Below are 124,241 nucleotides of genomic sequence, written 5' to 3' on the forward strand. Positions count from 1 at the left end.
GAATCACCTTGACCTTCTTGCTGCATGGTGTAACCAGTGGCTTCTGAGAATCAATCCTCCCAAGACCAAGACAATCATCATAGGTCGTACCACTCACTCCTTCCAGCTCCTGGATTTTTACCTTACCATCTGTGCCCAACCTCTCCGCCTCTCTCCCATCCTCACCTACCTTGGCCTCACCATTGACCGTCACCTCACCTGAATCCCTCATCTCAGCTCCATCCAATTCAAAGCCCACAACCGCCTCTGACTCCCCAAACTCCTCTCTGGCCAGATGTGGGGGTTGCACTCCTCTGCCGCCCTCCACACCTACAAATCCTTAATCCATCCAATCCTCTGTTATGCCAGTCCAACCTGGATATTCGCCCCCCCCCCCCCCAAATTCTGTAAGTCCCTCCAGATGCTCGAGCACCATGCACTCCGCCTCGCCTTCCATATCCATATATGCCTCCGGTCCCCCAAGCGGATCCTCTACGACCTCATTCCGTTCCCCCATCTGCTCCTCATCCTCGAACGTATCCACATACTCTACAATTCCCGCCACCTTGATCCCCCTCACCCTCTGGTTGCTCCTCTCCTCTTCAATCCTTGGCCTCAACCACTCCTTTACCGTTGTGTCCCCCATGCCCTCCATCTCTACACCATTTATCTCCTTTCCCAAGGTGGCTTCCGTCAATTCACCCTTCCGGATGCTGCCCTGTGTCCCTCCATTTATCCCTCCTACCAACTCTGATCCTCAGTCCTTTCCCCAGGCTCCCTCTCACCCCCCCCCCCATTCCATCCTGTTTTCTCTCCACCTCATCTCTCTCTGCCTCCCCTCTCCCCCCACCCAAGTCCTTTTGTATATCCCTCCTCTGCCTTTCCCCACTCCCTGTCATGTCAACCCACCACCTGCCCCCCTCTTATGGGTCCTCGTCCTCCATTGGCTCCTTTCCCCCCCTTCCCCAACTTCGTTTTTTCCTTTCCTTCTTCCCCCCTTTCCTTTCCCGTCATCTGTCCAGGTTCCCTCCATCTGCCCTCGGCTGTAGTTTATCATATTTGTGTCAATTTTTTAGTGCAGTGTTCAGGTAAATGTTCAGTGTTGTTCGCCTTTCCAAAGTGTTGCGAACAGAAACCATGCTGTCGTTGGGTGTAAATTTTATACCTTCTGCGAACAGAAACCAGACTGTCACCATGTTTTTTTTAATTTGTCTATTCTTTTACCTGTCTACTTCGTATGTATTTTATTAGCATCATCAACCCTTTGTTCTATAACAAGTTTGTTTGTGTGGCCATGTTTCAAGTTACACGATTTTCCGCCATTTTACCATTTAAGTCTTTTTGAAACAAACTCTGTAGGCTGAAGAGCGGCGTACTAAGCTGCTGCCAGCCCGCCCCCTTCAGAGGGAATCGAAACTCAATAAAGAAAAAAAAGAGCCTCGTAGAATTGGGAGAGGAGTATGTGGCAAAAATTAAAAAGAAGAAGGAACAGGACGGTAGGACACATGTTAAGATATGAGGGAATAACTTCCATGGCACTAGTATTAAGTGTAAATGGTAAAAACTCTAGAGCAAGACAAAGCTTGGAATATACCCAACAAATAATCGAGGACGTTGGTTGAGATGACGCCTTGGTGGGTCGCATTGAACCATGTTGAAGATTTATCACCCCACCCAAAGAAAGTATCGACGGAAATAAAGTTTATAGTCATAAATGTATACACTGATGCTCTTCACCAAAATGTGGCAAATATGAGCAATATATGGAAACCTGTAGTGGGCCGCGGAAACTGTAATAGGAGTGGGGCGTTTGGATCAACTTATTCTTTCAAAACGATGGTGCACAGCAGTAAGTCATCCTGTCCTTTCAGGCTTTATTAGAGCAAATATAGGTTTCGGCTAGCAACTAGCCATTAACAATGCTATACTTCACAATTGTAATATATGTCCTATTACGTCAGTCCCTTGTTGTTCGGGCTCCTGTCACAGTTCATTCAAGTCTTTTTTGCTGTGTTTAAATCATTAAAATTAAATTTACGGGAGTATAAATTATTAAAATCTTACAGTGAGGCTACATTTGCGGTGTTTTATTGATTGGGAAGGGGGGACCTTGATTCCAGGTAAATAATTACTAGATTTAAAACGCATAGTTAAGATATTCATTAACTAAATAAAGGTTCTCAGACTGAATACATACAAAGAGTTTTATTCAAGAGTTTATCCGCAACGAGATAAAAAGTTCGGCTAGTATGATTTGTGTTAGAGCTATTCGGAAATGGTCAAAACTGCAACAAAAAGGCAAAATCTATTCCTGACAGTATATTTATGACTAAGATTGGGCTTGCAGAATTGTGTACACATGATATGGACAATATTAGGATCATTAGCATGTGTTAACGAGGTTTTAATTTTAATTGCTATAAATTATTTGTAGGGAGATGGTTATTTCAAATGTTCGAACCTCTTAATTGTGCTAGGCAGATGTAATACGAATTCTAAAATGACAAGGATTACAACTCTAATTTAATACAGTGATTATCTAGCTTCAACAAGGAATCCGGTGCAAAATAATTACCTAATTCAGTTCTAAACGTTGACACAAAAATAAGTATTTAAAACATCATTACTCGTAATTAAAAATTTGATTCTTCAGATATGAGTACTCACTTGTTGACAAGGTATGTCGAAATTGTGACTTGTTTGAATTTCTCATTTCTGCCAGCTTTTCATCTGAGAGTAGCACATACAACCGACGTCTTCAAATATTTGCTACCGATTGTATACATTAAAGTTTAATCTATGATGCTGTTACGTCCACTTAAAACTGCCTTTAACATTGAGTGACACCTTTTGCTCAATTCAGAAATAAAAGCATCGGCAAACCCTTGGTATAAGCCACTTAGACATATACGAGTTGACGTAGAAAGGGTGCACGAGAAAGATCAGTAAACTATAAGTATATTTAAATAATTTCGGAGAACGTGCTTGTAACTCACAGGTGTAAATTTTATTTTCTGTGACGTTCTTTGCACTGTTGGAATTGGTTTGGGAACGGTGGAAGCCTGTTTAAAACATAAATAAGCAATACCTCTTATTGGGGGAGGGTTGTAAGCTACAGTTTAGAAGAAGGTTTTACCATTGCAAAATTGCCTACAAACATATAACAAACCCTTTCTTCTGGACAGTAAGAAGAAACCTTTGAAGACTCTTGCAGTTGTTGATAACAGCGGCAAGATTAAAGCGGTGCCACCCTGAAAGTATTTATCGCGTAAGCACACGGCACTATCATCTCAGATTCTGTTATCATACTTCACCAATTTTGCACAGCTTTTCTTGCTATGCAGAGACTAGGGTAGATGAGATGACTACTTTTCCGTCTTATTAACTCATACAGTCCGTCTTGCTGTCATCTGAAAACTTCAGCGAAAACACATCAATAGGAAGACAGTACGAAATGAAGCTCTAGGACAGAAATCCAACTGGTAGTATGGTGATGAAACGAGGGGCTCCACCTCGAAAAAATATAAAGCTGTGACCATGAAATTTCATGATGCTGTTCGTCCTTCGCTCTTGATTACGACCCATGTTTTCCAACGATGGATGAATGACTTAGCGAATAGCTTGGTTGAGGAGCGGGAATTTTGACTGTCCAGGAAACGTTGCATCTCGAAATCACCTCGTCGTCATCCTCGAAGTGCCCGTACTTAAATGGATTTTTCATCCGATGTGAGAGGAAAAATCATCTAGTTGACATGGCAGGATAATACTGGGGGAGGGGGCAAAATTAGAAGCCTCAAAGAAGCAGTACTTGTGCTTGTGTCCCGTGCGGAGAGAGCCGGTACGTTGTGGTGGAACAAAAACACCCTTTGGGGCAGCTTCCTGCAACGCTTCTTATTGACTGTCACCTGTAACCTCGCCATCAGATTTTGGTAGTATGCTCTTGAGACGGTTTGCCTCTTTCAGTCATAATCTGATCGCATCACAATGGTAGTCCCCAAAAATATTCCCCACTGCTGGTTGGGTTTTCGATTCCCCCTGCGGTCGTGAATATGCATGTTTGTTTTCCTCCTTTGACCCAGCGTTCTAGTGACTATCCATGTGATTAAGCAGCTAAGGAAAACATCTGCACTGGCGTGGGCAGGGCTGCAACATTTTCACTTCAGTCTTAGTTCGGCGAGATTTTGAACGGATGTGAGTAGTCGCGGACCCCTGCCGGCGGTAACCTTTGTAAATGTCGTACATTATGTTGAAGAATGATCTATAAACGATTTTACTTTTTCCACCATTCGTAGTTTGTGATACGTCGGTCTTTGAGCACCAGGACCTCCACTTCTTTTGCTACACGTGGCTCTTCACACAGAGATGGTCTGCTACTCCGCTCTTCGTGATTACACTTGTTTGAGCACTGTTGAGGCATCTGCACCATCTGAGCGCTGTCATATGAGGTCCGTTTTGGACGTACACGTGTACCTTTTAAGCACCACTGTTGCAACGCTGTTCCTCTTCAAATACAGTAAACGCGTTACCGTATGAGAGTCCAATTTATCACTAGATTGCTACTTTTTTTGTTACTCCTATAGCATCCTGCTACGGTAATGCGGTGCACGGATTTTAATGTGTACGTAGACTGCACATAGGTACCGGAAACTGAATTAAAATTTATTCTACAACTTAACATACTTAATACGTTGTGACTACCGCTGATAGTTGCGGTCCAAAATAGGAAGTGTAACGATTACAGCGTAGTGGAGAAACCGTACTACCTGTGGGCTTGTGCCGTGGAAGGAGGAGGGAAAGGGTACATACTTTCCTGCTTCCATCAGTTTGTTGACCTGCTGTGCCGCGAAATAAACAGATGAGCGCAACACCTTCTGTTACGTCACCTTACGAAGAAACATAGCTCACTGATAATATGCTCCATGACATTTTCCAAGATGGACGTACATTGTCAGAGATTTCTTCTTCAACTTAAGACTCGTGTTTGCTACTAGTAGACTTCTCTTGGCCAGGAATGTCCTTTTTGCCATTACCAATGTACTTTTTATGTCTATAGTTATTTTGCTACCTAGATATGAAAATTGTTTAACTTTGTCTACTTTGTGATCCCAAATTTTCATGTTAAGTTTCTCGCTGTCCTCATTTCCACTACTTCTCATTATTTTCGTCTTGCTCCGTTTTACTTTCAGTCCATATTCGGTACTTATTAAAAAGTACATTCCATTCAACAGATCTTGCAATTCTTCAACACTTTCATTCAGGATAGTAATATCATAAACGAATCTTATCACTGATGTCCTTTCACCCTGTATTTCAGTCCCATTCTTTTATTTCCTTTATTTCCGTGTTTGCTTAATGGATATACAGATCGAACAGTAGGGGCGAATGGCTGCGTCCCTGTCTTGCACTCTTTTTAATTCGAGCACTTTGGTCTTGGTCCTCCAGCCTTATTGCTCCTTCCTGGTCCTTGTACATATTCTACGATTGTACGATATATTACCCATCGTTCCGCATAGCTCATCGCTATTTTTCTTAGATTTCCGAACGTCTTGCACCATTTGTTGATGTCTAACGCCTTTTGCAAGTCGACAGGTCCTATGAAATTGTCTTGATTTTTATTCAGTGCTGCTTCTATTACAAGCGCAGCTTCAAAACTCCCTCTTAAGGTGCCTTTACCTATCCCGAAGCCAAACCGATCGTCATCTAACAGATTATCAATTTCCTTTTTAATCATTCTGCATATCCTGTTCTTGTCGGTAACCTGAACCCAAGACTTGGAAAACTGATTGCTGTCTTCGGAGTTGTGTAAATGACGTTTTTCCCAAAGTCTGATGGTATATCGGCAGTCTGATACATTTTACACACCAACGTGAATAGTGGTTTTGTTGCACGTTCCCAAATGAGTTTAGAAATTTCGATAGAATATTATCCATCCCTTGCACCTTATTTGTTCTTAAGTCGTCTAAAGCTCTTTTAAATTATAACTCTACTACTGGATTTCCTATGTCATTCATAGCGACTTCAGTTTCACCTTGTATCACGTCGTCAGACAAGTCCCACCTCTCATAGAGGCCTTCAGTGTATTCTTCCCACCCACCCGTTCTCTCCCCTGTTTTCAAAAGTGCAATTCCCTTGCACTCACAATGTAACTGACTTTGATTTCATTTTCACTGATGGCTGTGCGTGAGTGGTACAGAGAGCCGTACATTGGTGCAGCCACAATAGAGGGTATTTGTTGAGAGAAACGTTTGGTTCCTGATGAGTGGCAATAGCCCTTTCAGTAGTTGCAGGAGCCACAGTCTGGATGATTGATTGAACTGGCCTTGCAACATCAGTCAGAACGGCCTTGCTTTGCTGGTACTGCGAACGGCTAAAAGCAAGGGAAAAATAATTTTTCTCGAGGGTATACAGCTCTACTGTATGGTTAGATTATGCTGGCATCCTCTTGAGTAAAATATTCCGGAGGTAAAACAGTCACCCATTCGGATCTCCGGGTGGGGAATACTCAGGAGGACATTGTTATCAGGAGAAACAAAACTGGCGTTCTAAGGAACGGAGCGTGGAACGTCAGATATAGCGGGAATTGATGAAGCTCGGTGGCAGGAGGAACAGGACTTCTAGTCAGATGAATACAGGGTTATAAGTACAATATTAAATAGGGGTAAAGCAGGAGTAGATTTAATAATGAATAAAAAATAGGAACACGGATAAACTAGCACGAGTAGCATAGTGAACGCATTATTGTAGCCAAGATAGACATAAAGTCCACACCCACCAAAGTAGTACATGTTTATGAATCAACTAGCTCCGCAGGTGACGAAGAGACTGAGGAAATGTATGAGGAGATAAGAGGAATTATTCAGATAGTTCAGGGAGCCGAAAATATAACATGGTGGATGGAATTAAATAGTACGAAAAGAAAGGGAAGGAAAAGTGGTAGGTGGCAAGGAATGAATGAGGAAGCCGCCTGGGAGAATTTTGCACAGACCATAATTTAATTATAGCTAACGAATGAGAGAGGGTTGCAGCCTAAGCCCGATGTTATTCAGTGTGTGTGTATTGATCAAGCAGTAAAGGAAACAAAAGAAAAATTCGGAGTGGGAATTAAAATCCACGGAGAAGAAATAAAAACTTTGAGGTTCGCCGATGCCATTGTAATTCTGTAAGAGACAGTAAAGGACCTGGAAGAACAGTTGAACGGAGTGGACAGTGTCTTGAAAGGAGGATATGAGATGAACATCAACAAAAGCAAAACTAGGATAATGAAATGAAGTCAAAGTAAATGGGATGATGCTGATGGAATTAGATTAGGAAATGAGACACTAACGAGTTCTACTATTTAGGGAGCAAAATAACTGACGATGGTTGAAGTAGAGAAGATTTAAATGTAAACTGGCAATGGCAAGGAAACTTTTCTGAAGAAGAGAAGTTTGTTAACGTCGAGTATAGATTTAAGTGTCAGGAAGTCGTTTCTGAAAGTATTTGTATGGAGTGTAGCCATGTATGGAAGTGAAACGTGGACGATGAATAATTTAGACAGAAAGGGAATAGAAGCTTTCGAAATGCGGTGCTACATAAGAATGCTAGAAATTAGATGGGTAGATCACTAATGAGGAGGTATTGAGTAGAATAGAAGAGAAATTTGTGGCACAACTTGACTACAAGAAGGGATCGGTTGGTAGGACATGTTCTTAGGCATCAAGGGATCGCCAATTTAGTACTGGAGGGCAGCGTGGAGGGTAAAAATCGTAGAGGGAGACGAAGAGAGGAATACATTACGCGGATTCATAAGGATCTTGGTTGCAGTAGGTGCCGGGAGACGAAGAAGCTTGCACAGGATAGAGAAGCATGGAGAGCTACATCAAACCAGTGTCTGGACTGAAGACCACAACAACAACAACAACAACACAACCCTTTGTGGGGTGGCACCGTGTTTACTGGCCGTGGCAGAGATGTCGAAACTTTACTGTCTCGGTTCGACCTCTGCCTCTTAAATACTGGGGCCGCCACACATTTTAGTGGGCTCATGGTAGTTACTCAGCCATTGATTTAGCAATTTGCAATGCAGGGCTTCTCCCATTTATCTACTGGAGAGGACGACTGTGTGGTAGTGACCACTTCCCCATCTTCCTGTAACTGCCCCGGCGACAGGCGTATGGACGTTTGTCCAGAGGGGCTTTAAACAAGGCGGACTGGGACGCTTTCACCTTTGCTGTCACCGTTGAATCTCCCCGCACGGTAACATCGATGTGATGATAAGCAGGTGACTACAGCAATCGTTTCTGTGGCATAAAACACGATTCCTCGCTCTTTAGGTTTCCCTAGGCGAAAGGCAGTCCTTTGGTGGTCGCCGAAAGTCGCTGAAGCAATTAAGGAGCGTCGGCGATCTCTACACCGACGTAAGCGGTCCCTTCCCAGGAGCACCTCATAGCCTTTAAATGGCCAAGTGCCCGCGTTCGCCAGCTTATCAAACGACAGAAGCAGGAGTGTTGGGAGGGATATATCTCGACCATTGTGTGCCATACGTCACCTTCGCATGTCTGGGCAAAGATAAAACGTGTTTTTGGGTACCAGACCACTACAGGTGTTCCCAGTGTTAACATGAATGCCGTGTTATCAAAGGACGCAAACGCGTTTGCCGATCACTTTGCTTAGCACTACTCGAGCCTCTGCGTTGGAGAAGTACCCAACCTCCCCCCCCCCCTCCCCACTCCTTTCGCACTCTCAAACGGTGGTTGGATGGGAAAGTCCTCTCGTTCACTACACGCCACAGTGAATCCTATAACGCCCCATTTACAGAGTGGGAGCTCCTCAGTGCCCTTGCACATTGCTCCGACACACCTCCTGGGTCAGATCGGATCCACAGTCAGATGATTAACTACAAGCGATATCTCCTCATCATCTTCAACCGGATCTGATGCGATGGCACCTTTCCGTCGCAGTGACGGGAGAGCACCATCATTCCTATGCTCAAACCCGCTTGATGTGGATAGGTATCGACCCAGCAGCCCCGCTAACGTTCTTTGTAAGCTGATGGAACGAATGGTGTGCCGGCGGTTGGGTTGGGTCCTGGAGTCACGTGGCCTACTGGTTCCACGTCAGGGCGGCTTCCGCCACGGTCGCTCTGCCACTGATAATCTTTTGTCCCGCGAGTCTGCCATTCAAACAGCCTTTTCCAGACGCCAACACCTGGTTGTCGTCTTTTTGGTATACGAAAAGCGTGTGACACGACCTGGTGACATCATATCCTTGCCACATTATACGATTGGGGCCTGTGAGGTCCGCTACGATTTTTATTCAGAATTTCCTGTCGCTTCGTATTTTCCATGTTCAAGTTGGTGCCTCCCACAATTCCCCCCCCCCTCCCCCCATATCCAGTAGAATGGGGTCCAGCAGGGCTCTGCACTGAGTGTATCTCTATTTTTAGTGGCTATTAATAGTCTAGCAGCAGCTGTAGGGCCGCCCATTTCACCTTCTCTGTACGTGGACGCCTTCTGCATTTCGTACTGTTCCACCATTACTGGTGTTGCTAAGTGGCGCTTACAGGGAGGCATCCACAAGGCCTTGTCATGGGTTCTAGCCCACGGTTTCCAGTTTTCGGCTGCAAAGTCGTGTGCTATGCACTTCTGCCGCGTCATACCGTTCATCCGGAACCAGAACTTTACCTTAATGACGATCTGCTCACAGTAGCGGAGACATATCGATGCTTAGGACTGGTTTTCGACGCTCGAATGACGTTGCTTTGTCACCTACGTCAGCTGTAGCGGAAGTGCTGGCAGCATCTCAATGCCCTCCGTTGCCTGAGCAATACTAACTGGTTTGCAGTTCGCTCTACGCTGATGCAGCTCTACAGAGCCCTTGTTCAATCCCGCCTTGACTATGGGAGTCTGGTTTATAGTTCGGTGGCGACCCCAGCGTTGCATTTACTCGATCCAGTGCACTACTGTGTCTTTCGCCTAGCGGCAGGAGCTTTTAGGACGAGTCCGGTGACCAGCGTCCTTGTGGAGGCCAGAGTCCCTCCATTGCTGGTTAGGCGTCCACAACTGCTGGCCAGTTACGTTGTACATGTTTGCAGTTCTCCTGCACATCAGAATCCACGTCTCCTTTTCCCACCAATGGCGGTTTATTTCCCGCATCGGCGGCCCAGGTATGGGCTTCCAATTGCAGTTCGTGTCCGATCCTTTCCTTCCGAACTGGAGTCCTTGCCTCTACCACCTATTCTTGAGGTCCATTCACGTGCACCTCCAGGGTGCACACCTAGGCCGCGGCTTCGCTTGAACCTTTCACATCGCCCTAAGGACTCAGTTAAACCCGTGGCTCTCTGCTACCACTTCCTCCCGATTCTTGACATGTACCAAGGCCACGAAGTGGTTTACACAGACGGCTCTATGGCTGATGCTCACGTAGGCTTCGCGTATGACCATAGAGGACATATTGAACAGCATTACTTGCCCATTGGCTGCAGTGTTTTCACTGCCGAGCTGGTGGCTGTATTTCGTGCTCTTGAGCACATCCGTTCATGCCCTGGGGAGTCGTTCCTTCTGTGTACTGACTCCTTGAGCAGCCTACAAGCTATCGACCAGTGCTACCCTCGTAATCGTTTGGTAGCGACCATCCAGGAGTCCATTTATGCCCTGGAACGGTCCAGTTGGTCAGCGGTGTTTGTCTGGACCCTAGGTCACTTCGGAATCCCAGAAAAGAACTTGCCCACAGGCTGGCCAATCAGGCTACGCGGAAACCTCTTATGGAGATCGGCTTCTTTGCAACTGACCTGCGTTCAGTTCTACGACTCAAGGTTTTGCGGCTTTGGGAGACGAAATGGCATAACCTCAGCACGCTCAACGAACTACGTGCCACGTGCGTACTTCCCACAGGGACCCTGTGGTTCTCTGCCAGCTCTGCGTTGGCCACGCTTGGGTGACACATGGCTACCTCCTGTAACGTGATGACCCACCTCAGTGTCAGTGCGGCGCCCGGCTGACAGTGTCCCATATCTTGGTGAGCTTTCCTTCTTTGGCTGCCCTGCGACGGACTCTTCAATTACTCGTTGCCATTAATTTGAGCTGACAATGCATCGGCTAATTTAGTTTTACGTTTTATACGTGACGGTGGGTTTTAACATTCTATATAAGTTTTAGTGCATGTCCTTCGTCCCTTTGTGTTCTCCACTGTAATGCTTTTAGGATGGATGTTTTAATGTGTCGCAGAGTGGCTAGCTTTTCCTTTTCATTCTCATGGTCGGCCAGCCACGGTCACCTGCCCTTTTGTTTATATCTCGTCTACCTGTTTCTTGTTTATCTCTGTGGTTTTCTTTTCCTGCTTTGTCCATAGCAGTGTTGGTTGTCCTTCTGTCATTCTTCTGGTTCTTCCTTTCTCCTGTTATTGCGTTGTCCGTCTCCTTTTATTCTTCTTTTCCTTGTGTAGTTATTTTTCTTCGTACAAGGCACCGATGACCTCACAGTTTGGTCCCTTCCCCCTCCCCCCCCCCCCTTTTAAACCAACCAAAATAAGTTTTGGGACTTGTTGACCTTCCCTATAAAATTTTCGTAACTAGTGATAAATATGGTTTGGTTATCTGTGAATGATGTTTCAGATGTCTATTGTATTCGTAACATTTTGAGATGTTTGAAAATAGTTTTATGATGCTAAGAATCCTCAGTTATTGGCTACAGGTAATACAGAGATATGAATCGACAATTCCAGCTGAATATGTATATTCTGGGAAATTGGAGACAGCGTAAAGAACGATGGAGAAAGGAGAAAATATGACTTTGATGTTAAAAAAATACTGCTACCAAATGATAATAAATGATGTATTTAGGATTTAGCTGTATTTGTATGTTGAAATAAGATAATAATATTATGCAGTAATGTAAATGGTACTTAGGCTGAGCAGTAATGAAGGAATAATACGATTTCAGTTATGATGTGTATCTAGATGAACAGATATGTTTAAGAAGAAATATTTCATGAAGCCAATGAGTAGTAGAAGATGATGTAATTTCAGTGTTGATGATGTGTATGAATTTTTTATGGTTTATTATTTCGAGTATCCAGTGAAGGGTAAAGGAAGATTTTTTCCCTGGTAACAGTGTTGTATTTGGGTTGTTTACAGGAACACTGTGTAGCGGTGGGAACAAGAACCAACGTACATTTAACATGTTGTTCATAACTGCGCTCTGCACGTATGTCTTTATGAGGAATTCATTCAATAGATAATAAATCCACTTTGTGTTTGACACCTGATCTTTGAATTTTCAGGAATTTGCCACTTCTTAATGGAAATATAATTAAGATGTTACTCATTTACCACCAGGAATGACAACATATTTCTAGTTGTAATACCAGTGAATTTGACAAATGCTAAGATGATGTAACACATAAGATTTTTGCGGCAATAGTATAAGATGTTAACTGGAATGACTGACATTAATTGTACTCTAATAAAGTTTTGTATTCTAGTAGTGTGCATACAATAATTAACTATTTTGATGATCACATACTTATTCCTGATGTTATTGTACATGACGTATGTGGCAGTTGCCATTTTGGCCAGATAGAGAAATGTTTGTAACTTAAGAAACTGGATCCAAGTCTTTTCATTTATGTGAAGTACTTTAAAAATAGAGAAACGTATCCTAGATTGATTTTTGATAACTTGATAACTTGTTTAAGTTACTGATTGAAATAACACCAGAATTTTACTTTATGCAATTTATATGACGCCCATGTTATAAGATAACCATTTCTACTGCATGTATTTTAGATAAGAAGGTTCGAATAAGGAAAATGTACAGGAAAGTAAGATATTTTTGAGGAAAATTCATTTTGGCAGTAAAATGAATGTAACTATTTATATAACTCTTATCTAAATTTGTTTCATGTATTCTGGGCACACATGGGAGATGATCTTGGTTAACAGACACACACACACACACATACATACACAAAGTCTAACGAAATTAATGATACTCGATGACTTTACACGACTGGTTGTGTCATAGCATGTCTCAACTGGTGAAACATGAACCAATGGAAACACTGCTCCTTAAGGCAATTCTACAGCAGCGATTGTAGCTCTTCAAATTCTGGATTGTCAGTGGAGGCTGTGACAAGACACTTCATCTTCCCTGACTCTGCCTGGAGAACGTATTTTGAGAGCTGTTGTCAGTGGAGGAACTGAAAGCAAAGTACTATGCTACCTGGAGTCTGCAGCAGAAATGTGTTCACGCTACCATGTTGGTGAAACTGTGGTAAGTGTGTGTGTGTGTGTGTGTGTGTTTGTGTGTGTATGTGTGTGTGTCACAAAACAGTGATGCATGTGACACTTTGCAGTGATATTTTTCCTCCCACTGTGTAACATTGTCCTCATAGGTTTTACCAATAACTGTGAACACAATTATACACATTTTTGTACTGTCCTGTAAATGTGTGTATCCTTCTTGCTGTACGTCAAGAGACAATTGCAACTGCTTTCTAAAGTTTTGTATCATCTTGCGTGAAATGCATCTTCCTTAGTTCATTTGAATTTACAGCAATTCTTACTTGTCCTCACAGTTTTTTTAATCGGTTGTACAATTAATTGTAATGCCTTTGTAATGTTTTGTATCTTATTGTAAAGCTTCACGTATTTATGTCGCTTTATTTGACTAAACTAGATTACTGACTTACCACAACAGAGATTTGGTTTTGCCATATCTTCTGTATCATGACAAATATGCAAAGTGACTTATTACTGGATGCTTTGTACAATTGTTGGCATGTATGTACTTTTACTTGCATTTCAACTTATGTACCACGTAAGTATCGCATTCTACCACTTCAGTGAAATTTTTTATGCATTGTCAACTACCCCAGGTATTTGTAACCACACATTTTGTACCATACTTTCGTGATACTTTGTCTTGGAGAATTTTTTGAGAGCTTCCCGTTATTCTATCAGCAGAAACCACTCCCCGACGTTCTTGTTTAACAAGAGAGAGATGATGAAATGAGGCTGTTTTATTTGCCATGACAATTTTCAGGTAACTTTGGATATAAATGTGAATGAAGTTCTGAATGTGATTAATGTACTCAACTTCTGCAGTACTGATGTAACCAAATACTTTGTAAGTCTGCTCTTGACATCAAATATGTTGGTCAGAGAGGTTACTTCTTTTGACTAGAGTAGCAGCCAATGTTTATTGGACGGTCTGGCTATATACTTGGTTTGAAAAGGATGGAAGCTGGCCTGCCATGTAGCGGAGGCAGCATTAGTTAAAAACGATTTTGTAATAATATATTTTTAGCAAAAAGTTTTAGGAAATGAGATGATACGAGTGGAAGAATGACAAAGCCTATTTTTAAGCTAATCGGTCTTTTTATATTTGCAACGGTGTAGTTTCTTATTGTTAAAACTTTGCGCATGGTCTACGTTCGCTGTATAAATTTTAAAGTGAAGCACATGTACTTACCTTATAGTTGATACGAGTGTCAGAAAGCCAGTTATACACAAGAGAATTATTAAGAAATATTTTACTAATTTTTCTAGATGTGAGACCTTTATCAAAACGCGTATTGCTGTCTATGGTTAATGAAGCGTAGTTAAACTTGGACTCTTGTTCTTATTTTGTTCTTATTCATCAGTCGTTAAGATTAGTTCCCCATGATACCGTCTTGCATTGCTTATCGTAACTAATGGCAAATGAAACTTGGTTTTGGACAGGTTGAAAATCCTAATAGTGATAGGCTACAGAGCATGCGAGCGTTCCGTGCGCACAGGTATGCCAATAAATTTAATTACCGTTAAAGTTCATGTCCACTGTAGGGCGCAGTGACTGTCGGAGTGTTTTTGTGAAAATATCAGTATCTGTTTAGAGACTTAATATTAGTAGAAGATTTCAGTAAAGTACTGACTTGTTTACGTTCAAGTAGATTTATTAGAAAGTCAGTTGCATTAAGTTTTACGTTCATTTCCTCTGTCATACAATAAAAATTTTGGAAAAGTGATTTTTTACAAGACTATATAAACATGAGCTATTTTCAGGGCCACTATTTTAATCTGTCATTAGTTTTTCAGTCAGATGGTATACGAAAATTTCTCTGAAATCTGATTACTTTCTCGCAGATGAAATGTTTGATGTACCGCCTAACATGGATTTCGCATCACCGAGATTTGCCCATTTTGATATCAAAGTAAGTTAAATTAAAATTACACGTAGTAATCATACACCGAGATTTACGTATTTCGGTATCAAAGCAAGTTTTACATATTTCTGAGATACCAACCTGAAACTTGCAAACACGAGTTTAAAGTTTTGATCTAAGTTTTCAAGACGATCAAAAATTTTCCGTTTCAGGGCGTTGCTGCTGCATATATGTAACGTTGTGCGACTTCGATGTGTGAATGTAAGCATCGATATGAGGGCAAGAGATCAGTTACTTTTCGACTTCAATGCGGTAAACACGGAAACGCGATAAATGGCAACGTTATTAGTGAATCCGTCCAAACAAGAACAACGTTCTGTTGTTCTTTCCTTGGTTGCCGAAGGACAAACATCGGTAGACATCCTTCGCAGAATGAAGAATTTGTACATTGCGGTTTGTCTGTCGAAAGTCACCGTCATGGAATATTGCCCCAAGTTCCGTGCTGGTGTGTTGCTGCTTCATGATAACGCACGTCCCCATATCGTGAATGTCGTAACGCAGAGGAATATGAAAACATTAAGTTAATAATGTTACAGAATTGAAAAGAATCTACCGTCTCCATGGTATGCAATATGCGAATTATGTAGTCTAAATATAGAATAAGGAAACATATTTACAGCATTCGGTGTAGAGGTTATGTGAACTAGGAAGACACACTGAAAGCGGAAAATATTCAGAAAAACCTAAAGGTCCCTATGGGAAACACAGTTCGATAGATATTCTTACGGAAGACAAGGCACCAGTACAAGTTTCCAGTTTTAGGTAGTCCAGGCCGCTGTATCAACTTAAATAAACGTAAAGATGTGCAGAATAGAATCAATAAATTTCAGAACGTATGTGGAACTGTAAAATACAAAGAACAAGACGTGGAAAGACACAAAACTGAAGTTTCACAAAACAATGACTGTGCCTGTATTCCTTTATCACAGTGAACCTTGCATTGAGAAGATAATTGCACCTTATAGTAGACTCAAATGAGTCTTTTAAGATCTGACAGTGGTTGTCAGATCAGTAATTTTATAAGAAAAAACCACATTCGAAAATAATTATACGTATTTAACTTCAACGACAAACTGGAAGAATACAGGAAGAAATGGTGGCAACATTTTAATTGAAAGGAAGAAGGATTACAGTCATTGTAGACAAGTTATATTCCTCAGGGGAAAGAAACATTGGATGGTGGAGCAAAGTTGTTCTTCAAAATGAAAAGTCAGAATAGGCATAGGAAAAGAAGAGGAAGAAATATAAGTAGAAAATGTGCCTACTTTATGAAGTATCATCACCAGTTTCTAGACTTAAGTTTTCACTTTATTGTTTTACCGGAAGACAAGCGTGAATGACGGTAATAAACAATGTATGGCAATATATTAATGTCAGGAAATATCTATATGTATTCAGTGTGTTCATAGTTTGTTGGACGTTCTGTAGTTCCTTTACTTTCTGAGGATCTTGTCCCAGAAGTCAATGCGATCCTTCATCAAATCCTTCTTAGAAATTAATCCATCGTTGGTGATGTCTAGGTAATGGCCCTCGTTCTTCTTGAAAGGTAACCACGTCACCGACAACAGAGTGTCATCTGGATCAGGCGTCGGATTCCTGTTGAAGAAAATGAAAACCATAATACAATGGGTGCTACTACTCGAAAACGTGAAACGAACATAGGGACGACTTTGTTAATTGTACATAATTGCCAAGCTCTTTCTGTTTGTGCTTGTCACAGCGTGTTTGAATCTCGTGTAGCTAAGTATCATGTACCCCCGAACTCAATTCTTGCACATTGTGCTTGTCTGTATTATCGTTACAACTGAATTTGGGTTGGGAAAAAAGTTCTAAAATTATAGACAGTGATTCTGCTCAACGGCAGCAACATAATGGTAATCCAGGGATATCTTGTAGAAGACGATTACTCTTTCCATAAACATGGGTTTTCAGAGTTTTTGTTTGCACACAACCACATCGTTGTCATTTTACAAATGCAACGTATCACACGTAGTGACTGTATTTTTATACTTGGGGGGGGGGGGGGGGGAGTAAGCAGCGTGGTCAATATTCGCACTTATCTTTGTTATTCACAGGAATCAAACTGGATAATTCCGTAACGTATTCCATAGGCCTTTACTAAACCATCTAAGATGGTAGAAAAAGTTACATCGACGAAAGTTATGATGTAGCCGTCTATTGTAGTGCGTTTAATTTACTTTAATTTCATACATTAGGCACCTGTAACAATGATTTATATTTATTACTGTATCAAAAACACTAGAAACGAAACAGATGAACCAGTGTGAGGGATGGGTGGTTCGTCAAATTAATACGAAACTAAGAATTTGTAGACGCGCTGTACGTATCAACTGTTATTACGACCGACACCAAGAAATGTTTAATAGCTAAATGTTTTGGTTTTATGTCGTGAAGCATAAGTGGAGCCATGTTTATTACATTTACAAAAGACAAACATGAAATGAAACCATTTAAAAATGTGTTTAGTGAATTTTCCTATTACTATCTGATCATGAACAATAGCTGGCTTTTTCCTGCTTTAACTGTAACAGAATGCTTCAACTGAAGTTAATCTCATAGCCTGTTTTCCGATACGTACGTACTATATTAAATGGGTGCAAAGACTTCTGAAAAAAGGTGATTATCACACAGTTTTCTATGTGTTGAAATGTAGAAATGATTACGTTATGATTACATGTGCTGTTGTCCATATCCATATGTGTGTTAAGGCTCAAAATGCCGTCTCTCGTGCTTCCTTTTCATTCAATGTTTTTGAATATTTCTTTAGATTGTCTGCTTTATAATGGTTTTCTTCAAATAGCTCTAACGAAGTATGGTCATCCATTTTCTGACAGAAGAATTATTTCTTTACAATACTTATTTTTTTCTTTGAAAAATACTACAATATTGCGAACTTAAGAGACTCTTCTCAATACATCAATTTCAAAGAATGAAAATCAGGTCTGGGGATTTTCTGATAGAAAGGCTTCTTATAAAGAACACTAATAAGGATTCTATTTTTAGCTATAAAGAAGGATAGAGTAGTATGAATGGAAACACAACTCACTTGTGATAATCTTAACAGATAACAATAACCGTAATGTGAACTTTATGAGGAGTTGAATCAGCGGGTTGGCAGCGCTACGTCTCAGTAGATTGACGTTGAAATAGGTTTGTGGTAATATGTGACACTTACCTGCAGTTTTCTGTGTAAGACATCGCTGAAAAACCAAAAGAGAACTTACCCAGTCTTGGCGAAATTTGTCCAAAGCCGCGTCATACGCGCTATAGCTTTGCCTTCGACGGTTTCTGGTCCCTTCGGGATGTCCTTCGTTTTTTCTCCACAGAACAAGTAGGGTATATCATCACAGTGGCTGGCACCTGTCGAAGTAAGCGACAATCAAACAAAATTCCACCTAAATTACCTCAAAAGTGAATGCACTGTGCCTTTTTAGCGCATACGCTTTCCTGTCGTTCGACGATCCTTAGAGAAATGGCAAGCTTTTCTTGCACTTCTCATAAGTAAGGTCTACTGCAAACTGAAACAGAGAATACTTTGTTGTTCAAATAATATTTGATAAGTAGCTATAATAGTTGTGACACGTTTCAAGTGATAAGTATTTCAGAGAAGTATTATCTTGACTGTTTTTTTGTTTGAACGCTCTTTAATGTTCTTCGTAGCTTAACGTTTGCCTCACTACTATCGTTCTAATATTATGTACTCTTGCAATATAATCCGCGGAACGTGATGTGTACACAATGAATTTCATTTCAAAAAGTGTCAAGGTCCCACTTATCATATCTTTGCAACACATCAAACAATAAAAATATGTTCGTAAGAAATTCAGAAATTACGTTTGTAGTATTTACACAACGACCCTATGAAAGCCGAAAATGTAGAAACATACGTATGATCAAAATCAACTTTATGCCACAGATTAATCACACGAAAGATTACAAGTTGTAACAACTATTCTAAGAAGAACCCAGTGTGATCACCGAACGAAGGACGCAAAGAAGATCAACATGTGTACCTACGAAATCTCCCTCCAAATGCTTAAATATTAGTCCACAAAACATGAACGGTATGTGCCGGAAGACCACGACGAACAAGTTTCCCGTATTACTATACAACTGCTTCAAAATTTTATTAGTTGCTTCGTGATAATTGTCCGAGCATCCATTATGTCTAGATAGCAGTCAGAGGCGCCCAGAGCACATATCTTATCGCTCCCGGAGTTGTCTCACCGCTTTTGCGATAATGTCTCAATGGTTATCCACTCTGGTGTGTTAGGTACCTGAATGAGAAGTGACTTATTGCTAGAGTAACGTCAGTTTGTGAAATAAGGGTTCTATGGAATAAATGCTACCGTTGTTGTTAGAATTTCTCACAAAAACTATTATTCTTATAGTTAGAGAAGTCCCATATTTAAAAATATTATTATACTTGTTGCAGGTGACCCAGGCACGCCGTCCTCCATTGACGTAAGTTAATCCCGGATATCACAGGCGCCGAGAGGTTTATCTAAACACAACAGGAAAGGTGACCCCGCAGCAACAGAGACAAGACCATACTAAACACAAGACCAGTGCTTGAAAGCAAACACTTTACAGCTACAGCTGGTCCTGTGGCTGATTGCTAGAAAACTTGGTTTTTGTAGGAGGGGTGCTGAGTTCGATTTTTGGGCTCGAGAAAGATGTCTGTGCAGAAGAATGATTGCTCAAATCAATGCGCACCCAGGCCAAAGCTTATTAATTGTATGTCTCATGCCATATCAACATATGACAGCTAATTTATTAACAACACATAATATACCAGTACATGCTTAACAATTGGAAGTATTACATAAATGCTATCACACCTCTGATTGCAATAAAGAACAATGAATATAACGAATATCATAAATAATGTTCCTTTAAAATTGTGTTACAGATTGACAGACAATTATAACTGCATTATTCATAATACAAATATTCAAATGCATATCCGACTTGTTGGATGCATTGAAGTAAGCGCCTCTCCGTACTTGCATGGACACCTGTTAACATTCCTGCCGATAATGAGGCATAAGTACGATGTATTCGTTCTGTTAACGTATCTGGATTATCTGGTTCCGTTTCGTAAACCCTGGCTTTCATACACTCCTGGAAATTGAAATAAGAACACCGTGAATTCATTGTCCCAGGAAGGGGAAACTTTATTGACACATTCCTGGGGTCAGATACATCACATGATCACACTGACAGAACCACAGGCACATAGACACAGGCAACAGAGCATGCACAATGTCGGCACTAGTACAGTGTATATCCACCTTTCGCAGCAATGCAGGCTGCTATTCTCCCATGGAGACGATCGTAGAGATGCTGGATGTAGTCCTGTGGAACGGCTTGCCATGCCATTTCCACCTGGCGCCTCAGTTGGACCAGCGTTCGTGCTGGACGTGCAGACCGCGCGAGACGACGCTTCATCCAGTCCCAAACATGCTCAATGGGGGACAGATCCGGAGGTCTTGCTGGCCAGGGTAGTTGACTTACACCTTCTAGAGCACGTTGGGTGGCACGGTATACATGCGGACGTGCATTGTCCTGTTGGAACAGCAAGTTCCCTTGCCGGTCTAGGAATGGTAGAACGATGGGTTCGATGACGGTTTGGATGTACCGTACACTATTCAGTGTCCCCTCGACGATCACCAGTGGTGTACGGCCAGTGTAGGAGATCGCTCCCCACACCATGATGCCGGGTGTTGGCCCTGTGTGCCTCGGTCGTATGCAGTCCTGATTGTGGCGCTCACCTGCACGGCGCCAAACACGCGTACGACCATCATTGGCACCAAGGCAGAAGCGACTCTCATCGCTGAAGACGACACGTCTCCATTCGTCCCTCCATTCACGTCTGTCGCGACACCACTGGAGGCGGGCTGCATGATGTTGGGGCGTGAGCGGAAGACGGCCTAACGGTGTGCGGGACCGTAGCCCAGCTTCATGGAGATGGTTGCGAATGGTCCTCGCCGATACCCCAGGAGCAACAGTGTCCCTAATTTGCTGGGAAGTGGCGTTGCGGTCCCCTACGGCACTGCGTAGGATCCTACGGTCTTGGCGTGCATCCGTGCGTCGCCTCTGTCCGGTCCCAGGTCGACGGGCACGTGCACCTTCCGCCGACCACTGGCGACAACATCGATGTACTGTGGAGACCTCACGCCCCACGTGTTGAGCAATTCGGCGGTACGTCCACCCGGCCTCCCGCATGCCCACTATACGCCCTCGCTCAAAGTCCGTCAACTGCACATACGGTTCACGTCCACGCTGTCGCGGCATGCTACCAGTGTTAAAGACTGCGATGGAGCTCCGTATGCCACGGCAAACTGGCTGACACTGACGGCGGCGGTGGACAAATGCTGCGCAGCTAGCGCCATTCGACGGCCAACACCGCGGTTCCTGGTGTGTCCGCTGTGCCGTGCGTCTGATCATTGCTTGTACAGCCCTCTCGCAGTGTCCGGAGCAAGTATGGTGGGTCTGACACACCGGTGTCAATGTGTTCTTTTTTCCATTTCCAGGAGTGTATAACCACATAAGAAAAAATCCAAGTGCGTTAAATCAGGCGATCTCGATGGCCATCGAATGAAACGACCACGACCTGTCCAAAGTTCGGGGTGCACATTGTTTGAGATATTCCCTAACCCCTCTACAGTAATGGCGTGGTGCACCATCGTGCTGAAACAGTGGCTCACACCTAAATAAACTGGGATGTCTTCTAGGAGATGCCCAAAACTCGGCTCATTCTGTAGGAATTGCAAATACAGCCGTCTATTTAATTTAGAAGCCAAATAAAATAGCATTCATCTCCCCATACAATCTACCTGACGAAATTTGGATTTACGGCTAATTTATTTGCGATACGTCTGTAGAATAACAGCCCATTTTGGAAATCGTTTCATTATAGCTATCGGTGTAGGTGCAGCTTAAAGGGGTCCACTTTCGTACATCCAGAATCCGTTGTAGCTCTTCTTTGTACTAATTACGATGAGAAATAGGTACTAATGGGCAAGATCTAATGATTTTCATAATATTAATAACAATAATAAGAAACACTTATATTATTATTATTATTATTATTATTATTATTATTATTATAGGTACAAATAATACCGCAACCAGAGTGCAATAGCTCGATAATACTTCCGTTTATATTATATTGTACGTACAAGTTATTTTGATTTAAGCTATGCTTACCGTGCCTGAGACGTGCTCCAAAAGACTCAGTAACGTTCCGGCAACATCGGGTGAGTCGCGGATTGGTCTTTCCACGACATGTTGTGCCTATAATGCTCCCTCCGTTCTTAAATGCATCTCTGTACGTCTAAAACACGCGCAGAAGGTAGACGTCACGTTGGGAAACGTTGTGGACGCAGCCCTCGGTCCTCAGTTACGTTGCGGTGTGTCTCCCCATAGACCAGTACCATATCGGTGTAGGCTTCACTGGTGTACACTGCAGTTGTTACCTGTTCGACTGTAAGCCCTGTCTCAAATTACACACACAGGGCTACGCGACCTTGTCAGAGAGGAACCAGGACGAACACGCAGAGGGCGGCACAGCTAAGTGGAGGTTCGCTTGTTCGTGAACTTCCCCTTTGGACAGCAGTGGCGAGGCAACGCTTCGTGCGTAAACATATGCAGAAAACATAAAAATACAGAGGACGGCTTGCATAGACCATCTGGTACAGTGACTGTGGTACTGAAACTTCCTGGCAGATTAAAACTGTGTGCCGGACCGAGACTCGAACTCGGGACCTTTGCCTTTCGCGGGCAAGTGCTCTACCAGTGGAAATCTCATTCTGGAAACATCACCCAGGCTGTGGCTCCGCAATATCCTTTCTTTCAGGAGTGCTAGTTCGCAGGTGACCTTCTGCAAAGTTTGGAAGGTAGGAGACGAGGTACTGGCGGACGTAAATCTGTGAGGACGGTTCGTGAGTCGTGCTTGGGTAGTTCACTCCGCTGTAGAGTGGAAATCTCATTCTAGTGTGGTAATGGTTTGGCCAGTTAATGGTTATGCACACTAGAACATGAAATCTCCAGAATATTATTTCAGTTACAACTTACGACAACAATCAGTGTTAGACACCTCCTCAGCGTACTTCTGTCATGTACTTCAGTCCACGTGAAGGCAAAGCCCACCACAAAGACAAAAAAGAGAAGGAAGATAAAGTGTCTACCTGAAAAAAATAACACTCTGTAATAACAGTAAATTAAAAATAAATTCGAATAACCTTATATTACAACGACCAACAACATCCCAAAAATGTTTTATGCGTGCCATGTCGGATGAAAGTGCAGGTTGTAGATGTTACACGTTTTACCTCGAAAAAGGCCTGACGTTCCTCATCACATATAGCTGATACCAGTTGTCCCTAAACATGTCTTGTAGAGTAAAGCGCCTTGGCCTCAGATACCTCTCAGGTAGGCGTAGCCACCTGTGGTTTGATATACGAAGGCTATTCGGAAAGTAAGGAACGATAGGTCGCGAAATGGAAACCGCATTGCAAATCAAAACTGTTTTATTTGCAACAGTTAGCTACACCTTCCAGCTACTACTCTACACAGTCGCCGCACAGACTTACACATCCGTGTTAGCGTTGTACCAACTTTTAAATTCTCTCGTTATAGAAGGCAGCCGCCACTGCTTTTCCACATTTTTCTAGTCTGGACTACAGGTCGTTGTCTTTCTCAAAATATTGTCTTCATATACAGCAGTTCATTTGGGCAGAGATGAACCTCAGGGGTAGCCAATTATGAGCTGTATTGTGGGTGATCAAACTCTTCCCGTCGAAAACGCTGTAGGAGCATCTTCATTGCGCCTGCAGAGTGCAACCGACAATAGTCGAGTAGAACGAACACATGAGAGTTATGTTATGTGGACTGCATAGTTTCAGGCGAAACCCTTCGCCAGTCTCTCATACTTGGCAGAAGGCGCTAATTTCTAGCCATCTCACAGTGAGCTCAGAACTGAAAGAGCGACATGATGTGATCGACGGGCGTACTAGACACAGTGCCCAACGCATCTGTGCAAAGCTTCATCAGACTTTCACTGTATTTTCGATTTCGCGACCGATCGTTCCTTACTTTCCGAATAACCCTCATACATGGGAGTCAGGACCGTGCATTGTATCCAGTGAGGCCTCAAACCATCATACGTGGAATTTGTCTGGTGTTACACTCAACAACACTGGTTTATTGATAGAGTCCATCCCATTAGCGTCTAACAAACATGCACCCATCACTGTTCGACATTTGTTCTCTCCGCATGCCTTTGCTGTTACGATGTTCGTCGTTTCTGAACAATAGAAGCTAACGGAACGGTTTCCCCACAGCCTGCAGCAAACCATATCGAACCGTCTACACAGACAAATTCACAGTTGAGACAACGCTCTTACATCAAGCCAACATCATAGACTATGAGGCGTTACGATCGTATGTGTACCTGGCGATCATCCCAATGTGTAGTATAAGTTCATGATTATCGTGTCTTTACGTAAGAGTGATTTCAATTCACTGGTACCACTGGTGCAGTTTATTATTGCTGTATGGCCTGTGCTAATTGATATTTTATGGTACGAAAAACCTGTTTCCCGAGACTGAACTTTCTTCTCCGTTATACTCAACAAATATAACAATATTATGACCTCTGACGTGAACGAGGCGTATTGGCACTTGCTTTCACCTTTCCAATTCAATAGTCGGCGCTACAGTTCCTGAGCATGTTGTATCGCTGCCTTTCCCTGTCAGTACAGTGCAAAGCCAAGCTACCCCTCTGTAATATGGACGACTTATTCTGGTAAAATACGAGGTAGGATTCGTTCAGGACATTGATAGTGGGTGCTGCAATTGTTACTAATATTACTGAAGCACAGTAGGAGACCAAAGGTGCTAATAAATATAACTGAATTATTTTTAGCCTGTCCCAAGAACTTAAGTTCTTTTCAGTGCCTGCCATATGCACCCCTGTGGCATATTCACTACGTGGTATACCACACGTGAAATGGAAACAAACGGAATACCAAAACATTTGGAATATGTCTCTTCATCATCCAGTGTCTTTGCATTTAAAAATACGAACAAACCACAGAATGTGGTGGGTATGGATCCTCAGTACCCCTTGTAGCTGCATAGGTAGCTCAGTGATTTTAAACGTTTTCAATGCTTGCATGTATGTCTGCACTCTTCATTGCACAATCTCGACTGACATAAAACTACCTTTTCGTTGTTGAATGCATACTGTTCTCTCCACGCTACAAGCGTCGTAAATCAGAGCTAAATCGTGCTGGTCTGTCATCATTAAGTGGATCCACTGTTCCGAAGATCTGAGCGGCGTAACTACTACCGGTCATCTGTTCTAGACGTTGGCTGGCGCGCATGGACACTTTTCTTTGCGGAGTGTAGTCTGCACTCTATGCCTGCTCAATCTGCCGATTATGTCTTCCTGTCAGTGAGTCGTGCTGAGCCAACTTCGGTCAATGTGCTGGATGTCAACTTTGGACATCGTCAGTGGCTAAAAAACTGCCTTTCATTCTTGACGTTACACTTCGTAGAACTTGTTGTGGCTGGGCGACATGTGCGTTCAGTCCAGGTACAATTGTCCGATTACCCTAGCCTTCAATACAGGGTCAAGATTACATCACCGTCACGTATTACGCGCAACGGATCTCACTCACCGCACAGTTAACACGTCTACACGAAATGCGGGAAAGAACGGTATTGAATAACGTTGAAGACTCTTCTACTGAACCCGTAAACATCTTCTAATTACGATCTTCAGGGAACACACATTACCGTTTGCTTTTTAATTAACATCTTCGTACACATACTGATGACAACTGGAACCGTTTAAGTGCCTGGTATTTATTATTCAGCCTTCTTCATTTCTGTATTTGTTTGCCATTTTGATGCTTCTGCTACTACGTGACGTATACCAGGTATTCATCTTTCGCAAAAGACACCACATATTACATCTCTAATCAAGGGAACTTTTACAAATTCTTACGGAAGTGAAAAACAAATGTTACAGAGCCCGATTTATGTATTTTTTACTTTAATACACGACTAATAACAATATTTTTATTCAAAGCTACATAAGTACTTAACATCATTTTGTAATACCTCGTATGCCAGCATAAATATAAATAACCGCGAGGAGCGGCCACGGGGTTTGTGGCGCCTTGTCACGGATTGCGCGTCTCCTCCCGCCGGAGGTTCGAGTCCTGCATCGGGCATGGTTGTGTGTGTTGTTCTTCGCATAAGTTAGTTTAAGTAGTGTGTAAGTCTACGGACCGATGACCTCAGCAGTTTGGTCCCTTAGAAATTCACACACATTTGAACTTTTTTTTTATAAACAATGATCCCTTGATAAGAAGATGTGCATCTCTTAAGAAAGGCCATACATTTGTTAGAGTCAGTCGATAGTCCATTCCTACAGGATATCTAAAACCAAGAAATATTAGGATCTCTAAAATCAAGAAATACTAAGAAAGGAGTTATCATTTTCATGGGGCTGATTCATATTTCCTCACAACGAAACTACTGTTCCATCGCACATGCCACAGATTTTGGCACAGATGTTAGCACTAACAAAAAACTGTACAACGAAGTAACTGACGTATCTCTTAAGCCATTAATGTAGCATCTTACATTTTTAAACGTATTTTACACGGCAGACCCGTTATACGAAGCTACGAGAAGCATTCGACAGAGAAATGACAAGAACAAGGATCCTTGAGAAGGTATTTCCTTAGAATTATTGAGATGTTAGAGAGAGCCAGCCATGACAAAAGTATTCTTCTTAGTGTGCGTGATAGCTAAAAGTCCGAAATATCCTCAGACTTCATAAAGAATGTAACAATTTCAGTGTCAAAGAAGGCGCATACTGTCACGTGTGAATACTACATTATTATTAGTTCCGTGAGGAATTGTCGTAAGATACTGACAAATTACTTTCAGAAGAATGGAGAAACTCGTAGACGCTGGCCACGGAGAAACTCAGTTTGGGTTCCAGAGAACTGTAGGAACAACAAGGCAATACTTACCCTACGACTTATCTTAAAGGATAGGTTAAACAAACGCAAACCAACGTATATAGCAATTGTAGCATTAGAGAAGGCTTTCGACAGTGTTGACTGGAATACACGCTGTGAAATTATGAAGTTAGTAGGGGTAAGATACAGGAAGTGGAAGCTTATTTAAAACTTGTATAGAAACCAGTCATAAGTTATGAGAATCGAAGCACAGCAAGAGATACTGTAATGAAACGGAAGTGAGACAGAGTTGTAGCCTATCCCCGAACATACTCAGTGTGTGAAATGAGGAAGATGCAAAGAAAGCCACGGAGAAATTTAGAGAAAGAGTTAAAGTTCAGGGAGAAGAAATAAACTCTTTGAGGTTGTCCCTTAACATAAATTCTGTCACAGGGAGCGAAGCCATCAGTAAAGTAGCTGAACGGAATAGATACTGTTTTTAAAAGAAGTTATGAGATGAAAATCGACAAAAGTAAAGCAGTGGTAAAGGAATATAATCGAATTAAATCAGGATAAGCTGAAAGAATTATGTTAAGAAGTGAGACACTGAAAACAGCAAATGAGTTTTGTTACTTGAGCAGTAAGGTCACTGACGCCGGCCGAACTATAGAGAATATGGAATGGAAACTGGCCATAGCACGAAACGCGTTTCTGAAAAAGAGAAACTTGGTAGCGGTTAATGAATTGGTTGGGTGCATAAGTTCGTAGCGTTTTTCAGTAAGTTTAATAAACACAACAGATACGCATGACGGAGACTTTAGTCATCAATAAGCCAATCTAATTCACGATTTACAACAGTCTGCCAACGTTGGGTTAACTTACCAACCCCGCGACTGTAGAAACCACGTGGTTTTCAGATGAAGAACCCGTCAAGCCACGTTCGGAACAGATTTTCATCTAGGAAGAAATTTCCATGAAGATTGATCGCTAGAGAACGGAAAAGGCGAAAATCAAACGGCGCAAGATCAGGTGAATAAGGTGGCTGCGGAATGATTTCCCAGTCCAACTCCTATGTAACGTGTTTTGTCAGTCTAGCAGAATGCTGGTGGGTATTATCGTGGAGTAGCATCACTTGACGCAGTCGCCCTGGTCGTTCTTCGACTGTGTCTGTAAGACATCTCACTAGTTGACAATAAATGTCAGCAGAGATGATTAGAACTCGGGGAAGCAATTCGTAGCACACCACACGGTCGCTGTTCCACCAGATGCATAACGCTATTATTTTGAATGGCTGCAGGTCTTTGTACAGGGGAGTTATTGCATCATTTGTGCTCACCCATTACTTTATTTTATTGTGTTAGCATGAGGACACCTTTCCTTGTCACCAGTAACGATGCAGGATAGGAACGGTCGGTGACATGCTTCATTACAGGCGCTTAAACGATCTTCATCAAACCCCGAAAAGTCTTCCCGTACGCGGAGAGTCACTAATGTCAAAAGGATCGTCCTTAAAGCGGGAAAACCATTTTCCTTACGTGCTCTGTCCGGTGGTGTTATCGCCATATACGAAATCTGGCTGCCTCTGCTGCTGACACCCTTCTATTGAACTCATACGGAAGAATATGTCGGGAATTGTACGATTCCTCCACTTGACACTCCATTTCATTGCGTCCACAGCTGAATTCATTATCTGCAGATGACATAAAGACAATGTGTATACTCAGATAGCTACAATGAACTACAAATAATAAAAATGGCTGTCGATAAATAAAGAAAAATAGCGCTACCAGCTTTAGCATCAGCCTAATAAATATAAGTGTTAGGAATTATTTATCTGGAATGTAGTATGGAAGTGAAAAGTGGACGAGTGCAGGAAATTTTGAAATGTTATGTTACAGAAAAGTAATAAAGATTAGATGGGAAGCTCGAGTAGCTAATGAGCAGGTAAATACGAACTAGGGAAAATAATATTTGTATGGAACAACTTAAAGAAGTGTTGGTAGGTAGGATACATCCTGGTGCACGAAAGATTTGTTAATTTGGTTATGGAGAGAAGTATGGGGAAGCAGGAGTTTAGAGGTTGGTGGTGATGGTGGTGGTGGCGAGGGGGAGGGTGGTGGAGACAGGGTTGCCACCAAACACGTCTCCGACGATTGTCTGGTTTAAGGCATATGCGACACTCATCGGCGAAGAGAACATGACGCCACTCCTGAGCGGTCCGTTGGGAATGTTGTTGGGCCCGTCTGTATCACGCTGTATGGTTACGTGGTTGCAAAGATGGACATCGCCATGGACGTCGGGAGTGAAGTTGCAAATCATGCAGCCTATTGCGCACCATTTGAGTCGTAACACGATGTCCTGTGGGTGAACGAAAAGCTTTTTTCAACAACATGGTTGTGGAGATGAAGCAGCGATTAGTATAATTAAGCAATTATTCAAAAACAGTCTTAATCCCATTTACTTTTATTATACCGCCAACCGGTTTCAACGCGACGTAGGGGTCATCTTCTTGGCGTTTACACTGTGAAATTATAGATATCCGTCAGAAAGACTCCATTATACAACAGCTAAAATTACGTAGATTTAAAATATGTTACCCATTGGTCGACTGCTGGTGGTGTCACTCCTGTCTACATAACGGCAGGAAACTATGCGAGATTAACCCATCATGTGGGCTTAAATAGCGTGCTGAGATCACGTGAATAGACGGCAACACCCCAGCGGCGATCAACGGCATTTAATACAGTTTATTATATGTAATTACTAGTCACCTTAGTTTAACATAAATTTAAGTGACAGTAATAACAGAAAACGGAACCATTCCATTTAAAAAGAGTGTTAATTAGGAAATAATAACGAATATTCCGTAGTCAACTCGTAAAATTCGTAAAAGCATATTACATTATGTGCCATAATATAAAGTAAAACAATTTGTGACACACAAAAGTGGTGTCGTCTTGTTTATAATATATCTATTCTTACATTTACGTAGAAAACATACAATTTACTAAAACGGCTAATATGGAAGGACTACCAAGCCCTCTACTCCCTGTGGTGAGGACGCCGTTGCCATGGATTACAAAGCGTATACCAGGCGTCCGTTGCCGTGGCAGCGGTATGTCATGGCTCTTCATCCACAGAGAAGTTGTCACTTATTTGAGGTTATGGAAATATCTACAATCAAGGATAACCTGAAAAATCTAAAGATAGGACAAAAGTTTACGACACGTTTGTAATACCCGTTTAAGGAATGAAGGTATTAAAATAATGAAAGGAAAAGTAGCACAATATTTTTGGATAGCTCGAAAATTTTTTTATCGTGACTCTCTATTTGTTCATTCAGCATCGCTGCCGGATTCCGTTCATTATGTATAAAAATTTCTAGGTTCTCTAGAATATCCATTATAGATCCTTTTTGGGTTACAGGCAGTATCTTCAGATTTTCCCTTATATTGATTTCTGCATGTTTTTCCATATCTAAATGCTGTCCGAAGAGTGATTTATTACGTGCTGTTCCAGAAGTATGTTCTTTAAATCTGGTATTAAAACTTCTCCCTGTTTGCCCTATGTAAATTTTGCTACAATCTTTACAAGTCAATGTATAAATTCCTGATTTAGCAAGCATCTTATTTTTAACATCTCCTATACTGTGCCTAAGACTATTAGCTATGGTATTTGTAGAGAAAGCAATCGTAACATCCGAATTCTTGAACAGTTTGTTTATCTTATCTGATATAGTCCCCATATACAGCATCTTCTCAGGAGTTCTCTTTTCGGGTATTTTCGCCTGTCTGACGTATATTTTCTGTTGTATCTTCTCTACTATATTTGCGTTATATCCGTTAGATATGGCAATTCGCTTTAATATGTTAATCTCTTTCTGTCTCTGTTCCGGTATTAGTGGTATTCAAATGGTTCAAATGGCTCTGAGCACTATGGGACTCAACTGCTGAGGTCATAAGTCCCCTAGAACTTAGAACTACTTAAACCTAACTAACCTAAGGACAACACACACATCCATGCCCGAGGCAGGATTCGAACCTGCGACCGTAGCGGTCGCGCGGTTCCAGACTGTAGCGCCAGAACCGCTCGGCCACCAGCGGCCGGCATTAGTGGTATTCTATTCAACCTATGTATCGTTGTGAAGAAGAAAGCTTTTTATATCTATTTGGGGGGCATGACTTTGCAGGGATAATGGTATCTGTAGTGGTAGGTTTCCGATAGACGCCAAAGTTGTGGTGTCCATTATCGTAAAAAATAGTTAGGTCTAAATAATTTATAGATTTATGTTGTTCATGCTCAACCGTGAAAGTAAGTTTTCGGTGTATGCTGTTCAACATTTCCGTCAAATTACTTATCTCCTCTATTGTAGCGTCAAATAATATTAGAATGTCATTAACATATCGCTTATAGTATATAATTTTCTGGCGTATGCACGGATGATCTTTCAAAAACATAACTTCTTTATTATTGACGAAAATGTCAGCTATCGTTCCTGCCAGTGAATTGCCCGTCGCTAGGCCGTCTTTCTGCTGATATATCCGATCATTAAACGAAAAATAGCGAAAACGTAAGGTTGTCTCAAGAAGATGCATTAATTCAGTTATTTCATCGTAATTAAGGGCCTTATGGCGTATAAGGTTTTCTCTAATAATTTCTATTGTTTCTGCCACCGGAACATTGGTATACAAGTTTTTAATGTCTAATGGGGCAAATCTGGCTGTTATCGGTATGGTAATATTATGTATTCCTGTTACTAACTCAAAGGTATTTTTCACTGAAAAAGCCTCGTCCTATGTATAGAACTGTTTTAAAGCATATTCAGTTTCTTATTAAGATTGTAAGAAGGGCATCCTATATTATTAACTATTGGTCGTATAGGCCACTACAAGCGTAGTGTAGGCTGTCTCTTTAGCAGAGCTGTTTCATTTTCTGCCAATAAATTGCAGTGTTTGGTTCGCCTTGCTCACAACATTTTCTACGTGTTCTTTCTAATTTAAGTTGTTCGTAATTGCAGTTCATAAATATTTAGATGAATGTATGGCTTTTAGATTTGATTGATTTATCATTTAACCGAACTATAAGGCATTCTTTTTAGCTCTCATGTGGATGACTTAACACCTTCCATTATTTAGAGTCAATTGACAGTTTTCGCACCATACAGACATCTTTTCAAAATCGTTTAGCAATTTGCTTTAATCTTCTGATGATTTTACTAGACGATGAACGACTGCATCATCTGCAAACAACCAAATACGACTGCTCATATTGTCTCCTAAATCGTTTGTAGGTAAGAAACAGCAGAGGGCGTATAACACTACCTTCTGGAACGCCAGATATCGCTTCAGTTTTACCCCACGACTTTCCGTCAATTAATACGAAATGTGACCTATCTGATGAAAAATCGCGATATTCCACACGCACGCAATTTGATTACATGTAGCTTGTGAGAAATAGTGTCAGAAACCTTCTAGAAATCTAGAAATACGAAATCAATTTGGAATCCCTCGTCAGTAGTATTCAACACTTCGTGTTAGTGAAGAGCTAGTTGTGTTTCACAAGAACGATGTTTTCTAAATCCAAGTTGACCATGTGTCAATAGACCACTCTCTTCGAGGTAATTCATAATGTTTGAACACAATATAAGTTTCAAAATACTGCTGCATATTACTCATTTTATCTTTCTCGTGCGGTAGTGCAGCTTTCCAGCCTTTGTATACGGATCTTTCGTCGAGCAAGCGGTTTGCTATGTTTCAGTGGACCTATTGCGTCACCGTACTCTGAAAGGAACGCAACTTGTATACAGTCTGAAATGGAAGACTTGTTTTTGTTAAGTGATTTAAGTTACTTCACTACTCCGAGGATACCGACCTGTAAGTTATTCACATTGGCAGCTGTTCTTGATTTAAATTCTGGATTATTTACTTCGTCTTCTTTGGTGAAGTAATTTCGGAAGGCTTTGTTATCAACTCTGCTTCAGCAGCACTGTCATCGACAGTATTTCTATAGCTATTACGAAGGCATCGACTCTCTTTCCGCTAGCATACTTCACATACGATCTGAATGTCTTTGGATTTTCTATCAGATTTCGAAACAAAGTTTCGTTGTTGAAACTATTACAAGTATCTGGCATTGAAGTCCGCGCAATTTTGGGTATTTTACGTTCGTTTAAATTCGTCTTGCTTTTCCCATTGCTTCTGCAACAGTGTTCTGATTCGTTTGGTGTACCAAGGGGGAACGTAGTTCGTGAATCTGTTTGCTATATGCATCTTTCAAATGCTGTCGATTCTATTTCTTTGAATTCAAACCTTCAAGCCACATCTGGCCTACACTTACATTGTCAATTTAGAAGGAGAGGAGACTGGCTCTCAGGATGCTGTCAAGCGAATTTTTATGTGATTTTTTGAGCAGGTGTATCTTTTTTTTATTTTTAGACGATTTGGGAGTTACATTATTGAGTCTCACTACGACAACTTTGTGATTACTGATCCCTGTATCCGTTTTGATGCTCGTTGTTAGCTCAAAATTATTTGTAGCTAAAAGGTGAAATGTGTTTTCACAAACATTTACTGTTGCAGTGGCATCATGAATTAACTGCTCTAAATAATTTCCAGAGGAAGCGTTTAGCACAATTAGAGATAACGTTTAATGCGTACCTCCGGAGTTAAACGTGTATTTTCAGCAACATACGGAGGGTAAATTGAAGTCACCAATAACTATAATTGTATGAGTTGTGTACGTGTTTGAAATTGGACTCATGTTTTATTTTAATCTTTCATTAATTATACCATATGAGTTGGGCAATCAGTAGAAGGATCCAATCATCATTTTATTCCAGTTACCAAGAATAAACTCTGTCCATACTAACTCACAGTAACTATTTACTTCAATTTCGCTACGAGATAAACTACTTCTAACAGCAATAAACACACCACCGGCAACTGTGTTTAGCCTGTACTCTCTGAACACCGTTGGGTCCAATGCAGAAATTTCGGCTGAACGTATCTCCGGCTTTAGCCAGCTTTCAGTACTTATGACGATTTGAGCATCGGTGATTTCTATTACAGCTTGAAGCTCTAGTAATTTCCCAAAAGCCCTACAACAGTTTACAATTGTTGTAGCGATGGTTCCTAGATCTACGATTTTCCTTAATCAGACCTACACCTTTTTCTGTGTTTCCCCGAGACCCTCTAACTTAAAAAACCACACAATCCCTGCTACCCGTGTAGCCACCATCTTTGTGCAACGGACCTCTGACCTCCTTAGCGGAATCCTAAACCCCACCATCTTAGGCCGCAAGTCGAAGAATCTGCAGCCTACATGGTCGCAGAATCGTCTGAGCCTCTGATTTAGAATCCCCCCCCCCCCCCACTTGGCTTTGAACCATAGTTCCGCAATCGGTCCTGTCGACACTGCTGAAAATGGTGAGCTCTGGTTTCATCTCGTGAGCAAGACTGGCAGCCTTTCCTTGTTCTGTTAGCTACTCGAAGCCAGAGAGAATCTCTTCCGATCCAAAGCGACAAATATCATTGGTACCGACGTAGCCACCACTAGAAGTTGGCTGCAACCTGTGCTCTTATGACATCCAGAAGGACATGTTCACCGTCTGGAATGACTCCATCCAGTACGCACATGGAATGTGCATTAGATTTCTTCCACTCCTTCGCAGACATGTTCCTAATGGGCCCCATGACGTGCCTAACAGTGGAGCTCCCAACTGTCAATAGTCCCATCGTCTGCCCAGATCTTGCAGGCTAAGTGGGTTTCCTCTGAAAGAGGACAAGTGACTGCGTCTGTCTGAGGGTAAGTGTCGGCCACAGACAGCACCTGTAACGTTTTTGTCAGTCGTATCAGGGAGGCATTACGTTCGGCACTGTCGGAAGTCTTTCGCCGCCTGCCAAGCCCCACTTGACCATGATGGGTAAGAGGTCAAACGCAGTGGAAGCAGCTGGCCTCCGGTGCGGACCGATTGGCGGACTCTTGTGTCGTGCTGGACGTCCTTTGGATCCCCACGATCGGCCTACAACAGTGATTCCCATCCACTGCAGCCCTGCCGCCGTTGGATAAGCAGCTGCAGCAGCAAGTCGTATACTCCTAGCTCACTCATTGGTTACATAGTTTAATTCTTAATTTCTTTGCGTGTTTTTGGTACTTGTATTGTTTAATTCATAAATCTCGGGCGTATTATAGTATTTGAGAGTTGTAGCATCGCGTTTTATTACCTGAATAGTGTAAAATCGCGTAGTCTCCTTCCGCCGCCGAGCAGTGTGTCAGCAGTGCGCAAGTAGCAGCATTACTGCATTTACTAGGCAATCTTGTATTTTAATAACCGTTTAAATTTTGTGTCGATTTGTTTGCGCTCTCTGTAGATTAGTTCAGACGTTCTTTGCACAACAGTTTTTAGCATGGATAGGGACTGCTACTGCTGTGTTCGGATGCAGGCTGAGTTGACATCCCTTCGCTCCCAGCTTCAGGCAGTGTTGGCTTCGGTCACACAGCTTGAGGCTGTTGCCAATGGGCATCACTGTGGGGTTCCAGATGGGGGTTTGTCGGGGACGGCCAGCTCGTCCCACGCATCCCCCGATCGGACTACGACTGTGGTTACCCGGGATACTGCCCGCATTGAGGCTGATCCCTCACCTGTGGTAGAATGGGAGGTCGTCTCAAGGTGTGGCAGGGGGCGAAAGACATTCCGGAGGGCTGAACAGAAGGCCTCTCCAGTTTGTCTGACGAACCGGTTTCAGGCTCTGTCTCAGGCTGATACTGATCTTCGGCCTGACATGGCTGCTTGTCCTGTTCCAGGGGTTGCCCCTCAGTCTGCAAGATCCGGGCGGTCGCAGAGGGTGGGCTTACTGGTAGTTGGGAGCTCCAACGTCAGGCGCGTAATGGGGCCCCTTATGGATATGGCAGCAAGAGAGGGGAAGAAAACCAATGTGCACTCCGTGTGCATACCGGGGGGAGTCATTCCAGATGTGAAAAGGGTCCTTCCGGATGCCATGAAGGGTACAGGGTGCACCCATCTGCAGGTGCTCGCCCACGTCGGCACCAATGATGTGTGTCGCTATGGATCGGAGGAAATCCTCTCTGGCTTCCGGTGGCTATCTGATTTGGTAAAGACTGCCAATCTCGCTAGCAGGATGAAAGCAGAGGTCACCATCTGCCGCATCGTCGACAGGAGTGACTGCGGACCTTTGGTACAGAGCCGACTGGAGGGTCTGAATCAGAGGCTGAGACGGTTCTGCGACCGTGTGGGCTGCAGATTCCTCGACTTGCGCCATAGGGTGGTGGGGTTTCGGGTTCCGCTGGATAGGTCAGGAGTCCACTACACGCAACAAGCGGCTACACGGATAGCAGGGGTTATGTGGCGTGGGCTGGGCGGTTTTTAGGTTAGATGGCCTTGGGCAAGTACAGAAAGGGCAACAGCCTCAACGGGTGCAGGGCGAAGTCAAGACATGCGGGGACCAAGCAGCAATCGGTGTTGTAATTGTAAACTGTCGAAGCTGCGTTGGTAAAGTACCGGAACATCAAGCGCTGATAGAAAGCACCGAAGCTGAAATCGTTATAGGTACAGAAAGCTGGCTAAAGCCAGAGATAAATTCTGCCGAAATTTTTACAAAGGTACAGACGGTGTTTAGAAAGGATAGATTGCGTGCAACCGGTGGTGGAGTGTTCGTCGCTGTTAGTAGTAGTTTATCCTGTAGTGAAGTAGAAGTGGATAGTTCCTGTGAATTATTATGGGTGGAGGTTACACTCAACAACCGAGCTAGGTTAATAATTGGCTCCTTTTACCGACCTCCCGACTCAGCAGCATTACTGGCAGAACAACTGAGAGAAAATTTGGAATACATTTCACATAAATTTTCTCAGCATGTTGTAGTCTTAGGTGGAGATTTCAATTTACCAGATGTTTAGGACGGGTGGTAGGGACAGAGCATCGAGTGACATTATACTGAGTGCACTATCCGAAAATTACCTCGAGCAATTAAACAGAGAACCGACTCGTGGAGATAACATCTTGGACCTACTGATAACAAACAGACCCGAACTTTTCGACTCTGTATGTACAGAACAGGGAATCAGTGATCATACGGCCGTTGCAGCATCCCTGAATATGGAAGTTAGTAGGAATATAAAAAAAGGGAGGAAGGTTTATCTGTTTAGCAAGAGTAATAGAAGGCAGATTTCAGACTACCTAACAGATCAAAACGAAAATTTCTGTTCCGACACTGACAATGTTGAGTGTTTATGGAGAAAGTTCAAGGCAATCGTAAAATGCGTGCCGAGTGAAACTGTGAGGGACGGGAAAAACCCACCGTGGTACAACAACAAAGTTAGGAAACTACTGCGAAAGCAAAGAGAGCTTCACTCTAAGTTTAAACGCAGCCAAAACCTCTCAGACAAACAGAAGCTAAACGATGTCAAAGTTAGCGTAAGGAGGGATATGCGTGAAGCGTTCAGTAAATTCGAAAGTAAAATTCTATGTACCGACTTGACAGAAAATCCTAGGAAGTTCTGGTCTTACGTTAAATCAGTAAGTGGCTCGAAACAGCATATCCAGACACTCCGGGATGATGATGGCATTGAAACAGAGGATGACACGCGTAAAGCTGAAATACTAAACACCTTTTTCCAAAGCTGTTTCACAGAGGAAGACCGCACTGCAGTTCCTTCTCTAAATCCTCGCACAAACGAAAAAATGGCTGACATCGAAATAAGTGTCCAAGGAATAGAAAAGCAACTGGAATCACTCAACAGAGGAAAGTCCACTGGACCTGACAGGATACCAATTCGATTCTACCCAGAGTACGCGAAAGAACTTGCCCCCCTTCTAACAGCCGTGTACCGCAAGTCTCTATAGGAACGGAAGGTTCCAAATGATTGGAAAAGAGCACAGGTAGTCCCAGTCTTCAAGAAGGGTCGTCGAGCAGATGCGCAAAACTATAGACCTATACCTCTGACGTCGATCTGTTGTAGAATTTTAGAACATGTTTTTTGCTCGAGTATCATGTCGTTTTTGGAAACCCAGAATCTACTATGTAGGAATCAACATGGATTCCGGAAACAGCGATCGTGTGAGACCCAACTCGGTTTTTTTGTTCATGAGACCCAGAAAATATTAGATACAGGCTCCCAGGTAGATGCTATTTTTCTTGACTTCCGGAAGGCGTTCGATACAGTTCCGCACTGTCGCCTGATAAACAAAGTAAGAGCCTACGGAATATCAGACCAGCTGTGTGGCTGGATTGAAGATTTTTTAGCAAACAGAACACAGCATGTTGTTATCAATGGAGAGACGTCTACAGACGTTAAGGTAACCTCTGGCGTGCCACAGGGGAATGTTATGGGACCATTGCTTTTCACAATATATATAAATGACCTAGTAGATAGTGTCGGAAGTTCCATGCGGCTTTTCGCGGATGATGCTGTAGTATACAGAGAAGTTGCAGCATTAGAAAATTGTAGCGAAATGCAGGAAGATCTGCAGCGGATAGGCACTTGGTGCAGGGAGTGGCAACTGACCCTTAACATAATGTATTGTGAATACATAGAAAGAAGGATCCTTTATTGTATGATTATATGATAGCGGAACAAACACTGGTAGCAGTTACTTCTGTAAAATATCTGGGAGTATGCGTGCGGAACGATTTGAAGTGGAATGACCATATAAAATTAATTGTTGGTAAGGCGGGTACCAGGTTGAGATTCATTGGGAGAGTCCTTAGAAAATGTAGTCCATTAACAAAGGAGGTGGCTTACAAAACACTCGTTCGACCTATACTTGAGTATTGCTCATCAGTGTGGGATCCGTACCAGATCGGGTTGACGGAGGAGATAGAGAAGATCCAAAGAAGAGCGGCGCGTTTCGTCACAGGGTTATTTGGTAACCGTGATAGCGTTACGGAGATGTTTAACAAACTCAAGTGGCAGACTCTGCAAGAGAGGCGCTCTGCATCGCGGTGTAGCTTGCTCGCCAGGTTTCGAGAGGGTGCGTTTCTGGATGAGGTATCGAATATATTGCTTCCCCCTACTTATACCTCCCGACGAGATCACGAATGTAAAATTAGAGAGATTAGAGCGCGCACGGAGGCTTTCAGACAGTCGTTCTTCCCGCGCACCATACGCGACTGGAACAGGAAAGGGAGGTAATGACAGTGGCACGTAAAGTGCCCTCCGCCACACACCGTTGGGTGGCTTGCGGAGTATAAATGTAGATGTAGATGTAACCGAAGCCGCTGAGAGTAAAGTGTCACCAAGTCGGCTAACATCCGCACACAACAATAGCAGTCCCAGTCCATACTGAAGACCGTGGAAAATTACGCTATACACACAAACAAAGGACTATCGACACGCGCTATGGAACTCTAGTGCAGACACTGACGAAAACGCAAGGACTGTGGCTAATAAATTAGATTAACGCGCAGAGATTCAAAAACTTAACTACCAACGCACTCACTTGAAATTAAATAACTCGCTCATCCTTAGGTACTTGTAATAATCGGTTTACTTTCGGTTTACTTTCCGACAGAAACGTAAACGCGGGGAGTGTGTCTATTAAATATAAAATTATCGCCCACAAAATCAAAAACTAAACTATCAAAGCACACAGAGGAAACTATATAATTCGCTACTGGTTAGGAACTCGTAAAATGTCACAAAAGCAGTTACTTCCCAGTTGCTGCTTGTGTCTCGGTTGGCTACTCATCCTTGATACTGGCATTGGGACGGTGCTGATGTACATGATGGTCCCACAGACGTCCCATGTGAGGATCTTACTGGCCACGGAAGCACCTTAACATCATGCAGACGGTTTATAGACACATGCCATGTGTGACCGGATATTGTCCTATGGTAAAAGGGCAGCATGAGAGATAACACATGGGGACGCAGGATTGCAGCGACATACCATAGTGCCGCCAGATTCACTCACAACCAGTCGTTACCTGAAGTCACACCCGATGGCTCTCCATACCATGATGCAAGAAGTAACACCGCTACGGCTCTCCATAACTGGAATATTAGCAGGACCTCCCCCGCATACACTCCGACGATGGTCATTCAGAGATGTGCAGACCTGTGATTAATCACTGAACCCAAAACGACGTCATTCATCAGTACTCCATGTTTCCCGATCATGGCACACTCGTGAAGCAGTCTTTACTGTATTGGTGTTGAAGGCAGGTTGAACATGGGGCAGTAACTCGTGACTCTAGCTGCTGCTAATCTCTGTCCAATTTATCCAGATGACACGGTTTGCTATGGTGAGTCTATTACTTGTCCTCCGGCGGCAAGTACACGTATGAAAGTATTACTACGCACTTTGTACACAATACTGCGATCCTGACCTGTAGTGGTCAGACGTGGTGGACCGAAATCTTGATGACCTATATGCCTGTCCTTACGTACCCATGTAGTCCAACATCGGGATGCTGTCACGCCAGAACGCCGTACATATCCGAATACTGCTCGATTCGAGCAGCAGGCAATGCGGGACCAACAATCAACATCTTTCAAACTCTTTCTGCTGCTCATACGGCTGTCCCACACAACACTCGACACCTCCGAATCCTTCACATTGATCTCTCATGTAACGCTGTTCGCACCATTTCTATACGCTACTAGTCGTGGTAACTACACTAAAAACAAACTATATTGCACACTGCTACCCGTTCTACCTGACAGAGGGAATTGTAACCCTACTCATTTAGTAATTTTTGAGAACAAGTCTGTTGGACAAAGAGAGGTCTGGCTAAACGCGCTCTAAAATAGATTAAAGACGCTCTCGACTGCAATGAAATATTTAATTACGTTGATTACGGACTTCGGTCAGTATGTGACCATCTTCAGACCATTTTTATCATAATGGTAGCCGGTGGCGGTGAACGGAGCAGGTGTTATAACTGCATGAACGTAGCGACGTTCATGAAATCATAACACCTGCTTCGTTCACTGTCAACGCCTACCATTGTGATATAAGTGGTATGAAGATGGTTACATTCTGACCGAAACCGGTGATCACTGTAAATAAATGCTTCATTAGAGTCGAGACTATTTTTAATCCATTTCTAAAAATTAATTATTTACCAACCCACCGATGGCATACACGTGTACGAAGTTGTACTGACATCCGACCGTGTCTTTAAGTTTCTTCACCTGTCCTTGATCAGGCAGTGTATATTACGAACCTAAAACAACCTCTACGTTACAAGAGGTAGTGGACTGTTACGTACTTCTTTCGTTGTTACAGTAGATTAACAAGTAAGAAGAAAGAAACGATCGCCACTTACCAGAAAACTGTTCTCCACCATATTGTTTCTTGAAAACGTTAAGTTTCGAGACGACGTCGAAGTGGTACAAGTAGACGGGCTGAGCTGCAGACATGGAAGAGAGAATTCTGGCAGCTGTCACCGAGGGATATGTGATCAGCAGATCTGCACGGAGCTGTTGACAAAAATGTGGCCACGACGTTCTTCTCAGTATTTTCTGACACAGTGTTTCTCACACTGAATGAAACTGAATTATAGTAAGAGTAGTGTGTTACATTCGAATCTATGGATATGGTTTAAGGAACATTTAACACAATATTTATATCTATATGATTACTCTGCAATTCATACTTAAGTGCTTGGCATAGGCCAGATCAACTTTTAGATTAATTCTAGATCGTTGTAATTTCGAATAGCATGTGGAAAAAATGAACACCCGAATATAACCGAGCAAGCATAGATTTCCCTTACTTTATAACGATGGCCATTCCTCCCTGTGCAAATGGGAGTCAAAAAAATATTGTGGTATTCGGAAGAGGAAATTGGTGATTTAGATTTTGTGAAGATCTCTCACCGCAATTAATAACGTCTCTAGAATGAAATTTTCACTCTATAGCGGAGTGTGCGCTGATATGAAACTTCCTGGCAGATTAAAACTGTGCCCCGGACCGAGACTCGAACTCGGGACCTTTGCCTTTCGCGGGCAAGTGCTCTACCGACTGAGCTACCCAAGCACGACTGACGGCACGTCCTCACAGCTGTAATTCTGCAAGTACCATGTCTCCTACCATCCAAACTTCACAGAAGCTCTCCTGCGAGTCTTGCAGAACTAGCACTCCTGGAAGAGAGGAGCACTTGCCCGCGAAAGGAAAAGGTCCCGAGTTCGACTCTCGGTCCGGTACACAGTTTTAATCTGCCAGGAAGTTTTAATAACGTCTTTGTTTCAATGGTTGCGGCCCAAATTCGCGTATCATTTGCGTCGCACTCTATCTTCTATTTCACAATAATACAGAACGAGTTACCGTTCTTTGAACTTTTTCAATGTCTTCTGTCAATCCCACCGCATAAGGACGCCATACCGCAGCAGTAATAGAGAAATGGACAAGCGTGATGCAGGATATCTCCTTACTAGATTTGATGCATCTCTTAGATGTTCGGCCATCAGTTTATACTTCGGCATTCAAGTCAGTTAGCTTTGCTGCAGCCAAAGAACAATTAATGGGGTGTCTAGTTAATGGGTGAAGAAATAAATTGTTAGAGTCCATGAATATCTCTATCTTATAAATCTTAAACTATATTCTGCTGAAGTTATAAGGAGTTATTTGCCGAGAGTAATGAGCAACAGATGCGCTAAAATGAGACGCTTGGGTTATGTATGGAGAAAGGAAACCCGACACTACAGTTCAAGCAAACATGGAAATAGACATTACCCTTAAAGATAGAAATCACTGTTTAGTGAAAACATAACAAAAAACGGATATAGTTTTAAGGTTGTGCTCAAATTAGGTAGTTTTAGAACTTTTTAATGTAAGCATTTAAGACTTTGCTATAAAAAGACATTACATACACGCTGTCAACAGTACTGCCTGCTCAACAATTCATCTGCAAGCTGAAAATACTTGTCAAGCGAAAACGGTTAAAATTTGTCTTATTAATTTCTTTTTAATTCCCAGCATCAATGTCACTAAGAAAGTGGTCTAATGCCCTCGTTGGTGCATAATTTTGTGCTATAGTCGGATTAAGCTGTAAGTAGTGAAAACGGCCCATAGTGTTCTTGTAAGAGTTACTTTTAGAGTCGTTGCATTTGTGATTTCATTTGATAGACTTATTAACGGTGAGTGAACCACATGTTTTACCAAAATATTAGCTAATTTAAACAGCTGCCCGCAGGAACCCTGAGCATTGAACTCCATATGGTTACTGCTTATCTACGAGGAACACCTTCACCATAACTACACATTTATCCACGAGTATTATTCTATTTGCTTTAAATGAACGGCATCCTAAATAAACTACCCACTTACAGAGACGAAAAGCAGCTTATATTAGGAATCCGAAATATGTGACTTTCTGTCCACATTCTTATACATGCAGGATCGTTGAAAATTCCTTTTTCCATATTACCTCCCTTCCAGCTGCTGCTGTTACTGTGGAACCTAAATTCTCTCTTGTGCATGACTGTGTGAATTGTGTCTTTGTGATTTTTACATTTTCTTACGTACACTTATTGTCTACAAGCTTTATCGATATACGATGGCAGACAGTTTAAAAAGGGTGCAACAGATGTGAGTGCAGATATTTTTGTATGTGGTACTTTTATAGGTACACACATCAGTGTGGTAGTCGTTTTCTCTGCGACGTAAAGTCTTCCCTCAAGCAAGCCACAAACTTTACGACCTAATGTTTTCTGCAGGGCCGTAATGCGTCCACACTTCAGCATCTAACCAGCTGCCCCAGGGGAAACTAAGCATTAATGTCTCGCTCTTACGATATGTGCTTGGAGGCACTACCAAACCTAAAAACAAACAACTTGTAATTGCTTTAATTATTAGTCTGCGAATGATGGAAAAGCTGATGTGTTGTTGTTTAGCGGACTGTCTTCAGTCAGCTGTAGAAATATGCGCTCTTATAAAACCCGTTACGTTCTATGTACTGTAAGACTACTAGGGTACCAGCTATAAAATTGATGCTTTTAGCGTAAGTGGTAATGATGTAATTTATATAAAACACTGTGTAGCATCATATTATTGTAAGAGTGACACTTAAATTTATATAGTCATTCTGGAAGAAATAAGCATTATCTAGCACAACTGTTTGTGGAGTAATTTTGCTGGACATAATTAAAAGAAAGCCGTTTTTCGTTGCGACGTAATCTTCTCACGAAATTCCAATCACCAACTTTCTCCTCGGAATATGAAAATATTTTGTTGACACCTACTTAGGGAGGAACAATCACCATGATAAAATAAGGCACATCAGAGCTCGTACGGAAAGATATAGGTGTTCATTCTTTCCGCGTGCTATACGAGATTGGAATAATAGAGAATTGTGAAGGCTGCCAGGCACTTAAATGTGATTTGCAGAGTATCCATCAAGATGTAGATGTAGATAATAAGTACAGCTATACAGTTGTCACCAGAAAGAGAAAGTATATATTAAACTGATTTATTGTCAAGAGCTCTTTAAAATCTTTTTTTCTGACAGTTTTGAAATTGTCTCTGTGAAATTTTAATTTATGAATTTTTCTATGGTTTTTTGGTAGTCGTCGAGGAGTTTCCAAATACTTCGTTTTTTTGCGTATTCCGTACCATAATGATTTTTTTTTTTACATATGGTGATGCATGAAGAAACCAACTTACGTCAGCGTACAAATAGATTGTAGATTCCTCTATCGGCTGGTTATCAAAATAAAACCGCTTGATATCTCGAGCAACAGTGACACGCTCCTCCTTCTTGATGGGTATGCTGGTAGGTAGGGCTTTCTGAAAACTCAGGTTGAGTTCTCGCCATGCTGCTTTGTCTCTGGAGAGTACTGTGAAAAAGAAACGTTGCTACACCATTCAGGAGCTCGAACGAAGCACAGTGTTACAAGTGGTGGAGCCATGATTTCGTTTTTGAACTACGATGTACTTGTAGTAACCGGCTAACTTAAGGCCCCTTTCAATATCTGAATTTCCCATGAAATCTTTTAAAACAAGGGAGTCCAAACTACAGCACAGTTGTGCTTCTGGCCTTTGGTAATAGTTTATGAACTAGGTTGTGAGCTTTATTCGGATTTAAGGGTATGGTAGTGCTTTTATTCCTCATAGTTTCAGGTTTAGTATTGAAGGCTGACAGCCAGAGTGGTATGAGCGGACAGTTAACATGCAGTTGCCACCAAACAGATCGTCGTGATGGACATACCTTGCTGGAGCTATTAACGAAAATTTTATTCGTTTTATGTTTCAGTGGAAACACACATACAGCCGTGTGGCTAGGGCTTCCCGTCGAGTAGACCGTTTGCCTGGTGTAAGTCTTCCGAGTGGACGCCACTTCCGCGACTTGCGTTTCAATGAGGATGAAATGATGAAGATAAACATAACACAACACTCAGTACCTGAGCGTAGAAAATCTCCGACCCAGCCGTGAACCGAACCCGGGCCGTTAGGCATGACATTCCGGCTCACTGACCACTCAGCTACCAGGGGTGGACACAGTGGTAACGGAATAATAAGATTCTAAAAATATTCTAAATGGAAAATACAGCCAGTGTAAAAATTCACACTTTTCGTTTTCATTAGTGAAAATAAAATGCTGTTATCGCTGCTAAAGGGAAGTTTTAACTCTGTGTGATGACTGCAAAATAATATTAATTGTTTCTCGTGCACTATAAACTGATTAATGACACTCGTTGTGATCCAGCAATGAATGCAAACTGTCCCAGTCAGAATGAAATATTTAACCAACATAGGAATTCCATCTATCGCTTGAGCCTTGTCCTGCAATTACACAGGGTCAGCCACGTTAATTGGATTTGGCATGTTAATGTTGAAGGGGTGGCCGGATGCCCTTACTGCAGCCACCCCATACCCCCCAGGACGGTATTAGTGTACCCCAACTGTCTGCATCGAGCGTAATCCATGGAATAGTGCGAAAGTGTTCAGATGTCTGCGAGCCGTTTAACTGAGGCGGAACATGGGGACCAGCCCGGTATTCACCTAGTGGGATGTGGAAAACCGGCTAAAAACGACATCCAGGCTGGCCAGCACATCGGCCCTCGTCGGGCGGGCGGATTCGATCCGGGGCCGGCGCGCCTATTCGAGTACAGGATGCAGCGCGTTAGCACTCTCGGCTACCCTGGCTGGTTTAGCCAACATAGGAATATCAACAAAAAAAAACGCAATATGGTGCCAAGGATTCCTGTAGAGATGTTTCAAAGAATTCAAGAGTGTTTTTCCATGCGTCATTCCGTAGCCACTGTACGGAGGCGGGACGTTGTAGTGCATTCACATTACGCTGTGTTCCTCAAAGATTGATGAGGGCACATATAGTTTATTCAACAGCGTTTTGGAATCAGTAGGAATTTAAAAAAATATGTAGGCTTTATTTTTGTATTACTCATTAACCAATTGAAAGACACACAGTACATTACATGTCACAGCAGTTAAATTCTTCATCTGAAAGACAACGGTGTCAACATAGATGAATTTTCGACAACTGTCTTCACAACAGCGACATTCAGACCAGGCACTCTAACGTATATCCACACTAAACTGTCATTTAACTCTCCCTGGCAAATCTGATTGATAATATTGTACATTTACTAAAATTTATATGCAGTATTTTCATCGTGTTATTTACAAGGCAAAGCATTTTAACCTGTGAGTAGAAGCATTAATTCCTGTCTCTTATTAATGATACGAATTTCAGAGAGTAGAACTCTTTTGTGTAAACTTAGTGTTTAATAATTACTGTCTTGAAGGGAGTACAAACCTTGCATAAAAACGAGTCCTTCACGAGAGGTGATACCTAGGAGCAATGGCACAGGCTTAAATTTTCCACTCCTTAGTACTTCGAAAGGATCTTGGGTCAGCACACTGTCTGGTACCCCAGGAGGCTCAATCGATGCTCCGAAAGGCGCGAATTCCGTCCTATCCTTTTCTCAAATAAAAGAAAATAGTTGTTATCAGCACTTGTAAGACTCCTGTAATTTCTTTCTATATGTTTTCTTTGTTTATCTCTCTCTCTCTCTCTCTTTCCTCTCTCTCTCTCTCTCTCTCTCTCTGTGTGTGTGTGTGTGTTTGTGTGCGTGTGCCTTGAGTGTGTGTGAGTCGTCACCTCCTTCGTAGCTGCCTCGGACGCATGTTCGACGAGTTTTCTTGCCGGCTGCTCCCTCATGAAGGCGACCAGTTCCTCCGTGGTGTTCCCGGTGAAACCCAGGAACCTGGCCAGTCGGAATGCTCTCTCTCTGCAGTTAGTGTTCATAACACCTTCCGTTAGGGCCCCGCTCTGGCAAATGATGCGATGGAACAAACCTGCGGAAGAAGGCACTTGCTAATACATACTGTAAGTAGGCAGTTTAGGTTTTTATGTTGGTAACGCCACGTAGCGCTCTGTATGAAAATCACTGACTGTGCTGTGTGCAGTCTGTGGCTGGTTAGCATTGTTGCAATATTCACTACTGTAGTGTTGGGCAGTTGGATGTGAACAGCGAATAGCGTTGCGCAGTTGGAGGTAAGCCGCCAGCAGTGGTGGATGTGGGGAGTAAGATGGCGGGGTTTTGAGAGTGGATGATCTGTGCGTGTGTCCATCAGAGACTGTAAATTTGTAAGACTGTATGCCATGAATTATGGTAAATACAGTTTGTTCTCTATCAATATCTTTGATTTGCTGACTATGCCTATCAGAAGTTAGTACCTTCAGTAGTTAGAATCTTTTATTTAGGTGGCAGTATTGGCGCTCATTGTATTGGAGTAGTTCGAGTAACGAAGATTTTTTTGAGGTAAGTGATTCATGAAAGGTGTAGGTTATAGTCAGTCAGGGCCATTCTTTTGTAGGGATTTTTGGAAGATTGCGTTGCGCTAAAAATATTGTGTGTCAGTTTAGTGTTGATCAGAATAAGTAAAGAGAGAAATGTCTGCGTATGTTCAGTTCTGCTCAGCTGTTTGAAAATCAAATAATGTAAGAGGTTTATCAGCACAGTAATTCATACATTTTTATAAGGGAGGTTTCGATACATTCAGAAATAGGAAGCTGTCTGAGCAAAAAATTGTCTTGAAAAACACACATACACACACATATACACGCGCACACACACATACACACACACACACACACACGCACACACACACACACACAAACACACACACACATGGTCGTTATATTCATAATATTCTAAAAATATATCTGTTGTCTGTGTATCTGTGACTTGCAGTACAGTTAATATTTAGGTACAGATTGTCACGTGCAACTAATAACCATTTTTAGATGCTACATTACTTATACTGAAAGAAAATATTAGGCATAAAATGAAAGTATTGGCTTTTGGATACGTTTGTGCGTTGTTAGCGTTATATCGTTAACTGCAGTTATTTATATATTTTCTTCTGGCAACACTGAAAAGTTAATTATCTTTTATCATTGTTTACTAGATGACTGTAAACGTTACCGAAAATATTTCTACTTATTGACTGTGAGGACACGGCACTTTATTTGCGCGTTGTTAATTGGTTTGTTTGTGTGTGTGTGTGTGTGTGTGTGTGTGTGTGTGTGTGTGTGTGTGCGTGTATGTGAGTGTGTTATGGGTATACATAATTTGTTTCTACTTTCTTTTTGTGGATTCTACACATATATACGTGTGCAAGGAGACAAACATACACGCTGACTCACTCGCAGAGTCGGAATTTCCCCTGCTGAGAACACAAAACGAGATGGTGGAGCAGCTGAATACTTCGTGAACAGGGGCACAATGAGCTTTAACCACAAGACAAACGTATTTTGTTTTATGTCTTACCTATACCAATAACCGATAGAGCCAACTCCTTTATCTCTGTGTGTGTGTGTATGTGTGTGTATGTATTTCAACACAAGTTTTTGCTCAAGGTATGTGTGTAGATATTGTCTTACATTTACATCGTATAAAGAACATCCAGTAAAACTCTATGGTGAGACTTAGAGCTAAAATTCTCTTTCCAAACAATGATTTTAAAACACAGAACATGATTTTTAGATGCAAAAATGTATTGTTCATTTGTGTGACCGTATTTTTCGTTACTGCTTTACAGTAATTGAGAGTATTTTGATTTCGTCGTCGTAACCAGAAGAAAATGTGCTTTTTTTCACCAGACGTGTTTCGTTTTATTAAAATAAAACATTGTCAGATGGATGTACTGAGAGCTATTACAACTACTATTTGCTATGTGGTTCGAAAAACAATTTGTTACTAAAGACGTTGTTTTTTGCTTACGGTATTTCATTTATCCATAAGGATGCAAATAAACAGTAGTAACACTAGATTATGCTGTGCTTAACGTAAAAAAATACGTAGTTCAGCAAATCAGTGTGCGGTAGGGCAGAACACTGCGGGACGAAGAAATAATTCAAAGCTCACAAGCAGACGGCGTTTTACGACGTGAGCGAAAAACCAGTCATTAAAAACCGCAAGTAAACAATCAATTGTAGCGAACTGTTTTTAGATCTATAAAGCAAGTCAAATTTTAAAAACCTTTCAATAAAGATCACTGCTACGTTTTTATTTCAATGAAACTAAACGAGTTGGGCGAGGAAGACCGGCATTTTCTTGCAGTTGAAAAGACAGAATGAAAATGCACTTAGTAAGAAAATGTGTTATATGTACGACAATATTTGTCGCAAGGATGGAATATCAGTAGCCGGCCGGAGTGGCCGAGCGGTTCTAGGCGCTACAGTCTGGAGCCGCGCGACCGCTACGGTCGCAGGTTCGAATCCTGCCTCGGGCATGGATGTGTGTGATGTCTTTAGGTTAGTTAGGTTTAAGTAGTTCTAAGTTCTAGGGGACTGATGACCACTGCAGTTAAGTCCCATAGTGTTCAGAGCCATTTTCAATATCAGTGGGTGTGGGTGGTGCTGAGTTGAGAGAAATACACCAAAATTTAGCCGTCACTAAAAACATTTATTATAATCCAACCATTAGCACAGTCCAAGAACGTCTGAACACTTTACTTGCTCCCTTAAGTGAATTTAGATTCAGAAATCACGAAGCTTCTTCAGCACAATTAAGCCACTGGAGCAAGTCAAACGCAAACAATCATAACTTCAGCCATGTTTTAGCAACTAGCATATACCCAGTTTCACTTATTTAGACTGCAACTCAAATAGTATATACATATAGCTCCAGTAACAGGTCTTCTACGTGTTTCTCTTTCTCTTCCAATCTTCGTTAGTTATACGTTCGTCACAAATTCCACATTAATTGAAATGCTCCAAAAACTTAAATAATTGACACTACAGCAGAAAAATTTAGAGCGAAGAACATTTCTTTCACATTTAGTTAAAGCAGCAACTCTCGGACTTTGTCATCCAGCAAACACACTTCGTCCTTCCCCTGAATGACAACAAGTCATAAGAATTCTGGTAACGGGCGCGACTAATTCAGCCAAGAAAGCAACAGACTGTCGTCCATAACAACAGGTAAATATCCATGAATACCACGTGTCCGTACTGACGCCTTGGCTGAAGTTCAATAGTGCGAGATAAGCAGTCCATCAGATACAGCTAGCCTTGGGTTTACTCAGTTTCCTATGCATATGGAAATGCAGAAATTCTACACGTTCTGCAATTCCTATTCCACATCTCGTTACAACACACGATCTCTTCTTTACTCAGGTGAATTGTCCTCTGAAACTGACTAAAGCCGTTGTGAAGATTCCACCACAGCAGTTCTACAGTGTACCCCGCTGTACACATGCTCTTGAAGCGGAAGCAGCGCTGTATCCTGTGTGACGTACAAAGGCGAGCGAGGGTGCCGGGACTTACCCCGGTTCATTACTAGTAGCACCATGTTACCTTAACGCGTCTGCGCGTAGCACACACTTATTGCACCAGAATTAAGTATAAAATCAAATGTCAAAATTTTATATTGAAACTTTGTCAACATATACTTTCATATAATAACGTTTTAAATATCAAGTCTTTCAGTAATTAAATCAGTAGTTACCAACAAAATACAGTTCTAAGAGAAAATTAAGTGGCGCTAAACAATAAAGCCAGAAAGCTTGGTCATAATGTGGCTATGGAGAACATAAATAAGTGGTGCACGTTTCAATAGAATAAAAATTACAGTTAGAATCCTCTTTCTTAACAAAAATTGAAGGCACTAAGTATTAGATTAGAAACATAAAAATTTCTGTGATGCTTCAGGTCAACCTAAAAATAATAACCAAGAGACCACTTTAAGCTACCTCTTATAGTGTTTGAGCAATTTAATAGAAAATTAAATTTGTAACTAAAATATTCCAATTTCTAGTGGATTAAGTACCTGTAATTGTAATGATAGAAAAGTTTGATTACAGCGTAAGATAAAACCTAGTAAATAATAGAGCTATAATAGATTTTAGAATATAGCATTAATAACAAACAATACAATATCTATTAAAGATATACAGGGTGGTCCATTGATAGTGACCGGGCCAAAGATCTCACGAAATAAGCATCAAACGAAAAAACTACGAAGAATGAAACTCGTCTAGCTTGAAAGGCGCTATGGCTGGCCCGCTAGATGGCACTGCCATAGGTCAAACAGATATCAAGTGCGTTTTTTCAAACAGGAACCCCCATTTTTATTAAGTATTCGTGTAGTACGTAACGAAATATGAATGTTTTAGTTGGACGACTTTTTTCGCATTATGATAGATGGCGCTGTAATAGTCACAAACGTATAAGCACTTGGTATCAGGTAACATTCCGCCAGTGCGGACGGTATTCGCTTCGTGATACATTACCCGTGTTAAAATGGACCGTTTACCAATTGCGGAAAAGGTCGATATCGTGTTGATTTATGGCTATTGTGACCAAAATGCCCAACGGCCGTGTGCTATGTATGCTGCTCGGTATCCTGGACGACATCATCCAAACGTCCGGATCGTTCTCCGGATGGTTACGTCATTTAAGGAAACAGGAAGTGTTCAGCCACATGTAAAACGTCAACCACGACCTGCAACAAATGATGATGTCCAAGTAGGTGTTTTAGCTGCTGTCGCGACTAATCCGCACATCAGAAATGGGAATATCAAAAACGTCGGTGTTGAGAATGCTACGTCAACATCGATTGCACCAGGAATTGCATGGCGACGACTTTGAACGTCGTGTACACTTCTGCCACTGGGTACAAGAGAAATTACGGGAGGATGACAGATATTTTGCACACTTTCTATTTCGCGACGAAGCGTCATTCACGAACAGCGGTAAATTAAACCGGCATAATATGCAATATTGGGCAACGAAAAATCCACGATAGCGGCGACAAGTGGAACATCAGCGACCTTGGCGGGTTACTGTATGGTGCGGCATTTTGGGAGGAAGAATAATTGGCCCCCATTTTATCGATGGCAATCTAAATGTTGTAATGTATGCTGATTTCCTACGTAATATTCTACCGATGTTACTAGAAGATGTTTCACTGCATGACAGAATGGCGATGTACTTCCAACATGATGCGTGTCCGGCACATAGCTCGCGTGCGGTTGAAGCGGTAATGAATAGCATGTTTCATGACAGGTGGATTGGTCGTTAAAGCACCATACCATGGCCCGCACGTTCATTTGATCTGAAGTTCCCGGATTTCATTGTGTGGGGAAAGTTAAAGGATATTTGGTATCGTGATCCACCGACAACGCCTGACAACAAGCGTCAACGCATTGTCAATGCATGTGCGAACGTTACGGAAGGCGAACTACTCGCTGTTGAGAGGAATGTCGTTACACGTATTACCAAATGCATTGAGGTTGACGGACATCATATTGAGTATTTATTGCATTAATGTGATATTTACAGGCTATCACGTTGTGACAGTATGCCTTCTCAGAAATGATAAGTTGACAAAGGTACATGTATCACATTGGAACAACCGAAATAAAATGTTCAACGTGACTACGTTATGTATTTTAATTTAAAAAACCTACCTGTTACCAACCGTTCGTCTAAAATTGTGAGCCATATGTTTGTGACTATTACAGTGCCATCTATCACAAAGCCAAAGAACTGGTCCAACCAAAACATTCTTTTTTCTTTACGTACTACACGAATATGTTATAAAAATTGGGGTTCCTATTTTTAAAAAGACGCAGTTGATATCCGTTTGACCTATGGCAGCGCCATCTAGCGGGTCAACCATAGCGCCATCTGGTTTTCCCCTTCAAGCTAGACAAGTTTCGTTCTTTGTAGTTTTTTCGTTTGACACTTATTTCGTGAGATATTTGGTCCGGTCACGATCAATGGACAACCCTGTAGTTCAGAGGTAACGATCTACTTTAGTTTCCACTTTAAAAATTCTAAAAGGCAAAATTTTTATTCAATCGTGCTGAAACGTTTTCCGTAAACAGACTGCAGGTGAAAACAAAGAAGATACTAAATTAATTCATATCCTCCACCAGGGGTGGAGAGCTCTTCTGAACAGCACGTTGCAAGGCATCCCAGATACGCTCAATAACGTTCATTTCTGGAGCCCCTCTGTAGGAATTCTGGGGAGTCGCATTGTTCTGCTGGAATTGCCCAAGTCCGTCGCACACTGGACATAAATGGATGCAGGTCATCACACAACATGCTTACGTAAGTGTCACCTGTCCGAGCCGTATCTAGACCCATCAGGAGTCGCATATCACTGCAGCAGCACACGCTCGACACCATTGCAGAGCCTCCACCAGCTCGAACAGTCCCCTTCTGACATGCAGGGTCCATGGATTCACGAAGTAGTCTCCATACCAGTGCATGTCCATCCGACCAAGCAACATTTTTTCCAGTCATCACCGGTCCAACGTCGGTGTCGACGGGCCCAGGCGAGGCGTAAAGCTTTGTGTCGTGCAGTCATCGAGACTGCACGAGTGGACCTTTGGCTCCGAAAGCCCATAACGACGATGTTTCGTTGAATGGTTCCCGCGCTGACACTTGTTGATGGCCCAGCATTGAAATCTGGAGCAATTTTCGGAAGGGTTGCATTTCTGTCACGTTGAACGATTCTCTTCCGTCGTCGTTGGTCCCTTTCTTGTAGGATCTTTTCCCGACCGCAGTGATGTTGGAGATTTGATGTTTTACCGGCTGGATTCCTGATACTCACGATGCACTCGTAGAATGGTCATACGGGAAAATCCCCATGTCACCGCTACCTTGGAGGTGATGTGTCCCATTGAACGTGCGCCGGCTACAGCACAACATTAAAGCTCACTTAAAGCTTGATAAACTGCCATTGTAGCAGCAATAACCGATCTAACAACTGCGCCAGACATAGCGTTGCCGACGGCAGCGCCGTATTCTGCTTGTTTACATATCTCTGTTTTTGAATACGCATGCCTAAACTAGTTCAAAAATGGTTAAAATGGCTCTGAGCACTATGGGACTTAACATCTTGGTCATCAGTCCCCTAGAACTTAGAACTACTTAAACCTAACTAACCTAAGGACATCACACACATCCATGCCCGAGGCAGGATTCGAACCTGCGACCGTAGCGGCCACGCGATTCCAGACTGAAGCGCCTAGAACCGTAAGGCCACACCGGCCGGCCTAAACCAGTTTCTTTGGCGCTTCAGTGTAAGTGATGCAGAGCTGCCACCTGTGACAGCCACAATGGCCTTAACATCGCAGGATATGGGGCAGAACTGAGCTAGGGTAATAGATGTCAGTACGTCGCTCCATGTTGCTACAGCCCTATTCTTTATTCAACAGTCGTAGTCGCCTGCTACCGGTGGCGTGCGAGTCTACTGAGCGATGAGACATGTAGAAAACGTGCTAGGCCGGAGACAGTCACGGCAACCACTGAGATGGAATAACAGATGTCCAGATTTCTGGTTATGCGCAGCATAGGTAATCTTTTTTCTTACCCAGTGAACAGTCATAAAGTCATGAGGAGGACGACTTGTCTGAAGACATGATACAAGAAGAAACAGGAGTCGACAGGAAAGAAACAGGGAATCCAATATTATAATCAGAATTGACAACATAAGATATCGATCGGAATTTTTTAAGTAATTGGTAGAAGTGAAAACCAAACGGCTATTATAATTTGTCTGGGGAACGTATGAGACTGACGGCAGATCGTCACACTTCCGGGAAAACATCATCCACACAATTCCGAAGGTAGCAAAAGACGACAAGTGCGACAATTATTGCACAGTCAGCTTGACAGCTCATGTGTCCAGTTACTGACAAAAATAACATACAGAAGAATGGAAAAGAAAATAGGGGATCTGTTAGGTTACGATCAGTTTGGCTTTACGAAAGGTAAAGCCCCTAAAGAGGTAATTCGAACTTTCCAGTTCATAATGGAAGTAAGTTTGAATAAAGGTCATAGGATTTATCGACCTGGAAAAAGCGTTCGACAGTGTAAAAGGGTGGAAGATGTTCGAAATTCCGACAAGAATAGGGGTACGCTGTAGGGAAAGATGGATAACACAACATGTACAAGAGCCAAGAGGGAACAGGAAGAGGGACAGAACAACTAAAAAAGGAAGCGTATTAGAAAGAATTAAGCCAGGAATGTAGTCTCTCGTCCCTCTATTCTATCCATAAATCGAAGAAGCAATGTTGGGAATAAAAGGAAGTTTCAAGAGTGCAATTAAAATTGAAGGTGAAGGGGTATCAATTATAACATTCGCTGATGACATTGCTATCCTCATTGAAAGTGACGAAGAATTACAGAAGCTATTGAATGGAACGAACAGTCTAATGAGTACAGAATGTGGGTGAAAAGTAAATCGAGGAAAGGCCAATGTAATGAAATGTGCCAGAACTGAAACAGCGAGAAACGTAACATTAAGATTGGTGATCACGATGTAGATGAAGTTAAGGAATTCTGATACCTAGGTACCAAAATAGGCCAAGACTAACGGCGCAAGGACATAAAAAGCAGTTTAACAGTGGCAAAAATGGCATTCTTGCCCAAGAGAAGTAAACTAGTGTCAAACATAGACCTTAATGTGAGGAAGATGGTTCAAATAGCTCTGAGTACTATGGGACTGAACATTTGAAGTCATCAGTCCCCTAGAACTACTTGAACCTAACTCACCTAAAGACATCACACACATCCGTGCCCGAGGCAGGATTCGAACCTGCTACCGTAGCGGTCGCGCGGTTACAGACTGAAGCGCCAAGAACCGCTCGGCCACAGCTACCGGAGTGAGGAAGAAATTTCTGAGAATATACGTTTAGAGCACAGCATTATATGGCTGTGAAACATGGACTGTAGAAAACTGGAAAAGAAGAGAATCAAAGCATTTGGTGCTGAAGAATGTTGAAAACTAGTTGGACTGATAAGGTAAGAAATGAGGAGGCGACGAAACAAATATATGGAAAACACTAACAAGAACGGACAGGATCATAGGACTTGTGTTGAGACACCACGGTATAATTTCCGTGGTTTTTCAGGGAATTGTCGCGGGCAGAAACTGAAGAGGAAGAGAGAGAGATTGGAGTACATGGAGCAAATAACTCTGAGGTGAAACGGATGGCACTGGAAAGGTATTTATTTTGGGTCGCATCAAACCAGTGAGAAGATTGATGACTCAAAGAAAAGAAAAAGTGTCTGTAGTGGAAGACAGTACTCCAGCGTGCAGTGGTAATTTTTTCTTGTCTGCTCTTGCATTATTGTTGAGCCAGATGGTGGATGGAAACTTGGTTCTCCTCTGCACCTCTATAAACGGATACGTCCATCTTTATGTTGTGAGTAGTACTCGAACTCGTTGAAAAAGACAACGCAGTGGCATTCTTGTGTCAGCACTGACTTCGAGTCCGCCACCGACAGCGCGCCTCTCAGCTGCGATGTCAAATGATGCCACTGAACTGGCCGCTCTGAGGACAGTCAGTAGGGGTACAGAAGTCGTCACACTGCCCATATGATTACTTGTCTAGCTGCCAACAAGCACTTTTCAATGTACGGAACGTTTCTGTACGATCCGGTATGACCGAACAAGCAATACGTTTAGCCTCTCTGGTGGTAGTCGCACGGGAACGTAGAGATGCCTCATGGCGTCTCGTATAGCTAACCTGGATCTGTTCGTTAGTCGCATGGGTCTTGGTATTGGGACTGTAGCCAGAAGTAATAGTGCGGAGAGATAAATTACAGACTCTACAGACGACGATCCTGCCTCTGTCGAATCCTGACACATGTTGGAAGACGTTACTTCTTCTTACATGAGGCGTGACATGATCTTGTCACCAGAGAAATCTACTGCGTAATATCCCCCTTACATGCAGAATATAGAGGACGTAATTCTAACTCCACTCCGCCGTTGTACTTAATTCGTAAATGTCTGCCCAGCCAAGCACCTCCAAGGCTCAATGGCAGTATCACACTTGTTCCATGCCACCGTCATGGTGCTGCAAATGACATACAGTGTAATTGCTGCCAAAAATCTCAAGTCGCAGAGTGTGATACAAAAAGAAAAGGAGTGGCTGCGAAACCTTCAGATGATGTAAATTTGATAAATGTCTGCAATACACTCGAAAGATAACTTTGGTTCCTCCATAAACTGAATAGGTTCTGACCATATACTTTTACATTCTTCAATATTTCATTTTCACAATTTTTCTCTCATGTCGTTTCTGATGAAAATGGCACTAGTTGGGGTAGCGGTAAGCCGGCCGAAGTGGCCGTGCTGTTCTAGGCGCTACAGTCTGGAACCGAGCGACCGCTACGGTCGCAGGTTCGAATCCTGCCTCGGGCATGGATGTGTGTGATGTCCTTAGGTTAGTTAGGTTTAATTAGTTTTAAGTTATAGGTGACTGATGACCTGAGAAGTTAAGTCGCATAGTGCTCAGAGCCATTTTTGGGGTAGCGGTAAATTAGTTTTCATGCCCGGCAATGTATTTTTTCCCTGTGGCGATGAATGCAAACTGTAATGGCAGGAGAAACGTAAAATTTCAGTTATGATTCCACATATCTGCTCCTCAGAAACTGAGAGTTCAATGTAAGGCTGTCATAATGTTTGAGTCAGCATTACGTATCCTAAAGATCACTTATCGAAGTGTGAGTTCACCTGTCTGCACGTCGAAGATAACAACTCATCATGTCGCTTGACTGGTAAGTTATCAGACGTTGTAATGAACGTCATTTGACGGATAATCTCATTCGACAGCTTGGCTGTTCGCCACATGACAGAGGTCGAGCAGACAATGAACCACCCTGTCAATGACGGATCTTGAATACCACTTGTCCAGAGAAACATCCACCGTGAGAATCAACTGCCTTGAGTAGCAACGTTTTCATGTGATGAGTCGCAGCATTGTGTCACGGGCTGTATAAGCGACATACGGTCGTTTTGCATCAGATCACTTCTCAACCCATCTCCGGACTTCGAAAACAGATCTGCAGCCATACAATCCATTATCAGCTCCTCGCTTGTGGGATGCCAAAGACATCGCCTCAGCCGGCCGTTGTGGCCGAGCGGTTCTAGGCACTTCAGTCTCGAACCGCGCTGCTGCTACGGTCGCAGGTTAGAATCCTGCCTCGGGCATGGATGTGTTTGATGTCCTTAGGTTGGTTAGGTTTAAGTAGTTCTAAGTCTAGGGGACTGATGACCTCAGAAGTTAAGTCCCATAGTGCTCAGAGCCATTTGAACCATTTTGAAGTAGTGTGGTTAGGTTAAAAAAATGGCTCTGAGCACTATGGGACTTAACTTCTGAGGTCATCAGTCCCCTAGAACTTAGAACTACTTAAACCTAGCTAACTTAAGGACACCACACACATCCATGCCCGAGGCAGGATTGGAACCTGCGACCGTAGCGGTCGAGCGGTTCCAGACTGAAGCGCCTAGAACCGCTCGGCCACACTGGCCGGCCTACCACTGAAGTGAGGTGTGCTTTGGTAAACGGCTATGACATGGTTCGAGTACGGTCAAACTCATAAAATCATATGAGGTGATGCAAAAATTTTGCCAAAAGGGCACCGGTCTGGTTAGCGACAGAGGTTTTCTTCAGAAAACGGACTTGAGGGGGGAGGGTTGGGGGAGGAATTTGAGAAGAGGAACGCAATGCCGCCCCTGGTATATCACCTCCCATCGCCGAAGGTCTCTATGTCGTGTCATGAACTTACTTAATCGTCGACAGGGTGAAGATTCCCTTCAATTGTTCCTTCGTGTCAAGCGCGCCGTACGCCATCTTGGACCAAAATGCGAGCACAGCCCAAAAGCTGTGGTGAGAGGTTGCGCTTTCTCTGGATTTCTCTCCCATGCTTTTAGTGTCTTTTGAATCCACACCACGGCTGACACCACCATCAGGGCGGAAAAGGACGCGCTCGCACTAAGAAATATCTCTCTACAACTCAGCAGCCCGTGAATGTATATTTCGAATGTTTAATAAGATACCTAAAATATTCCCTCTTACTATCCTAGATATTTTGCAGTCTTTATAGTTACGCTGCAACCCGCACTGCACATCTTCTTCCTTCTGCCGTTAAAATAAGTAGTGAAAATTAGTTTAACGTATTTATAGGCCGGGTAGTGTAGCTAAGTTTGAAAATGAAGAGAGTGGTCAAACAGTCGCTTCACTTTAACAGATTTAGAGCAATCATCAGAAAAGTCTTATATAACAACTGCACCACGCCGCTTATACTGAGTGATGTAGCACTGTTCGCACGAGAGATGTTCTGCATACACTCTTCAAAGCGAATAGCAGGTGGTACACAGACACATCTGAATGGCTCAAAAAAGCTAACACAAGACCGATGACTCCGCTGCAGACAGTACCTGTGGTACACATCTTCCTACGATTCATGTATTTAAAGCTCGTCAGTTTCACTGTTTTTCTATAGTATCATGATTGTTCTCCAATAGAAAAACTTCACCCACACTCCGAACGAGTCTTACCTTTGGCTGCAGAAGACACGGAGAGTATATGACAGGCTACGGCACCCGCGCTCTCACCAAATATGGTGACGTTGCCCGGGTCACCGCCAAATCTGGCGATGTTGCTCTTCACCCACTTCAAAGCCATCACCATATCTTTGAGACCTGCGTTTCCGGGCACCAACTCGTCCTCCGTAGACAGAAACCCTGCGTTAGAGAAAAGTACGTGATTGCAATAGCTGTTCTGAGGTGAAGGAAATCAAGTCCAGCAACGTGCAAAACCGTCCAACATTCGGACTCTCCACTAATTATTTTTAATTTAATTGAGATGTTGATTCTCAGATGATAATAAAATTATATTAATGATATATAGGTTATGTCTGTTCATGAACAACTGAATGACGTAATTAACGTTATGACACGTGCGTTATTTGAATACTGTTCAGCGGCCTGAAAAGTCTCATGTATACGCTGCATATTTGATACTTTATTGCTCAATACATATGTTTTATTACTTCCACTACGTGTTGGCGTTAGTTAAAATGTGGGATAAGTGTTCAGTTGGTGAGATATCCTTCTGCAAACACCTCTAAAATTCTTCTCAGCAGAGCACGCACTCCGTACATGAGTCTTTCCATCATGTTATTTTGTTTATTCTGTACAGAGTTTTCGCATTTAGAATACTTTGATGTGACATCTATTACCAAAATAATCAATATTTGGAGAACTGGTAACACGGGAGACCTGACGGAATAAATAATAAATCCGGTATGGTTTCCCTGCCATCAAGAAGATAGCTCTTATGTCCACAAATCATTTAGAAAATCAGATCTTTGAAAAAATAGACACACAAGGAAAATATTAATTCGCATACTGAAGTTTCACCCATTGCGGATGTGGGAGACCACGACTGTGATGAGTGAATGTTTCCAGAAATTATTGCAACCAGTCGCTTTCTGCAATTTCTGATTACCACGACCGTTTTCGAACCTCATAGCGGCTCATCATATGATACACATTTAGTGCGTTTTTGGAAAATTGTGGGGGTTGTATAGCTGTGGCTGAATGTAAGAACGGAACATGTAAACACTGAATGTGGAAAGAATGTTTTACATTATGAGGTCGACTTCAGTGGCTACATGTTTCGTATTTATATCTTAGCACAGCTATAGGAACCTCACAATACTTGAGACATGCAACGTGAAAAAATATGTACTATCTGGTGGTTAATCGCCAGGCGATTCGGAACCGATCAAGGTATTAAAGATTGGAAAATTACAAAAAGCGACTGGTTGTAGTAATTTCTGGAAACCTTTGAACACAAGAAAGACTAGATAGATGTCATACAGACATAAATAACACAAACATAAACATAAAATTATCAATAGAAAATGTAAAGAAGTAATAATTTTTTTTCCTACCATCAACAAAGGAAATATACTCTGATATACGGTCGGGGGATCACCCTAGAGTAGATATGGACTGCAAATTGGGAAATTCATTGAGATAAGCAGCTTGACAACGACAAGATTATTGTTATGCAGGGTCTGTGAACGAGTATCTCGAAAATAGTGAAGCTGGTCGAATCTTGACGTACTGCTGTCGTGAGCGTCTGCGGAAAGAGGTAGAAGGACAGTGAAACAGTCACTAGACGCCAAACGGTTGGGCCTCCACGAGTCTTTATAGCACTTGGGATTCGGAAGCTTGTCTGTTCTGTTAAGTAGGATAGACGGTGATCTATGCCATCTCTGCCGAAAGAGCACAATGCTGGTGCACGCATAAGTGTTTCAGAGAACACCGTTCATCGTACATTGTTGAACGTAGAGCTCCACGGCAGACCACCCCTATATGTTTACATGTTGACCCAAAGACATCGCCAGTTACGATTATAATGGGCATGAGATCACCGGGATTCGACAGTCGATCAATTTTAACGTGTCTGGTGTTGAGGAGAATCACATTTCTCCTACACTAAGTAGATAGTCTTCCCCACAAACGCCGTCATCGAGGTGAACCGCGGCTCGAAATTTGCACCGCACCACCGACGCAGGCTGGTGGGATCAGTGTCATGCGACGGGAACGTCCTCCTGCGCTTGCATTGGACCTGTAGTAGAAACCGAAGATACGGTGACAGCTGTGAACAACCTGTATTCTTTCATGCTTGATAAACTTTGAGGTTCGCCGATGGCATTATAATTCTGTCAGAGACAGCAAAGGACTTGCAAAAGCAGTTGAACAGAATGGACAGTGTCTTGAAAGGAGGGTATAACATGAACATCAACAAAAGCAAAAAAAGGATAATGGAATGTAGTCGAATTAAGTTGCGTGATGCTGAGGGAATTAAATTAGGAAATGAGACACTTAAAGTAGTAAAGGAATTTTGCTATTTTGAGAGCAAAATATTTGATGATGGTCGAAGTAGAGAGGATATAAAATGTAGACTGGCAATGGCAAGGAAAGCGTTTTTGAAGAAGAGAAATTTGTTAACATCGAGTATAGATTTAAGTGTCAGGAAGTCGTTTCTGAAAGTATTTGTATGGAGTTTAGCCCTGTATGGAAGTGAAACATGGACGATAAATAGTTTAGACAAGAAGAGAACAGATGCTTACGAAATGTGGTGCTACAGAAGAATGCTGAAGATTAGATGGGTAGATCACATAACTAATGAGGAGGTATGGAATAGAACTGGGGAGAAGAGGAGTTTGTGGCACAACTTGACCAGAAGAAGGGATCGGTTGGTAGGACATGTTCTGAGGCATCAAGGGATCACCAATTTAGTAGTGGAGGGCATCGTGGAGGGTAAAAATCATAGAGGGAGACCAAGAGATGAATACACTAAGCAGATTCAGGAGGATCTAGACTGCAGTAGGTACTGGGAGATGAAGATACTTGCACAGGCTAAAATAGCACGGAGAGCTGTATCAAATCAGTCTCAGGACTGAAGACCACAACAACAACATCTTCAGTGGTAGTAAAGTCATCTTTCATCAGTATAGACGTTCTTGTCGTTCAACGAAAACAGTGATAGAGTGGTTTAAAATATCAGCCACCAGATTCGTCTCATATAAACCCTATGGCACCCATATTGGTCCCTATCGTGTGCTATCGCCATGTACTTGTATCGGGAGCCCGTTATTTACGCGAATTACAGGACACGTGTGCGCCAGCTTAGCTGATTGGTAACTTGTTTGTGTATCAAGCAAAGCGCCCGATTTCGGTTTCCGGTCGGGTTGGGGATTTTGTCCGCTCGTGGACTGGGTGTTGGTGTTGCCCTCATAATCCTTTCATCATCACATCGACACGCAATTCGTCCGGTGTGGTGACATGTGAAATAAGACTGGCAACGCGGTGGCCGAACTTCCCACGATGGGGTGTCCCGGCCAACAAAGACTGAATCTTTCGCTTCACGTCTAATTTTCATCACAACCACAATTACGCTCCTCTGGTACAAGTGTTAAATAGAGTAAGCAAAATCATATTTAACAATTTAAATAGTAAGAAGGAGTAGAAACTGAGGCGCAGCGGCTCGAGTCGATCCACCACACACTGCGTATCTCTGGTAGAGTATCGCGCAGTGTAGCTACGTGGCCCTCCGCGACTGGAAGGGGAGTGAAGCCATGTGGAAGCTGGCCTGTGGGCAACTAGGCGAGCGCACGGAACCTGAGTAGACCGCTTACCAGGATACGTGCGCTACTGGGCGTTTTGCGCGACCTGGCAGCACTACGCAGTGCTGACTGTCCTATTGGTCTTGGCTCATTTTGGTTCCACGTTGGCCGATGGGCTGAACTGATTTTGCAGGCCTTCCATTTTTCCATTAAAGCCGTATTTGCCGAACATGAAGCTGATGTTCTGGAAGTGAAGGTATTTTCCGAACTCTGGATCCAAGAGTTGTAATTGCCTCCTGCAGCATATGTTTTGCCAGCGTGGCTGAGGGCTGGCTTGAGATTGTACACTACTGGCCACTAAAATTGCTACACCAAGAAGAAATGCAGATGATAAACTGCTATTCATTGGACAAATATATGATACTAGATCAAACAAGTCATTACATTTTCACGCAATTTGGGTGCATAGATCCTGAGAAATCAGTACCCAGAACAACCACCTCTGGCCGTAATAACGGCCTTGATACGAATGGGCATTGAGTCAAACAGAGCTTGGATGGCGTGTCCAGGTACAGCTGCCCATGCAACTTCAACACGATACCACAGTTCATTAAGATTGTCGTATTGTGACGAGCCAGTTGCTCGGCCACCATTTTCCAGACGTATTCAATTGGTGAGAGATCTGCAGAATGTGATGGCCAGGGCAGCAATCGAACATTTTCTGTATCCAGAAAGGCGTGTAAAGGACCAGCACATCGTGCTGAAACGTAGGGTTTCGCAGGGATCGAATGAAGGGTAGAGCCACGGGTCGTAACACATCTGAAAAGTAATGTCCACTGCTCAAAGTGCTGTCAATGCGAACAAGAGGTGACCGAGACGTGTAACAAGTGGCACCCCATACCATCACGCCGGGGGATACGCCAGAATGGCGATGACGAATGCACGCTTCCAACGTGCGTTCACCGCGATGTCGCCAAACACGGATGCCACCATCATGATGCTGTAAACAGAACCTAGATTCATCCGAAAAAATGTATTGCCATTCGTGCACCCAGGTTCGTCGTTGAGTACACCATCGCAGGTGCTCCTGTCTGAATGCAGCGTCAAGGGTAACCGCACCCATGGTCTCCGAGCTGACAGTCAATGCTGCTGCACATGTCGTCGAACGGTTCGTGCAGTTGGTTGTTGCCTTGCAAACGTCCCCATCTGTTGACTCAGGGATCGATACGTGGCTGCACGATCCGTTACAGCCATGCGGATAGGATGCCCGTCATCTCGACTGCTAGTGACAGGAGGTCGTAGGGATCCAGCACGGCGTTCCACATTACCCCCTGAACCCACCGATTCCATATTCTGCTAACAGTCATTGGATCTCGACCAACGTGAGCATCAATGTCGCGATACGATAAAGTGCAATCGCGATAGGCTACAATCTGACCTTTATCAAAGTCGGAAACTTGATGGTACATATTTCTCCTCCTTACACGAGGCATCACAATAACGTTTCACCATGCAACGGCGGTCAACTGCTGTTTGTGTATGAGAAATCGGTTGGAAACTTTCCTCATGTCAGCTCGTTGTGGGTGTCGCCACCGGCGGAAACCTTGTGTGAATGCTCTGAAAAGCTAATCATTTGCATATCACAGCATCTTATTCCTGTCTGTTAAATTGCGCGTCTGTAGCATGTCATCTTCGTGGTGTAGCAATATTAATGGGCAGTGGTGTATTTTAACAGACTGTCTTCAGCTACTCTGTCTCCGGCTATGCGCATTGTGAAATGGTTAGGCATCATGTGAGCGATTTGTTCCCAATTCACGTCCCGCGCTCGGGTTCCCGGTTCGATTTCCGGCGGGGTCAGGGATTTTCTCTGCCTCGTGATGTCTGGGTGTGTTGTGATGTCCTTAGGTTAGTTAGGTTTAAGTAGTTCTAAGTTCTCTGGGACTGATGACCAAAGATGTTCAGTCCCATAGTGCTCAGAGCCCAATTAATGTATTTTATTAGCATTGCAATTGATGGACATTTTGATGTGTTTTTGTATTACCGATGTGGACTACTAAGTTTAAGCGATGGTTACATCACCGGATGGTTGTTTTGCTGGATGTACGTGATCTGTTATCCACTTTTGGGCTCACCGTTGGAAGTGCGGTAAACTCTGCGATACTGAAGCTTAATTTCTCTTGTTTTATGTTTTGGGATTTTACGTGTACAATGCTGGACAGCATTACAGGTCTTGGTGATCTAAATTTGTAACCCAGTTAAGACGTTATTTCAAATTCTGTATTTAAGTTTCCTGTAAATTTCTTGAGCTGGCTAGCCATCAGGTTAGTTGCATTTTAATTGATGAGCGAGCTAATTTGTATTATTTAGGTTTCAATATGGTAAGCCTAAGGTATTTAGGGCCATTGCTTAAATTTGTGTCAGTCCCAATCATAGTGGCCTGGTGCAAGCTTCTGCTAATGAAAATTTAATATTTATACAGTATTTCAAATTTGGTCTCCCTCTCTAAGCAGTTAACGTGAATTTTTCCTTTTACCTCAACCAAGAAATTTTTTTTCTTACCTCCTCTTCCCATCTTAGTTGTATGTACTTGCTTGTGCGGGACTACCTCGTTTGCATTAATCGTCTTCGTTTGGGTAGCTCAGAGAGCCGCGCTACATAGTCTGCACACCCATCCTCAAGACCACCTAGACGTCGAGTGACACATCTTGCGTTCAATCATCCCAGGGGCACAGTCTGTACGTTCTGCCTGTTGCAACTAGTCCACATAACTAATGAACGAAATATGTTTTCTTCAATGAGATGTGGAACTGTCCCGGGCCTTTAATATATCATGTAGTACACAACTTCTCGTCTTTTATTAAGTAAAAGATGCACTTCGGACCCTGTTGGTCCATCATCAAGTGTCATTTGTCTTAACACATGGTTTATTTTTTCTGTTGAATGATGTGAAATGCATATTCCTGTCATGAAAAGATTCACTTTAGGTCACGATTTTCATAAGTCAAACGCGGAAAGTATGGGCAAAATAGTTGAAAGATGAACACTGTAAACATACCACACAATCCAAGAAAAGCGTTTTTTACTTTTTAGCACCATCATAAATTCTTTTCTCCACCTTGTTCGTGTGTATCACTTCACTCAAGGGGCAGCGCTTCAGAGATATTTTTGTACATGGTGTAATCAAAGATGTATTTATTCGTAGTGCTAAACTCCTAATTATCAAATAATTGACGTATGCAGGGAATAAATTTAGAATAAGTCTTTAAAATTACTGAAATAACTGGGACTTGCGAAATCTGTTTGTTCATTTAACATAAATCCGGTCTTTTTATTTTGTGGAGTTATGTCTCCAGTTGTTCTAACAGATTTACGATCTTACCATTGGTTTCATGATGTAGTACTACCAAATTGGTTTCTAGACTGTTGATGACATGTTTCGTCTCCAACATACGTTATGCAATAGCTGATTTTTCTAAGTCGTTGACCCTGAAAGTATTTGTGTGTTCTTGATGACGGATTTTATAGTTCCTGTCTGTTTTCCCTATATAGTAGGCAGGATAACTGGAGCATTACTCGTATACTTTGAACACTCCACTGTTTTTGTTTGTTTGGATATTTGATTTTATGTTACGGACGAGTAAGTTTCGTAACTTTTTATTAGTTCAGAATGCAACTGTTACATTTTTGTTTGAAACGTTAGCGAGTTTTTCTGATATGGGTCTTTTGTTTCACAGTGTGGCCATTCATTGTCTTACTTTTGTGTATTTGTCTATCTAAACTGGCAACTGTTTTGGCTGTGTAGCCATTACTTATGGCAACGCTCTTTGTTGTTACTGTCTCATTCTTGAGGGTGCTTTCTTCTAAATCAAGAGAGTATGGACCTAAATTCAGGATGTTTCTGTGTGGTTGGATGGGTGCGTAGTTGTTCACTGTGATGCCAGTGTATGTGTGTTTGCTGTGTATGCTGAACTTATGTTTTTGTTGATGGTTGGTGAATTTTAAGGTCGAGGAAATCTATGCTTTTGTTATCCTCATCTCCTACTGTGAATTTTATCTTTTTGTGCAAAGAATTGAATACTGATAGTAGTTCTTCAAACTCCTCGTTTGTTCCATCAAACAGCAGCAAGATATCATCAAGATATCATCTCCAGTAATATATAATTCTACTTTTGAGTCTACTGTTTTCATTAAAGAACTTATATTCATGGCAAGACTCATATTCTGCTGGTAAACTTTCCCATTAAATGTAAAATAACTGTGACACAATATTAACTGCAACATGTTCTTGATTCCTGTAAATGACAAATTTTTATGTTTTACTTAATACTTGGCATCAGAAGAAAAAAACTGGCCTTCTACGGATCGGAACGTGGAATGTCACAGATCCCTTAATCGGGTAGTAGTTTAGAAAAATTAAAAACGGAAGTGCATAGGTTAAACTTAAGTATAGTCTTAATTAGTGAAGTTCGGTGACAGGACGAACAAGACTTCTGGTCAGATGAGTACAGGGTTATAAATAAAAAATTAAATAGGCGTAATGCAGGAGTATGTTTAATAACGAATAAAAAAATAAGAGATCGGGTAAGCTACTACAAACAACATACTGAACCCATTAATATAGCCAAGATAGACACGAAGCCCACACCTACCACATTAGTACAAGTTTATATGCCAAAAAGCTTCGCAGATTACGAAGAGATTAAAGAAATGTATTATGAGATAAAAGAACTTATTCAGATAATGAAGGGATAGCTAACACTTGGTTTAAGAATCATAAAAGAAGGCTGTAGACGTGAAAGACGCCTGGAGACACTTAAGATTTCAGATAGATTCTAGTAGGTGCTAAGATAGAGATTTAGGAACAAGATTTTAAATTGTAAGACATTTCCAGGAACATACGTGGACTCTGGCCACTATTGATTGTGAGCTGTAGATTAAAAGCGAGGAAACTGCAAGAATGTGGGAATTTAAGGAGATGGGACCTGGATAAACTGAAATATCCAGGGGTTGTAGGGAGTTTCAGTGAGAGCATTAGGGAACAATTGTCAAAAACTAGGGAAAAGAAATACAGTAGAAAAAAAATGAGTAACTTTGAAAGATGAAATATGGAAGGCAGTAAAGGATGAAGTACAAAATTGTTGAGGCTTTCGTGGCCACTTGTTGACAAACTGCCTATTGGCTTCTGTCTCGGGTTCTTCGGCCGACGTTCATCTAATGATTTTTCTGACGTTTCGCCAGCACGAGTGGCTGGCATTGTCAAAGCTTCACCCTCCATTGCCGGTGGTGAACTGGAGCCGAGCTCGCGGGCGCAGGCTATATGTACCTGGCGCGCCAACGTCCGAGGGCTTCTCCGCGGTCATTTCCGGTGCGGTTCTCCTCTTGCTACCTGCGACGGTCGTTCGCTGCAGTACGGGAAGCCAGGATCCGTTGACCTTAAGGCTTTCCTCTTTCTTGTTCAAACTGTTCGCGTGTTTTTGTATTTCTACAGCTTCTCTGAACAAGCGCGTGTGATAGTGCTTCTCTACAGCCAGAACTTCCGTGTCGGCGAATTTTATTACATGATCGGTCTCATTCAGTGCGTGCTCTGCCACGGCAGATTTCTCCACCTGCCCCAACCTGCAATGTTTCTGATCAGAAAGCTCTTCCATGCATGTCCCACCACGAGCTATTTCACGTGGAATGACGATTTCTACGAACAGCTGGAAGGCGTCGCCATGGGTAGTCCTCTCGGTCCAGTGGTGGCCAACTTCTTCATGGAACAACATCTAGATGTGCTGGTCACAAGGGACGGCGAAAACCTGGGACACAGCGTGTATCGAAAACCGACTCACACGGACCGATACCTGCACAAACTGTCAAACCACAACCCGAGCCAGAAAAGGGGCATGATTAGTACGCTCGTAACGAGAGCAGGACGAATATGTGAGCCGCAACACCTCAAACGAGAAATGCAACACCTGGAAACAGTCCTGAGGAGCAATGGGTACTCCACAAATTATATTAGAAGTGTAACTGAGCCAAACACTCGGCGAAGTAAGGAACCAGAAAAAGAAATGTCGGGTACGGCCTTTCTGCCATACATTCCCAGAGTGACGGACAGAATCGGCCGTATATTGCGCAAACATGGCGTAAAGACGATCTTCAAACCGACAAGGAAGATCAAAGAGTGTCTTAGATCGGCGAAGGAGAAAAGAGACCCACTTGCAATGTCGGGAATATACCGCATACCATGCACATGCGGAAAAGTTTATGTCGGGATGACTGGACGATCCATTAACACCAGGATCAAGGAGCATAAGCGACATTGCAGGTTGGGGCAGGTGGAGAAATCGGCCGTGGCAGAACACGCACTGAATGAGACCGACCACGTAATAAAATTCGCCGACACGGAAGTTCTGGCTGTAGAGAACCACTATCACACGCGCTTGTTCAGAGAAGCTGTAGAAATACAAAAACACGCGAACAGTTTGAACAAGAAAGAGGAAAGCCTTAAGGTCAACGGATCCTGGCTTCCCGTACTGCAGCGAACGACCGTCGCAGGTAGCAAGAGGAGAACCGCACCGGAAATGACCGCGGAGAAGCCCTCGGACGTTGGCGCGCCAGGTACATATAGTCTGCGCCCGCGAGCTCGGCTCCAGTTCACCACCGGCAATGGAGGGTGAAGCTTTGACAATGCCAGCCACTCGTGCTGGCGAAACGTCAGAAAAATCATTAGATGAACGTCGGCCGAAGAACCCGAGACAGAAGCCAATAGGCAGTTTGTCAAAGGATGAAGTAGGTAAAAAGACGAGGACTGGTAGAAATCCTTGGGTAACAGAAGCTATATTGAATTTAATTGGTGATAGGAGAAAATATAAAAATGCATTAACGAAGTAGGCAAAAAAAAAATACAAACAAATCAAAAGTGAGATCGCCAGGAAGTGCAAAATGGCTAAGCAGGGATGGCTGGAGGACAAATGTAAGGATGTAAAGGCATATATCATGAGGGCTAAGATAGATACTGCCTACAGGAAAATTAAAGAGACGTCTGGAGAAAAGAGTACCTCTTGTATGAATATCCAGGGCTCAGATGGAAAAATGGTTCCAAGCAAAGAAGGGAAAGCAGAAAGGTAACAGGATTATATAGACGGTCTATACACGTGCGATGTATTTGGAGGCAATGTTATGGAAATATATGAGAACGTAGATGAAGATGAAAAGGGTTATATGATACTGCATGAAGAATTTGATAGAGCACTAAAAGACCTAAGTCGAAACAAGGCCCCAGGAGTAGACAACATTCCATTAAAACTACTGATAGACTTGGCAGAGCCAGCCCTGACAAAACTATACCATCTGTTGAGCAAACATGTATGAGCGCGCCTAAATACCATCATACTACAAAAAGAATATAATAATTCAGTTCCCAAAGAAAGCAGGTGTTGACAGTTGTGAAAATTACCCAACTATTAGTTTAATGAGTCACAACTGCAAAATACTACAACGAATTCTTTACAGACAAATGGAAGAACTGATTGAAGCCTACCTCAGGGAAGATCAGCTTGGATTCTGTAGAAATGTTGGAACATGTGAAGCACTACTGACCCTATGACTTATCTTAGAAGATAGTTTAAAGAAAGGCAAACATACGTTTCTAGCATTTGTAGACTCAGAGAAAGCTTTTGCCACTGTTGACTAGAATACCCTGTTTCAAATTCTGAAAGTGCAGGGGGTCAAACACAGGGAGAGGAACGCTATTTACAAATTGTACAGAAACCAGATGGCAGTTATGAGTTGGCGGGCATGAAGGGGAAGTAGTGGTTAGGAAGGGTTGTAGCGTATATCCGATGTTATGCAATCTGTATACTGAGCAAGCAGTAAAGGAGACCAAAGAAAAATTTCTAGTAGGAATTAAAATCCATGGTGAAGATGTAAAAACTTTGAGGTTTTCCGATGACATTGTAATTCTGTCAGAGACAGTAAAGGACCTGGCAGAGCAGTTCAACGGAATGGAAAGTGTCTTGAGAGTAGGATATAAGATAAACATCAACAAAAGCAAAACAAGGACAATGAAGTGCAGTCAAATTAAATCAGGTGATGCTGAGGTTATTAGATTAGGAAATGAGACATTTAAAGTAGTAAATTAGCTTTGCTATTTAGGGAATAAAATAGGTGATGATAGTCGAAGAAGAGAGGTTATAAAATGTAGAGTGGCAATGGCAAGAGTAGCGTTTCTGTATAAGGGAAATTCGTTAACATCGTGTATATATTTAAGTATCAGGAAGTTTTTCTGAAAGTATTTGCGTGAAGTGTATCCATATATGGAAGTGAAACAAGGACGATAAATAGTTTAGACAAGAAGAGAATAGAAGCTTTCAAAATGTTGTGCTAAAGAAGAATGCTGATTATAAATGAGTAGATCACGAAACCGAATAGAATTGGGGAGAAGAGGAATTTGTGGCACAAGTTGACTAGAGGAATGGATCGGTTGGTATGACATATTCTGAGACATCAAGGGATCACCAATTTAGTACTGGAGGGCAGCGTGGAGGGTAAAAATCGTAGAAGGAGACCAAGAGATGAATACACTAAGCAGATTCAGAAGGATGTAGATTTCAGTAGTTACTTGGAGATGAACAAGCTTGCGCAGGATAAACATGGAGAGCTGCATCAAACCAGTATCATGACCGAAGACCACAACAACAACAACAACAACAACAACTAACTATTCAAAGATTATGTCTATAGTTTCTTCAGTTGGTACATTTGTAAATAATTATATCAAAAGAGGCCAACCCAGAGCCTTCATGCATATTTATGTCTTTAATTTTAGTTGGTAATTTAGTTGTGTTCTCAACTAAATATGGCTTTCCAAACGTATAGTACTACTTCAGAAATTCTTTCATCAATTGGGAGGCAGGTGTATTTTTAGAACTATCAGTAGGCCTGAGTGGAACATGAGGTTTATGAGTCTTGGGTTGATCTCTTAGTCTTGGGGCTGTGGGATTCATTAAAATGAATACTTTTGCTTGTTTTTCTGCGAAGAAGAAATTGCATTTACTAACAATATCTTCTGATTTTGTAGTGCAGTTTTGCAGTTGGATCTTATCTGAGCTCTGTTATGTTGTTTTCAGAAAAGAAATTCAGTGTTTTAGTGATGTATTCATTTTTGTTCACAATTACTACAGAGTTGCTTTTGTCAGCTTTCCGAATGATGGAACTGTTATTACTGAGTTTCATGTTTATCATGTTTACTACCTTTGTCTCTTGAGAAACTGCTTTCAGGGTTTCACGCAGAAACTTGAAAACTCGTCTTCAAGAACACATAAATCTTCTCAGGCTCCATCACTTCGAAAAATCAGTTATGTCACAACATATGTTGAAACGAAACATGTCATCAACAGTATAGAAAATAATTTGGTAGTACTACATAATGAAGCCAATTGTAGAACAACAAATCTGTTAGAACAACTGGAGATATAATTCCATAAAATGAAAAAACCGGAATCTATGTACAAACTGATTCCTCAAGTCCCATTTATTTCAGTATTTTTAAAGTCTTATTCTAAAGTTATTCCCTGCATACGTCAATTGTTTTATAATTAGATCCTTAGCACTACGAATAAATACATCTTAGATCACACCATGTACAAAAATAACTGTGGAGTGTCTACAAACATGTGTATGCAAATGTGCCTCTTGAATGAAGTGATATGTACAAACAGGACGGAGAAAAGAATGTATGATGGTGCTAAAAGGATGAAAATGCTTTTCTTGGATTATGTGGTAGGTTTACAGTGTTCATCTTTTCAACTATTTCCGACATATTTTCCGATTTTGACTTGTGAAAATCGGAACCTAACATGAAATCTTTTCGTGGCAGGAATATGCATTTCACCTCATTCAAGAGGAAAAATAAAACATGTGTCAAGACAAATGACACTTGATGATGCATCCAAAAGGTCCGAAATGCATCGTGTACTTAATAAAACAAGAGAAGTTGTGACTGAAGGCGTCTTTTCATTAAACTTTACAGTGTACTGAATACAGTCACGTTTGAAGCTGCAAGATATGGATGAAATTAAATATCATGTAATAATTAAAACTTTAGTTTTCATGTTCCATGAAGTTGTTTACCGTACTATCATACGTTCTTGTATCTGGTCTTTCAGTGTGCTGAATAATATTTTTATGTATCTAATATTTTCTTGATAACAGTTGTTCTGGTCATATTTCTCCAAGGCAATGTACGTCCAGTTACCAATGTATACGATATACAGATAATAGGCGGGCTAAGTTCCAAAATCCAAACTAAAAAGCGAAGAAGACCTACATAAACACAATACAGGCAAATAAGCAAAGCAGCAGATCAGAAAGAAAGAAATTTAATTTTCTTTACAAAGGCTAAAGAACAGCCTCTTCCTAGCATATCAAACCTTCACGATTCTCAGAGGAAAGCAGACGATTCATAAAGCTATTCCGCTCGCCTGTTGCCCCTTGTTCCCGCCTTCCCAGCGCTGTCTGTTTCCTTAGTGTACCGCACGCTGTTGACACCTGGGCAGGACCGGGCACCCGTACAAGACTCCGGCCTCGAAAGCGCATTGCAGCTCGCGTACTTTTGTTCCCGGTATGACTGAAATCGGCTGCCCGCAAACGGAGTGGTCGGCCGCAGGCGGGATCGAGCTGGTAAATGTGGCGCGATGCACGGTTCTGAGCAGTATCCCATCACTGAACCGTTCACAATAGCTCGCTCTTTTCCCTACATTCCTATTCATAACTTATTCTAGTTCGTTGTGCCGTTGATGCTGCTGTTGATGATCCACGGTACTCACCTGACCAGAAATTCTTAAACTGTTAGCATTTAACTTCGCTTACGCTCACTACATCTAGATTGAGCCCTTACAATTTCCGTTTCATATTTCCGGGCTTCCCTGCCACGTTCCAACATCTGACATTTCAAACTCCGACTCTTAGAGCGTTAACCTTTCCTTGATTATGCCATCTGTTTGTCATCTATCCTCTTGGCAGTCCCCGAGATCTGAGTGGGGGACTAATCTGGAATATTTTGCCGATGAAGATATCATCAGTCCATATAGACCGTTTCCCGTGCCAAGAGCAAGAGAGTGTCTTGAACCTTCGTTCGTCCGACTGCCCTCTTCGACAAGGCCGCTGAGAGAATGAGGGTGACTTCTTATGCCGGAAGACTTCGGCGGCCATTGCTAATGATTCTCATTGAAAATTGAAGCAGGTTTGGACCCGCTACGCTGGTCGTTTCGATTACTAGACAACTACCTTCATCAGTAAAATAGCGAACACACGTACCAGACATAATAAAAAGCATGTATTTTGCAATAAAGTGCCAGGATCAGAAGTATTTGTAGCTTCTAAGAACAATGGCACAATATGTAAATTAGTAGTTGTGTATTTAAGTGAAAATGTGTATGTATTTAAGGTCGCTAGAATTCAATAAATTAAGGTGAAACACGTCTAGTAAAATGTGATCTGCATTTATCTACGATTATGTTAGAAGCTGAAGAAATGAATTACAGTTTGTGTCACTGGCGCCAGCCTTCTCTTACTTGACAGATGTACACTCCTGGAAATGGAAAAAAGAACACATTGACACCGGTGTGTCAGACCCACCATACTTGCTCCGGACACTGCGAGAGGGCTGTACAAGCAATGATCACACGCACGGCACAGCCGACACACCAGGAACCGCGGTGTTGGCCGTCGAATGGCGCTAGCTGCGCAGCATTTGTGCACCGCCGCCGTCAGTGTCAGCCAGTTAGCCGTGGCATACGGAGCTCCATCGCAGTCTTTAACACTGGTAGCATGCCGCGACAGCGTGGACGTGAACCGTATGTGCAGTTGACGGACTTTGAGCGAGGGCGTGTAGTGGGCATGCGGGAGGCCGGGTGGACGTACCGCCGAATTGCTCAACACGTGGGGCGTGAGGTCTCCACAGTACATCGATGTTGTCGCCAGTGGTCGGCGGAAGGTGCACGTGTCCGTCGACCTGGGACCGGACCGCAGCGACGCACGGATGCACGCCATGACCGTAGGATCCTACGCAGTGCCGTAGGGGACCGCACCGCCACTTCCCAGCAAATTAGGGACACTGTTGCTCCTGGGTTATCTGCGAGGACCATTCGCAACCGTCTCCATGAAGCTGGGCTACGGTCCCGCACACCGTTAGGCCGTCTTCCGCTCACGCCCCAACATCGTGCAGCCCGCCTCCAGTGGTGTCGCGACAGGCGTGAATGGAGGGACGAATGGAGACGTGTCGTCTTCAGCGATGAGAGTCGCTTCTGCCTTGGTGCCAATGATGGTCGTATGCGTGTTTGGCGCCGTGCAGGTGAGCGCCACAATCAGGACTGCATACGACCGAGGCACACAGGGCCAACACCCGGCATCATGGTGTGGGGAGCGATCTCCTACACTGGCCGTACACCACTGGTGATCGTCGAGGGGACACTGAATAGTGCACGGTACATCCAAACCGTCATCGAACCCATCGTTCTACCATTCCTAGACCGGCAAGGGAACTTGCTGTTCCAACAGGACAATGCACGTCCGCATGTATCCCGTGCCACCCAACGTGCTCTAGAAGGTGTAAGTCAACTACCCTGGCCAGCAAGATCTCCGGATCTGTCCCCCATTGAGCATGTTTGGGACTGGATGAAGCGTCGTCTCACGCGGTCTGCACGTCCAGCACGAACGCTGGTCCAACTGAGGCGCCAGGTGGAAATGGCATGGCAAGCCTTACCACAGGACTACATCCAGCATCTCTACGATCGTCTCCACGGGAGAATAGCAGCCTGCATTGCTGCGAAAGGTGGATATACACTGTACTAGTGCCGACATTGTGCATGCTCTGTTGCCTGTGTCTATGTGCCTGTGGTTCTGTCAGTGTGATCATGTGATTTATCTGACCCCAGGAATGTGTCAATAAAGTTTCCCCTTCCTGGGACAATGAATTCACGGTGTTCTTATTTCAATTTCCAGGAGTGTATTTAGCTCTAGCAACACCGTAGCAGTATAAGAGAGACAGCGTCACGGAGTCTTCAAGTCCAATGCCCTCACTAACACTAACTTCATGCTTTCAGCGTATTTTGCTCTTCTTAAAAGAGTTCTTGTTGCCAAAGTTCTGAGATATAGGATTAGTAACCCCCTTTATATGTGAGTAGGAAGCAGGAGAACTGCATACAAGTCCCGGACGGGGAACAATTTTTAATTCATTTTTTCATTTTCTATCATTACCGTAGATAAAGCTGATATATGCACCAATAAAAATTAATACTATAAGATTTGTAGATGCATTTATCTAGTTGTAAACAGACATAACCTAGAAACATTAACATAATAAATTCTAAGAAGTAGACGTGTTTTGGCTGAAATATGAACCTACCGAGCGCTCCAAGACGATAGTTGAAGGTCACTAACAAAACATCATGTTCCATGAGATGATCCGGCCCATAAATTTCCGTACTCCCAGAACCTACCAAAAAACCTCCTCCATGTATCCACACCATAACGGGGATGAGATCTTCATTTTCTCTTGTTGGAAGCTGAAACGTAATTGAAGCAGATGATCACAGAAAAATAAGCAGCGCTTGATAATCAAAGAACCGAAAATTTTATTTTATTTTCAAATGAATGTTGATCATCTGCATTCATGCGTGAAGGAACTTAATTCCTTCAAAATTTCGAATACTAAGTGACGGTGGAAATTATAGTGCGCTGCACGCAATAAGAATAAATATTTATTTAATGTACAGTAATTTCTGACAGTACTATTCTAGCACCAAGTGTAGAATCTATGTCTACATCTACATCTACACGACTGCTCTGCAATTCACAATTTAATTGCCTGGCATAGGATTCATCGAATCATTTTTAAGACACTTCTCTACCGGTCCACTGTTGGACAGCGCACGGGAATAACGAACATGTAAATCTTTCTGTGAGAACCCTGATTTCTCTTACAAAATATTTTCACACTCTGAGGAGAAAGTTGGTGATTGAAATTTCGTGGGAAGGTCCTACGGCAGCGAAAAACGTCATTGTTTTAATGATCTCCCCCCCCCCCCCCACTCTATTCGATCATCATATCGGTCCCACTTTCTCCCTAATCTCGCGATAATACAAAACGAGATAACCTCCTTGCAAGTTTATAGATATCGTCCGTCATCCCTGTCTCAAGCGGATCCCACACCCACAGCAATACTCCAAAAGAAGGTGTACAAGTGTAGTGTAAGGAATCTCTTTAGTAGAGCAGTCTAGTTTTTTCAGCAGACCGGAGAATGTAGGTAATGGGAAAGTGAGAATCAGTCCTATGTGGTACGCTCAACCCGCTTGTTAGCCGTTGACAATTTGTTTATGTACAGCTACTAAAGGTGTTTACAAAAATCGTGTTAAGACGGCCGGCTACTTTGAATAAAACATACACTACTGGCCATTAAAATTGCTACACCACGAAGACGACATGCTACAGACGTGAAATTTAACCGACAGGAAGAAGATGCTGTGATATGCAATTGATGAGCTTTTCAGAGCATTCACACAAGGTTGGCGCAGGTGGCGACATCTACAACGTGCTGATATGAGGAAAGTTTCCAACCGATTTCTCATATACAAACTGCAATTGACCGGCGTTGCCTGGTGAAACGTTGTTGTGATGCCTCGTGTAAGGAGGAGAAATGCGTACCATCACGTTTCCGACTGTGATAAAGGTCGGATAGTAGCATATTGCGATTGAGGTTTATCGTATAGTGGCATTGCTGTTCGCGTTGGTCGAGATCCAATGACTGTTAGCAGAATATGGAATCGGTGGGTTCAGGAGTGTAATACGGAACGTCGAGCTGGATCCCAACGGCCTGGTATCACTAGCAGTCGAGATGACGGGCATCTTATCCGCAAAGCTGTGACGCATCGTGCAGCCACGTCTCGATCCCTGAGTCAACAGATGGGGACGTTTGGAAGACACCAACCATCTGCACGAACAGTTCGACGACGTTTGCAGCAGCATTGACTGTCAGCTCGGAGACCACGGCTGCGGTTACCCTTGACGCTGCATCACAGACAGGAGCGCCTGCGATGGTGTACTCAACGACGAATCTGGGTGCACGAATGGCAAAACGTCATTTTTTCGGATGAATCCAGGTTCTGTTTACGGCATCGTGATGGTGGCATCCGTGTTTGGCGACATCGCGGTGAACGCATACTGGAAGCGTGTATTCGTCATCGCCATACTGGCGTATCACCCGGCTTGATGGTATTGGGTGCCATTGGTTACACGTCTCGGTCACCTCTTGTTCGCATTGACAGCACTTTGAATTGTGGACTTTACATTTCAGATGTGTTACGACCCGTGGCTCTACCCTTCATTCGATCCCTGCGAAACCCTACATTTCAGCAGGATAAAGGACGATCGTATGTTACAGTTCCTGTACAGGCTTTTCTGGATACAGGAAATGTTCGACTGCTGCCCTGGCCAGCGTATTCTCCAGATGTCTCTTCAACTGAAACTGGCTCGTCATAATACGCCAGTCAGTACTCTTGATGAACTGTGGTATCGTTTTGAAGCTGCATAGGCAGCTGTACCTGTAAAACATCCCCATATGAATGACTGTGTTGATAAACCCCTTACGTTATTTGATTTTCAAACAGCTGAGCAGAACTGAACGTACTCAGAGATTTCGCTCTTTCCTTATTCTGGTCAAAACTAAGCTGACAGACAATATTTTATGCGCAACGCAATCTGACTTTCAATAATCCCTACAAAAGAATGGCCCTGACTATACCTTTCACGAATGACTTACTTCACAAAAATCTTCGTTACTCGAACTACTGCAAACAGCGAGCGCCAATACTGGAAGCTAAATAAAAGATTCTAGCTACTGAAGGCACTAACTACTGATAGGCATAGTTAGCAAATGAAAGATATTGATAGAGAACAAACAATGTATTTACCTTAATAATGTTCAAAAGTGATCATATATATCAGTTCATGATGTAAAGTATTACAAATTTACTCTTTCTGATGGACACACGTCCACATCGTACGCTCTCAAAATTGTGACATGTCTCTCCCCACATCCATCATTGCTGGCGGCTCACCTACAATTGCGCAGCGCTACGCGCTGTTCACATCCAACTGCCCAACACTACAATAGCGAACAATGCCAACCAGCCACAGACTGTACCCAGCACAGTCACTGATTCTCATAAAGAGCGCTACGCGACGTTACCAACATAAAAACCTAAACAGCCTACTTACACCTGTACATGCCATCCAACCTCTGTTTGACTCAATGCCCAGGTGTATCAAGGCCGTTATACGGCCAGAGGTGGTTTTTCTGCGTACTGATTTCTCAGGATCTATGCACCCAAATTGTGTGAAAATGTAATCACATGTCAGTTCTAGTATAATACATTTGTCTAATGAATACCCGTTTATCATTTGCATTTCTTCTGGGTGTTACAGTCTTAATGGCCAGTAGTGTATATTACAGGTTTTTTCATATTCCCTCGACAAGAACTTCCATAAGAGCTGATAACCTCCTTATATCGTTCCGGACGTCCTTTTGCCTGACACAGTACAGCGGCTCGACATGGAAGTCCCCTGCAGAAATATTGAGCCGTGGTGCATCTATAGGCTTACGTAACTGCGAAAGTGTTGCCGGTGCACGGTTTGTGTACAACCTGACCTGTCGGTAATGTCCCGTAAATGTTCGATGGGATTCATGTCGGTGACGTTCCACGATGTCATCCATAAAAATTCCATCGCTGCGTGGGAACATGAAGTCCATGAGTGGCTCCAAATGGTTTCCAAATAGCCGAACAGTGATCGGTTCAAATGGACCAGAGGACCCAGTTCATTCCAAGTAAAGACGACCCTCAACAATATGGAGCCACCACCAGCTTACACAGTGCCTTGTTGAAATATTGTGTCCATGGACACACTCGAACTCTACTATGAGCTCTTACCAACTGAATGACATCTTGTGTCCAAGGACACACTCGAACCCTACTATGAGCTCTTACCAACTGAAATCGGGGATCATCCGAGCAGGCCACGATTCTCCAGTCGTCTACGATCGAAACGATGTGGTCACGTACCTAGTAGGGACACTGTAGGCGTTCTCGTGCTGTTAGCAAAGTCACTTGCGTCGTTCGTCTGCTCCGTAGCCCATTACCGCCAGATTTCGCCGCACTGTCCTAACGGATACATTTGTCGTACGCCCCACTTTGATTTTTGAAGTTTTTTCATCCAGTGTTGTTTATACGTTAGCAATGACGACTCTACGCAATCGCCGCTGTCCTCTGTCGTTAAGTGAAGGCCGTCGGCAATGGCTTTTATGTCACCACTGACAACTCTACGCAAACGCCGTTGCTCACTATCGTTAAGTGAAGGACGTCGGCCATTGCGTTGTCCGCGCTGAGATTATATGTCTGAAATTTGGTTATCTCGGCACGCTTTTGACACTGTGGATCTCAGAATATTGATTCCCTAATGATTTCCGAAATGGAATGTCCCATGCGTCTAGCTCCAATCACCATTCAACGTTCACAGTCTGTTAATTCCCGTCGAGCAGCCTTAATCACGTCGGAAATGTTTTCACATGAATCATCTGAGTACAAATGACAGTTCCATCAATGCATTCCCCTTTTATACGTTGTGTACACGGTACTACCGCCATCTGTGTATGTGCATATCGCTGTCCCATGATTGTCGTCACAGTGTACACGTTGTGACACGTACTATGATCTGTTGAGGTCCCATTCGAGTATGGGGTGACGGAAGAATAGTTGCTTGAATGATTCTATTTGCGTGCTGCATTTCAAAACCGTCGCACCTTTTAAAACAGTGACAGATAGACGTTAGTACATCTGTAGACTCCTCAACACTCGTTGTTGAAACTTTGTAAATAAGCTTTCCTGTGTTCTCAACTGTTTGCTAGTTCGCGTTCTTCAGCATTTCTTTGACACTCTCCAAAGGGTCACGTAATGCTGTTGAGATTAGTGACGCCCTTCTTTGTATCCCCTCTTAGTACTACTTGATACGGTTCTTAAACTGCTCAGCATTAATATAGGGTGTGTCGCTGGAGTGTTATAAAGGCAATCTCATTTGTAGACAGATCGCATTTTCTCACTAGGGAAACTCCCCATAGCCCTTCCTCAGATTTGGTGAGAAGGTGGCCTAGTGGATAGACCGTCAGTAACTGAACACAGATCAAGCATGGGGACAGGAAGAAGCAAAATACGAGGGCAGTTCAATAAGTACTGCAACACATTTTTTTTCTGAAACAGGGGTTGTTTTATTCAGCATTGAAATACACCAGGTTATTCCCCAATCTTTTAGCTACACAACACTATTTTGCAACGCAATCTCCATTCAATGCTACGGCCTTACGCCACCTTGAAATGAGGGCCTGTATGCCTGCACGGTACCATTCCACTGGTCGATGTCGGAGCCAACGTCGTACTGCATCAATAACTTCTTCATCATCCGCATAGTGCGTCCCACGGATTGCGTCCTTCATTGGGCCAAACATATGGAAATCCGACGGTGCGAGATCGGGGCTGTAGGGTGCATGAGGAAGAACAGTCCACTGAAGTTTTGTGAGCTCCTCTTGGGTGCGAAGACTTGTGTGAGGTCTTGCGTTGTCATGAAGAAGGAGAAGTTCGTTCTGATTTTTGTGCCTACGAACACGCTGAAGTCGTTTCTTCAATTTCTGAAGAGTAGCACAATACACTTCAGAGTTGATCGTTTGACCATAGGGAAGGACATCGAACAGAATAACCGCTTCAGCGTCCCAGAAGACTGTAACCATGACTTTACCGGCTGAGGGTATGGCTTTAAACTTTTTCTTGGTAGGGGAGTGGGTGTGCTGCCACTCCATTGATTGCCGTTTTGTTTCAGGTTCGAAGTGATGAACCCATGTTTCATCGCCTGTAACAACCTTTGACAAGAAATTGTCACCCTCAGCCACATGACGAGCAAGCAATTCCGCACAGATGGTTCTCCTTTGCTCTTTATGGTGTTCGGTTAGACAACGAGGGACCCAGCGGGAACAAACCTTTGAATATTCCAACTGGTGAACAATTGTGACAGCACTACAGAGATGTCAAGTTGAGCACTGAGTTGTTTGATGGTGATCCGTCGATCATCTCGAACGAGTGTGTTCGCACGCTCCGCCATTGCAGGAGTCACAGCTGTGCACGGCCGGCCCGCACGCGGGAGATCAGACAGTCTTGCTTGACCTTGCGGCGATGATGACACACGCTTTGCCCAACGACTCACCGTGCTTTTGTCCACTGCCAGATCACCGTAGACATTCTGCAAGCGCCTATGAATATCTGAGATGCCCTGGTTTTCCGCCAAAAGAAACTCGATCACTGCCCGTTGTTTGCAACGCACATCCGTTACAGACGCCATTTTATCAGCTCCGTACAGCGCTGCCACCTGTCGGAAGTCAATGAAACTATACGAGACGAAGCGGGAATGTTTGAAAATATTCCACAAGAAATTTCCGGTTTTTTCAACCAAAATTGGCCGAGAAAAAAAATGTGTTGCATTACTTATTGAACTGCCCTCGTAGAAACCGTGAATGGTCGAAGATTAAGATGTGTAAAATCGAGCGTATTTCATTGACAGCAGCGTCGCTGTTATCACGGAGTTGGACCCTGAAGGGGGATATCCATATTCGAATTTCGCTTGCGCCCCGTTTTTCCCCAAAATTATAAACTGCTCGTCGGGTCATTCACTTGTCTGTTCACCGTATTCAAATTTATGTCTTTGTCGTGGAATAACGAGGTGTACAGATGGGAACTCCAGACGTACGTATCTTCACCTCTTATTTGTTCTACACGATTACCACATGTTATGACTCTTGTGTTTCGTTTTGGAAGTTTTGGCTTTTCAATTTATTTGCTGCAATATAGTTCACATCCGTTTATTTGTTGTTTTCAGTTCCATGAGAGGTCAATGATTGATCTCACCTGCTCTATCTATTCACCACATTTACTTGCGACGGTAATATATTAATACCACATGACACATATTCTATAACTAGCTTATAGTACGATAACTGCTAAGAGTAAGAATGTGAACAGACCTGTCAATGACCCAATAGAAACTTTATAATTTAATGAATAATAACACTAATAGGACACGAGGGGGATCTGAAGACGTATCTCCCGGTTTACAGTCCAACACCCTGGCTCATACGACCACGACAGCTCAGTTCGTACAAGTTGCTCGACGCTGGATACCTTGAGCTTAAGACATTCACTCTGTTACACTTCTTTTCTCACTGCACAGAACACTTTCTTCTTGTTCTCATGCTTGATCTGTTTCAGATTTTGACTGGCTATTCAATGGGTGATACTACCACGAAATCGGAGGGGGTGCGATGGGAAGTTTCCCTTGTTAGTACTTTACGAATGGAGCGAAGTAAGCTGTCTGCTCGACCTACAACCACGTGTATGAGATCATCCCATTTCATAAAACTATTGGTTCACCCAAGTATTTGTACGAGCTGACTGAGAAATATTTATAGATACTTTAGTCATAGTGGTCTATGTTTCATTTGTTGTATTGTGAAGTACGTATGCAGTTTTTTGGCACTGACAGCCAGTTGCCAATTGTTGGATTACTATTGAATCTTAGGAAGGTCTGACTGAAATTTGAGATGAGTTTGATAGACGATACTTCATCACAGATATCTGCATCGTCAGCAGATAGCATGAGCTGACTATGAATATTGTCAGCAAGGTCATTAAGATACGTATGTTCCCCAATATTCAGTAGGGCACGATTGAAGATACTTCTACGTCTGTTTTCATCAAGAACCGAAATGGCTATCTACAGGCCAAGCATAACAGTATTAAGATACAGGGATTATAGGGTATTAAGTATTTTTCACTGAGTATGCTTAGAAAGTAAAGATTTGTGTACTATTTATCTTCTAGCTCAAAAGTCAGGTCACCTGAATGCCTATGATGCTTCACAAATATTACTTGGTAACTACAATATTAACAAGATAATTAAAGATTAATTTCATATGCTGCTCTCTCATCTCAGAGTTGTACGTCAAAGGAAAACTACGATAGTTCTGAAATAGTGGATGAAAATGTCATTCACAGCCGTTATTTACACGAGGATTCGTTAGAAGCAAATAGTTCAAATGGCTCTGAGCACTAGGGGACTTAACATCTGTGGTCATCAGTACCCTAGAACTTAGAACTACTTAAACCTAACTAACCTAAGGACATCACACACATCCATGCCCGAGGCAGGATTCGAACCTGCGACCGTAGCGGTCACGCGGTTCCAGACTGTAGCACCTAGAACCGCACGGCCACACCGGCCGGCTACAAGCAAATACATTTTACTGAGTGTCTCACAGAATTCGCGCCATATGTACTGCACTCACAGCTCGAAGAAGGAAGTTCATTCCGAAAGCTAGCAAAGCTCTGTACCTCTTGTCTGTGTACCTATCGACGACGCATTGCTTCTACCTTTCGGTGATTCGTCTCCTTTATTCCTAAATAATTCGAAATTCTAAGTACTGTCTTCTGTATGATTAGCTAAAGTAGATATAATATCTGTTGGATTTATCTCACCAGGAGAACATCTGTCAGAGTACGAACTGAAAATCCTTTTTTGGAATGAGGTACATATCGATGGTTGGTGAATTAACGACTTTGTCCACTCTGGTACTTCACAGGAGCTCATATCGACGAAAGAAGCAAACAGTATATGTTTTCTGGGTAATATTGAATGGGTGGATAAAATGCAACTGTATTCGAGAAACGACAACATTATCCCCTTCATGAAACAATGAAATGGATACATAAAACTGCAAGTGGGAGGTGAGAGAGAATCACAGACAGATACACACACGTTCGCCCACACACACACACACACACACACACACACACACACAGAGAGAGAGAGAGAGACAGAGAGACAGAGAGACAGAGAGAGAGAGAGAGAGAGAGATGAACATGTTTTCTACACCTTATGAGAATAATGCTTAGATTTAATGTAAGTAGAGAAACGACATATTTTTAGTTCCACGCACGAATTTCTAAATTAGTTACGCGTGGGTGAAGGACAGCATAAAACCAAATGGAAAAAAGAGCATTATAGAAAGAAAGAAACTGGAGACACACAGACAGCTAAGAGATTTACAAACGAAGACAGATGAGCATTGATAAAGTCGATCAAATATAGACCAGGTGTAGACGGAGGAAGGGAGCCAATCTACAGACGAGACGTTAACACTGAAGAGTGGTCGAGTGCTGTTTACTGTAGTAATACGAACCTTAGCAGTGTAGACGTTCAGGTACAGACAATCTTCGTCTCCCTCATATTCCGTCTTGGCTGTCATAAGGAAGTCTATTTGCGGAGCTACATTGCCTTCCTTTGTCGCGTTTCGTATGCCACTCCATTGTTCTGGTGGTTCCGGCGACTGAAACAAAACATTAATTTTCAGACTATACATTTCTTGTTAAGTAACTAGAAAGAGCAATTTTTGTAAGAACTCATCCACGATATTCGAAAGTGAGGTCAACAATATTAACGCAAGATAAATATAATAAATATAAAAATATAAAAGAATATTGAAAAACCTCTGAGAGATTTGTAAACAAATTGAGCAACGCTGATGTGGTACAAATTACATCGCATACCTAATATTAAAATATCTAAACACAAGTGAATTTCTTTTCCAAAGAACAAGAATAGACTATCACTCTACTATGCGGTACAACAATGGATGAAAACGATCAGAAACAGAAACACCAACGCATTTGGGCAACGTAGCAATTCAAGAACTGGAAAAGAGCTATGTAAACCGAACGATAGAAAAGCGCCAGGATTAAACTGTATCAGTAGGGAACTATTTAAATATAGAGAAACATGCTGAAATAGATACTTCTACAAGTGCTATGAAACCATTAGCGTGTCCGAAGGTCGGAAATATGAGACCCCTCAAAGAGAAATCAGGGGAAGCTAATAGATAATAAACGATCATAGCAGACGGTTCGACACCCGAGGAAACTATTTTGTTCTGACTGTGTCGATCACGATAGCACAACATATTTGCAACTAAAATAATCATCGAGTCAATGAGAGAATACAACAGAGACATCAAATTTTGCGAGTAAAATAAAGGCATTCGATTACGTTTTTAGCACGAAACATTGGGAGAGATTACGACAAAGGGGTTATTCAAAGATCGTAAACGGACTATGCCAGAAGACGGAGATCACGGCTGTTAATAAGACAAGATTATCTAAACGGCATTGTAACTAATAAATGAGTACTTGAAGGGTATGGATTACCACTAATCAACATATACATGGTCCATACCATGACGCTCCATAAAGCAATGAGCAACGCAGGAATAACTCTTAAAAAAGACACTGAAATATTTTTTACTTTTGTTGATGCTAAAGTAGCTTTACCATACAGAGAAAGGAGACTCATTTACAGTACGGACAATATGCAAGGACTACGACCTAAACACATTTCTGTAGTAATCAACTGATGGCTTTCATTAGGCAGTGTACGATACGAAGCAACTATCATAGAAATATTTTGACTATGGTCTTTGGCTACATTTCTGTAGCAAATGGTAATGATGTAAGCAAGACAGAAGCGGATTTATTGAAACACAATCAAACAACAAATGTTGTACTATGGAGCTCCTTTAAATTAGAAATGGGTACACATAGCGTGTGCAGGACGTATATGGAGGATATGAAGTAGATAATGCTCTGGAACAAACATATAAGATATTGTGTTCAGCTCTCCAACATCTGTTCTGTGGAACATAGTGTGCCGTCAATTTAAAAGTTTGGACACTTCGTAGGCCTACTTCCAGCCCACCCATCTGGTCACGGTAGCGCTGCTCTGGCACACGTCTATGGCCAGAGGTTGGGGGGTATGTCCCACATTCAGCGAAGACTGTCTTCTTAGATCTTAGATAACAGCAGCCACACTAACACCATCTAAGGAATTTATTTTTACTCACGGGTATTAATGAAAATCAAAATGATAATGCAGTAATTCGTATGTTCAAAACAATGCAATTGTAGCGTCGAGTTATGAACTAAAAAACGCCATCAGTTATAATTATTCGAGTTTTATTTAGTACACGATGCACTTCTGACCCTGTGGGTCTACCTTCAGGTGTAATTCGTCTTAACACATGCTTTATTTGTTATCTTGAATGAGATGAAATGGATGTTCCTGTCACGAGAAGGATTGATGTTAGGTTATGAATTTCGTAAGTCAGGCGCGGAAAATATGTGCGAAATAGTAGAAAAGATGAATAGCGCAAACTTAACAAATAATCCAAGAAAAGCGTTTTTAACGTTTTAGCAAGAGCATAAGTTTTTTTGAAATGAAACATGTCATCAACAGTGTAGAAAACAATTTGTTAGTACTACATAATGAAGCCAATGGTAAGACCCTAAATTTTTTAGAACAACTGGAGATTTACCTCCACAAAATCAAAACACCAGAATCGATGTAAAATGATCTGTTGTAAAGTTATTTCCTGCATATGTAAATTGTTTTCTGCATACGTCAATTGTTCAATAATTATATCTTTGGAAGTATGAAAAATTCATCCTTGACCACACCATGTACACAACCACCTGTGAAGTGTAATAAACATGTGTTTGCTAATGTGCCACTTGAATGAAGTGAATGAAGTGATATGTTTCAGAACGATGGAGGAAAAGACTTATGCTGTTGCTAAAATGTTAACGCTTTTCTTGGATTATTTGGTAAACTTACACTATTCATCTTTTCCGCTATTTCACACATATTTTCGGCGTCTGACTTAAGAAACTCATAACCTAACATCAAACATTTTCGTGACAGGAATATCTACTTCATCTCATTCAAGAGAACAAATAAAGCACGTATTAAGGCGAATTACACCTGAAGATCGACCCACAGGGTCCTAAATGCATCGTGTACTGAATAAAACACGAAAAATTGTGACTGAAGGCGTTTTTCAATTCATACCTCGAGTGTATTGACTACAGTCACGAGTGAAGCTGCTAAACTCTGCAGAACTCTGAATAATTTGTAAGGAGCCACGGTGTAGCACTGCGTCAAGTGACTGCTGGGCAGTAAGCATAGTGTGGTATAAAAAATGGTTCAAATGGCTCTGAGCACTATGGGACTTAACTTCTGAGGTCTTCAATCCCGTAGAACTTAGAACTACTTAAACCTAACTAACCTAAGAACATCACACACATCCCCGCCCGAGGCAGGATTCGAACCTGCGACAGTAGTGGTCGCGCAGTTCCGGACTGTAGCGCCTAGAACCGCCCGGCCACAACGGCCGGCAGTGTGGCATCATATGGCACATAGCAACATACACGCTAACGGATTGTAAGGCTGTGGTCATCACATCGAACAGCTGTTGTCACATCACAATAAATATAAGTGAAATGTATACATATCGTTCTGCTTGTAATACGGAAACGAACCATTACCGGACATGAGTTCCTATGCGAAACATTACCCTTTTACAACCTCTAGAAGCGTGTAACATGAATTGTGAAACACCCCGTATAACACTCGATAGGTGAAATGTCATTGTGTTTGATGGCCTGCTTATAGCCGTAAAGAATATGACAACATCTACAAAGTTCATTACAGAGCCCGATTATGAAGTAATCTGGGAGAAGTTTAACGTCAAAGGTGGCCCGAACTTGATAATCGGATGCTCCACCTGCGTCAGGAGCTGCAGTGACATAGCGCTTCAGAGGCAACATGCCGAATATTATAAGTTTCCGGTACATGCTGTTGATAAGGGAGGGTCTTCAATTTGCCACCTGTATAATGAAAGAGTCATAGATTCAAATTGGTGCCAGAGACAGTGAGTCGAGTGAGATTGTTTGGAATGCTTTGTCTGAAAAATATTTCCAGCCAATGGGGTGGTTATGTCTCAGACCTACTAGTAACTTACAGACTCGAAATTTTCAAAACAGTTGACGCCGGGGAGCGAATCCAATATCGTAAGACATCAGGTATTAAAAGAAGTTTTGAAAGTTTAGCAAACTGTTTTTCGTATGTAAGGATAGAGGAGACACATCGCAGAGTATCTAAACTGTTAATCTCAAATATAAAGCTTTAATGACGATGATGTGGAGCACAAATGGAAAAAAACTCAATGCATTACTCTGTACGCTTCACCCAAGTAAGAGATGCATAAGGGTGTGAGGGATGGAAAGGGCACATAACTGGGTGAGAAAGTCGTTATGAAAGCAAATTGGTCAAATCAGATTGCAAAAAAAAGTCAAAACCTAGTTGACAACCAAGCTCTGAACGAAGCTAAAGTGTGCGTAACGAGAAGGTTGAAATACTGAAATACGTCTTCCGAAATTGTTACACGGCGAAATATCCTAGTATTATTTCGCCTTTCAATCTTCGCACGGACGTCGAAATTGTGGATATTGAGTTAAGCGCTCGCGGAATAGTGGTTCAGTTAAAGCTGCTCAGAAGTGGAAAGGCAAGATGAGATAGCTGTAAGCTGTACAGAAATTACGAGAAACAAGTTGGTCGTATTTCAGTTGTAGTTCATCGTAGGTCGCCGGAGGTGCGAAAGATACCTACCGACTAGGAAAAAACAGAGGTCATTCCCGCTTTGAAGAACGGTATTATGACGTAATTTGGATAACGAAATTCTCCTCTACAAGAATCAACGTGGATCCCGCGGTCGGAGATCTAGCGCAGTTCAGCTTGCCCTGTTCGCCCATGATATCCAGAGTCCGGAAACAAGACGCTTTTAATGAACAAAATATAGCTTGTCGAGTATCGGGCCTGATTTGTAATTGGATTCATGATTTCATTGTAAATGAATTCAGAATGTCGTTCTTTATCGAAAAAATTTGGGAGTTCTAAAGGTAATTTCACTAGTACCCCAAGAGAGCGCTATTCGTCCATTATTGTTTACAACGAATTATCTGAAAGAAAACGTTATGATGACACATAGGTAGCACGAATTCAGAACATTTATTTGCACAAACTAATGAGTGCTATCTACAGGGGATCTCAAATTGATTATACATTTCTGGATTTCCAAAACTCTTTCGAGACATCTTTCCTCACAAAAGATGCTGAAAAACGCAAAAGAATGGCAGCTTGAGGGGGTGTCATGGACATAATAAGGGAGGTGGGGTGGCAGTCATTAAATTAAAGGAATTTTTCGTCGCGAGATCTTTTACAAAATTTCAATCACCAACTTGCTCCTCGAAATCCTCGAAATCCGAGTCTGTATAGGAAGAGATTATAGTAATAGTAAAATAAGAGGAATCAGAGCCTGTACGGGAAGATTAAAATGTACATTTTTCTCACACGCTGTTGGAGACTGGAATGGTAAGAACTACCATGAAGGTGTTTCGATAAACACTCGACTCGGGACAGAAGCTGTACGTACTACACTCATGCTCATAAATTAAGGATAATTGCAGAATGTGGCGCCACTGGCGCTGATAGCATAGGCACATAGGGAACACACACGACACAGATCTTTACGTCCACGTTATTGGTGATAAGATGAGAAAACCGTCCCGAAACACATGTGGTACAATACGCCACTGTTTCCTTGCGCATGTACCCTGACATCAATATGGGATATAATCACCATGCACATGCACACAGGCGGCAAAACGGGTTGGCATACTCTGGATCAGGTGGTTGAGCAGCTGCTGGGGTATAATCTCCCATTCTAGCACCAGTGCCTGTCGGAGCTCCTGAAGTGTCCTAGGGGTTTGAAGACGTGCAGCGATACGTCGACCGAGAGCATCCCAGACCTGCTCGATGGGGTTTAGGTCTGGACAACAGGCAGGCCACTCCATTCGGCTGATATCTTCTGTTTCCAGGTACTCCTCCACGATGGCAGCTCGGTGGAGCCATGTGTTATAATTCATCAGGAGGAAGGTGGGACCCACTGCACCTCTGAAAAGGCGGACATACTGGTGCAAAATTACGTCCCGATACACCTGAGCTGTTGCAGTTCCTCTGTCAAAGACAGGCAGGGGTGTCCGTGCACCAATCATAGACCCACCCCACACCATCAACGCACGACCGCCATACTGGTCCCTTTCAAGGACATTAAGGGGTTTCTGGTTCACGCCAGATGAAAACCCGGCGAGAATCACTGTTCAGACTATACCAGGACTCGTCCATGAACATAACCTGGGACCACTGTTCCAATGATCATGTACTGTGTTCTTGACACCAGGCGCTACGGGCTCTCCTGTGACCAGGGGTCAGTGGAATGGACCTTGCAGGTCTCCAGGCGAATAAATCATGTTTTTTCAGTCGTCTGTGTGTCTGGAGACAACTGTTCCAGTGGCTGCGGTAAAGTCCAGAACAAGGCTATCTGCAGTACTCCGTGGCCGTCTGCGGGCGCTGATGGTGAGAGATCGGTCTTCTCGCAGTCTTGTACAGTGTGGACTTCCCGTACTGTAGCGCCTCGACACGTTTTCTCTCTGCTGCAATCGTTACCACAATCGTGATATCACACTTTGTGGCACACGGAGGGCTGGTGCTAAGACCTGCTGTGTTTGACGAGCCTCCAGTCGTCCTAGTATTCTACCAGCCATAACGTCATCAATATGAGTTCTTTGAGCGATTTTCAACACACAGTCACCGTTAGCACATCTGAAAACGTCTGCGTACTTACGCGCTTCACCGTACTCTGACATGCACCAACACACCTCTGCCTATGTGGACTGCTGCCAGCACCACCGTGCGACGACCGCAGGTCCGATGCATCGCATGGTCATACCCCGAGGTGATTTCAACCCGCAAACCGCCCACCAGAGCATTGTTTGATCAAGTATCAGCATTATCCTTAATTTATGAGCATGAGTGTAGAAAGGTTTACTGTTGCAGTTTCGAGTTCGTAGGTTGAAAGAAGAGGAGGAGAATATAGTACGTCCCACGAAATAAGCACGTCTCGGGGATAATAGAAATTATACCTCGTACGACGGCTTCCCTACAATCATTCTACCAATGCGTCATTTGTGAAAGGAACGGCGACGACGGAAAAAGGTGGTGTTACTAGAAGTATTCCACAGATACAAACAATACCAAGAGTCTGTGAGATGACCATGATCCGGCTGTTCGCGCCATGAATCCTTAGACAAGAACCGCAGAGCAGATAGGCACAGTACTGAAGTCACTACGGCTCCACATCCCTGTCGGTACCTGTGACGATCTCATTCACTCTCCTCCTGCACGTCTAGCAACGGTCCGGGCTGCGAATGGTGGTTGTTCAGGGCTTTAACAGTTGGTCGCATTAATGCGACTGAACAATGTACTCACTAACAGAGTACATGTTAGATACTTTCAATACAATCTTTGTCCTCACGCACATCCAAAACCTTTTCTGATTTGAATGCTTTTCTTGAACCACCGTTTGGTCTACGGCATTTAGCAAGATGTTTACAGAGCACGAAGGCGTCAGACAGTGCATATCGTTTCGGTTTATGGTCTTTCGCATTGATGGATGTGAAGACTGCTTAGCAATCGAGAGATCTCATTGCTGGATTAATTGTAATTACAGAATTGGCTTGGCCTTGAGTAAACGTAAGTTCTTTTTGATTAACAACGAAACACGTTACACAGAAGTTTCTCCATCGGAATTGTCGTCTTCTACTCTCTCTCTTATAAGATAACTTGGCCAAAAAGCTAGCTTCAACCGCAACATGAATAATGCTACGATTGTATGTTTTCAGGTTTTTGTACTGATTTACGATTTCATTATGGAAATAGGGTCGTCTGCTTCGTTAGTAACCCGAAAAACGTTCCGCAATCGAGACATTTTCATGATTAAAATTCTATGCCTGTATGTACTCCTTTTTTCCCTTTTTCTTTTGTCTTTAAAGCCTTATACATTGTTTATGCGAACCGCCGAATGTATCAAAAGCAACGTTGCTTCATCTACTCTATCATACAACTTAAGGCATACTCTTGGCAATATTTATATCACCGGTAGGATTACGTTTTCTGTCAAAATTGCAACATATCTTATTTCTCTGAAACATAATAACGCTAACGTGTTTGAAATCTTATTGTCTGGTATACAACAATATCCTTCAGTACGAATAAGCGACAATTAATAAATGTATTCCCCAACACTAATTCACAAATGAATCTAAGTAAAAAATGGGAGATAGGCGAAAATATTTAATCTTAGGTTGAAGGAGTAGCCTAAGTCGAAGTAGAGTGTGATTGTGAAGTTATCTGGAGACGTTTAACAGGTCTAGGGGAAATAAAGTTAATTGTGGGGTGTTATTACCGGCCACCAGTCTCAACCGTGACAGTTCTAGAATCATTCAAAGGGAGTCTACATTCTGTATCGAAGAAGTACCCGTATCATGCTCTATTAGTCGGAGGCGACTTCAACCTACCTAGTATAGACTGGGATGTCTATGGATTCATTACAGGTGCTACAGACAAGCCGTCGTGTGAATTACTTTTGAACATTATCCGAAAACTATCTTGAGCAGCTAAATCAACAGCTAACGCGTAATGGAAATATTTTAGATCTCGTAGCCACGAACAGACCAGACTTCATCGACGGCGTCAGTGTTGAGACAGGGATTAGTGATCATCATGTTGTCATTACGACTATGGTTACGAGAGTTAAAAAGTCGGCCAAGAGGGCTAGGAGAGTATTCTTACTAGAAAGAGCAGATAAGCAGTTGTTAGCATCCCACTTATTAAATGAATCGACTTTATTTACTTCCGGTACGATGGACGTGGAAGAATTATGAGCAAATTTTAAACACACTGTAAATCACACATTGGACAAGTATGTGCCGAAAAAGTGGGTTACGGACGGAAAAGACCCACCGTGGTTTAACAGCGCAATTCGGAGAATGCTCAGGAAGCAAAGGCAGTTGCACTCGCGGTACAAGAAAGATCGGGAGAATGAGGACAGACCAAAGTTAGTAGAGATTCGTGATGCTGTAAAAAGATCTATGCGCGAAGCATTCAACCACTACCACCGTCATACCTTAGCAAAAGATCTTGCTGAAAACCCAAGGAAATTCTGATCTTACGTAAAATCGGTAAGCGGGTCGAAGGCTTCCATCCAGTCACTCACTGATCAGTCTGGCCTGGCAACGGAAGACAGCAAAACGAAAGCTGAAATTTTAAATTTAGCATTTGAGAAATCTTTCACGGAGGAGAATCGTACAAACATATCGCCGTTTGAGTCTCGTACAGATTCCCGTATGGAGGACATAGTGATAGACATCCCTGGGGTTGTGAAGCAGGTGAATGGGTTGAAAATAAATAAATCGCCAGGTCCTGATGAGATTCCAATTCGGTTTTACAGAGTGTACTCTACTGCATTGGCTCCTTACTTAGCTTGCATTTATCGCGAATCTCTTGCCCAACGTAAGGTCCCGAGCGACTGGATAAAAGCGCAGGTGACGCCTGTATATAAGAAGGATAGAAGGACGGATCCTCAAAATTACAGACCAATATCCTTAACATCGGTTTGTTGCAGGATTCTCGAACATATTCTCAGTTCGAATATAATGAATTTCCTTGAGACAGTGAAGTTGCTGTCCATGCATCAGCACGGCTTTAGAAAGCATCGTTCCTGCGAAACGCAACTCGCCCTTTTTTCACATGATATCTTGCGAACCATGGATGAAGGGTATTAGACGGATGCCATATTCCTTGACTTCCGGAAAGGGTTAGACTCGATGCCCCACTGCAGACTCCTAACTAAGGTACGAGCATATGGGATTGGTTCCCAAGTATGTGAGTGGCTCCAAGACTTCTTAAGTAATAGAACCCAGTAAGTTGTCCTCGATGGTGAGTGTTCATCGGAGGTGAGGGTATCATCTGGAGTGCCCCAGGGAAGTGTGGCAGGTCCGCGGTTGTTTTCTATCTACATAAATGGTCTTTTGGATTGGATGGATAGCAATGAGTGGCTGTTTGCTGATGATGCTGTGGCGTACGGGAAGGTGTCGTCGTTGAGTGACTGTAGGAGGATACAAGATGACTTGGACAGGATTTGTGATTGGTGTAAAGAATGGCAGCTAACTCTAAATATAGATAAATGTAAATTAATGCAGATGAATAGGAAAAAGAATCCCGTAATGTTTGAATAATCCATAGTAGTGTAGCGCTTGACACAGTCACGTCAATTAAATATTTGGGCGTAATATTGCAGAGCGATATGAAGTGGGACAAGCATGTAATGGCAGTTGTGGGGAAGGCGGATAGTCGTCTTCGGTTCATTGGTAGAATTTTTCGGAAGATGTGGTTCATCTGTAAAGGACACCGCTTACAAAACACTAATACGACCTATTCTTGAGTACTGCTCGAGCGTTTGTGATCCCAATCAGGTCGGATTGAGGGAGGACATAGAGAAGCAATTCAGAGGCGGGCTGGTAGATGTGTTAGTGGTATGTTTGATCATCACGCGAGTGTTACGGAAATGCTTCAGAAACTCGGGTGGGAGTCTCCTTCGTGAATCGCTACTGAGGAAATTTAGAAACCAGCATTTGAGGCTGACTGCAGTACAATTTTACTGCCGCCAACTTACATGTCGCGAAAAGACCACAAAGATAAGATAAGAGAGATTAGGTCTCGTACAGAGGCATATAGGCAGTCATTTTTCCCTCGTTCTGTTTGGGAGTGGAACAGGGAGAGAAGGTGGTAGTTGTGGTACGAGGTACTCTCCACCACGCACCGTATGGTGGATTGCGGAGTATGTATGTAGATGTAGATGTAGAAATTTAAAGCTCTTAAAATATTTTGGTTCAATTTTTTTTTACACTAGCAACACCTTTTAATCGTCAGTTCAGTCGGCCGTTTCTACAGTGGCTAGTTTCGAGAAACTAAAAAGTATTCTAAAATCAAACTGCTGCTCTCGGAACAACTGAGTCTATTGCTAGTGAAAATCAAACAATATTTTTTACAATAAAATTGTTTTTATTCGTGCGATACGTACGGTAAGAAGAAAGTTACAAATTTCCCAATTCAGTGAAGTAACGGAATATTAGGAATGGCTTTCAAAGTATTTTTTTGTATGCACCGGACATGTAGTGGTTTATCATTTTGAGAACACATGTAGGCTCTGTATTGTTAGAACAACATTTATTATGTATTTACTAGGGGTATACAACCAGCATATGCACAGGGAGGTCCAAAAGTCCGGAAACACCCTCATAAAATTCAAATGGAGTAGCAAACAAGGAAACAGAGTCGCTACACACGAGGAACGGGAAGGTGGAAACTTTATAGGCTATACCACCAACATGGCGGCCATCTTGAAAGCCGCCATCTTGGATTCAACTCCAAAATTTCAAATGGGAATGTGGTCATGTGACATATCAAACAGATAGAGAATTTCACCAGAAAAACAATGCCGTTGTTATTTTAAACATAGCTTTATTCATTCTCGGGTTATAGCCAGTTACATGTGGCAGTGGTGGGACGCTCGGCAGCATGTGTGTTATGTGCCGAAGAGACATTACGCCGATGTTACACAGTCCCGAGAGACCAACAACAGTCATAGGAATGGCTCGATATGTTGTCCATTATGCTGGAATGTTAATGCTATCCTCCGAACCAAGTTCTGATGAACTTTGACCAACACATCTGGCTGAATTTAACCACGCGCATCAACAATGAGCTGCTATAGATTATGCAAATCCCGTATTTTCACAGAATAAACCAGTGCTTTGACATGACCCCAAAGATAAAAATCCAAAGGAGTCAAATTTGGTGAAACATTGTGCCCATAATGTGGTGGGGCTGCATCATGCTGGAAGAATTCCGGAAATGTCCCGTCTTCCGTTAACAACGAGGGAAACACTTCATGCAATAACCTCAGATAACCGTTGAATGTAAACGTACCATCAATAAAAAAAGGTCCAACGACATTGGTACCCCACACACCACACCCGACCATCACTTTTTGTGAGTCGACCGTTTTGGAAGGATCAATCCAGTGGGGATTTGTGTCGGACCAGTATCTGCGATTCTGCTTGTTCACTTCACCATTGATAAAGAAATTGGCTTCATCACTGAACAGCACCTGATAGGAGAAACGTGGGTTTATCTGCAGCTACTGTGTCACCCATTCTGCGAACTGTACCCGACGGTCTGGGTCATCATCGTTCAGGTGTTGGAACAGCTGAATTTTGTACGGGTGCCATTTGTGCTGCGATAAAATTCGCATTATGGAGGTACGACTAACTCCACATTCTTGTGACAGGGACGAGTACTCCGTTGCGGGCTCCTGCTAAATGATGCCAACACGCTCACTGTTGTTGCTTCATCGGTGGCGCATTTTGGTCTTCCAGCCTTAGGTTTATCTGCGACAGAACCTGTTGCTCGGAATTTGGCCAAAAGCTTGGCAACTGCGCTGAGAGTGATGGGCTGTCTGGTTGGGTGACGACTGTTGAAATCCTCAGCAATGACCCGTGTGCTTCTTTCTCCTGATATCAAGACGATTTCAATGCTTTCTACATGTGTTAAGGACATTTTGTAACCTGTAAATTTTAACAATGATTAAAGCGTTAACCGCTACGGTCGCAGGTTCGAATCCTGCCTCGGGCATGGATGTGTGTGATGTCCTTAGGTTAGTTAGGTTTAACTAGTTCTAAGTTCTAGGGGACTAATGACCTCAGCAGTTGAGTCCCATAGTGCTCAGAGCCATTTGATTAAAGCGTTAACATCAGTAAATGATACCTAACAGTTAAACACGTGTAACATATCAGGCATGGGATAGTCACTTTGCACCGTATCAGACTCCATTTTATGACTTCTCAGTACGTAATACTCACGCTGCCGAGCGTCCCACTGCTGCCGCAAGTAATGGGCTATAACCTGAGAATGAATAAAGCTATGTTTAAAATAACAACGGCATTGTTTTTCTGGTTAAATTCTCTATCTGTTTGATATGTCACATGACCACATTTCCATTTGAAATTTTGGAGTTGAATGCAAGATGGCGGCTTTCAAGATGGCCGCCATGTTGGTGGCATAGCCTATAAAGTTTCCCCCTTCCCGTTCCTTGTGTGTAGGGACTCAGTTTCCTTGTTTGCTACTCCATTTGGATTTTATCAGGGTGTTTCCGAACTTTTGGACCACCCTGTATTATAGCAGTAGGGACGTGTAATGCGTCCAGTAACACGCGCTTAAGCCTATGACACTAATCTTCTCCTGAAGGGCTATAATTTTGTCCCCCTAATACTCTAAAAAATTTTAAGGGATGTGTTTCAAAACATTCTGATGTCGTCACCGTTCTTACGATTCACTGTAAGAATTATGTGTTGCACTAGATACTTGAGTCGGAAGCGTGCTTTACAAGTCTACAAATTAAATTAGATGCGGTCACCAGGGATGGACTGTATGATATGGACATGAATTCGGAATAAGTAACAAAAATGAATGCTACCTTTGATTGACATTCCTCCTCTTTTCGCAGAGACTTACTTTCTAGTAAAATTCGTTGTCCATCTACTAAAATATTTTCCTCCAAATTCAACACGTGATAATGAATTTATTGTTCTTATAACCGTTTGTCGGCTGTCTGCTAAGTTGCCCCTTCTCCAGCGGAAGGAGGTTTTCAGAAATAAATAAAAATGTTGTTGGCTTCCACTGTTGACACTTACAGCTGGAGGGACGCCCCTTTCGCATAGTACTTTGCGTACTACTACAAAAAAGATAAAAATTTTTAAGAAAATGCGGATGAGAAACGTCTGTTTCAACTGATTCATGTTTCTCTGACAGTGTGTGCGTCACATCCTTGACTGATCTTTCACGAAGGTAACTCTTCGTACTTGTAACTTATTGAATCTATAAGCTGAGATAATACAAAGATAATAGCTTACTCATGGGCGATAAGTGCCCAGTTTCCAACACACTAGAAGATTCAACAGAAACAAGCATTGTAATGTTCATGGTCTGTTCGAATATCATGGAACAGAAAACCAGGTGTTCGTTATGACCTGCTCAAAAAATAATGTTAATGTGGGATGTGTTACCATTGGACTGAAGAGGTTTTTGATAGTTTTTACTGCAACAAACGAAAATGTTCTATTTATTGGCTTTGTCACTGGAATGGAATGGATAATAAATAACACATTTTTTTCATATTTTAAATTGAAGCTAAATCGAGGTAGTGTCGAGTCCTTTCAGGCAACACTTATTAACGCTAGTGGTAGTTATGGTAAAGGTAAAGTACGAAACAGATTAATTGCTGGAAAGTCAGTTGCAGTCAGTTACTTTTCTCTCACGGCTGTTATATGTGACAGTTCTCCGCTGGTAATGGATGCATTTACTTAAATATACAACAAGCTTACCAATATCTATCGCCTGGAGTTTAGCATCCTTGAAGTAGCCGTAACAGGCAGATTTCTGTTTTCGCATAAAACAGAATTTATCCGTTTCGAATCATTCTTGAATAGTTTTGAGATGACGTTTTATGTGCAAACCCTTCGGATGTCTTAAACATAAGAAAACTTTTGCTTCTGCCATTAAGGATTTTATTTAATTGATATCGTGTTTCGGAAAGTAACTCCCATTCCTAAGTGTGTTTCCAGTGCAGTGTGACATTATCCTTTTCGCTTTTGTTATGTGAGGCTAATAAAAAGAGAAACCGTAAAGACATCAGTATTCCTGAAGTTGTCTAGATAATGTAGAATATCACACAAAGTTTGCGCCATATTATGTTATGGTGCTGAATTATGAAGGTAATATTTCCGTGAACATCGTGATAAATTTGTAGCAATAGGCATTTAAACCGTGTGCATATATATTCCCACATCATCAGGTCATTTTCATATATTCTAGGAAGTACTACTTCTAGAATAGATTTAATATCACCCAGCATTTTAGACACTAATGAAGAAATTGTAAGCGTTCACACCGTTGATGCCATTTATTTTTGACCCAGTAAATACAAAATGAAGTAGTCTGAAGAACCAAACAGTTAATTGAAAATCGCAGATGTCAGTTAATTGTTAACCTATATCCAAAACCGAATGGAAATTTTTTTTCGTTGTAAATAACATATTGAATGACACAGTTAGGTCTTTGAGTGGGGTCACTTTCAGTTCCTCCCTCCCAATAGTTGATATTCGATGTCGCTTGACTCGGAGGTATTCTTTTCGAACCTTGGTAATTGAAGAACTTTTCACTGCCATTATTTAGCCGTCAAAGGAATAAGATGTGGTCGTGTGAAGTTCCTGAGCAGCAGGCTATGCAGCAATGTCTTGAATGAATTACAAATCCTCGGTAATGTGGCAGGGAGAATGGACATGTGGCACTTTGTAGTGACCCTTCTGGCATGTGGGGAGATTAAGCGTGTTTTGTTGGAAAGGAAGAGGCAATGTCGGCACCAGGCTCCACTCTCTTCGTTTCCTCTCTCATCACCAACAACACAACGAAGACACTGACTAAACACACAACTATCACAACACACTTCGTTTAACATACGCCTTTAAGGCAATATCATGTGGTTATGATTAAAGTGCAGCTACTAATCCAGACGGTGCAGCATCTTAAACCTCATGATCCGCAGGAACGTCTGAACTTCCTCTTCGGTTTCTGGTACGGATCGAAGTTGATACATGTGGCCGGACAATATTCTATGGAGTGACGAGGCACATTTTACACTGCAGGTTGCAGTGGATACAAAGAACTGCCAAACTGAGGCTACTGTCAATTCGTCTGTTGAGCACGAAGAGCCATGGCTCCGCCCATATGTCACTGAGTGGTGTGTATTCACAAGCACCTTTATTCTGCTTGCGTTCTTCTTTGAAGAGAATAGATCTAAAGGGACTGTCAGATGTACCGCGATGTCTGTACGTTACGGAGACCTCCTTGAACAGCACGTGATTGCTGCTTTGGAAGAGCACAACTATGAGGAAATCATTGTTTTCGTGCAAGATAGGGCAGTACACCATGTCACTCGCCGAGTGAAGTATCTGCTTAATGTAACCTGGGACGAACGTGTTATCTCCAGATATTTTCCAGATACATAGCCTGCAAGATCTCCTGATATCACTCCATGTGGGATCTAAAAGAACGCTTTTACCATGTAAACCTTTTGGCGCTACCTGATCTGAGGGTCCGTATACAGGAACACTTAAGTTATATTCCACGGAACTGCTACGAGTTGATTGTCCCGTCGTTTTGCGGATGTATCATCTCGTGCAGATCTTGTGCAGATACTGAACAAATTATGTAAGTGGAAATTAATAAGAAAATCAACACTATGCCTTTATCGCTTGTATGAGATTTTCTTCCCACGTCTCGTTCTTAATCCACTACACACAGAAACATTTCTGTACGTCTTTCTCGCGTTCACAGCTCCAGGTTTTCGTCTGATGGCCAAGATTGGAACTAATTTTTTTCCAGAGAAAATCGGTTTCGCATTAACGCAGTAGCATATCTACCAAGTTTCGCTACCTTACAAAAAATACAGCCCTCACTGGATTTCTGAGAATAGCAGCATTGTAAAAATAGCGGCCCTGTATCTCTTACACTACACAAGGATGATGGTTACGTTAGGTAGCCTACCTTACCCACTGGGGTCTCTCAGTTAGAAATGTCACTCTTGCCATTATTTGTTTTTGTGCGCTATCCTTTTCCATTTGTCTTGAATAATCTCAATATCGACGACACGTTGAATTCATATCTACCTGTCTTGCCTGTAAGTCATAGCTCTGAAAGTAGTAAGTGTTTGAACTCACCTTGAACCTGAGCGGTCCTACGGGTGGCTTGGCATAAGGGATGCCTTGGAAACTGCAGTAAGTTCTGCCGGAGGGCGTCTTGAGCCTGCAGCCTCGGAGCGCACCCTGGGGTATGCTTATGGTCACCGCGCCGCCCACTCGTGCCATGGCGAGCAACACTGACACGCAGAATGGCGGGCAGCGGTCTCACTGCTCTGATACCGGCGGAGATAACTGCAGAGCAAAGTCTCAGGCGCCACTACAAACATTCTGATACCAAACGTTGGGCGTGCTCACCTCACACGATGCACACTTACATGTTCACATCTCAGAGACACATTTCCCATAACTGCTGCAACATATATTTCCTTTTCAGTAAATGATAATTAGTTGAAACCCTCAGCTGCCGACAGGTGTTGTTGACATACCTCGATGGGGACTTAGTGGGCGCGAGTAACGAGTGGATGGGCAAAGTACAAGTATCTATTAGGAAAATTATGTATGTAGATTTTGGACAGTTGGGAGTGTGGGTATCACGGGAAGCGTGCACAGGATAAGTCCCTGCAGTGGCGCTACTCATCTGTGTCCTTGGTGGCTCAAATGGATGGAGCGTCTGCCTTGTAAGCATGAGATCCCGGGTTCGAGTCCCTGTCGGAGCACGCATTTTCGGCTGTCCCCATCAAGGTACGTCAACTACACCTGTCGGCAGTTTTTCAATTAATTATCATTTATTCTAGAGAAGCTGCAAGGTCATCAATGGTATCTGTTAATTCGAGAACAGTTACTATCTTCATATATTTCCTTTTCTTTCAGATGTCTAGCTAATTCGACTTCCTTAAGAGAAATTCCCCTAACATTCCAGATGGCAGCTACCCTAGCTCCGTTATATCATGAGCGAAGAAAGTGGGATAGAGGTTCAAGGAGTGAGATTTCTATTAAGAGTGGATGGAACTACACGACAAGATCGAAAAAGAAATGAAGATATAAGGAAAGATTTATGAACGTATAACCTCAACGAAAAAATAAAAGAAAATAGGGGAAAATGATAAACGTGTAGATTGTGCGGGTGAAGAAAGATTCACAATAACGGTTCTCAGTTATAAATGCACTGAAAGACTATATAAGAGACGGAGTATCGCAACAGGCAATTTGCCTAATACGTGAAGTGAAGAAGCAGAAGAAACATCTCCCTCCTCATTAGAAAAATATCTCAACAGGATGTTCTCCAGTAAGAGAGAGAGTACACCTTCATATTCACCAATCTCGTACCATATCTATTGTTCAAATCAGCGGTCGAATCTTGCTCGCACAGTGGATCAGGGTCATACAAGAAGTCTTGAAGCATAGTTAGTCAGTTATTTGTGAGGTGACGAACTCGTCCTATTATCAATGGTTGAAATTAAAAGACATTGCAGTTTTAAACATTGTTATAGGCTGAAGTCCAGCAACCGTGTGTTACTTACAGAATGCACATACAACGAGGTGGCTGCATAAAATTGTTGTCAAACTGACCATGGTTTCGACAGCTCTAAGGTGGTCTTCATCAGAATAAAAATGACATAGGATTACCTAGAAAATATAATGATATCGCTCAAAAATGCAATATAATCAATAGAATTACTTCCACATACTGAAGAAACAGTATACTTACATGTAATCACACCATAGGAGAAAAACATCTGAGAAAAAATGGTCTTGTCAAATTGAAATAAAAATTAATAATGTAACATGTTTGTCAATGGGAATATAATTTACTATCGAAGTGCAATGGCAGTCACGAGGTCGCTTAGAGCCAAACAACTGCATCAAAACGCCGCTACCTTCTGATAAGGATACCACCCTTGTCATTGCTAGCAAACAAGAATATGTGGCAAAAACTCTACAGTTCTTTGAGGAAAACGATATTTCCGAGCTGCTTGAGGTCCCCACAACAACTTTGCAGGAAGAAGTCATTACCCCTATTAACTATTCCAAAGCTCTTCTTAAACCTTTCCACAAAAAGCAGTTAATCAACTTGAATTCGCAGCCACCTAAATTATGAGCTCAGTTGAAAGGCCATAAAAATGACCATCCGATCAGCCCAATTTCCAATAGTGTGAACAGTGCCTATCACGACTTAGCCAAATTATTGCAAGATTTATTGAAAAAATCTTTCGTTTTCCATAGCAATTATTGTGTTTCCAATATTCAAGATTTAGCTAATAAAATTAAAGACGTTTACTGTGATATAGATACGACATTAATTTCCTTCTACTTTAAAAAGCTTTACACAAATTTGCCGGTACTTGATGCCTTAGACATAGTAGAAAATGATTTACATTCTTTCAAAAAAGATTTGAACAAATCACTGACTTCCTGAATTTACTTCGTATTGTAGTAAAATACAATTATTTTGAATTTAATGGAAAACTATATCAGCAATTAGATGGCCTAGCAATGGGAATCCCCTTTGCAGGAATCCTTGCAGAGGTGTTCATCAATTCTTTAGAAGTGAAATTTTTTAGTAATTTTTCAGTGCCAACTGCACGCATTATTTCATACGCTAGATACGTAGATGGCATTTTGATCATACACAAAGGGCCTAATGATGGCATTGATAAACTTTTTAATATGTTCAACGAGTTTCATGAAAATATTTCTTTCGCCTGTGAACGCGAAAATGACTTCCGGCAAATTAATTTTCTAGATCTCACTCTTACGATAGTAGATGACAAAGTTAACTTCTGTATCGTCCGCAAAGAACAGTTCTGATCAAATTATTCCATTCACGTCAGTACACCCGCATTCTCAAAAGATGGCCTTTTTTCATTCAGCTATTCGTCGAAACACCTCCACACCCCTTTATTCTGAAAATCTCAATTCTGAAATAAATGTGATTAAAAGTGTGGTTGCCAATAATGGCTTTCATAGCTGTTTAGAAGATAGTACTTTTAGTAGGAAAACCAATAAGAGAGTCAACAGCGTAGGCCTTTCTAATAACGAACCTAATGAAAAGAAAAAAAATTTTCTCTATGCCATTTCTGCGTCCAATTTCTTGCAGGATACAGTGTTTACTTCGAAATAAATATAACTGTAGAGTAGCCTCATCTACTAATAATTCTTCTTGCTAGATGGCGCGAATTTGTTTTCGTGTCCAACTCGCGTCTGCCTTGGCCTTTTAGCCGTCTAGTCTGACGGTAGCGGCGGTTTGATGGAGTTGTTTGGCTTTAAGCGACCTCGTGACTGCCGTTGAACTTCGATGGAACATTTTATTCCCATTGACAAACGTTTTATATATATATACAGTTTAATTTTTATTCTTGTGATTATTTCAATTTGACAATAACATTTTTTCCTCAGATATTTTTCACCTATGGTGTGATTACATGTAAGTACACTGTTTGTACAGTATATGGAAGTAATCCTAGTAATTATATTGTATTTTTGAGAAATGTCATTATATTTTGTACGTAATCCTATGTAATTTTTTTGTGGTGAAAACCGCCTTAGAGCTGTCGAAACCATAGTCATAGTGAATTTGACAACAATTTTATGCAGCCACCTCGCTGTATGACATACTGTAATTATAAGACATTGATGTACATTTGTCTCAACACATCCTGCGCTTACTGTACGTGATAAGTTTAAACTGTGTCTTGAGTGAATTCTAACACTCGACGAATATTTAGGAAACCCAGATGCACCTATAATTAAACTTTTCATATTTAACACGTTATAACACGGAAACTAGCTACCGCATGAGTAAGAACCTTGGTAGCAACAACGTCCAGACTATGGGGTATATTATTTTCATGCGTCACAGCGCCACCGTCCAGTTCCAACTATGGCCACCAGGTGCCGTGATCAGTCATCGTGATTCATAGTCTCACACACCTGACCAGTCGCAGTGCACGTGTTGACGGGTCAACATGCGCTAGGACAGAAGGGGCAGGGCATTATTGGTGAAGTTGTTTTACCAAAACAACAGTAATGCTGCAGCTGTACCTCGAGGATATCGTCGACTGGAAGGATTACGGAAGGGGCCTCTTTCTCCACCTGCTGTGCAGAGCGTGTTAAAGAAGCTCGAATCAAGTGGAGAACTGGGCGTCGCTCAGGGAAGTGGCCGACGATAGTTTATACGACAGCTGGTTGATGAAATCGAGGGTGTAGCTACGGCAGACGACGCAGCGCTCAATTGCCGATCGTCAGGCAGCGTGCGTGTTGTGTCACAACAGTTGAACGTCCCGTGGTCCACGGTACGGAAGGTGCAGAGAACCATTCTCAACTGGTATCCGCACAAGATCAATATCGTACAGCACCACAGGACGCACAACGGCGTGTTGCCTTCGCTCTCAAATTCTCGCATGGCTTGAAGTTGACGAAAGGTGGCCTGGACCATCCTATGAACAGGCGAAGTTCATTTTTCTCTGTCGGGTGAGGTGAACACACGGAACTGCCGAGTGTGAGGTTCTTCACCTCCTGTCGCTGTGCGTGAATTTCCTCTGCATGATGAACGTGACATCGTATGGTGTGGCTTTGCAGCTACGTTAATCATTGGCCCATTTTTTTCTTTACAGTTGGTTCTCAAGGACCAAAGACGTGCAGTTTGGTTGGCCAGAGTTACTGTTATACGTTTCGCCATCATGTCATACCCGCCCTACAGGGAGATACGTATTGAACTCAACAGTTTTCATGCATATCGCTCGTGGAGTTCAACTGCTTCTCCGAGACACATTTGGAAACGAGAGAACTGTCAGCTGACCGTTTCCAAATCCTCTGGGGGGCACGATCACCCGTTCTCATTCCCTGTCATTTCTGGTTGTGGGCTTCCTGAAGGACAGGATTTACCAAGGGAACATTCACACACGTGCTGATTCGAAGCGCAGCATATCAAGAGAGGTAGCCAGAATACCTACGAACATGCTTCGTTCTGCTGTGCAGAATGCAGTCCTGCGCATTCATATCTTCTGGACACTGAGAGGCGCCATATTGAGCCCCTTTTGCAGCAATAATGGTACCGGTATGTAATGATATGGTGTACCGCAGCAACACAGTAAATGTGTTTCAACTGAATTAATTCTGCATTATTTCTCTACCCCATGTCCTCGATGTCAATGCTCTCAAGTTTGATACTCGAAGGGTAATTAGGTTCCGTGTTATAACGTGTCAAACAGGGAAAATATAATTATATCCACCCTGTACGTCGCGAAAAGTGACAACCCTCGGCCAATAACTCCAGTGTATTTTTTTAATGGTGGCTTGATGGTATACGGTTCATTTGGACGTTTGTAATTGTAGCATTCACGAGATCCGTTCGATTTATGAGAGCATATTCTTGGTATTCATTGCAGAAAACTGGAAAAATGTAATTTTTAAAAGTTTGGTTTTGTCCTCCACATTTTTCTATACTACACTAATGTCTTCGCTTCGTAAGTACAGCTCCCAACATCCTATCCCCATTAGTATTTCATTTTCTAGTCCATGTCCATGTCCGCAGATTTTTCCAGTTTACCGTTCCTTCAGAACCAAGTTCGTACGTGGACGCCGCAGATGACCACGTCCCTACGTACTACATTTTTCATTGCTGAAATTGATGTGTATCTGAACTCCAGTGTAAGCAGAATGGCTTTCTTCGCACCAGTGATGCTTTAGTCATCCAAAAAACATCACCAAAAGACATTTTGTAAAACAATAGCGAATAATGGCGCGCAGTCTTTCCTTTTGATTGTTTCCTGGATTGGAAATAAATGTGCAGTTAATTTTATCATTTGTATATCATATAAATTACGGAAAATATATTCTTAGAGAATACTTTTGTTGTTTTTCTTTCGGGTGAAAAGACAAATAACTTTTGTGTGTATCCAGCACGAAAACACGCTACGGACAGTTGACCATACGAGACATGCACTTCCTTTACATTCACTCCGCAGAGTTGGAATGTTTGCTCTACTGTTTGCTAGTACTCGAACTGTTTGCAGTCTTTTAACTTACATAAGTGGCATTCTGACTTACATTTTCTTTTCAGGCCAATATTCCAGCTAACACGGTGGTGTTCGGAAGTCACAGTGGAAACATTGAACGAATTTAGTAATTCAATTAGGAAGCTTAAGTATCTGCCTTGGTTCACCGTTGTATTAGATAATTTGAATTTCTTTTTCTTCTGCTAGTGTCGTACTCTATATTCTCTGATTTGTTTATTGCACTACGTAATTTTTTGTTGTTAAAGTCGCTCAATCACACAAGTAACTTTTTATGTAGTTTCTCTCTATACGTGGATACGCTTTTTCAGTGAACAGTCCATATGTCTTTACTACGTTGCACAACTCATTGGTGGAGACGATTTTGCCGGAGTGCTGATCAACGCGATGTGCATTCTAACGGATTCGAAGATATTCTATAACATTCTAAGACACTCATTAACACTTGAGAATATTTTTAATATCTGGAGAATGTCGTAGAACAATTATTTTGTGGCTATCAGTTGTATCTACGCAATGTATTCTCTTTGACGCATCATAAAATTTTCGCAACGAAAATAGTACATTGAAGTCAGTTTTATGGCAGAGAATGCGTGACCAAAACCGTCGATTTTCATGAGGTCACGACCACTCCATCGTGAGTAGCATGGTCTACATGAAACTGAGGGGCGGTGCGGCTTGACAAAGTATCCTCAATAAGATGAACGACCTTCAGTTCAACCATTCGGATCGACACATCGGCCCTGAGAAAGTGGAACAAGCGGGTCTCGGCCACAGAACGGTAGATGAATTCGACCGGCTGTTTGAGGTGCCAGCATTGTGATTTGCCATACGGCGGATAAATAGGCACGCTTTACCACGTACTCAGTTCTGAACTGTGGGCGCTAAGTGCGCAATAGACCTTACTAAAAGTGTCCCATCCTATTCTGACATACAGGGTGATCAAAAAGTCAGTATAAATTTGAAAACTTAATAAACCACTGAATAATGTAGATATAGCGGTAAAAATTGACACACATGCTTGGGATGACATTGGGTTTTATTAGAACCAAAAAAGAAAAAAACAAAATTCACAAAATGTCCGACAGATGGCGCTGGACAGCGAAACGTCAGTGACTGCGCATGACAATCGTGTATAAAAGGAGCTGTAATGAGAGATAGAATCCATCTTCGGCGGTAATCCGGAAGGATACCGCCCTTCGATTGGCCTTTCGGTTCTAATCGAAGCGTTAGGTGTATTGCAGGTGCCAGCCACCCTGAAGCGGTCCAGCCAGCCAGCCAGCCAGCCAGCCGAGCAGAGCCGCAGCGGTCCAGCAGCAGCAGCAGCAGCAGCGGTCCCGGTCCCGGTCTGCAGCGGCGGTCCAGCCGGCAGCAGCCAGCCAGTCCTCCTGCAGCAGCAGCAGCAGCAGCAGCGGTCCAGCCAGCCAGCCAGCCAGCCAGCCAGCCAGCCAGCAGCAGCGGCAGCGGCAGCAGCAGCAGCCCCGGCCCCGTCCGCGGCAGCAGCAGCAGCAGCAGCAACAGCTGCGGCGTTCCTGCCACCCGCCGTCGCCGTCGCCGTCGCCGTCGCCGTCGCCGTCGCCGTCCGACCCTGGTCTTCGTCCGTCTTCGTCTTCGTCTTTGTCTTCGTCTGTCCCCAGTTTGTGTCCTTTCCTTTTCGTCCTGTGCGTTTTTGTTTCTCCCTGTCGTCATGTCCGCCCCCACCCCCACCACCCCCGCCACCACTACCACCACAGCCATAGTTTATACTTCCCCTTCCGCCGCCACCACCACTATAACATAGTGTGCCCAGTCACACCCCCCTCCTTCCATCCCACCTCTTCTCACTCTCCCTTCGCCCTCGCTCCTTGTCGCCCCCTCTCCAGCTTCTTCCTCCCGCTCCTCTCGATCTGATCCTTCCCCCCACTCCCCCAGCCTGTCACTGCAGCTCCAGCTAGGGTGGTGGCCCGTCGGGCCACTGTCCATGCCCAGCTCTCCCCATCGCCTTCGCCATCACCGCCGCCACCATCGCCGTCGCCGTCGCCGTCGCCTTCACCGTCACCATCTCCGGCGCCGACTGCTGCGTCCACGCCGGGACCTGTCCCTTCCCACCACCTCCCTATAGCTCCCGTCCCTCATATCACCGCCGGCCGCGGTGGTCTAGCGGTTCTAGGCGCTCAGTCCGGAACCGCGCGACTGCTACGGTCGCAGGTTCGAATCCTGCCTCGGGCATGGATGTGTGTGATGTCCTTAGGTTAGTTAGGTTTAAGTAGTTCTAAGTTCTAGGGGACTGATGACCATAGATGTTACGTCCCATAGTGCTCAGAGCCATTTGAACCTCATATCACCACCCGCCCTTCTGCCGCCATAAAACGCCCTAGTGGCACCACCACCTCCTCCGCTTCCAAAAAGGCCCCGCCCCGTCCTCCTTCCCCCCCCCCAGGGTGCCTTGGATGTCTCCCCACCTGGCCCTGCTCCCTCCGCCACCTCCTCCTCCTCCTCCTCCTCCCCCCCTCTTTATACAAATACCTCCGCTCCCATCCTGATCCTTCCCTTCTTGAGGCCCGGAATCTTTCCCTCCTCCTCCGCCAACACTTCCCTGGTGCCCCCATCTCTCTCCTCACTCCCAGATGGGATTCTGTTCTCATCTCCTCCCCCAGCCCAACCCTCCATACTGACATCCTCTCCCGCCTCCCCATCACCCGTTTTGGCCCGAACGCCTCCCTCACCCCTGCTCCTTCTCCATCTCCTACCCACCAACCACAACCCCAGCGTCGCCCGCCGACCCTCACCGCCGTGATCACTCGGCTCAGTCCGTCGATCACGGAGGAGGAGGTGTTGGCGGAGCTCAAGGCGCATCCCACACTGGAGGTGCGGGCGGTCTGCCGCATTTTCAACTCGGCCGGCCCCACTCGCCTTATGCGGGTTTTCTCCGAGGACGCCCCCTCCATTGACCGCCTCCTGAAGGAGGGTGCCCTCCTCTTCAACCAGCGCTACAAGGTCGACCCCTCCCATTCCCCTCCTCAATCCCTGCGCTGCCAGAGGTATCTGCGCTATAACGCACACCCAACAGCTGAGTGCCGCAAGGCCACCTCCTGCCCGAATTGTAGGCAAGCGCACTTCCTCCGGCAGTGCCCTAACCTTCAATCCCCTCCCTCCTGCAATATCTGCAATCTCCCCCATCCCACCTACTCCCAAAAGTGTAAAGCCCGACCCCCTCCGACCACTCCTGAACTCACCGTCCCTGTCTGTACTCTGGATGCCCCCATCCCTCCTGGCAATTCCCTTTGTCCCCCCCCCCCTTTCCACCGCTGAGGACATCATCAGGATCCTCACCATCGTCCTTCAGAATGTCCATCCCTTTCAGCGCCACCTACTCCAACAACCAGGCCCATTTCACCTTCTCCCGTCTTGACACCCTCGTCTAAATCCCTGTCATGGCGCGACAGCAACGTATCCTTTTCAACAATATCCGCTCCCTTTCTGCCAACAAGAACCTCTTCCTGCACACCCTTGCCACCCACCGCTTGGATGCCTTCCTCCTCAATGAAACCTTCCTCCAACCCCACCACTCCATCCACACCTCACCCTATCTCCTCCACCGCTCCGATAATCCTCTCCCATTGCGCATGGCGGAGTTGCCATTGGTCACCACCGCCAGATCCCCGTTCGGCTCCAACCTCTCCTTCCTGACCCCACTGAACACCTGATCCTTAGTCTCTTCTTCCCCAGCCTTACCATTACCTGCGCCACCATCTATGTCTGCCCCAACGCCCCTATTCCTTTCGACTTCCTCTCCCACATCGACCGTACCTTCTCCTCCTACGTAATCGCCGCCGACCTCAACATCCATAGTCGTTCCGCTGCCCAGTTACGGCGGTGGCATCGGTTCCTCTCTTCCTTTCAAGGCGACCTCATCCCCATCCCCCAGCACACCCGTCCCGAATCCAACTCCACTCCTGATGTTATCCTCTCCTCCCCCAACCTCCTTGGCCGCATAACGGTGGATGTCCTGGAGCCTATTGCTAGCGACCATCTCCCTGTCCTCCTCACCATTTCAGACGGTCATCGCCCCCGCCCTGATCCTCGTAATGATCCTCCCCCTAAGTACGTCCATGACTATTCGCATGCCAACTGGAATGCCTACCAGGATACCCTTTCCACCCAGGTCGATAGGCACCCCTTCACCTACCACCACCCTGACAATGTCACCCATGCCGCCTCCTTTCTCCAGCATACCTTGTCTGAGGCCGTGGAGGCCCACGTCCCTACTGTCGCCGTCCACCCCCACCGTCCTACCTTACCCCTGCAGGCCGTCCTCCTCCTCCTCCGTGAATCCCGTCGTCTCTACCGTGCCTTCCTCTGCACGTGTGACCCGGACACACTACGATGCCACCGGCAACTCCAGCGACACATTCGTAATTTGCTCGCGGCTAAGAAACGCCGGGACTGGCGACAGACATGCACCTGTTTAAATGCTACCTTACCAATCAACTTGTCCAAGTTCTGGTCGGCCTTCCATCCCTTACTGGAACTAAACCCTCCCCGTATTATCCTCTTATCCATGATGATCACCCTTTCCCTGACACCCTTAGTAAGGCCAATCACTTTTCCTCCTATCTCTCCAATGTATTATTCATCCCCGATGATCCCCAGTTCGATTACTCCCTCTTCCCGGATATCCGCGATCGAACTGACACCTCTGTCCCTCCCCTCACTCCTGGTTTCCAGTACTTGGACAACATTGCACACACGGAACTCAATGCCCCTATCACTACACAGGATCTCATTGATACACTCCGCACAAAATGCAACACCGCTCCTGGTCACGATCGTGTCACCTACCGTCACCTTCGTGAAGCTCCTGTCTCTTTCCTCTCCACCCTGGCCAGGCTCTACAATGTAGTCCTGTCCACCGGTTACTACCCCGACCTATGGAAAACCTCCCATATCCTCATGTTCCTTAAACCTGGCAAACCACCGTCCGCCATCTCCTCCTACCATCCCATCAGCCTTACCTCAGTCTTCAGCAAGGTCCTGGAATCTATCCTCACCCGACGCATCCACCAGCATCTCCGCCAGCACTACCTCCTTCCCGTTGCCCAGTGTGGCTTTCGGCCGTCCTTCTCTTCCGACGACCTTCTCCTTCACCTCACTCATCTCCTTTCCAAACAGCTCAATTCCCGTCGCTCCGCAATCTTCCTCTCCCTGGACCTCGAACGTGCTTATGACCGCGTATGGCATTCCGGTCTCCTCTTCAAGCTCCAAACCTTCGCCCTTCCCATTAACTACGTCCGTCTGCTCGGCTCCTTTCTCTCCCGCCGTCCTTCCTATGTCACCATCCATAACACAGATTCCTACACCTTTTTCCCCTCTGCCGGTGTGCCCCAAGGGTACATCCTCTCCCCCCTTCTGTACCTTTTGTACACGGCGGACATGCCGCCGGCGTCAGCCCTCGTCCACCTTCTCCAGTTTGCCGATGACACCGCCTTCCTTGCCCTTGCCCCCACCCTACAGCGCTCCCAAAACCTTCTCCAATCCCATCTTAACCGGTTCACCGCTTGGTGCAACCAGTGGTTGCTCAAGGTCAATCCCTCCAAAACCCAGGCGATCATTGTAGGCAAAACCACCCCTTCCTTCCGCCTCCTTGATTTCTATCGCCCTCACTCTCACCTTTAAGTACCTTGGCGTCACCCTCGACCGTCGCCTCTCCTGGACTCCCCACCTCTGGACAATCCAAGCCAAGGCATGCTCCCGACTCATTCTCCTCAAGCTCCTCTCCGGCCGTACGTGGGGTCTGGACCCCTCCACCATTCTCCACACCTATAAATCCCTCATCTGCCCTATCCTTCTTTATGCACATCTGGCTTGGATCTCCGCCCCCCCTACTTTTTACAAATCCCTCCAAATCCTTGAACGCCATGCTCTCTGCCTCACCTATCGCATCTGTCTTCCCTCCCCTACGCGGATCCTGTACGATATCATCCCCTTTCCCCACGTCCTCCTTTTCCTTGAAAGGATACAGATCCTGTACACCTCCCATAAACTCGATCCTCCTCACCCGCTCGTCTCCCCGATCCTCTCCCACCCCCGCCCTCTGCCGCGCCTGTATTCCCACGTCCCACCCGGTCTCCATCTGTCCACCCTCCTTACCAAGGTGGCTTCCGCCAGCTTCCCCTCCCTGATGATGTCCTCCTCCCCTCTATCTACCCCTCCTACCAACTTTGATCCTCCCTCCCTCTTCCTGTATCTGTTCCTTTGGGCACCCTCCATCCCTCCTCCCCTTCTCCCCACTCCTCCCCCGGGCCTCCCCTCCACTGTCCTTCTCCTCCCATCTCCTCAGCCATTGGCATCTATGTTCTCCCCTCTCCACCCTCTCCACCCGCCCTCACCCTTCTTCCCCTCTTGGCAGGTCCCCGGACTCGCACACGCTACGTGGACTTTCGCGCGCCGGAGATCATCGCCATCTGTGTCTCGTGTGTGTGACGTCGTTTTGTGTTTTTGGTGTCCGCCGTCCCGCTTCTACGTTCACTTGTGCCGTCGGATTCATCAGTGTTATGTGCGCCGTGTCAACATGTTTTCAGTGTCGTTATCGTTGCGTGTGATCGGCTCCGTGTTTTTTGTGTATCTGTGATCACTATTTTTTGCCCATCACTCTATTCATTTTAATTCTCCGTTCTTGTACTGTTATTGTCACCACTATGGCTGAAGAGCGGCGTAGCATGCCGCTGCCAGCCTACCTGATGGTTCAGGTGTTAAAATATCAATAAAGTAAAAAAAAAAAAAAAAGAGAGAGAATCAGATGCGCCAGCGGTCGCAGCATGTTGACGTTACCTAAAAATGAGCTTTTAGCGAAGCTGTATTATCAGAATGGGGAATGTGCTAGTTGAGCGCTACGATCCTATCGCCATAGGGAGGGGACTCGAACGGGTAAAGGTCCGTTGACAAATGCAGCTGTGGCGAGAATGATTTCGAAGTTCGAATCCACGGGTTGTTTAGACGATAGACCCCATAGTGGCCGACCGAGCACAAGGCGTAATGCTGCTGAGACAGTTCTGGACGAAATGGAGACTGTAGCGGGTTCGTCTATGCACGGGGAAATCAGCGCTCGTGCAGTCGCACGTCGCACCGACATTCCATACACTACTGTTTGGTTGTCACTTAGGCGTACCCTCCGATGCTATCCGTACAAAATCCATCGGCATCATGAACTGTTACCTGGCGATTTAGTGAAGCGGAGGGCATTTGCGGTGTGGGCGTTTCAAAAGATGGCGGAAGATGAGGATTGGTTGAGTAACGTGTTGTGGACCGACGAAGCTCATTTCACGCTCCGTGGGTGTGTCAACGCCCATAACTGCAGAATTTGGGCTACCGTAAATCCTAGAACTGTCGTGGAAACTCCATTGCACGACGAGAAAGTCACGGTATGGGTTGTTTTTACCACATCTACCATTATCGGGCCTTTTTTCTTCGACGAAATGCGTAATTCATGTTTTGTAACTGCTACCGTGACGGTGAGAGGTACGCCGATATGTTATAGAATCGCATCATCCACAGCCTGGCTCATAAACACCTGCTGGAACGTACGATGTTTATGCGGGATGGCGCTCCACCCCATATTGCTAGATACGTGAAAGATCTCTTGCGCGCGTCGTTTGGTGATGATCGTGTGCTCAGCCGCCACTTTCGTCATGCTTGGCCTCCCAGGTCCCCAGACCTCAGTCCGTGCGATTATTGACTTTGGGGGTACCTGAAGTCGCAAGTGTATCGTGATCGACCGACATCTCTAGGGATACTGAAAGACAACATCCGACGCCAATGCCTCACCATAACTCCGGACATGCTTTACAGTGCTGTTCACAACATTATGCCTCGACTACAGCTATTGTTGAGGAATGATGGTGGACATATTGAGCATTTCATGTAAAGAACATCTTCTTTGCTTTGTCTTACTTTGTTATGCTCATTATTGCTATTCGATGAGATGAAGCGCCATCTGTCGGACAGTTTTTGAACCTTTGTAATTTTTTTTGTTCTAATAAAACCCCATGTCATTCCAAGCATGTGTGTCAATTTGTACCTCTATACCTACATTATACCGTGATTTATTCGGTTTTCAAATTTATACTAACTTTTTGATCACCCGGTAGATGCCTGCTACAGCATCGTAGTTTACGATGATCAGAGGATGACGTATTCGGGTTTCGGACGAGAGGAAATTCTCAGATAAAACTGTAGGCGGACACCCCGGTCTTGCAACGCGGAGAGGGTATGGCCCCAGAGGAGATGTTGGTTGCCGCAGACTTGGTGGTGAGCACCCATGCTTTCGACTCCGGCGATAACGACGACAGTCAGGGAATTTTATAGTTTTCCCGACGTACTGATTCTTCAAACAAATTTCGGGCTTGCAGTAGGTCGTCGACTAATTCATTGCACGATATTTCGATTGGGTACCTGTCAGTATCATCTTCAGGTGATCCGTCAATTACTCACTAAGAACTGTTCAGTTCTGCCCTGTTTGGTGCGCAGCGTATTCCGCCCAAGCGTCAAAATTCAAGTTGACAGACGGACCACACTTCACGGCGACAGCGCCCTCGCCGGTGGAACAGCGAAACTCAGGTATCCTCTGTGTTAATGCTCACAGTGAATGTTGGTGTACTCTGCCATCTTCGACCAGAAAAATCGTGGAGATGACTGAGTTCGACGCGCTGCCCGTCTGGTAGCCGTGTCAAGGTTCGTGAGACTTTCCGCCAAGGATTACTTCAACGGTTTCTGTAATAATGCAGTCCCAAAAACGTGCAGTGTGGTCAGAATCACAGTTCTTTCATACCCCATTGAATGTACAGCGGAAATACACTGTTCTCCAATAGCGGACTTGCTTGTTTGCAGAAGACAAATACAACCTTCAGTGCAGCGTTCTTTCACAGTGCGTGCAGTCTGTCCTATGTAAATCAGACCATAGTCACAAGCTAATTTGCAACTTCCGGCAGTCTACCGTAACAAGTCTCACTTCATCGATCCCAAAAGGTCTGTAATCTTAGATGGTGGACGAAAAATCACTTTCATTTGAAATTTACTGAGGATTATTGCTACTTTTTTCACCACCTCAACTCCATTCATAGCAGCATTCGGTTTACGACAGAAATAGAGAATGATAGTTGTCTACCTATCTTGGATGGTTTGGTTAGACTAAATAGCGATGGTTCTCTGCATCATTCAGTTTATCGTAAGCCCACTCATACTGATCTGTGTTTGCAAGCGTCATGGTGTCATCACCCGTCACCAATACGAGCGTTCTTAAAACATTCGTACACAAGGCTCACACTGTCTCAGATCTAGAGAGTTTACCTAAACAGGTCGCCCAACTAAAGACAATGTTTAGAAGGAATGGATATTATACCCAGCAGATGAACAGGACGCTTCAGTGAAAATCAAGAATAAAGAGGAGATCACGCCGACAAAATCTTTAGCTTTTCTTTCCTTTATGGATAACATTTCGTTTAAAATAGCAAGAAACCTCAGTAAATTTTAAGTGAAAGTTATTTTTCGTCCACCATCTAAGATCGATAAAGAACGACTTGTTATTGCAGAAGTTTGGGATTTACGAAATACCATATCAGCGTGGTATGGTTTACATAGGATAGATCACAAGTGCTATGAAAGAATGTTGCACTGAACATTAACGTTGAAGTCGTATTTTGCAAACAAGCAAGTCCGCTGTTACCGAACGCTATATTTCCAGTGGACCTTCAGTGGAGTATGATAGAACTGTGATTCTGACCACAGCTGCGTCTTTTTGGGAGCCCATTATCAACACTAGAAGAACCAGACTCTGCGGTAACTCTAGTAGTATCGTGTGGATTATTTTTGACACACAGTATTCTTATTTGGGTGGTGTTTTGAGAGTCGCCATGTTGACAATGCGTTCAGGAAGACTCTAAACTGAACAAAAGGATAATTTGATCCCTAAAATGAACAGTACACTGTCAAACATAAATTTTCAGAAATAAACTCTTCTAGTTTTAAATTTTACAGAAGAAATTCCACAGTCTTCCATAAATCATCATTAAGACAAGTAAGTAAAAGAATGTTACAATGTTTCTCTTTATAAAATGATTGAAAAAGAATCAATACGTATTGTTTATGTGAGTCCTAATAGTATATGTACTTTTGTGGACAAATGAGCTAAGTATCGAGTATTTGTGAAAGATTCTAAAACGCAGCAGGTGACTAAAATGTTCTGCATGTTTTCTTGCTTATTATAATCAAAGAACTAAAGCATAAGGACAAAGAGCTTCGATCTATAGCAATGCGAGCGAATGGTCTGGTCACCCGGATCGTCCGACATGAATCCCATCGAACATTTGGGGGCATAATAGAGAGGTCAGTTCATTCACAATAACCTGCACCACCAGCACTTTCGCAGTTATGGACGGTTACAGAGGCAACATGGCTCAATATTTCTGCAGGGGACTTCCAGCGGTCTGTTGAGTCCATGCCAAGTTGACTTGCAGCATTACGCCAGGCAAAAGAGTGTACAACAGGATATTGGGGTATGTCCTATGACTTTTATCACCTCAGTCTATGTCCTACGTTCTGGCTATCGCGGCAGAGTTAGTAGCCATGCTTAAGGTTCTTGATTTATTTATAGGTAATAAAGCACCAAGTTCCGGGTTCTTTATTGTAAGCTACAAGGATCTTCTACATACTCAAATAAGTTGAGTGGGCTGTGTGGTTCTAGGCTAAGGTTGCTTATCAGTTGAAGATAGGAATTGTGAAAAGGGCTGGATCCTGATTACTGACTGAAGCGTTGATTATTGAAGTTTACTCGCCTTAGGCTAGTGAACTTACTAATTATTAATACCGAGGCCACTGCCAGAAACGTTTGACTTCATATGGTGCATTTACTCCCTTGCTGCTAGGAAGAAGATGTAAGAGAAGCTCCGACGTATATTATACTGTTCTTGCGAAATTTCAATAAAGTAAATTCACCTCAAACGTATCAGTCGAATAAACGCAGCCCTTCACTCTTTAGCCACATTCTCTTATGCCAGCTAAATACCAAGCATTGGATGGGTTTGTATTTATTCCAGTCTTGTGTTAGTCCCTTTCCTCCTCTGTCTCTATCTCTGGACCTGTCCTCCTCCCTCCACTCTCTGTCCCTCTCCTATTCCCCATCTCTCTGTTCCTCTTCTCCCCCACCCCTCACTTTCTGACCCTGTTCTCCTCCCTCTGTCACCTACCCTCTGCCCCCCTGTCTCCCCCCCTCTCTCACCCTCTTTTGATCTTCTCCTCCTCCCCCCCTCTCTCTCTACCTCTTCCCCCTCTTCTCTCTCTGTTGACTTCCTCCCCTCCACCCAACCCCCATCACTGTCCATCACCACCATCCCCCTCTCTTTCAATTTTCTCTGTCCCATGTTTACTCACCAAGTTATCAACCTCGCCCCACAGTGTTTCTATCCAGGTAGTAGGGAATGTGTGTACCAAGTGTGGCTGCAAACGATCCAGCTCTCTAGGAGCAGCTTTTTACCCACATCTTTGCCACAGTACTCACATGCCACAAATGTAGCACATTTTTTGCCTGTATCTCTATCGAATTTCGCTTGGCTATTTAGTTTCTACGCAACTCAATCTTTATGATATCATGTTTCCTGAACAACGTGTCGTAGAATCATATAATTTCCAGGCACATTAGTGGTATATTTGGATACTGCCAGCGAAATGTGTTGGGATTGGAGTTAGTAGCAAAGACGTAATAAATTAAAACGTCATGCACGGTGTGGCAGTTTTCCACGCACCTTAGTGTTTATGATGTCATATCTCCTAAAGTATCTTTAGTACAATGATATAATTTTGCGGGTACATTCAGTGGTAGATATCAATACTGTCCGAAAAATTTATCGCGGATACAGTTAGCACTAAAGAAGTAACAAATTAGTGCATGAACAGCGAAAATGTAGTAAGCGATAAACCTTTCTCCTTTCGTCATTTTGTGAGGGTTGTCTGCGAGACAGTTTCTTAGGGGTTTGAAGTTGTGTGTAAGGTTTGTTGCAACTCACTACCTGTTCTCAGGCTTATATATTGTATGGATGAAGTCTGTGTATTCATGTGTCATCACAAATCAGCCTTGTCACCCTCAATGTTTTAACAGCCATGTGCCTGTAATCCCCACAGGGATTATTTCCAGACAGTAATTGATATGGTTTGGTTGAAATCGGTGCAGTGATTTAGAAGATGTGGAACATACGTAGATACATTTTTAACATATACAGAATGATTATGAACTCCTGAAATGCTTCTCAACTTAAGTGTTGGTCATGTTTTCTCGACTAATTCCTCATGTAGCAGTGATTTAGGAAAATAAATTTGCATGTGTGATGTATTACACCTCAACAATCGAATCCCTGCATTGATGGATAGCTTTTTAAGATTGATATTAATTTGTACTGGTGAACGAGAGGGTCCCCTTGATAGGTAAAGAAATTACCCATCAGCCACTTTCACTTCACATGGGATGTGGATCGATAAAACGGAAATACGCGTGGCGGGCCATTGATTTATGCAGATCCGGAATTCGAATCCTGTGTCAGTGTAATTTTTTTAAAATTATCATTTCATTTTAGCAGTTTAACATTTTCTGCAACATACTGGACCCGCCTACATCTTAGTATTTCTGTGGCTTCACTTCTATTTTCACGTGGTTCTCGTGGTCTGGTGTTTGCTTCTTCTGGGTGTATAAATTCTCATAGTGTGATGTCTACCTAGCAACGAGCCAGATGACAGAGCGGTAAGACACTGCGTGATGAATTTTCTTTTGCACATTATTTAGTTTTTTTTCCTTTCATTTATGTCACATAAGTTGTATGTTACATGTAAAGTTATGCATCTTTTCCACCACAGATGACAGCGGTGACGGGTCGTGGCACGAAAGAAATAAGTTTTTGGTGGGACCTTGGAGTCAGCTGCCACCATATCTGCACACACTCGTCACAAACTCCGTCGAGAGTGCGATTAACTCTGAAGCCACGTTCAGTCGCATCAGAGACGTGTTCGATCGGTCTTTAAAGTCAGTACCGCCATTAGATAGTTGTTTATTTGCAGTGTTACATTTACACTTAGACAATCATGATTTCGCCTTCAAAGTGCCAGTATCAAGTGCTTTAAGTGTTAAAAATTGCCTAAGATGCATACTGTCCTATTAAAATACACTATTAGACACAGTGTGTTTGGTTGGCTTCAATTCTGTCGAGTTGGGGAGTCAGCACATTAACTGAAACTCGTCACTGTGTTGCTCGAACCACTCAATCACACACCTGCCCTTGTGGACCCATCGATGCCCGTGTGAATGTTTCCCATAACATAATGGAGCCGCCGCCATCTTATCCCCGTCCTGCAGCACAGAGACTCGGAATAGTACGATTTGACATTGTCGCAATTCAGAGACGGGGAAAAAATGAAGACGAGGGGTCAGCGTTCCATAGACCACATCACTAGGGACGGAGTAAAAGCTGCGATAATGATAGGAAATCGGTCGTGATAATTTTAAGGCAGCCATCCATACAATGCCTTAAGCGATGTAGAGAAAATATTGGGTACCTAAATTATAATGGTCGGAGGGGGATACCAACATCCGTCCTTCCGAATGCAGTTGCAACTGTATCAGTAGTCTACCTACCTTTTAATTTACCTCATCGCTAATGTTATCCCGCTGTTTTACTTTGGCGGCAAAATTTCGTTCAAGTTACAAATACTGGAGCTGTTCCCCTGGAAGACGACGGATTCTCGTCCTCTCATGGCCATTATGAAGAAGTTATTGGGATCCATCAGAGCATGAAACGCTCTGCCACTGCGTCAACATCCAATGCCGATGGCTACGTGCCCGCTTCAGTCGTAGCTGGCGACGTCGTGGTGTTGACATTGGCACGTGCATGGGTCGTCGGATGCAGAAGCTCGTCGTTAGGAGTGTTCAGCAGACTGTGTATTTAGACGCACTGGTGCTCTGCCCAGCATTAAAATCTGTTTTTAGTTCCGCCACAGTTCGCCGTCTGTTGTGTTCTACCAGTCTGCCCAGCCTATAATCTCAGACATCTGTAATGAGGGAGATCCTCAACACCACGAATTGTGGACGTGGTTTTACTTTGCTTTCACCACTCCTCCAACACCCGGTAACTCGTCCAGTTTCCGAAATGCTCGTGCCGAGCCGGCGGACCATCACAGTCTGCCCTCGGTCAAACTCAGATAGATCGCGCGCCTTCCCCATCCTACAAACGGACAGCACGCTCACTGATACTACACACACCGTGTGCGTGCCTACCTAACAGCCATTCCTCGCCAAGTGACTCTGCTATCATCTGGACGGGTTTATATCGATAGTAGGCCGCTAGTCGTAATAATTTGGATCATTAGTCGCAGGGGGCTTTGTCAGGCTATGTCAAGAGAGATTAATATGTGTTCGATATAAGAAGAATGGACATTTAAGGGGCAATTGAGTGGGGAGAGATAACTAAAGGAGTTTGTTCGACCAGTTAGTTGTCGATGAGAGAGACGCAAGTTCTATTAAAGAACATTAGGAATTATTTATTGGTATGGAAAGTGGTGGAAAGTGAGAATAAATTGTTTTAGGTCGTGATGTACTGCGTAAATATGATTGCTACAGAATTTTTTTTCTCGTGTACTACGCTTAGAGATGAAATGATCGTATGGCAACGTTGGCCGGAAGGCCCCGTCCTGGGAAGTTCGGCTGTCGTGTTGCAAGTCTTATTTCACGTGACGCCACACTGTGCGACTTGAATGTCTGTGAGGATGAGATGATGATAAGGGACAACACAACACTCAGTCCACTGGCGGAGAAAATCCAGTCCGGCCGAAAATCGAACCTGGGCCCGCTGCATGGTTGACAATCACGGCCGGCCGCGCTGGTCGAGCGGTTCTAGGCGCTTCAGTCCGGAACCGAGCGACTGCTACTGTCACAGGTTCGAATCCTGCCTCGGGCATGGATGTGTGTGATGTCCTTAGGTTAGTTAGGTTTAAGTAGTTCTAAGTTCTGGGGGTCTGATGACCTCAGATGTTAAGTCCCATAGTGCTCAGAGCCGTTTGAACCATTTGATAAGCACGTAAGCACGCGGACACTTAGAGAAACGGTATAACGAACAGGAAAATCTTCTATTCAGGATGTGCTAGGAAAAATGGTCAGTATTCATGGATATGACAGCAATGATCATTCGAAGCAAAAATGTCTAGCAAACCTTGGCTCTAAAATGCTTACTTTGTGAGCGATGAGCACATGTTTCGTAGAAACAAGACGAACAGGCCCTCATACTGTAAATTAATTTATACAGTGATCATAGGTCTTAAGGTAAGCACTTATGAGCACATGTTTAAGGGATAGTTTTCTTGTTTTGGTCCATGCTGCTACCTCTTGAAATATGGAAAGTAAAGAACTTGAAGCAGAAGATATCTGTCTCATAGCACTCCATCTGTGAATAAAAAAGTAACTTAGTCACATGCGCTATCAAAGGGAAACAGGAATTTATATTTTAAAACAATATATAGGATTTCGGTCTTTCTATTTCATATATAATGAAGCATACCATTTTAGAATCATTTTCGCAGGCTACAAAAGTTGAACGATCGTTATCTACAGTTAATGTTACAGCAGCGCACATCTCTGATAATGTTACAGTACCTATTCAAAAATTGTGTTTGTATTTAATTCACAATTATGAAAATATTATAGATGTCGATATTGTGTATTTGAATGTCCAAATTTGTGACTTCAATGAAATTTTGCCACCCATATAAAATAGCGGGAGAACTTAAATGAGGAGGTAAATTAAAGTTAAGCATAATACTTATACAGTTACAATTGAATTCGGAAGGATGAAAATTGATATGCCCCTAGTCCATCATAATTTAGATATCCAATATTTTGTCTACATCGGTTAAGGCAATTCAGCGATGGCTCCTTTAAACATGTCATCACCAATTTGTGACCACTGTCTCACGTTATACTCCGTCATTAATGACAT

The 124,241-nt window shown here is 43.2% G+C and overlaps 1 protein-coding gene and 1 non-coding gene across 2 annotated transcripts; both read right to left on the reverse strand.

Moving 5' to 3' along the window:
* Positions 1 to 16,448: 16,448 nt before the first annotated feature.
* On the reverse strand, positions 16,449 to 102,456 carry LOC126234478 (juvenile hormone esterase-like). The gene is made up of 10 exons (XM_049943170.1): positions 102,302 to 102,456; positions 85,861 to 86,007; positions 76,935 to 77,094; positions 59,961 to 60,146; positions 47,249 to 47,445; positions 46,904 to 47,066; positions 44,791 to 44,963; positions 41,453 to 41,606; positions 18,408 to 18,543; positions 16,449 to 16,758 (listed from the first exon to the last, which is right to left on the reverse strand). The coding sequence occupies exons 1-10, from the start codon at positions 102,446 to 102,448 to the stop codon at positions 16,596 to 16,598; spliced, it is 1,626 nt and encodes a 541-aa protein (XP_049799127.1). The 5' UTR covers positions 102,449 to 102,456; the 3' UTR covers positions 16,449 to 16,595.
* Trnas-cga (transfer RNA serine (anticodon CGA)) lies at positions 42,091 to 42,165 on the reverse strand. Its single transcript has one exon. It is a non-coding gene; the product is annotated as a tRNA-Ser (tRNA).
* Positions 102,457 to 124,241: the final 21,785 nt, after the last annotated feature.

This window comes from Schistocerca nitens, chromosome 2 (assembly GCF_023898315.1).
Source record: "Schistocerca nitens isolate TAMUIC-IGC-003100 chromosome 2, iqSchNite1.1, whole genome shotgun sequence".
NCBI lineage: Eukaryota > Metazoa > Arthropoda > Insecta > Orthoptera > Acrididae > Schistocerca > Schistocerca nitens.

What these genes read in the sequence shown, in the direction of transcription:
- LOC126234478 (XM_049943170.1), bottom strand. Translation starts at nt 102,448, where the DNA reads ATGGCACGAGTGGGCGGCGCGGTGACCATAAGCATACCCCAGGGTGCG. An exon ending in TGAACGTCTACACTGCTAAG is followed by an intron (nt 77,095 to 85,860) that starts GTTCGTATTACT and finishes ATTACGTTTCAG; the next exon opens with CTTCCAACAAGAGAAAATGA. An exon ending in AGGACTCGTTTTTATGCAAG is followed by an intron (nt 44,964 to 46,903) that starts GTTTGTACTCCC and finishes TCTTTTTCACAG; the next exon opens with TACTCTCCAGAGACAAAGCA.